The sequence below is a fragment of the Carassius auratus genome, unplaced genomic scaffold (genome assembly GCF_003368295.1).
Source record: "Carassius auratus strain Wakin unplaced genomic scaffold, ASM336829v1 scaf_tig00215316, whole genome shotgun sequence".
NCBI classification, from domain to species: domain Eukaryota; kingdom Metazoa; phylum Chordata; class Actinopteri; order Cypriniformes; family Cyprinidae; genus Carassius; species Carassius auratus.
In genome coordinates this window covers 691,822-826,744 of record NW_020528035.1, presented here as the reverse complement: position 1 = coordinate 826,744, position 134,923 = coordinate 691,822, and the positions used below count along the sequence as shown (strand labels likewise).

Here is a 134,923-nt window from a genome sequence, read left to right as displayed (position 1 = left end):
ACATATTCATTACGTTCATAAATGGACCATGATTAACAAACAGGTGTTCAACCACGTTAAGTTTTATGCAGTTGAATATAAAAAGTTCACTCACAAAAGTTACTGCCACTTGTCACAGTCCGGTCCTGGGCTAACCCCCCGTAGAGAATTACAAAAGAAGTGCAGTAAACAGCAATATGGTTTGCACTACAAACCAATAGGTTCAGAATTAAAATATGGCAAGACATTTTGTACAGAAAAGAAAAAAAAGTTACAATTGGGCACAGCCACTCTTACAGGAAAAATAAAGTGGATAAACTAGGTTTTCATAGGACACGGCCTTTGAATTGAGACATTCAATCAGCTTCCAAATGCATGCAAAGAATGTAGCCTACAAATTGGGACACAGCTGGTTGCATTAGTGTTATGAAGCTAAATGTAACACTGCACCTTACATTTTAGTACTACGATCAGTTGGTGAAAAGAAAATTTCCATATGGTATATTTAAGTTGCACTTTAAAAACGGTTCTGAACACTTAATTCATAGGGTCACATTTTTAGCGTAACACTATGACATGGATCCAACAACTCACTAGTTGACAGTTAACCATTAGTCTAGTCCCAACCACCTCAGCTTTAAATCATTACCCCACTCCCACCAGATTAAGGAAAACCACTTCCTCAGTCGTCTTAAAAAGGTAAAAATCTTTATTTGGTAAACAAGTGCACAGATAAAACAATGTCTTGAATAAAAACCCATTCAAGTCCCTGCATCACTTTTTTCCCCTTCTCCCTGGGGCTTTCGTTGCAGCACCCTTGTCTCCTGATTCACCCTCTTCTGCCTTTGCGGTTTTCTTTCCGGTTTTCTTAGCTGCTGGTTCCTCAACTCCTTTTGATGCTTTAGAGGCTTTTTTAGCTTTGCTCAGTTTGGGCTCAGTTCCACCCTCCCCTGCAGCATTCTTTGCGTTCGGCTTCTTAGCAGGGGCCACCTTTGAGGCAGTGCCATCTCTCTCCGGCGTCTTAAGCTTAGCATCCTAAGAGAACGGGAGGAATGATAGAAAGGGGGTGGGTGCATGTTCAGACTTCACAGCGGAGATTGTCTACTCATGTAGAAGGTGAATAAGAGAACTCACGTCTGCAGCCTCCTTTTTCTTTGTGGACTTTTCTTTGCTTGCTCCTTGGATAGAGAAATGGAGAACACCCAACATGGTAAAAATGCCAAAAGGCATTGTTATACTCAATTAAAGAGAATCCACCATTTAAAAAAATAAATAAAAAAAAAATAAAAAATGGTGAACAAGGGCTTTTAATTCTAAGGCCCATTTACACCAATAATGAATTTTATGAAGCATTGTGTGTGTAATTATATTTATAATATTAATATTGCAGTCATATATATATATATATATATATACACACACACACACACAATAACTGCAGTGCAGTTTTTAAAAAAAGTTGTGAAGTTTGGTTGACTGCAAACACTCATTAACCAGAGAAAATGAAAAGTTGCATGTGACCCAAAAAAGTTTTCCCCACTGTTCCACTGAACTGGAGTTGCAAATAGGGAAAGCAGCACTTCAGTCTTTCTACTGAATTTTATATTTAACTCAATGCACCACTTACAAATTCCTCTGTAATTAGCGCATTAACAAAATCCAAGGGAGTCATGTTAAGTAAATCCTATAATTAAGAAAACGGTGTATAAACTTTACCTTCACCCTTGGTTTTAGTTGCCTTCGCTTTCTTAGGTTTAGGTGCCTTCTGTATATTGGGATCAGTATTTTCCTTTGACTGCGCCTTAGTTTTGGTCTTGGCAGCAATCTGAAATCAGAGATACAGTGATGGTCATATCAGGAACTGCATTCAATCAGAAACCCTAGCAGTGATCAAACGATGTCAGAAACTGGAAGGTACCCGGAAGAGTCCTTGGGCACCGGTTGTTGTTGACCCAGAGTTTGCAGGCCTCACAAACACACCGGTCTCGATGCCTTTGTTCAGGCTTCGACGCACCATAAACTTCAGCCTCGTCTCGTCCACAGTTGTGTATTTCTCTTTTATGTAGCCCCGGATGGCTTGAGACGAAACACCCTTTCTGGAATCCAGCGCTTTCAGAGCTTCTTTCACCATCTCCATCGTGGATGGGTGTGGAGAAACTTTCCGTCCAGCAGCCTTATTGCTTGAGCTTTCAGAAGCATCTTAAACACGATTTAAATGAGTCATAAAAGGAAAACAGAAATCATAACCTACTAAAACAAATCCTAATAGGAACATAGAAGAATTAATTTAGGACTTGGCAAACCTCATGAAACTGCTTACAAACCTGTTTTTGTTTCACTGGCTTCATTCTCAGAATCCTTTGGGACTGTAGCAGTTGGCTCTGCAGAAGCTTTTTTAGGAGGCATTTCAAAAACAAATGTGAGGTCAATAAGCTTCAAACAAATTTAAGCCACTGCAGCATAAATCTAACTGGCTTGTGTGTCTGTTTTATTAACATAAGGTACCCTCTGTTGTTGTCTGTCACCTGTTCTTCATTAAGTCGTTCGTCCCCAATTAGTTAGCCACATTAACATGATTGGTTGAGTTGTCAGAGAAACAATTATCTCAAAGCTTAAGTGAATATGTCTGTTGTTTCCTTCCCAAGTGTTCCGTTTGTGTACCTTGTCAAAAATGTTCTAGAAGAGTTTTAACAAGACAGATCCTTTGATTCTAATAGCTAATATTTTTGGTTCTGTTAACATTACATTGCAAAAGTTGGTAAATGAGCTAGAAAAGAACAATATAGCAATTATTAATCTTAATTAATGGTCCTTTTAATATTTGGTACGGTTTTCTTTTAATCAAAAGTTGGATCTCAACACTAGTTTATACACAATAAAGAGGCTAAAAAAACAGGCTAACTCATTAACAAATAGCTTTAAAACTAGCTCATTGTTTGTCGAGATCAGCAGTGCCTTAAAAAATGTTAACAAATTAGACCTTATGGTAAATTATTACTCAAGGAATTTTAACATATTGCATAATGTATATTAATCTTCCTGGATTATTTGATTATGATGCAAAACAATTTATGATACATTTGCAAAATAAAGAAATTCTGAGAAAAGTAAGCTGTTTTTCAATATGTCAATCATTATTATTATTATTTTTTTCTCACAAAGTTAAAAGATACGCTATGTAACTTTTGGTCTTCTAGTGTTTAAAAAAATAAAACTGCGGGTCTTGCGGAAGAACATTATTTTGGTTGTGCTTCGGCTTTGTCTGAGCAATAAATAACAAATACATCTTTTATGTTTTTACAATCTGTAATTCTCCTGGGGGCTGTTTCATGAAACAAGTTTACCAAATAAGACTTTGTCTGACTTCTTTTCATTTGATTTGGTTCAAAATAAGTCAGACTAAATGAAATAAGCCTGGCTTATTTAGTAAACTTGTTTTATGAAACAGGCCCCTGAAGTTTGAAGTTTTGATGATCCATGGCCAATTTTCCTCATTCGTTGTGACAACAAACTTTCATCTTCATGCTACTCACAACTGGAGCTACTTTAATCCATGTGATATGCAAGAACAAATGATGTATGTTTGCAATTTCCCACAAATTCCATCTACACAGCTCTGAAATATAAAACATAATCAGTTATCAAAGTATATTTGGAAGACAGGTTTTTGCCATCTGTCGTAACATTTTGTTTATGTACATAATAATAGGCTAATGATAAAAAATTACATAGTCCAATGTTACTTTGTATTTCTTTTTTTTTTTTTTTTTTTTGAAAATGTTTTCCCTTCCAGTAATGTTATGATTCATAATGCAGCTGGCTGGTTTGGTTCAAGACTCTTTTATTGAAAAATTGTAAGAAATCCCTATGGAGAAAATTAATTCGGAAAAGAAAATCTGGAAACAAGGCTGTTGGAAAAGTCACTGCTTTCCCCTCGGTTCTCTCTCTTTCTTTTTCTGTAGCACCTCATCCTTTCTATTCTTCGTTTACAATTATTCTTGTCAGAAACTTGTTTACCATAAATTCTTAAACTCCCCGACACTGACCGCAAATTGACCACTGCTGACCAAGAACCTAAACTCCTCTTTGAGAAGCTAACCCTAACCGATATAACCGCCGTGCAGCCAGAACATCTTATTAAAGTTGATTTACTACCTTGTTTCGGTCCTTTAAATTACTTCAGAAAAGACAAATTGACTTTGCCGAGGGTCATGTGAAGAATGAAAGGTAGAAAGAAACATAAAATCGTTTCATTTGGAATTAATCTGGGAAATAAAACATAATTTATCATATGCAATTACAAACAGTGGATTGGATTTATTGATAGATGTGTAATCAGGGAAACGCTGATTTATATTATAATGAGCTGAAGTATACTGCCTTTGTCTCATGAGTTAATTTGATCGTGATGTGATCGGTCTGTCGGCCTATTATTCATTAGGCAGTAACACATGCTAACTCATAACTGATGACATGTAGATCTGTGTCTTGTACATGTGTGAGTTTCCATACGTTTGCGTGCACACACACCCACACACACACACACACACACACGTTCCAGGACGGATCATTTGGTTTGGATTTTTCCCAACATCTGGTTACAATGTGACTGTTTGTCTTTCAGTAAGTGGCGTTTGTGTTGGGTTCGTACGAGTGTGTGTGCAGTGAGTGTGATTTGAGTTCAGACTGGACTTGTGTTTATACATGTGTTGTGTAGATCACAGGGACTGTGAGATTGCATGCGTGTGTTGCTGTTTTTTTTAAACCCATTTATACGAGAGCCATGTCACACCCCCATGAGATGAGATTACTGTTATCCATAGCAAGGCTTTAACCACACTCCATTTCACTCTGTCTCTCAATCCACACATGCTTTCCAAGAGAACGGCTGAAATTCAAATATATACAAAACTCACTTAAGGCTGGAATACACTACACAAATTCTGCCAAGATCTTTGCCCCGATTTAAATTCTGCACAAGTCAACACTAATTGCTGAAAGTCAGAGCAAGTGCATGTTTGAGTTTTTACAGATTTGATAGAAAATTTGATAGGCGTATATATGATTCCATCCAGTAGGTGTACATCAAACATGTTTGACAATTTTGAGCCGATTTTAGGAAACAAATTGTTTTCATTTGTCATGCATCTGCTAACAAGATGTCACATGTTTCTGCCTGAGTTTGTTGTGTTCGGAATGACTTCAAAGTGTGGTATTGTGCGATCATCGGTCAATTAGGGGGTGTTAACAGAAGTTACAGCATTTTTAAATAAAATGGGAAACTTTTGAAAACGTATTTTAAAGTGCAAGGTTTTGAAAATAATACCGTTGTCATCATTGTGTAAACTACAATGCTGCAAATTTGTAGTTTACAGTAAAATCTTGCACATATCTAGTTCAATTTATTAAAGGCACATAATGTTTCTTTACAAAGTGACATCGCCAACTACTTGTCTGGCATGTACAGTGCTGCAATTTATTTATTTATTTATTGTCATTTTCACATATCTGTGTGACAAAAACCTTTAAAAAATGCAAAGGAAACACTTTTCAATTTGTAGTACAATCTCTGTTGTTTGTTGTTTTTCTCATAGTGCATGTTTAGGACCTAAAAGAAAACCTTCAACATTTTTATAATAATAATAAAATAAAAAAAACACCATCACCACCAACAACAACATTGTTTCAATAATGAATTGTTTAAATGAAAGTGGAAATTCCCAATTGGAGGTTTTAGCTATTTAAATTTCTGGGGACAAATTTGTCTTCAAAGCTCTAGACATTTTCTGTTTTTCTTTAAACACATTTCTGTAGGGAGTGTGTTGTATGGGGGAAGACATTTCTTCCAGCTTAGACACTTGGCTAGGTGTTGTCTGGACGAGTGTACAGTAGAAATGGCCGGCGCTGATCAGCGACCCCTGGGGAAGTCACAATCCCACTATTTTCACAAAGATGTGTTTTGTGCAAAGTGAATTATGGATATTTTGACCTTTGCAGGCTTATTGGGGCCCCCAAGACACCATTTGTGTGTGTGTAATTGTGTCCTTTCCTTTACACCGCTCTCTTTTTCCACAGTAATAGAAACCAGGTTTATCTTAACTCACAAAACCAGCTCACTGCCCAGAAACTAAAGTAACTTTTTTTTTTGAGCGTGGCTTATAAACCCCATGGAATAAATCCTACAAAGTATGTCTACGCTGCTTCTGTCTAAATGATGCTTTTTTAATATAAAAAATGGTAATGTCTCAATGCACAAAGGGCTATTTATAATTTTTTTGTTGTACCTGCAGTTGTAAAGTGCTTATTTTCTGTGATTAACATGCTTCTTCTGGGCGTTGTGTTTATTCAGCTGCTAGTCTTTGTATTGGCCAGTACAATGATTTGTGCACTTTATTATAAGATGCTTTGGAAAGACCACATCTGCTAAAGATATAAATTTAAATCTAACTTTACAATAAGGTAGAGTTTGGCGTCTCATTACAAGGTCCACCATTCAACCCTGTTACCAAAGTTATAGTAAGAATAATTATCAAACAATTTTTTTTTTCCAGTTAATTTCAGCAAAATATTCAACCCCATTAATGATTATGAATTATGATCATGAGTTGTTTTAGAAACATTTTTCATTATAATTTAGAGTTTTAAACTGTTCTCAGATATAAATACGCCAGATAAAAAGGCGTCAAAAGGGCAAACATAACATCAAAAATGTCAAATAAGACATAGCCACATATTTAATTTGACCTCCAGATGTTTTTTTTATGAAGATTAAGCACCTTTACTTTTTTTGAAAGATAAAAAAACACTGACTTAAGATCGTATTATAAACATTAAGTGTGAAAAGTCTAAAATTTATCTGAGAAAATTATAAATTAATGAAAGAAACACATTTAACATCAAAATTTCATTGTTTTTTTTTTATTATTACTGTGGTGGTCCAGGCTAGTTTAAGCAAGCAAGCAAACAAACATAGTGAAACCATTTGACTACATCTTAAAACCAAAGTATTTACCAAAAGTATGCTTTTCAGTGATTCCATAGAAGAACCATTTTTCATTCAGCAAATAACTATTTAGTGAACAGTTTTTAAAAGATTCATGTGAAGAATATTTCAACAATCTAAATAATAAAAAAAAACACTATAAATGATATTTAATTGTTTTGATATGAATTTTTAAATTCAATAGGCCATATGTTACCCAATAAAAAAAAAAAAAAAACGGAATTACAGTTTTTAGAAACTTGGCAGTTTCAGATGGGCAGAATCAGTTAAGTTTTACAGCAAATCTAGCTTGTGTCACTTATGTCACCTCTCTGTTTTCCTACCTCTCTGCTGTCCTACAGTATCAATTAAAAGCAAATATCCAATAAAAATAACTAGAAAACGTTATGGGGCCAACATAATCCCACACTGGGGAGCAGCATCCACAACATGTCCTGCTGACCAGCTGTAGTGACCTTTAAAGCACAGAGGTCCAGGGACTAAAAGATTTGGTTGACATATTCACACGTTGGGGCAGAAAGAGCAGCAAATGCTTAAGCTGCCATTGCTTTTGAACACCTGCATTCCTAATGCCTCTGTATCAGTTGTTCTGTATGTGTGTGAGAATCCCAGAGGACACTGGCCCACAGTGGGGACGGCAGCTCACCCCAGTAATTGCATTCTTCCCCTGTTGAGATGGAGCTGGAGGAAGAATGAGGAAGAATTTTGCTTTTTCTCCACTGCACCATTATCTTGCTGCCACTTCCTTTGAGGGCCTTTCCCTCTTTCATCTCCAAATGTTAATATGTCACAGGATTCAGTCTATCGCCCCTGACACACACACATTCCCTTAACAATCTCATTCACTCTCATATCTTTATTGGGGCACATAGTTGACCTTTCTGTCTCTCACTAGGGGGTTCAAATCCTTACTGGGCCTGAAACTTTGTTTTCTTTGACTGTTTGTCCTCTCTAAATTTCACATTAAGTAAATAGTTCACCCAAAAATGAAAATTCTATCATCATTTACTCAGCAACCTGTCATTACAGAGCCATGAGACTCTGGTTAATCTTTAAAACACAAATTAAGATGTTTTAATGAAAACTGAGAGTTTTCTTTACCTTCTATTGAAAGTTTGGTTAACCAAAATTTAGATGCTCTAAAAAGCTCATTAAAATCATTATTAAACAAACCTATATGAATTAAGTGGTTTAATCTAAGTCTTTTGGAGAGATATGATCACTTTATATGATGAACAGGTTTGATTCATATGGATTTATTTTATGATGCCTCTATGACCTTTTTAGCTCTTCTAAATGTTGGTTAACTAAGAAAAACCTTTCTGGTTTTATTAAACATTAACATAATTTGTGTTTCAAAGATTAACAATGATAGTGAGTAAAAGTAAATAACCCTATACGTTTGTTTTTATTAAAATGACGCAATTGTGCATTCTTGTTGCAAATGGCTGCATGACAAATTGGTAAAAATAAGTAAAATACAGCTAAACTGAACACTTATCTTCATGCCACTTTGGCTAATTTATTGATAAAATGTTTCTTTTTTTTTATCAATAAATGCATACATATAAACCTCAGTGTGGTGGAAGAATGTGGAGATCTGATCCACAGAGATCCACAGAGAGCATGTGTATGGCCATATGTCACACATACAGATTTTGTTTAGTTTGTGTGTGTGTTTGTTTGTGTTTAAGAGAGAGAATGTGAGAGTGTGTTAATGGTTTCACTTCAATCACTTCTTTCTCATGAATAATAAGCCAAGATAAATATTGTGCAGTTATTTATGTATGAGGCTTTGCTTCACTCCCAGAGATTTTATAAGCCCTTCCCTTACATAGGCAGTGTGTGTGTGTGTGTGTGTGTGTGTGTCTGTGTGTGTGTGTGTGTGTGTGTGTGTGTGTGTGTGTGTGTGCGTGTGCGTGTGCGTGCGTGTTTACTTGAGCATTCTGACGATCTTCATTTTGCATTCAACTCACATTTGGAATCATTTCCTTTACGGATACTTACATTCACATATTCTGGCAACATCATCATCATGTTAGCATTAGTGCCAGGATGACTTTCTCAGCTGTCTACTATGCTTTTACTTTGGATTTGCCCCCCACACCCCCCACACCCCCACCCCTCCACTGCTGGAGAGTCCATCTACAGTAAAACCAGACTGTGATGGTTTTATATGGGTTCTAGCTATGGTTATTAACTAGTCCAAGTTAGTATAGATCTACATAGTTTCTTCTTTATTTATTCATCCTGATTTCTTTCCAAACCAAAATTTTCTTTTTTTTTCTCCCAGCAAGGCTTTTGAAAGAGGTCTCTGCAGAAGATTTCATCTATTTGATCAAAAACAGTAATATTGTGAAATATGATTGCAATTTAAAATAATGGTTTTCTGTTACAGTATATTGTAAAATGTTTTTTATTCCTGTGATGCAAAGCTGCATTTACAGGATTACTACAGTCTTCAGTGTTACACACTCCTTCAGAAATCATTCTGTTTTGCTGCTCAAGAAACATTTCTTGTATTATAAATAACAAATTCTTGTATTGTAAACAGTTGTGCTGCCTCATATTTATGTGGAATCATTTTTGCAGGATTATATAATGAGCAGAAAGTTGAAAAGAGCAGCATTTATCTGAAATAGAAACCTTTTGAAACATAAATGTCTTTACTGTCAATTCAGTGCACCCTCACTGAATAAAAGTACTGATTTATTTAAAAAAGTCTAACCTCTATGAATAGCATTGTGAATGGTCAATGTCTCACCTCAAATTTACTCTGTAAAAACATGACTTGTATTAGACGTATTATTCTTGTAGGTTTCCCTCTGCTCGCTTTCTTCCTCATTTCCTCTGACTCTGTCGTTTCCTCCTCCCTCTCCAGCCTCATGTGTTCCCTTTGGAACGCTCCAGTAGATGATTACAGTAATTGACTGCAATGACTTCATCTTTGTTTATCTAATTGAAGCCCCTCATACCAATAAACCCAAATCCCTGTTGGGATTTGTGTGTGCGTGTGTGTGGGCGAATACTGTGCTTATTTAGTGTAGAGGATTCATTTTTCACATACACAGTTCTCATGCTTCACTGAAGTATAAACTTATCTCAGACATCTCTTATTTGATTTCTTAGGAGAATGAAAAATACGGTAAGTGAGACAATTGTTGTCATACAGTAAGAAAATGTCAGTGGTGCTTTCCCGTGGAAAACCTGCAGCAAAATACAATACATTAAAAAAGTATAAACTGATATAAAGTGGGACGGAATGAATTTTTCTTTACAATTCTATTTAAAACTATCCCAAAACAAAGCTCAACTTATATACTTATAAATGGACTTATATAAGAAATATATATCTAAATTAATAGGAATATCTGAGGTGGGGAGTAACTGATGCCATGTAATTAAATAATCAGATTCCAAAAATTAGGTACATTAGATGCTCATAATCAGATTACATTTACTTTTAATGGATTACATGACAATGTTCTCACCAGGGTGGTAAATGATTATAGTTCTCTGATATCGGTTAATATCGGTTATATTTTCTTTCTCTTTGGATTCTTTTTTAAATTGTTTGATGAAAAGTAATCCAAAAGTAATCTAAATGTAGTCAGAATACATTACCTAAAATCAATAACCTAGTTTACATGATTAACTACAGTTTTCATCATGTAATCTGTAACCAGTAACAGAATATAGTTTTTAAGTAATCTACCCAGGTCTGCTAAAATATGATAGATGGCAACAATTGCTAAAGGAAGATTGGTTATTAAACAGAAATGAATGCTAAATGCAGCGGAGTTCATTTGGTCTTGGAAGAATTTGATGAGAAATGTTCAATTTGAAACCTTGGAACATCTAGATAAATCTGAGCACAGCTTGAGACGTTCTTGAGCTCTATTCTGAAATTCTAGAAGAGATGCATGTCAGATTACTTGGGTCTTTGGGAAAAGTAAACAGAAGTCTCTGTTTGCTCTGTTCAATTCCTTTTTTTCTTTGTGTCTTTCCCCTGCCTGTTCTGTGCCTCCTAATTCATTTTTGCTCTCTTCCTCTTTTTCCAACATTACCACAGCACTGATTCAACAGCAGTTTCAAATGGCGAGGGTTATGAAACAAAACAACTTGTGTTTCTCTAATAGCAGATAAATGAATGAAGCCATTTAATGCTCCTCAATCTCACCTCATTCATTTCACAGCCAACCTCACACATACCGCAGAGAAATGACCTTCAAACCAACGCCGTTGAGCTCCAGTCAAAATAGCTTCTGAGTTTAATGCAGACATCTTTTTCTATTAGTCTAAGGAGGTATTTTTTCTTTGCTGGTGAAAAGATTTTCTCAGCCATTCACTGGCAGAGTGAAACCCTATAGTCCAATTAGAAATCTTTCACTCTCGCTATCAGTCCATTACTTGTATATTTCTGTTCAAACGCTCATATACTTATCCTAATATACCATAACTAACATGTACTTAATACTGGCTTTCAGAAATATTGGACCACAGTGCGAGCTACATGGTAAAAGTAGCTTGCTGCATTCAAGCCACCTCATTTTTATGTGTGAAATATTAAAATCTAATTCTAATATGCGTTTATTAAAAGAGGTACATTACTGCCAGCTAAAAGCGGGTGGGTGGGCTGGAGCTGTAGATAATAAATAATAAACAAATATTAAATAATTACAGTGCAATTTTGATAATTTACATGTAGTTTGCCAGTCTGAGTTCAGTCTGGAGAATGTGAGTAGGTGAACCTCTCGCAAAAACCCTGTTAATGCTCTTATGAATCAACAAATATATTCTATAAAATATCATTACAAAATTTATGTCATTGGGAACATTCAAATTAGGACAGACTTTTTCCACATGAAAGCAGTTTTCTTTCCAGACATCATCTTCTTGCTCTTTCACTCAAGTACTGTAGGTGTTTCCTGTTATAGCTATTTATTTTATAGTGAGGTATGTTTGGAGCCTGCAACCAAAAACAGCTTTTTATAAGAGTAGTCACAGATTTGAAACACCTGTGGTTTGGTTAATGATGTTTCTGTCAACCTGAGGCTCACTGGAAAAAAAAGTGCCTGTGGTGACATTTCTGCAAAATGATAAAATGTGATTTATTTATTTATTTTTACATTTTGTGACCCTTTTAAAGCTTATTGTTCAGTGAGTGGTGCTAAAAGGTTAATCACATTTGAAAATAAATGACCACCTATGCTAAACCTAACCGATAGTGTTAACAAATGCAAATATGAGATAAAAATGCATTTGCTGAAGCAACCGTTACGTTTTAGCTTTTTACATGTGTTTTACATTTGGCAGAGGATAAAGCTAAGAAAGCTAAAAGTAGCCTTGCACAGCCTCATACACTCTCTTTGTGAAAATTCACAAAAGCATTTTAGTAATAGTGATCAGAGCCATTAATAAACACTAGCGAGTCTGTTATGTTAGAATACCATTAAACTAATTATATAAAGTATACTTTGGCATAAAACATTTTTAAAAGAATACTTATGACAGAAATAATATATTTAAAAACTAAAACTAAAATATACTTTAATGTTGTTTCTACTGAAACTTGTACCGTGTCTTTACTGAATGTACTGAATAACACACTAGTTAAAATTATATTCAAATGCTGTTCATGTGCTTTAGTATATGTTAGTCAGGATATTAAAATAATTGCTTTTCTTTAAAGCATAACAATAGATTAATAAAAAATAAATAATACATAATTTAAAATGTTCTTTTATGTAAAACGTTTGATTCAACATTATAACAAAGTGAACTTTAAAAACTGAATTTGTGTTAAATAGTCATCTATAAGTTTTTTTTTTTAATATAAAATTTGAGCTACAAGTGTGGATGATTTATATTAATCAGAATTACATTAAAAGGATTATCAATGTGAATAACCATTTATATTAATAAGTTATTCTATGATCAAAGTAACATATTTAAATGTTTGTTCTCAAATATGATGAGCTGCCATTAATAGAAAACATGGGATCATCTTGTGCTGACGTGATGAACTGAGTCCTCTTTGTTTTAATATTATACTGTCATCACATGAGGAAATATAGATTTGGTTAAAAGTTGATAAACAACAGTGGCCTGTGTGATATGTATAGTACCTATTGTTCCCATCTGCGGTAGAGCATATGCAAAACTATATAAAACAGTGTGCAGAGACAGATTCTCTGCAGAATCTCTTGGCTTCATTATCTCTGATAATAAAGTTTTCCTTCTGGCATCAAAACCCTAAGACTTCGAGAGCGATCTTTAACAGAAGCATCAGAAGCCACCAGACAAGTACACATCTGATACAATTCAGCACAATTTATTTTGTTTCACAAGGGTCAATCTGATAGTACTACAAACAAATCGGATGCATTTGTGCCATAATTGTCCAAGAGTAATGAAATACTGTAGTGTTTGACAGCACCACACTCAACTTGATAAAGCACCATCACAGCCAGCTTTAATAAGATTTCAACTTGACAAAGTCTCCACTCCACCATTGCTGATACATGGAGATAAACAAGTACACTACTTTGCATTTAACACTGAATGTAGTAAATGAGGAACCTACAACTGTAAAGAACCCAGAATGCACCCCTGCAACACACTTAAGTGGGTTAATAGCACAGAGAGCCATTTCAGCAAGAGAAAAAGTGAAAAAAAAGAGATAAAATGTGAAGCTTCTGTGAGAATGACACATCACAGGTAGTCTGGGTTCCATTACCCTCCTGCTGCTACCTGCAGCTAATGTTTACCACTCTTCAGCACTTTGTGGCCTAGTCATCTGTGAAGATACCGTAGTATCTTACTTCTATCTACACGTCTAGCTTTCTCACTTTCTTTAAAATAAAATAAAAAAATCATCTTCCTTTTATGTATGCAACACACGCATCGCTATGGTCCAATCAAAGAGCCACCGGCTAAAAATAGAGATGTTTAGAAATGTCTCTGAGTGGCATGAAAAAGCACACTTTTCACTTTTAAGTGGCAATCTGGTTTTGAGGACAGGTTCAGTCAAACTGTCCTTCCAGACAGTCTTTTTGAAAGCTTGAGCTGAAGATACAATCACACAGATGCTGTGAAGTGATTTCATTGATTATTGGTGCCTAGCAGCAGTTCAGAAATCTGAAGAGTGTCACATGTCACTGAGTTCATGGCTCCGAGTCATAAGGTTGAAAATATTCATTTAAAATGTTAGTGCTGAGAAATATGCTACGGTTTTCAAAGAGGATGTTAGATGATTGATAACTCAAAAGATATAGACTTGATGATATCCTGTTTTATCCATGGACTCATTATTTAACCATTTTTTGTCTGGGTCAATTGGTTTCTGACACTCAACACTATGAAAAACCCCTATAAAGGTTCATGTAAAAACTAGAACATTTAAAATATGTGAAAAATCTGATAATTTCCACCTATTTCTGTTTTGTTTTCTTTATTGTTGGGTGTTAGTTTGACCACCATAATTCCAAAATATGCTGATTCACATAACTATAAATAAGAATAAATGTTTGAACTCTGCCTTTTTATGTCTGATTCTCATAAACCCTTGTGAGGGTAAAATGGGTTTCTGACACTTCAGTGTCACAAAAACTTTGTTACGGAGACCCAAGCTAACAACCAAAAATATGTTTTGACAGAATTTTTTGACCTTGAAATTGAATAGTTGACAAAGTCACGAACTTTCCTTGGATGATTCAGAAGATGAGTCTTCAATTGCAGTTTTCATGTATTTTGTATTTTTGTGTTTGTCAAGCTACTATAAAGGTTTTATGTTTTTGTACCTGGCTCTTTGCTGTTTTCAAAGTGTTGATTTCTGGTAAATTGCATAGAAACCAATGGAGGTCAATTTGACCCCGATGTACTATAATAACCCATGTAACCAACATTTGTTCCGCCTTTCCAAAAAACATCCATGTGTGTCAAACTGAGCCCGACACAACATGAGGATTAAGAAATAACAGGAGGTTTTCAAAGCAATGCCATAAAAGAACCATTTGGATTCCTCAAAGAACATTTCACAGAGCAAAGAACTATATTTTATTCATGTAAAGAAATTGTCAATAATTTGAAGAATGTTTCCACATTAGGGTAAGAGAGGGGTCAAGCCCAGATCCCTCAGTATCAGTATAATAGTGATGTTTGACTATGCAAACACCAGCAGTTGATTTCTTAATGCAAAAGATAGGAATCACAGTGTGCAAGGCACGACACAACAAGTTTTCAGCATAAATATTTTTCTGTTCTCTGTGAAAGTGAAATGCTGCACGAAGCACAGAAAAGCATCCCATCAGAATAATACATGATGCTGCATTGTCATTTTAGATAAAATTGACCTTCATAAAACGGTGCAACAAAATTGGAAGCACAGGATGTCATTATAAAGTGTAGCATTAAGATTTGTTTTCATAAACGAATGGAATTACTTGAATAGCAGAACTCAAAATTACTTACAAACTCAGGAATTACTGGAAAAGGCAAATTTATCAGAAGGTGGTGTTCATATAATGCTGGACATAAAGTGCATCTTCTGGTCACTTTTCTGTGTCTATCCAATGTGAACGGCCCCTGACTCTGCTTTATGTAATTGGTTGGGACATGGTCAAGCAATGTTATCTTACCTTTGACCATGAGATTCTGAAGAACTGGTGAACTTTTCCTTTAAGTTTGAAATTTGATACCTCCGCATTTTTCTGCGATGTGGGTGATAGCCTTCAAGGCTCTCTGCGTTTTGGAAAAAAAAAAGAAAACCCAAGTCTCTGGGGCACAGGCTGTGTGCAGAGCTTTTTCCAGCCTCATGTCTGATGTCAGATAAGCAAATCATGGCTCATTAAACACACACTCTTTGCAAACCCTACAAACACAACAGAAGAATATTGCTCTGATCACTTCAAGCTGAAGGTATTAATCCTTTGGATTAGAAATTAGCTTTTGGTGTCAATCACAAAATTGTGAGCTTAAACTTAAAGTGACAGTTAACAAAAATATTAAAATAGTTGCATCATTTACTCACCCTAAACTTTCTTTCAGTAAATTTAAAATGGCTGCTAAGACACTAGCACTCTCTATTCTTTCCTATACTATCTACTGGTTTACTTTTTATTTATTCAAAATTGTTATCATTAAATTATAAAAAAGAAAGGAAGGAAGAATGTTCTGAGCATATAATGTATTACTGTCTACTTTTTATTTTAAATATAAAGATCAGCCACAGTTCTTATAAAAATATAATGTCATGTGTAGGACTTAAATAATTTAATATTTTAATTAGAAAGCAAAATTGAGTACAGTTTTTTCAAGTGACTATTTTAGACTGGTTTTACACATCCTTTTTTTTTTGCACTCTGTTGGTGTGATGCACACATTAAACACAGACTCACTTCCTGTTAGAAAAAACCTTTTTGGAAAACGGAAATACCTGCATTTCCAACATTTCCTGATAAGAATATAACTAAAATGTAAGCACCTCACATGTCAAAAAATTATATAAAGTTGTATATCTATAAACTGTTCCCATGCTTTGGGCAACTAATGACCTGGCATGATGTGTCAAGGCACAGTTTTTGGAAACAAATATGAATCTGGCCATAAATCAAAATAAGATTTAATGGCTTCAGCAGACAGCTGAATATTTTCAGCAAAAAAGAAAAAAAAAAAAAGAAAGAAAGAAAAACATGACTTTGGTCTGTTTCCTGCATAAAGCTATCCTATGCCTTAGAATACTTGGAATGCAGTGCATGTGTCATTATAGTACATTTATTTTAATTGCCACAGATATATAGAGATGGAATTTTGGTTTAGCATGTAAAGGATACCGTGGATACTATTGCAATTTATCTTTTGCACCAAAATACTTGCTGTGCATTAGCATGGAAATATTAAAGGATGGATGGATAGACAAGCTGAACCATAGAGAAAAACACTCAGCATGGAGAAAATAGCTGTAATCTAGAGCTCTCACAGACATCTGTCTTTGCTCAGACACTGCATGAAAACAAAAAGAGACATTGATATTCAACAAAATGGGGCCTGTTTGCTTTCTTGATGCATATTCTAGGCATTATTATGACCAATTCATAGGTGCATGTTGTTCACAACAATAATGGCACAAATATCTAATATTTTTAACCCCCTATAAGCACTCATTCTTCCATTCTTCCATGTAACACCCACTTTTATTATCTTATCAATAGAGCACTACAGTGACAATGTGTTTTTGTAGGCCAACCTGTAAGTTTTCATAACCTGGTTCCCTTGACAATAACCAAGTAGGATTTTTCCACTGACTCTTGGATTATTGCAGAAAATAATATATGTGAACAAGACATGTGAATACAATGTTTGTTAACTTTAAAGGGGGGGTGAAATGCTCATTTTCACTCAATCTCCTGTTAATCTTGAGTACCTATAGAGTAATACTGCATCCTTCATATCTCCAAAAAGTCTTTAGTTTTATTATATTTATAAGAGAAAAATAGTCTGTGCTGATTTTTTTCGGAAAAACACGAGCCGCTGGAGGCGTGACGTGTGGGCGGAGCTAAAGAATCACGAGCGCCAGTAGGCTTTTGCGTTGAGAGCGTTTGGAAGTTGTGACATTACCGTGAGGAAAAAAAAAAACATCATCCAAAACAAACCATGGCTAACAGTCAGATTCAGCCGTTTATTTATGATCCAGAATCAGATCCCGAGGCTGAAACTGTACGAGAGCATGTAAATGTTATGTAACCCCTCTCTCCCGGATCCTTTCTGACGCTCCTCGCACTCGCTCAGAGCGGGGCTCGAACCCGGGTCTCTGGCATGGGAGGCAGACGAACTAACAAGGAGGCAGAGATATTTGAAGCAGTTTTACTCACCACCTGCGGTTCCAACACACGATCGTGACCCTTTTTCGTTGGGATTGCATTATCCTTAAGAAATAAACGATACGCAAATCCGCGTCAAACTGGGCCTTGTTTGTAAAACAAGCATCTTCGAAATGCAGGGAACAAACAAAAACACTTGCACAACTCCGTCTATGCTCTTTAAAAATAAACTCCGTCCATGGTCCCTTAATGTTTTTTTTGTTTTTTTTGGTAATCTGTGCAGGGTTGTCTTGCCCTCGCAACCAAAAACACACTTCTTTTGTGACATTTCGCTCTCGCTCTGATCAGTGAACGTCTGTGCTCTCAGTGCTCTGCTATACGGGAGCGCGCGCTCTTCCAGGAGAAGTGCGCTTAGCACCCATATAAGGAAATTCCACTCCATCTAATGTCACACAGAGCCATACTCGAAAAAAACTTTCCGAAACTTGTGACAAACGTACAACTTAATTTTTTAAACTTTGTCCATGTTTAGCATGGGAATCCAACCCTTTAACAGTATAAAAAACTCATTGCATGAAATAGCATTTCACCCTCCCTTTAAAGCCTAAATACATTTCATTCAAACTTCATCGTCGACACCACCAGAAATAAGCTTCTGACAACTCTTTCAATCTTTTTTTTTTAAACACATTTTCCCTAAAATTTTGAATTATAATAGTTTATACAAGCCCCCCAATATAATTAAAAGTGGCCAAACTGTCCCCCCATATATTTTTAATTCTTGAAATTCTTGCAAAACTTTAAAAGTTCTATTTTGATCCTGGTCAGCCTCTGTAGTTGGGTTTACCATTCACAGAAACAGAGCGCAAAGTATTAGTTTAATGTTGACACTAAGAGTGAGTTAAGAAATTGCAAATCATTTAGTATTAGTCAACTGTTTATGTTAGAAATATAGCCATTTTGAGAGAGAAATAGTTGAAAGTGGCGTTTGTGAATTACCCTGTGAGTTTAGTTACTTCAAAACAGAGACTTTACCTCCTCGTTGTTGGGTAATATATAGTAAGCGATCCAGTATGCTACTGTATTTTATTAATAAAGGTTGCAGGTCAGTGTGTAAGTTTCTGTGCTCTGATTTTGGCATCAAGTTAATATAGCTTTTTATATATTTGCCCTTCAAATGTTTAGGATCAGTTAGAATTTTTATGTTTTTAACTGGAGTCTCTAATACTCATCAAGGCTGTATTTATTTAATAAAAAATACAGAAAAAAACTGCAATATTGTGAAATACTGTAAAATTCAGCGCTGAATTTTTATCAGCCATTACTCCAGTCTTCTGTGTCACATGATTCTTCAGAAATCATTATATGCTGATTAATTATCAGTGTTTAAACTGTTGTGCTGCTTCATATTTTTTTTATTTTTTTGGAACCTGTGATACATTTTGCTTTGATCCTTTGATGAATAAAAAGTTGAAAAAAGAAGAGCATTTATTCGAAATAGAAATCTTTTCTAACAATATAATACAATATAAGTATTTACTACCATGCCAATATAGTATATCATTGGCATGGTATTTATTTTCTTTAAAATACAAATTTAAGCCAAATTTGGAAAGATCAACTAATCAGTTAGTCTAGAAGAAGATCTGATCGGTACTGACCTTGCAGTGCATGCTGGGATGTGGCTGAACCTTTATATCCACTGTGCCTTGTCCAATTACACATTCAAAAATGTACTTTTTTTCTGCTTTCCTGCAGTTCTGTGCTATTGCCTTGAAATGTGTAGTGATTCAGTACTGCTAACATCATCATCATTTCTTTAAAAGAAATTGCTTGCATTTTGCCTCATTTGCAAGTGGCTTTGGATAGAAGTGTTTGCTAAATGAATAAATGTAAATGTGAACCAACAGTGCATAAACACAGAGGGCTGCAGCCGTCTGAAATATCCTTAGAACAAAAGGCCTGTGATTGGTGTGCATCTAGTGAGTCACCAGGTCACCCAGAAATTGCACTCCAAAATCAATTAAATTAACACACTTGATTAAAACAGCATGCTGACAACCTGATAGCGGGTTATTAAAGAAGAATGCTGCACAGACTTTTATTGAAACGTAAATCCTGGTGGCATTATCACCAAAGAAAGGTGCTATTATTCATTGAATACAATGGGTTGAGCATTGTCTCCAGTACAGATCTATAAAATGTTGCATTGAAGTGTTTGTACACGTAGTAGGAAAAGGTCACACATGCACACGGCCCTAAAGCTTGCAAGACCTGCAGGAGTCGTCCTCCATCTCAGCAGCATCTCACAGCCAACTGACCCATCGTAAAATAAAAATGTTGGGCTTCTCCACAGGGAACCCATGTCCAATTTTACTGTGTGTGTGTGATTTCTTTTCTGCCACCTCCGTGCTCTCTGTCGGAGGGTGAAAGGGGAAACAGGGAACTTCAAACCAAATATGAGAAAACACATTCCTCAGAGGCAGTTTGAAGAGTTTGTGAAAAGGTCGAGGACAAAGTTCAGGAAACGGACACACTCAAGGGGGAAGGACTGAAGACTGAGAAAGAAAGAAGAGGAAGAGTGTTTGTGGTGTCTTGGGTTGTTTGTCTCTTTAATGAATGTGTGTGTCTTTAGTTGAATCTTCGCTCACCGTGTCTTGCCCCACCGCTGTGAGCCTGTGGTGATATCATGTTTGTTTTTTCCCTTCATGGTCACATCCTCAGAAAGAAAGAACAAACTAAAGAAAAAAAAGAATGAATGAATGAAAAACTGTTATGACATGGGGCAGAAACATAGGACAGTACGCCAATGCCAACCCTTTTTGCCAATGCATTGCAAGAACGCAGCACACATCCTTGCACAACTGCGGCGATAACAAACCTCAGAATCTCAGTTATACAAACAACAGTTGTGATTGGTCCGCATTATAAGCCCATGATGGTAAAAAAAAAAAAAAAGAAAAGAAAAGAAAGTCTGTGATAGCATCGCATCCGTTGGGTAATGAACATAATTGAGCCTGATTGCTTGAAGCTCCTAATGAAAGTGGTGAGGGCGGTTACACAAACAATAAACCAAAAGTGAATCTAGTGATCCAAAAAAAAAAAAACCTCAATAATGTATTTGTTTATCCTGTCCTACCATAACAGATTTAAAGAGAACTCCTACAAATATTTATTAACCACAGCTGCAACAAACGTGGCTGTCTATTCGTCAACACTGTTGTTGCTTCTCCAATGATGTATTCACTTAGGTAAACAAATGTGATCCTTTGCACACGCTTTGCTTCTGTAGTCCATACAACTCGCATTCTGCTGTATACTTGGCATTGTGAATAAGTGTTCGTAACTGAATTGTGAATCTGCACTTTAAAAAATGCAGATAGTATAACCAATACAAAACCAATACAAGTCCCATTTTAACTTTAATTATTACAAATTTTGTGATTGTGTCTATTGATTTTGTTTTTGTTTATCAGCAGGAAGTACATTCGTTAAAATAATATATATTTTTTTCTGTAACAAGTACTTTTTAAAAGTATGCTTAAGTGTACTTTCACAAATGTGTAAAACATTGCAGAGACACCAACACAGAACTATAACGGCATGTCCAAATTTATGTCCATAGTCTGGTTTACATTTTTTGTATTCACATAATTATTTCCTACTTTCTCCAGCACTGTGAACAAAAAAGTCAAAAAATAAAATAAAATAAAATTAATAAAGATGTCCCCAAATTAATAATTACAGACACATCTCCATCAAAACACAAGTCTGAAACCCAGTAAGGAGCTCTTCAAGAGAGACTTTCATTTCGCTCATCTATTCCATTCCCTCTTCTTATTACACTTCTCCTCATCCCCTCGGCCTCTTGTTGTTTTTACAGCAAATTACATCCGATAATTGAGCCTGTGTTCCCTGCGTAGAGTAAGATTGAAATAAAATTGAGAGGAGATGTTTAAGATGTACCCAAATCGAGAGCTGTGGCTATTGGTGTGGAACAGAGGTCGTTGAACACACACACACAAACTCACAGCCCAGTGTGTGTGTGATGGCTTGTGTAGACTGTTTCTAACTATAGATTATCTGTCAAACTGAGCTGGTATGTGTGTTTACTTATAAACCCTGAACACGCGCTGCTGGGCGTCATGTTACTTGCTTACAAAAATGTGTAAACTTCCTCGGCTTTCCTCAAATTGTAAACAAAATCGCAAATGACGCTCTGTGAAGTTAAATGAGAACATTTCCTGCACTGAGATTGAAAGGAAACAATAACCCGCCTCATGCACCTCTGGCAGTGACATCTAGGTAGGAGGCCAAAAATGTCATGTTTTGTCATGATGGGGCAGCAATCGTGCGTACACAATCAATTTTATGAAAATAAACAATGAAACTTTTGCACAGCATGTGGTTGTGTGCTCATGTGGGACACAGCCTTGAATGTGGTTTGCATCAAGTCCTGCTCCCATTGATCCTCTCTCTCCTTCTCTCTCTCTCTCTCTCTCTTTCTCCTGGACTCCTCTATTACTGATACCATGAAATAGATCTTACAGATAGGTACTGAAAAAAAAGTTTTGATCATTTTGTCCATAGCTTTAGGATGACCTAAAGGAAACCATTTCAGTTTTAGTATAGTTCTAGTACAACAACTTAAACATATTTTATTTCAGTTAGTTTCCAAGGCAACATTTCTAATTTTCATTTTCAAGGTGTATTACACTACGCAGTTTTCACATTTCCCACTAAAAATGGAAAACGATGTATGTGTTTTGGAAATTCATTTACATGACAACAGCATTTTGGATGCTTGAAAATGAAAATGTTTGAAAATTGGCTTCAAAGTAGGCACATGTTTCAAAATTATGCTGTTAATGTCTGTAAACTACAAAAGCGAAGTGAATTTGGGAAAATTGTGACATTATACACATGCATATTACATGAACGCATGAAGCCCCAATTGAGCATCTCTGGAGAGACCTGAAAATGGCTGTCCACCAACGTTTACCATCCAACCTGACAGAACTGGAGAGGATCTACAAGGAGAAATGGCAGAGGATCTCCAAATCCAGGTGTGAAAAACTTGTTGCATATTTCCCAAAAAGACTCATCGATGTATTAGATCAAAAGGGTCCTTCTACTAAATACTGAGCAATGGGTCTGAACACTTAGGACCATGTGATATTTCAGTTTTTGTTTTTTAATAAATGTACAAAAATGTCAACAATTCTGTGTTTTTCTGTCAATATGGGGTGCTGTGTGTACATTAATGAAGGAAAACATTATTTAAGCAAATGGCTGCAATATAACAAAGAGTGAAAAATTTAAGGGGGTCTGAATACTTTCCGTACACACAGTAAATACAGGAAAGTGACAGTAGCGCGATGTGGCCAAGTATGATAACCCATATTTGAAATTAGTGCTCTGCATTTATCCCATCCTAAGTGCACACACAGTGAACGTGATCTCACCAAGTACAACATGTTCCTGGATCAACATCCTCGTTGATCCTGGAACAACATTCCAGTCAACCAATCAGATGTGAGGTACAAGTTTTCAAAAAATGTCAGTTTTAGGCATACAATCAGGGTTGGATGCTTCTACACCCTTGTTATTCATCTATCATTTTCCTCTATTTTAGGAATAAATTAGGGGTAGGGGTAGGGTTTGGGTTAGGTCTGTATTTTTGGACAACTAAAGATGTTGATCCAGAAACAACTCTTACTTGGCAAAATCTTGGCGACCATGCACACACACATCATGAACACACACCCGGAGCAGAAAGAAACCGTTATGTTCAAGCCATTTCATGGGATCTCTAGAGACAAAAATCTCTTTCTCCCACCAGAAATCTAAATGCCATTAGATTATCCACTTTCCTATTACAAAAATACAAGTAAGCCTCATTAATTTCCGACACACTTATTTAAACCGTTTAATTTTTACATAAACTCAAGAAAGGAACACAGATGCATTCCTCACTGATCATACAGCCAGATTACAGCTCCAGCCGCACTGACTCCAGCCCACTGTTTATGGCAGAGACTTTGCAAGATAACAGCCCATCTCATTCTCATTAAGCAGAGATTTTAATGGGCATTGCTCACAGCGGGTGGTCCGCTGGCCCTGGACTTCAGTGATGGATGAAGGAAGATCACGATAAAGAGAGAACAAAGAGATCGTGGATGCGATTTTGAGAATTCTAAACATAAAAATGTAGAAATGGAAGATTTATTTTTTTGTTTGTTTGTTTATTGTTCTATCTCACAACCTGAACACCATTTAAATGGGGCTTGATGAGTGCAGTTTGTTTTCTTGTGTTGATGTATGCATGTTCTTGTGTTGCGTTCAAGCATGTCAGAACATCATTTTTCTGTAGTTTCTGAATGATCAATTACATGGAATTTGCAGATTAGTAAAAAAAACTGTAAACACTCTTTATTGCAAGATGAATCAGTCAATAAATTTGATCTGTTTTTTTTTTTCTAGATGAGAAAGTCTGAGTTGGACTGGGGGTGGTCCTGAATTACCCATATGAAAGAACAAAAGATCTAATATTGAAAATAAATAAATAATTCAACAAACTGAAGGGAAACCTTTTTAATGAACTGGGGGTAAAGTACTGCCATGACACAACATGATAGTTTTTTGTTTTTCCAATCTTCCCAATCATTGATCTGAAACCAATCCAATTTTCTGACAAATACTTTTTAGCACATCTAAAACACGAAACAGGACAGTTGTAATATTATAAACAAAATGTCTCATTATAAAAGTTTCAAACAGTCTATAATTTATGAATATGAATACAGATGTCTGAGTCCACCAATACTTTGAGAACAAAGGAAGTTAGCCAAGCCAGTGATAAATGATAACTAAAATGGAATACAGTTGCATCTCTCTCCTGTAATTCAGTCACTTTTTTGTTTATTACAGAAACACAGGAGTGACCCACCTACGATTGGCTACACTGAAGAAGAATTTTTATTTATTTAAATGTGCATGTCTGTGTGAAAAAAAAATTGCGCTTAATTGTATTGAATAAGCACTTGTAATGTATTTGAAATATTAAAAGCATACTTAAAAAAATAATCTGAACTTGCAGTTAAAATAATATTAATGAAATAAAACACCACTTCAGTGTACTTAAAGAGAATTCTAGACATACTAGTTTTAAAAGTGTCCTACTTAAGTGGGTGAAAAAAGCACTCTAGTGTTCAACCAATTGTATTGGATATAATGTAAACTTTAATACATTTTCATTTAATTGCAATTAACATTAATTTACAAATGTCTAAAAACTAGTGCTGTAGTAAATTGTTTTAAAGTATTTTATGTCTGTAATAAATATTATTTTTTTAATAAATGCAAAAATCAATTTCTTTTTAATAGTTTTATAACTATTTAAGCTATTTTGCTTTAATGGGGCCTTTAACAGATTTGGCTTCTACAAAAATGTTGAGGGATTTCAGTTACAGAATAGAAAGAGAGAGAATGCCTGCGTTGCAGTATCAGTGAAGCGTAACAGACACAGTGAAAAAAAAAAGAAGAGTGAGAGGATTATTTGGGATTTTGCTGAGGAGAGAAGTGCTGGAGATTTCAGTAATGAGAAATTTGAGTATTTGTGTGTGTAAAATATGTAGGTATATGTCTGCCTGTATGGATTATCTTGTGTGTGTGTGTGTGTCTTACAATGTAGACTGCAGGTCTGCTCACATCTGCAGCCAATCAACCTCTACCGTACACCAAACCAGGAAATCACAAACAATAGGGGACTGGGCTACTGCCAAACACTAAGTGTGTGTGCCTTTCTTGTATAATTCAATGCAGTTATTCATGTGTAATAACATGCACAATGTGTAAATTTTACAAGTCTGTTCTTCTGGGTGGACTGTTTAAAGTAATTATGTCTCTTAATTTGGGGAGTAATGGTTGAGATTTGTTTCTAATAATTGCACAAACATCAACACTTAAAGACAAAAGAAAGACAAAAGACAAAAAAAAACAAAAAAAAACATGTGTAGCTAGGTTATGTGGAACACTTGTGATATGTCAGAAAATTAAACAATGACAGTATTTATTGTTTTTCAGTGTATTGTCTGATACTGATCTTAACAGAGAGCACTAAAGTGGTTTACTGTAACCTGAATGATCATCAAAACAAACAGAATTGGGATGTTCACGGACCACAAGGTAAAAAAGTGTTACGTAATACAATGCAAAATAAAAAATAATAATGTGCAAAAAATATTATTATATTTTGTAATTATTTAAATGGCGATGAAGTTAATGTTTGAATGACAGAATTTAATTTTTTTGGTGAATTATATGATTAGAAATAATAATATGATTCTGGTGGCAACTGGGAGCCAGTGGAGTGGGACCAGTAATAATAATTACAATAATTTGAGGAAAATGTTTGTCAGCAAAAAATTCTACCTTATTACATTTGCATAAATTCAGAATAACAGGAGTTGAAATAAAATATAAAATCAGGATTTACAACAAAACATCCTTTCACCTTACGGTTTAGAATTTCATAAAAAGTCTATTTGTCTTACAAGCTTACTTTTGTGGTTACTGAAAGATTGTTTATAAACACTGTTGAAACATTCCTCATACACTATTTAGAATTATATCCATTTCATAGACAGGCGTTTTTAGACCTCCAAATCTTTGTGGTGACTTTGTTTGGGTGGCGGGGCTGGATGGTGATTTTTCAAGCCCTTAATTAGTAGGGGTCAGACCCCCCGAACTTTACGGAAAACTTTGCGTCAGTTGTTAAACATCTTTGAGCTGTCACTGGTCTGTGAAGATTGCATAATATGTGGGTGTGCTCTGAGGTTCCACCTTTGAAGTGGAAAGCTTTTTTTCTCTCTGTTTGTGAGGTCAGACACAAGAAAAAATTAGAACAACTTAGTGACGAATTGCAGAGCTGTTGCAAACACATCCACATCCCTATGATGGCTTCTTAAACTTGCTCACATTAATAGTGTTTTACGAGCCACTGTGTGTCACATTCTGCTGTGGTGACTGCATTGTTACTGAATTATAATGACACTTCTATTGTCTTCCAGTTCTAGTTCTTTATGGACTTTCTCTGTTCCCCTGTTTTATTGACTTCCAGCTTTACCCTGGCAAGTCACCATGCTCACAGCCTGTTCGAAACAAATTGCACACAAAAATGGCAAGAACTTTCTCTAAACTGAAAGCCAGCTTGGTTGGCTGGCTTCATCTAATTAACAGCAAATTCCATTGAAAAGTGAACATCCACAATCCTTACAAGCTAAGCTAAATCAAGCTCTCTTGGTCTCACTTCATTGACTGCTTGTAGCCACCCAAATTCAAGGCTTTAACTTACGACCTCAACCTCAACAAACACCTATATGTGTATGTTTCCTCCTGCCATATAGTAAATCAACAAGTGCAGTTGAATGATTGCTGCTAAGTGTTTGGGAAAGTTACTTTTAAAAGTAATGCTTTACAGTTTTGAAACTTAAAGCCCCTTTTTACATTGCCATTCTGAAATAAAAATGGGTAATGTGTCCCGGCAATTGTTCCCGGTTTGCTAGATAAAAAAAAACTAATGGTTAGAGAGTATGATTCCTAACCCTAAGGTTGTGGGTTCGAGTATTGGGCTGACTTAGGTTCCCTTGAGCAAGGCACAAAATCCCCAACCACTCCCCATGTGCTGCAGCATAGATGGCTGCCCACTGCTCCGTGTGTGTGTTCACTGCTGTGTGTTACGCACGTTTATTTAAATGCAATGTGTGGACTTTTTACACAGATCTCACAGTAATTCATACATATTTGTATGTGGCTTATTCGTTTGAATGACCACACCTAACCCCACCCCTAAACCTAACCATCACAGAAATCTTGCTAAATTATGATTTATTGAGCATATACATTTTACGTGCATGTCTGTTCTCTGGGATTGAACCCATGATAGCATGATTACATATCAAGGTATAACGCAAGAATCTACAAACTGAGCTTGAAACATGAAACGCAAATCAGAGTGCAAATAAAAGAGTACAAAACATTAATATGAAAATGACCATTTGCTGATAGTGGCGCAATTGTAGCATACACTCTAATGGGTCGTATTTCAGGGATTTGGACAAACCACTTATATAAATGTATTGGTTGGAGGCCAGGTTGGTGAGGTCATATAGTGCAGACCTATAGGGCCCTTGGCGCGAGTCCATGGGGGCGCATTGAGAGGTGTGTTTGGAACAGTCAAGCAGGTCCGGTCTGGTTGCTTTTGCTTATGTCACCTGGACATTAGGCAATATATACACACTAATTTAAATAATGTATACAGTTGTAATAATAGGTAATGTTCCATTTGAATTAAGATTACAGTTTTAACATATAATAAACATGTGCAGGAATTTACAGGTTTAAATATAAATACTAGGTTTACATATGACTCAGTAAAGCCCTGACATTCGGTTCTATTTATTTAATGAATCAAAATGCAATCTTATTATTCAACGCGCTAGTATTATGTTTGAGATATCAACCACTGTATAAACTGTAGGTAACAACTGGTAAAATGTACACCTAGGTCATAAAAACCGTAATGATACCTACAGTTAAATATTTTCTTCTCAGCCATGTCATCAATTGCTCTTGAGCGAAATCTCCACCCATCCGTTGTCTGATTGGCATCTCGCAAGGATTCCTGGGTAGTTAAAGTATGCGGAGCCTGCATCTATGCTTCAAGGGTACAAAGGGGGCACTGCTGAGCACACTTCAGAGTGTTAAAATGATGAATGGGGCGGCCTACAGACTCGTAATCTCGACAAGCACACGCAATTTAAGTACACCAGACCCAAAGGCCACATTAAGTGTGCCATTTGATTACCCAGAATATGTTCGCGTGTTCAAAGGTCCTCCACAGGTGGAGTGATTGGAAGTGAGCGACACCTGCGCCACTCACCGGTCTCTAGTCCCACGGAGGAGATCTGGAAGGATACAAAAGAGGAGCTACAACAGTGAAGGACGAGAGAGGACCAGGCCTGGATTTTATTTCGTGTTTTAATTTATGCCATTTTATTAATCGAAATTCCGTAAATTTGTGTGAAAAGGACTAAAAGGTATCAGAGTTTTACTGCCTGTAGTGTTCATTTCTCTTTTGGAAACTGTACGTATTTCACTCGTATCTCGCAAAAAAGTGCCCCCAGGTACATTTTTGCTAGTAGACCAGGTAGTTCTCATCTCTGGATGTGAATACAGCAACAGATTCTTAATGCTCCACTTTAACTTCTTGTCATGACAATATCTGTCCTTTCTCCTCCAGGTCAGCGTGTACTATCCCTTCTAATCCCTGGCTCTCCGATGTTCTTCTTAAAAATTGGACCAAACTCAGGGCAGCAGACAGAAAGTGGTGCAAATCAAACGATCAGTCGGACCTAGGTATGTATCAGTCTTTGCTTTCATCTTTCTCTGAAGTCCATACTGCCAAATGTTCATATTTCAACAACAAAATCAACAGCGCTTCAGTCCCTTTAATCTCTTCAAACATTCAATTCTTTCCTCTCTCCCCCTCCACCAACTCCTACTACCTATTTACCAGCTGATGATATTTTTCTACATTCTTTGCAGACAAAACAAAAACCATCAGCAGTCAGTTCCCTGCACCACACACACAATAACTCAAATGAACTACATCCACTGCTTAAACTCTCCTATCCTGTTTCTGTCCCCTCACTGAGGCAGAAGTATCAAAACCTCTCCTCTCCAGCCATCCTACAACCTGTCCTCTAGACCCAACCCCCTCACACCTTCTCCAAGCTATTTCTCTTGCACTTTTACCAGCACTCAAAACATATCATCAACACATCTCAACACAACACTCTAAACATTCTACTGATTTCTCTCAACACGGGAACAGAAGAGTTGTCAGTAAACAGAAAGGAAAACAAAGTAACTGGTGTTACATATTTGAGTACCTCAGATATTTTATAGTAACGTGTTACTTTACATAACTCAGATTACTGGTAATGTGTTACCTTTAGCACTGGACACAGTTTCCAGAACCTTCACACTGTCTGTTCCTCTGCGGTGGAGCAACCTGACAAGATCCAACTGATCTGCTTAGACCATCAAAACATTCAAGAAACAGCTAAATATATACTGTACCACCTTCATAAGCACTTATCTAACTTGCAGTCATAAGCAAAGACCCTTCCTGTAACAATTTTGTTCACTCTTTTTATTTTTTTCTCCACTTATGTCCTAGTTTGTGTACCAATTGAGTTTATACATGAAACATGGCATTGTGTACGGTAATTATTGTTGCTTCTTATAATAACTCTGTTGTGATACTCCTTATTTATAAGTAATTTTGGATAAAAGCATCTGCTAAATGATTAAATGTAGTGTCATGAAAGTGTGCTGTTCCTTGGCCAAAATAAACTAAAATATGGAAAAAACATTACACACATACCTCAGGGGACTTGCCGACCTCCCATTCTGTGTGTGAGGTTTAATTGACAGTTGTTAAAGAATGTATTGTTTCTGCTTAGTTGTTGTTGACCTAGAAAACATCCCATTACAGGAAGAGAGTGGGAAATGGTGGTATATAGGGAAAGTAGCAGAATGTTCTGGGAGAATGGAGAGAAGTGATCTTTGTGCTTATAGTATAATTTACTTTTCCAGCTGCCCCGGGAGCCTGTCATGTCTCCATGATTTACATTTTAAGTCACAAACTGTAGCTAAAAACATACATTACTACGCAAGATCCAAGCCTACCTCACACACATATTTGCGAAACCACTATTGGTACGTGAAATATGAAGTGCAGTAAAACTGAACAGAGAGCACCCCTGTAGGCATTGTCATCTTTGGCTTCAGAATATATCAACCAAAAAATTAAGATCTTTTTTAAATAACCATATACAGTCTCCACAGGGATTTTTTTTGTTCCACATCTTGCCGCAAACCCCCATCTAAAATAAGCGTATTATGGTGGCTTGTTTAACATGGTTGCAAAAAAATATTTTTGGACTGGATTTTTTTGACTGGGACATGAGAGGTTAGACTACCATGTTCCAAAACCTAGCTTTACCATCTTAAGCTGGAATATTTGTTCCAGCATAATGCACATCTGAAACAGTGAAATTGTGTAAAACATGCATAATTGCTTTTTAATGGGAATGGTTACGGCTAATGCCAGGTAAGATTTAGTATTAACATAGAACATCCAGTACATTTGCATTTACATGTATGCATTTATCATATGCTTTTATACAAAACTATTTAAAAAAAAGAGTAATTTAGAAAAGAAGAAGAAAAAGAGCATTGGTTTAAAGTTGTGGTGTAGTTAAATGGTATTTGAAGAGGCATGTGTTCAGCTGTTATTTGAAAGCTGTGATGGTTTGAGCAGTTTGGGTGGAGATTGGAAGCTCATTTCATTGGAGAGGAGCAGAGAGTGTGTAGGTTTTGAAGAGTGACTTTGTGCCTTGAAATAAAGGAACAACAAGGAGGTGCTCGTTCAGTGACTGTACCTTGCAGGAGGCAGCATACACTTGTAAATTCTGTTAATTTAGGGAAGTGTTCTTCCAGTGGCAGCCCTCAAATAAAATTTGGTCTTCGTGTAAAGTCGGCGGAGGAAAAACAACAGCTTGTCACTGGGGCAGTACCCACAAAGGGACATATTACCTTCATTACGCCTAAAGGTTGCATATTAGAACCTTAAAGTAGTATTACCCTTAAGGTGATAATGCACCAACCCCAGGTTCCTTGCTGGAATTACTGTTGTATACCCCAATTTAACAGTAAAGTTGTAGTCAATTGACAGGTTTGCAGGGAATACAAGGAGCGCCATGTCTGAAAGTTTGGCTAGTAGTGGTTTGCAGTTTTTATTTTCTTTGGAAACTTTAGAACTTTGGAGACCTTATTCTCAGTGAGGAGAGAGAAACAAGAGAATAGCTGAATGCGTGTGGGTGGATGTTGGCTGTGTGTAAGTGATGTAGAGAACTGGTTGCTGATGGTTGCCACCTTATCAGTGGAATGGGTGACATAACCATCAGCTGTCAGAAGACGTGGGATGGGGTGGAGGAAGAGAATGTTGTGAATAGTGTTCAGGTGTCTGGGTTTTATTTTGGTAGAAAGAGAGTTTGGTTTAATGGTTGTGAAGAGCATCTGTGATCCAAGGGCAGAGGGGTGCTGACCTGGAGTTAAGAGGACTCATATTGCAGGATGAGAGAAGATAGTATTAGCAGCTTGATTAACATCAAGAAAAGTGGTTGGTGGAGGGAAGAGATGCAGACGCAACTGAGGAGAAGTGTACAGGGCAGAGAGAGAGAAAGAGAGAGAGAGAGAGAGCAGAGGTTAAAGCAAAAGCAGACCAGAGGAGGAGTCATTAGGGAAAGTGATTGGAGATAGATGTGGTCAGAGAAAGATGCTTGTCAGTGCTAGAGTTATGTGCGAGGATGAGTTTATTTTCTTGTAAAATCAAATGAGGCCAGAAGAGCAGGATAGGCAGCCGGGGTTATTTTTTTTTTTAAGATGAAGGTTGAAGTCACCAAGGACTACTGCGCCAGCGGAGTACCAACTACTGAAAAAGAGGACTGCAGCATGTTAATTTCTTCAAGAAAGTTACCCAGTTAAACTGGAGGAAGATAGATGAGTCTTTTGGTTATTCCTTGCCATATATAGTCACTTTGATGATTGTCTGTGTTTGTCAGCCTTCTCGTTTGGATTTTTTCCCCCCCTATAAGCTTGTTGCAGTGCATTATGGGATTATTTTATCCATGAAGGATGCAATCTTAAAACCTGGCCAAAAGAACGTATCTTAGAAGGCAGCATTATTATGCTACCTACCTTTTGGATTAGTGTTTGAGTTATAAACACTTTTACAAAACTGGCTATGCTTTGTCTAAAATGTAGCCTACTTATATCTTGCAAAAGGAATGCAAGGAGAAATCTGTAGAGGAATTTATAAACCATAAAATATCATGGCAGTTTTCTTATAGCAACAACAACAATAACTATATATATATATATATATATATATATATATATATATATATATATATATATATATACATATATATATATATATATATATATATATATATATATATATATTTTTTTTTTTTTTTTCAGTATGAAACGTAACCTGGGCTGTGTTTCGAATGCAGGTGGATTGTAGAAACCATTGGCATCAGTGATTTCTACGGTTAATTTAGGATTACAATATTTTCGGGGAATGTTGCTCTTAACATATTTTTGACAGTTTTTATGAAATGTACCCTATAACACTCTAACATAAAAAATAAAAAAGCAGAAAAAAAAGCATTACTGTGATTATTAATAGGATGCCCCTGTAGAACATTATAAGGAATGTCTTTTGGTGTTTTCTGAACCAAGTCTTTTTTTTTTTTTTTTTTTTTTTGCTCATTAAGATTTGGAACAGAATACTACAGAATACTAACTCCTCACAGACCACTTATTAAAAACAGATGGCTGACTTTGAGAAGTTCCCGCAATAGAACATAAATATTTTAAATATGATGCACAAAAATGTTGCTAAGTAATGATAAACATGAACTCTGTGGAAGGAAAGAGTCCATTTGTCTTTCAGCGTCTTCTGAAGGGTTGTCTTTGTAATCATCTTTGCTCAAGTATTTGGACCCTTCGGCACATTGCACCATTTGTGCTGCTATTTTTTGTACTTTTAATCTGGAAGATGATAAAATGGACATAAGGAGGGACATTAGAAGTTTTATAGAGACAAGATGTTAGCTCTTTTGAACCAAGCAACAAGAAACCAGTCATGTACTACTAAGACTCTAGTGTGTTTTGCATCACTCATATTTTCTTCAAAAAATGTTATCTAGATAAAGTAATCTAATCTAGAAAATTTGGTTTTACATATTAGAGTTTGAATTCCAAGTGCCTCTGTAACTTCTTGCTTCTATCTTATATGTCCTTGCGGTTCTGTAGTTTGTTTATCCTTCAGGACACACACTCAAATATGGCTGCCATCGTTTCTATTGGATTTGACTTCAGACCCCAATCCTTAGAGACAGAAAGAGAGAGAGAGAGCGAGCGAGAGCGAGAGAGAGAGAGAGAGAGAGAGAGAGAGAGAGAGGGAGGAACAATTTATCTTTAGCTCTGAACCCAAGAGAGACTTTGTGTGTGTGTGTGTGTGTGTCTGTGAGAGAGAGGGAGAGAGAGAAAGAGAAGGGAATGTAAGAAGTAGCTCATAGTTGCCACCTAGTGTAGATATGAAGGTAGTGTCATTGCTTTGTTCCTAGCTATGTTTTACTGAAGTACTGAAGTTGTCTGAGATGTTAAAATAGAGACAAGCAGGACAACTGTTGACAAAGTAAGAATTTATAGCCAGGAGCATGTTTAGTGTTTTGGGGACCCTCAGCAAGTGGTTGATTCCCATAGTTCCTATAGAGGAAATCACATTCCTCCTGTTCTCCCTCAGTAAACCCAATTATGTAGGTTGCATGGTGCCTGAAATGCTACTGTTTATAGATTTAAAAAATGTATGTGGATTGCATCCCTTGCCAGAAAGTAATGCACTTGTAATCTATCTCAAGTCTTAAAAGTATGTATATATATCTTATATATAAAAGATAATAAAATATTATTAAATGAAAAGCCATTTACAGTAAGTGCACTTAGAGACACTTTCATGATTGTTTCTTAACACACTTATGTACACTTTTAAATTGTGCACTTTGTAATAATATCAAATTAAAATGTTTCACTTACAGTAACAATTTTTTACTAAAATTGTGACTAAAGCACATTGAAACATAGACTACTTTAGCACATGATTCAAATGTTAACTGTTGTGTGCTATCTGATATACCATATAAATATAATACATATTAAATATACTGGATTCAAACTAATTACAGTATATAACCACAGTTAGAAACATATAATTAAAATTATATTTAAATACATGAAATATAAGATTCAATAGAAAATATTATGATTTATATTTTAATTTATGTTTTAGTTTACCAAACCATATTAAGACAACAGAAGTAATTATGAAATCATGTCCAGTAAGTGGGTCAAATAAGCATGTCTAGCTAATTATATTTAATATAAGTTTAAACTCAAATGAATTGTCTTTTACTTGTAAATGACATGCAATTAAATGTCTGAAAACATTGCATACAGTTCAAACTCAAGTATATTCTTTAAAAATGTCTATTATTTCAATTATACATTTGTTTTTGTAATAGTAAGCTAAAGTGCACTTATTTTCCTCTCTATATAGGTCTATGTATAGGTATTTTCTCAGAAGAAATAGTCCAGATGCAAAAGACATTTATTCCCTGTTTAACCTCACTGTTGTCTAAGAGAAACAACCAAGATATTAAACATCTCATTTGTGATTGTTCTGTTCTACAGGATGTTTGAGTATTTTAATTTAGATTTGGACAAACAAGGGCCCTCAGGTGATGGAGTCAAAGAGAGGAAGTGTGTGTGTTAGCAGACTGATGAATAACTGTGTTTGTATGTACCGCCACATTCACCTCTCCCCTAGTGTCTTTCTATTGTGTTCGTTTCTGCTGAGTGCTACAACTGCAAAAATATCTGTGACACTTCTCTCTGTGGGAAATGCAGCAAGGCCATGACCATTTATCAGCATGTCCCTCTATACTGGGTGCGTTTACTGTATGTGTGTAAGTGGCTATGAATGTCATCATCTGGGTCACCCTATACTTAGTGCACTTGATTAGTGTGAGAGAGCATAGGACAACAAGGAGAAAGAGAGAAAGCAAGGTATACAAACATATAAACAGCTTGCTCACACCTGGAATGTTGCAGGCAGGTGCATCACACGAAGTCAATATAAATGAGTCCCACACCGCCGTAGTTTGCACAACATCTTATATACATTTCATCAGCGATGTTTCAGCCATGCAATGTTGCCTGAAGAAGAACTTATTGAAATCTAGTCTAAACTATTGAAGTCATAAACAGAGATTAATATTAACAGGTGTATTATTAATGGTAAAAACATCATATACTGATATATGCTGTATATTCATATACCTATAGTATTGTTTTCATGGTAAGCTGCTTATGGATAACCTTAATGATTATTACAGGACAAATCCCCTCCAAAAATTACAGGTATGTTATTACTATACTTATAATAAATTGATAGGCCACCCCAATCATCACCTGCACCTGATTCCTATCACTCCTGATCCCAGTCTGTACTGATCCGGTCTACCGTTCATGATCTTGAACTGGTGTCCGACCTCTCTCTCTCTAACCTGTCTTTCCTATGTCCTCAGACATCCCCACGACGATCTCCTTACATACCCAAGCTGACTCTCCGTGTGTTTATCCCCGAATCTCTGGAAGTTGTCCTCTCTACAACTCAACCACACCTTGTAAATCTATCACTTGTAAATAAACCGTTCACTTGCACTATACCCTCTGCCTCCATCGTGGTTCGTGACACCTGTTTACTGTCATAGGACTTTTGTACGTTTCTTCCAAAACAGTACTTTGCCCATCCTGCTGTTTAACCCAGTAAAAACATAAACAAACTGATAAACTTAATGTGACAAATATCCATTAATCATAAATAAAATCATACATAAATTAAACAAACAGGTTAGATTTCTGTAATAGTACTTGTAAAATAAATGTTTTAAATTGAAAATTACCAGGGCCCGTATACATAAAGAATCTTAATGCAAAAAGTAGCTCCTAGTGACAAAATTCTAAGAAAATTCTTAGAAATGTGGGCGTTTACTCTTAAAATTAAAGAAAAAATCCTAGTAATTCAAAAAAAAAAGTAATTCAGAAAGCATCTTAACCCTTAAAAGAGGTCTTAAGGTCAAACTTGTTAGGAGCACAGACGAGGACTTTTAAGAGGCTTAAGAGTTTCTTTAGCAGAGGAGAAAATGGCAGAACGATGAGAGGCAGAAGAAATGTGTTGCAGACAATGGATGACAATGAGTTAATAAGACGGTATAGATTATATAATAATTTAATATAATATAATTTAATATATAAATTAAGGTAATCACTACATTACAATATTTGGCAACTGGGAAATGCAACAATGCAACAGTGTTTAATGTTAGCCCAGTTAGTGGATGAACACAAGGAACACAATGTAAGTGAACCCATGATACTGCCATGGTATATGCCTTAAAGTCTTGATATCACCACAGTACCATGTCCAGAAACCTTGGCGTAATTGATAAATCAATACTTTAGTGCTATAATACATGTAAAAAGAATAAGTAAAAATAAAAACAGTATTACCATGTCTATTTATGTATTTGTCTGTGTTTTTTTTAATTTTTTTATCAGTAACAAAGTGTAAACCACAGAATGCAAATTCTGTACCATTATACCAAGTCCAAGAGCATAAGCTCTAACATAAGAGTCATTGCAGTGGAATGGTGTGGTCAGTGTCTGACCGGTGCTTTCCTTTAGTCAAAACTCCTTTGAGTAATGACAAACACTGTCATCCTTTCAGGAGCTATAGCGGCAGGCAGGGTGTGTGCCAGTGAAAGAGTGTGTGTGTGTGTGTGTGTGTGGAAATTACATCAGCAACCACAAACCTGACCCTGTCAGACAATTAAGGTCACCCTGAGTGCCAGCCTCCAAAATGGCAGGAAGAGGCAGCCTTTCGTTCCTATTCTGTCCGTTCTCTTGTGTTTTATTCCTCTGAGTGAAGGCCTTCCTGGCCTCTGCATGCTGGAACAAGCGGTAAGGAAGTCTAAGCTACTGCATGAGCACTGTGTTGGTCTGCACTCTGCGGTGAACCACACACACACACACACACACACACACAACATAATGCTACTGATGACATATAGCTTCCTGGTTTGTACTTCTTGTACATTTACATACAGTAGCTTCAGAAAGCTTTGGACATTTTTGCAATGACTGTTAACAGCAGTAACTGGGCCCACGGTGACTTTTAGCGAATTGAAACAAACAAACAAACAAAAAACAAACAAATAAAACTTTGGATCAACTTAAAAAAGAAATAAAACTTAATGGCCGGGATAGTCATGCTTATTATTTATTTTTTTATTTTTTTATTTTTCAATTTTTGGTTCAAATCTTAATTTAACATTTAATTTTAATCAAACTTTTAATATTAGTATGCACTTATTAAAGTAAAATGTCTAGTCAAAAGTTTATTATAAATACCACATCATATGCAATTAATATATTTTCTTATATATATTTTTTAATATCTATTTACAACTTAATTTTACCATAAATTAAAGATACAAAATTTCGGAGTAGAATTTTCACTTTACTTCAACTAAAAAATATTGTTGAACTTACTTTACATTCTAGAAATAAAGTCAACTTTGAAATGCTGTAATGTCTATTGTGATGTCTTTTTGAAATGTGCATAATACAACCCATAATAGTTTCTCCATTCAGTAAAGCTATAGCCAGTATGTGCACTTTACATCAAAACTCTTGTGTCAAGTAACAATGATTATTATTATTTTTTTAATGGAGTTATTACAAATGGAATAAAAAAATTATTTTTTTATTATAATAATATAAACATTTGCTTAAAAAAAAAAAAACATCTAAACAGACTTTTTTCACTGTGGATAAAGTCAGTTCCCCTCTTATTCACTCAGGTGTTCTACCAGAAAGTGTCAAAAATACTTTTTCTCTCTTTAAAATAAATGCTAGACATTACAATGTTTTTTTTATGCATTTGAATGGCATTCCTTTTTTCTTTTCATTTTTTCTCCTTTTCTTTTATTTTATTTGCCCAAAGACGTATTAGTGCCACTGTATCTAAAGCTGATTTATTTTCATGTATTTTGGTGGGTTCAAAGTGTTTCCATGTTATCAGGAGACAATGTAATCTTACTAATTAATGAACAATAGTCAGAAAATGCATTTAACTGTGCACATTCAGTTTTATATCAGGTCAGGGAGGTTATCTGAGCAATGCTGGGAAAAGGTCAAAGGGCAAATCACACAACCAGGTTGAGAATAACAGGCTGAGAGTTCATCGAGTTCCCTGCATCTCTATCTTTATCTGCCTATACAGTACATAAAAGAATTGTAATTTGCATTAGATGTATGTTAATGAGTAAATTACATATTCAAAACCCTGAATCTGTCTGACTGAATCTGTGATGATTTCTGTCTCTGATGATCTTGCAGGTCATTCTGAAAGAACAAATTTTGTCATGTGAAGTAAATATATATATATATATATATATATATATATATATATATATATATATATATATATATATATATATATATATATATATAATACATTTATTTATATACAGCGTATAAGTACATTTATACATATATCTCCTTCTCCGTTTTGTAGAGAGCAGTGAACATTGCATAGGGACCCTGTGAATCAGAACACATTGTAGATTTTTTGTTTTGTTTTTTAATTTTTTCATTTGACTTTGTCAACTACTTATTATAGGCTGCAGATTTTCCTGATTTTTGCTGATGAGTACCTGCAGATGCCTGGCAAATTAGCTAGTTGTTAAAAAGATAAATAAAAATAAATAAATAAAAATAGCCAGAAAGCACAGCTTTTTGCAGACAAATAGGAAGCATCACATTTAGCAGATTTTTTGTTTGTGTTTATTTCATTCCCCTTACTTTAATTATTATGTGTGTAAGAAGGAGAGAGAGAGAAAAAAAACAATAAAAACTATTACAGATACGTGATTTTACATTTATTTCCAGTGTAAGAAATAATTAGGTGTGAGAAATCTTTCCTGCATAATTATTTTTTGTTGTTGGGCTTTCCGAATAAATGTGTAATAAGTAATAAAAACTCACATTATGATATTGGAAGAGAGTACAGATGATTGGACGCACGCCAACAATATTTATAAAGGCTGATTTAGTGCGATAAAGATTATACGGGTCTGATTTAGAGCGATTCATTCAGACTGAGATGTTAATTTTCAGTGTTTGCACTGTGGGCATATATTATATTCATTTATTTTTTTAGGTTTTTACTTTTTTGTTGCATAAATTTACAATGCATGAGTATTTTTATCTCCCATTTACTGTCACATTGTGATAAATGCACAAAGATGAAGATGAGTGTTTCAAAAATCTTTAATCCAAACACAGGGTGGATAGTGAACAACACAGAAGTGACACTGATGAGACTGGTCAATTAAAACTGAACACACAGGAACTTAAATACACAGGCTAATGAGGAGACGCAGCTGAACGAAACAGCAAATCAAATCAGCAACCATAAGTACCAAATACAGTCAGGGGGAAGGTGCAAATGTAAACAAAGATCAAACTGAACTGAAACTGTGGCTAATGACAGCTCTGAATTTATTTTGAAATCAAAATAAAATCAAAATTAAGGGACACGTACCATGCCACTATAAAGCATAAGAACGTTATAGAGATTTTGAGAGAATTTTCATTTTTGGGATAACAGTTACTGATTACAGTTTGCATAGTGTGATATTTACAAAAAAGCACTATGGTGGAACCATGTTGCAGTTATTGTATCAGTGAATAATACCTTGGCAATGTGATACACTGATCAGCCACAACATTACAACCACCCGCATACTATTGTGTAGTTCCCACTTGTGTGGCCAAAACATATCTGATGCACTGAAAAATAGACACAACAGGACCTCTGAACATATGGTATCTGATCCTTTAAGTCAGGGGTTCTCAACTCCTGCACTCGAGGAGTTTAGCTCCGATACACTTGAACAAGTTCAAGCCAATCAAGGTCTTCAGGTTACTGGAAAGTTACCGGAAGGTGAGTTCGATCAAGGTTGGAGCTAAACTATGTAGGAACGTGGGCCTCAAGGGCCAGAGTTGAGAACCCCTGCTTTAGACAAGGAAGGTTTTTTTTTACAGGTATTTGGCAATCATACACAATGGTAATTCAAAGTGCTTTACATAAAACAAAAAAATAAACTAATCATAAAACATAATCACAAAAATAAAATCAAATAATACATTTTAAATTGATTTAAAATGAATTAAAACAGTGAAGAAGAATTAAAAAAACATATATGAAGATACATTAAAGGCAGTGTAATTATTCGGACGTACTGTAGCTCAGAGCTCATTCAGTAAATGCACAGCTAAACTGATGAGTTTTGAGTCTGAATCTAAGATTCTCCTTTTAACAAGATGTAATACAAGTCTTATTTGTCCCCAGAATGTGTCTGGTAAGTTTCAGCTCTAAATACCCCACAGATCATGTATTATTTCATTTTGAATATGCCTATTTTGAGTGGAAACAGAAACTGGCTGTTTTCACGCATGTGTTTAAATGCAAATGATGCTGATGCTCCCAACCCCCTTTTCCAGAATAGGGCTGTGCCTTTCCAGCTGGTATCTCAGATACTCTGCTGAAAAAACACATTTGATTTTGATTATCATGTCTATCATGTTAAAATGTTAAACCATATTAGTTTAAAGTTCTGCTATACAGTTTTCTGAGTGCACATATTCGAAGCACATCACATACAGAAAGAATCTGAGTACTAAACTTCTCCTTCATGTCTCATCTCGCTTAATTGTCAAATACAAGTTTATATTAAAAACACACCAGTTACAAAAACTGTCTGTAATGTCTGTGAAGGTAAACAGCTGAGAAAAAAAATGGCATGTTTATATTAGATCTGTGTTGCAGCAGCGTGACATACAGTAAATAAATCAATAAACCCACTGCTCTTTTGTCTCCTCTGAGGCTGGGACTCTAAATAGTGTTCTGTGCTCAGTGCAGCCAAAGACAGAATAGTCAGCGTGCTTTGCTCAAACATTCACTATGGCATTAGAACTGGTACACTGCTGTCGCTTGCGAAAACACAATGGCGTCACTATGGGGGTGGAAACCTGCAGAAAGGCCAGTAATGTTATAATAAGATCTCCTTTCTACATCAAGCTTGTTTTTCTTTTTCTTTCACAAGCTTGCACAAAAAGGCTTACCAAAACAAATTTAAATGATAATCTTTATCACATTTCCTGGGTTGGTAGATGAACCGGGGACCCGATTGTAGCACTTAAACACAGAAAAATTCATTTTCATGATATGTCACCTTTAAACATGGCCTCTGTTTTAGCATATTTGATGTCTTCTGGAAACTGGTTCCATTGCGGGTGACATAAAATAAAAAGCACTCCTCTTGTTTTGAGTGTACCCTTGGCATTTCTAACTTACTTGATTCTAATGATCTGAGTGGTCTGGTTTATATTCAGTGAGCATATCTGCAATGTATTGAGGTCCTAGTCCATTGAGTGATATATAAACTAGTATTAATACCAGCGAGGACTGGTGTGATATGCTCAGATTTTCTGGTTCTAGTCAGAATCCTGGCAGCAGTGTTCTGGATGAGCTGCAGCTGTCTAATGGTCTTTTTGGGAAGGCCAGTGGGGAGTCCGTTACAATAGTCCACTCTGCTGGAGATAAAAGCATGAACGGGTTTCTCCAAGTTTGGACTGAACAAAACAGAGAGATCTGGGAAGTTGGAAATGCCTTAAACTGCTGAAAGAGGCCACTGTCAACAGTGAACACCTTTGTCATGAAGAGATGTTCATGGTCTTGAGTAATCTTTAGGTAGATGGTACATGTCAAAGCCTTATTTCCATAGTTCATCCTGCTGCCATCCTTTCCCCAGGGAAAATATCATGCGCATATGTCATCCAACTGATCTAAAAAATAAAATGGTTCCAGAGACCCGGAAACCTTCTTCCATTGCTTCATGGTCCAGTTCTGACACTCACATGGCGGCGGTTGACAGAGTTCATCATGGGCACTCTGACTGGTCTGTGGCGATGCAGCCCGATATTGTGATGCACTGTGTGTTCTCACAGGTTTCTATTATAGCCAACATCAAGTTTTTCAGCAATCTGAGCTATAGTAGCTCTCCTGTGTGATCGGACCAGACAGCCTAGCCTTTGCTCCCCATGTGCATCAATGAGCCTTGGATGCCCTTGATATAGAATCACCAGTTGTTCTTCCTTGCATCACTTTTAGTAGGTATTACCCACTGCAAAAGTCATTCAGATCTTTTCACTTTCTCATGTTTTTTTATTTGTAATTTTTTTTGACTGTTTACTTGCTGCCTAATATACAGTATCACACCCCTTGATAGATGCCATTGTAAATATAAAAATGTATGTTATTCATCTGTTAGTGGTGCCAGTGGATGATCAGTGTATATATGGTACAGAAATCCATATCCATTTAACGTGATATTTACATAGCACACAGTATATATATATATATATATATATATATATATGAAAAAAAAAATTGTACATTAAGTACCATTTCCAACATGCCAGTGTTTAAATTGTCCACTAGGTGTCAACCACTCACCACATAAAAGCATTTACTGTTTTTGAGCATGAAAGTGTGAAATTCTTGTGTAAGGGATTTGCAACAGGATAAAAAAGGTTTCTATCATTTAAACGTGTAAATCACTGTGTGTCTGAGTCATATGTTGAAGAGGCCCATGAAGGTGGCATGAGCTGTCAGGATAAGCTCTGCAGATTTGCGGGGAACAGAGAGCTGAAGAGTGGATCCAGACTCCAGGAAGTAAATTCCTGTGAGGAACACACACTTTATAATCAGCCAGATATTAAGATTATATTACAAATATTTAGCAAATATTGCAAAATGATGTAGATTTTTTTTATGATCAAAAAAATTCTACAGCATATGATATGGTCAACACAGAGATATGATCTTATCAGGAGACTAAACTTAAATTCATCATCTGTGTGGAATGTTGTTGATTTCCACAGAAAATACTTTAATTGTGAAGCTTAATACACGAAACCGCAGTTTAACAGGGTAAAAACGACTCACATTTTTTTGTATTACAATTTTTTCTCAAATATTTAAATATAGGAATAAGATAATGTCCAATTAAATATGTACTAATTTGCATACATTTCCAGAACAGAAATCTGAACATTGGATAAAGCCAGACCCAAAATAATTGTTTAATTTTGTTAACATATTAAAGGTTTGTACATTGAGGAGTTTTTCTATATATAACTCAATGTTTCCAGTTATACAATGTTATATTAAGCAGATGAATGATGAACAGAGCACTCTGTAAAAACCTTCAAAATATATATAGGACTAAAACTGTGAAGCTTTATGTATGTAAGTGCAGGAAAACAAATTGATTTTGAAGGATATGTAGTATAATTGAAATCTACAGATGGAAATAGAACTGTAAATTAATAAATAAAAAACACTAACATGTGTATTTGGGATGTTTTGAAAAAGACAGAATCTTATAATTGAAAAAATAGTGTTTTTGCCTTGTGTCTTTTTTTATTTTCTGTAATATCTGACCTTTGGCTAGAAAATTGTGTCAATATGTGGCCCAGTTGTATCCCTGTCACTAATGATTATTTTGGTAATCGAGTAATTAATCTGATGATTAATCAAGTAATCAGAAATATATCTGTGGTAATAAAAATAGGGTAACACTTTATAATAACTGCATGCTATTAATCATTAGTTAAGCATTAGGAAACAGTTTATTCATTATTTATAAATCATTAATAGACATTTATAAGCAGTTTATAAATACAGATATAAATGCTTTATACCTGATTTAAAAGCATATCTATAATGTATTTAATAATTGTTTTTTCATACTTTATTAATGATCAATTTATCATTTCTAAATTAAGTATAGCATTATTTACACACCAGTTATTAAGGAGTTGTCAGTGGTTCATAAGATCACTTAGAAATGGTAAGTAAATGATTAATAAACTATTTAAATGTGCATTCATACATCTTTTTATTCAGACATATAGTAATAGTTACTTAGTGTTAATAAATGGTTTATTAACATGTATTTCTACTGTAATTCAGGGTTAATTCAGGTAGTTATAAAACATATGTAGTTGTTAGTTAACTATTTTTGTGAGCTCATCTAAAGTGAGGACTATTTATGCCTTGTAAAGCTTTTACAAATGAGATTTAAAGGCTGTTAATATTTCTATGTTCTGTATCACTGTGTTGTGTTTGTTTCTGTTTTTTTGTTTAGAAGATAACTAAGCCTTTAAATATCCTTTATAAATGCTTTACAAGGCATAACTAGTCCGCACTTTAGATGAGCTCACATAAATAGTTAACTGACCACTACTAAATGCTTTATAACTACCTGAATTTACTACATTTCTTGTGATCTTATGAATCACTGGCAACTCCTAAATAACTGGTTTGTAAATAATGCTATACTTCATTGAGAAATGATAAATTGATCATGAATAAAGTATGAAATTACACATTATAGATATGTTTTTAAATCAAGAATAAAGCATTTATATCTGTATTTATAAACTGATTATTACTGTCTATTAATGCTTTATAAATTATGAATTATCTGTTTACTAATGCTTGATTAATGATTAATAGTGTGCAGTTCTTATAAAGTGTTACCCAAATAAAATATAAAAATCAAGTTATCATAGGGTTTTACTGAACAAAAAAGTTTGAATACATAATGTAATAAAACAATATAATCATAACTTATGTACATCATGTATTAATAATCTTTAACATTTGGCCACTTCTTTGTGATAGAAATGCTTCAGCCAATCATTTCTTGAAAAAGAACATGTGGACATCAAAACATGCAAACTCAGAGCGAGGGTTTAAAGTTGTATTTTGAATACACAAGTATTCACAAGTAACAGTTATTAGCTATAACTATATTTAGAAAGACACCCTGCTAAATAAAAAAAACAACAACAAAAAAACAAACAAACACTAAAACCAGCCTAAGCTGGTTGGCTGATTTAGCTAATCATCCACCCTGGTCATAGCTGGTCAGCTGGCTGGTTTTAAAGGGGTTTTGACCATTTGTTTAGCTGGTCAGGCTGGGAAAACCAGCTGGAACAACCAGCTACTGTAAAACCAGCTTGGCAAGGCTGGGAGACCAGCTAAAACCAGCTATAATACATCCAGTTTAAGCAAGCTTAAGATCAGTTAAACTTAAACCCGCTAGGTTCAGTTAAGCAAAGAGAATGTTTTTCATGGATTCTCATCATGGATTCTTTTGTCAATTCCGGTATTTTGCCAATTAATCGAAACTGCACAAAATGAGGTTGAGGATTTTTATTATAGCTGAGTACTGGAATTGAATCAAGGAATCGGGATGGCCCTATTAGTAATATTTTTTAAAATGTGTTTTTCATCTCTCGTTCATCATTACATTAGATCGCATTATATATAACAAAATCAAGCCTTTTTATTGAGACTGAAATGAAATATATGCCTTGGACTGTTTATTGGATTACTCTTGTCTCGCCCTGGATTGTACCTGTTTGCTGGTGTTTGACCTTGCCTGTTTTGACCACTCTTGTGAATAAAAGCTGCATTTGGATCCTCAACTTTGTTGTCATGCCTCCCACGTTACAGCTCTAAATTATGTTTCATCTTCAATGAAACATCATTTCACAGTTGGTGGGGTAATAATGAACAAACGTTGAATCTAATCTAATCCAATCATTTTCCTTATTTAAATAATGGGTAAATCTTTCTGGCAGTATGGGGACCATAGTTTTTAACATTATTGTCTTGATAACTCACCAGCAGTGTAGCAAGTGTTGAGTGGCTGGCTGACGTTACTGGGCATGCTTTTTAAACACTTCATCAGTTTAGTCTCTGCCCCCTTGTGCCTCTTCGTGATCACATGACCCATTACCCAGGTGGTGTCTTTATACAGCACCTGTGGCGAGTAACAGAACAAACCTAATGCTCAGTGTGATTTATTGTACCGAGTAGGGGACCATTACATGTTAATACTTGGAAAAAGTAGTTGAAATAAATGAACATTAAAGAGAGTTCACCCAAAACATTCATACTTAGGCCATCCAAGATGTAGCTGACTTTTTTTTTTTCTTTCTTTTTTTTTCAGTAAAACATTTTTATCTTAAATTATGATCCTTGGTGATTCATAAAATGCAAGTCCACATGTTATAAATAATAGGAAGTTTCTTGCACAGACTGATTGTTTCACTTCATAAGAACTCAATATATCATTCAGGAACAATGAGTATAATTTTCTTTTTTCTTTTGCAATTTTGACTATTATTTTATGACTCTCAAAGGGATGGGTGCCATGGACTACAGTTTATGAAGGACTACAGTTTAAGCTAAAAACCTCTGTACGCTTCTACTGAAGAAAGAAAATGTCACCTACACCTTGGATGGCCAGAGGGTCAGTAAATGAAATGCAAATCGTAAAACCTGACTTGAAATAACCTAACAAATAAATTGAGGCTAAGCGGTTCAATAAACGACAAGTAAAGTTCGTGCAATCTCACTAATTTGATCCAGGTTCAATGGATCAGGATAATTTTATGACAGGAGTGGCTGTAAATCAAATGAAAGCTAGCTAATCCCGCTCCCATCATGCTCTGTAGCTCAAACTGATCTTGAAAATGATTGGTCTACTACTTTATTGATATATTATTGCAACTGTGTTGTTGTCTCTGTTGTTCAATTGAGTTCAGCGTGGCTTATAAATTTACAAAGCATTTGTTTTTTATTTTATTTATTTTTTCTCTTTCATGTGATATTTTGTGTAACAAATTACAATAAGGTTTTATTTGTTAACATTAGTTAATGCATAAGCTTGCATGAACTAACAATAAGCACTTTTTACAGACTTTATTTATTAATGCTTATTCATAAAAATAAATGTGTTCATGTTAGTTCAATTATGTTCCTTAATAACACAATTTTTATACAAAAAAATTAGCAAATGTTGACATTAACATTTAAGTAGGATTAATAAATAGCCTATAAGTATTGTCCATTACCTGTTCATGTCAACTGACATGGTTAACTAATATTAACAAATGAAACCTTACTGTAAAGTGTTAAATTTTTTTTTTTTTTTTTACTTTTGATAGTTTTTTTTACTTTGGTGCTGCTGTTTAATGAGTGGGTGATAATTTTTTTATAAAAGCTACTGTACATATGTAATAGTTGATAAAATATGCAAAATATAATGAAGCTCTATGGCTTTAAATTTTACAGGCCAGCATATGGCACTAATGACACAAAGAGATACACTTCTTGAGATAAACTCAAAGGGGTCACATGATGTTGCTAAAAAGAAAATTATTTCATGTTTTTGGTTTTATGCAATGTTTATGTTGTTTAAGGTAAAATAAAAACACACCTTATTTTCCACATAATGTACATTATTGTTGCTCCTCTATGCCCCGCCTTTCTGAAATGCATAGATTTTTACAAAGCTCATTGTTCTGAAAAGCAAGGTGTGCTCTGATTGGCAGGCTATCCAGTGCTTTGTAACTGACCAAATACCTCAAACTTGTGACAGACAAAACCAATAAAACCCATTACAAACGAGGCATTTGTTGCATCCAGTGGGGACATACTTACTGATTATAATGACTTATGTCTTTTAGGGCTGACTCGATATTAGATTTTTCATATCACGGTATATCACGGTCATATCATATCACAGAAACCTTGGGGTGGGGAACATATCAGTCAAATTATTTTTTACTTTGTTTATTGAGTTTTTCTTTTTCACCCAACAAGCATAATATTGATACTGATAAACGCAGGGCACAAGACTATGGCTTTCTCCGTCTTCTTTTAAGCTCTTATGAAATAACAAGAGAGAAAATACTGTCAAGTTCAACAGTATGATGAATAAATATTAATGGTAACACTTTACAATAAGATGCCATTTGTTAACATTAATGTATTAACGAACACGAATTGAGTTATTCAATGTTCATAGTACATTAATGTTTACAAACACAACTTGTGATTTTAACAATGCATTAGTAAATGCTGAAATTAACATGAACTAAGATTAATAAATGCTGTGGAAATATTGTTCATTATTATTTATGTTATTTATATATGTTAACTAATGTAAATAACTAATGTTAACTAATGGACCTTATTGAAGAATGACAACAGATGAGGCATTAAGTGCATGGCACTGTGACCAACTTAACATTTTACAGAGTTTAATGTAGCAATGTGGTCGCTCAGTTTTTCAAGATCCGTCTTAATCGTGTAACTGTTCATAGATTTGAACAAAGAAAGAAATAAAGTGTTACTACGCACAGGCCGTATTGATTGCAAATACAAAAATGAGACGAGTAAAGAAAACGCGGTACTTATTAAAATAATCATCCTTTACTTAAGTATATGAACACAGAAAACCGCTGTTAATAGGTTATATAATATTTCCCAGTCTATGACTAGTAAAATAATAACAACTTACTCTGATGAACACAGCTCTCCTCAGAGTAGCTGCAAGTGCTGCGTCTTCTTCTTGTGTGACAGGTGTCAGAGTTAAGGCACGATACTGCCACCTGGGCACTCAACCAGGTACTGTTACCAAGTATTTACATGTGGTGTCATCATAAGAGAACTGTTCATTTTAAATATTGCGGTTATCACTAATACCGGTATATCCTCATACACTAAATTAACACGATATTGATAATTGTGTATTTGAATATCACGGTTATCATCAATACCGGTATATCGCAACAGCCCTAATGTCTTTATTACTTGTGTCTTTTTATGAGTTGAGTTGTGTATCGTGCTGCGTAAACATAAAACCATGTCTCAAAACTTGTATTTGAATCATCAGTTGCAAATCCTTTAAATATAAAATGTGCATATTTAAAGGCTGTGAGTCATTGTAGGTTTAGAAAACAGTTCTCTATTAAATGCATTGCACACCCACGAATATTTGGTTTGTTCTGAAACAGTGTTTTAAATACAACTTAACCAATGATTCACAACGAAACACACAGCATCTCCACGACATGGTGGCAGCAACAGTACTACAGCAGAGTTAAAGATTAAAAGTTTCGCCTTCTTTCTTTGTATGAACATTTGAGTTCTGTTATGCAAATCTTCCCACACAGTGACGTAGACATGTGGGGGCGTGTTTAAACGAGGCGTTTTAGAAGGGCGTGGACAAGTCTTAACTTTTATAAGGAATAGCATCTTGGTTACATATGTACCTTTGGTTACCTGAATAGGGAATGAGATTCTGGGATGACATCATTGTTTTGGGAACACCTCCGATGAGACGAATGTCTGAACCCTTTATAGCATCACGCCAATTTAATGGCCAATAGCGCTTAGCACCATCCCGAGCATACATACGTATGCTCATATGCGCATGCTATTTCATCAGATTTTACACTATGATGAAGGAAGCGCTATTGAAGGTACGGAATGGCCAACATCGCAGCATCTCGTTCCCTATTCAGGGACCCAAGGTTACATATGTAACCAAGATGTTCCCTTTCATAGGTTCACTTCAATGCTGCGATGACATCATCGCTTTGGGAACGATATACCATAACACCTCACGTACCTAAGATAATTGGGAGACCAAGGAAGGAAAGAGTCTGCTCAAGCGGAAGAGACCCGGGAGCCAAAAGAGCCATCCTCACATCCATTCACAAGTAGAACTTGATGAAAGTGCTAAGGACAGGACTAACCTTCCACAGCACAAACATCTCCCATCAAAGGCTCTTTAAAGAGAGAGAAGAAGCCATTATTCTCGTAAAATGAGCACATACCTTTAGAGGCAAAGTCACACCATGCGCCTCATAGGCTAAAGATATAGTCACTCTCTGACCCCGCATAGCATGGGAAAAAGCCTCCAACCACATGCTGAAAGCAAAACAGTGGAGAAGCAGCCTTAGGATATACTAGGCCTAGGAAGCAGTAAGACTCAAACAACCTTAGGGGAAAATCAATACAAGAGGAGCTGACAGAGCCTGCAGATCCTCGTTCCTCTAATAGAGAACAGAAGATTTCAAGTTATATGACAGACTTAAATGGCTCAAATGGATGACCTGCCAGGATTCTGGAGATTGTCACCTAATGTGACAACCACTCAATTGGCGTTCAAGGCCAGTTCAATGGAAGAATACAGTACTGGCAAGCTTTTTTCAAAAAGCAAACCTGAGGAACTTCCTGTGTCTCTTGAAGATCTGGATGCAGATCAAAAACCAATTTCCAGTTCAGATTGAGACAGGATGAACTTCTTGACATTGCTTACTCCAAGCACAACCCTAGGTGATGCAAATCCAATCAACCTAAAGGAGCTGGTGCAAAATAGTGCAGTTATGCAAATAGTGTTGGTAGCCTGAAGTGCCAAAAACCATGTTGCACCACAAATGTGTGATGCAAAACTCCACAGATCCAGCTCATAACACAAGAGTCCACTACTTGTTCCAGCTCAAGTAGCAGTGGAGCTGAAATAATAATTATTAGCTTGACAGACTAGTGTTTGGTAGCATGAAGCGCCGAAAACCAAAATGCATGGCAAATGTCAGCTGTGGAGTCCATGCTTAAAAACAGTTACATGAACAACAGTTGGAAGCATAAGCGCCAAATCAATGTATGTGCAGTGCAGGAGTAGAGACAAGAAAAACCCTGCTCACTCTGCAGCCCGAGTCATTATGGCATTAGGTTTTTTTTTTGTAAAAACTCTAGATGTGAGCTCGCCCACTGATTTGCTCCAGCTCAAAGCATCAGCGGAGCTGAAAGAAAAATTAACAGCCAGGTAGACTAATGCTTGGTGGCATGAATCGCTAAGACCATAATGCATGACAAACATCTGATACAGGACTCTTAGAGTCTGTGCCTAGAAGCAGTACACAAAATAGTGAGCTGGTGTTTTCCCCTCATCATTTAGACAGGCACGTATAACTCCAATACTGAAGAAACCCAACCTCAACCCATCTCTTTTAGAGAACTACAGACCAGTTTCCCTTCTTCCTTTCATTGCAAAAACACTTGAACGAGCTGTGTTCAAACAAGTCTCTACATTTCTCACACACAACAATCTCCTTGACAGCAACCAATCTGGATTCAGAAGTGGACATTCAACTGAGACGGCCTTGCTCTCAGTTGTTGAAGCTCTAAGACTGGCAAGAGCAGAATCCAAATCTTCAGTATTTATCCTGCTTGATCTGTCAGATCCTCCTATCAACCCTACTGGCAAATGGCATCTCAGGAACCACACTTCAATGGTTTGAGTCTTACCTATCAGATAGGTCCTTCAAAGTATCTTGGAGAGGTGAGGTGTCCAAGTCTCAACATCTAACTACTGGGGTGCCTCAGGGCTCAGTTCTTGGACCACTTCTCTTCTCTGTCTATATGGCATCATTAGGTTCTTTCATTCAGAGACATGGCTTTTCATACCACTGCTATGGTGATGACACTCAACTCTCCCTCTCATTCCATCCTGATGACCCGACGGTACCTATTCGCATCTCAGCTTGTCTAACAGACATTTCTTCCTGGATGATGGACCATCACCTTCAACTCAACCTTGCCAAGACAGAACTGCTTGTGATTCCAGCAAACCCATCGTTCCATCACAATTTCACCATCAAGTTAGGCACATTAATCACAACTCCTTCAAAAAAAGCTAGAACTCTCTCAGACCACATTGCTAAAACTGTCCGATCCTGCAGATTTGCTTTATTCAACATCAAGAAGATCAAGCCCTTTCTTTCTTAACATGCTGCATAACTCCTTGTTCAAGCTCTTGTTCTGTCCAGGCTGAACTATTGCAATGCCCTCTTGGCAGGTCTTCCAACCAATTCTCTCAAACCTTTACAATTAATTCAGAACGCGGCAGCATGATTCATTTTTAATGAGCCAAAAAGAATACACGTCACACCTCTGTTTATCAATTTGCACTGGCTTCCAATAGCCTGTTTGCCTACAAAACTACCACTGGCTCTGCACCCATTTACCTAAATTTGTTACTTCAGACTTATGTGCCCTCTAAAAGCTTGCGTTCTGCAAGTGAACGTCGCTTGATTGTGCCATCCCAAAGAAGCACAAAGCCACTTTTACGGACTTTTAAATTAAATGTTCCCTCCTGGTGGAATGACCTCCCCAACTCAATCCGAGCAGCTGAATCCTTAGCCATCTCCAAGAATCGGCTTTAAACACATCTCTTCCATCTTTATTTGACCCTCTAACTTTAACACTCACTATGCTAATTCTATTCTTAAAAAAAATCTAACTACCTTTCTAATCTTTTTGTATTCTATTTTTTTCATTTATTATGCAATTGTATGTGTGTGTGTGTGTGTGTGTAAAGACCTTTAACTAGCTTGCTCTATTTTTTTTTATTTATTATATTATTTAAAATCTCATGCTACGTGTACTGTGTTAACCTAACTGAGACTTGTTATAGCACTTATATATCATTGCTCTTTTTGTTGTTTTTGATTGCTTCCACTGTCTTCATCTGTAAGTCGCTTTGGATAAAAGCATCTGCTAAATGAATAAATGTAAATGTAAATGTAAAAATAGTGTAAGCAGCAATTCAACGCACATGCCTGCATTAGTGCAGCACAGAAGTAGACAGAGAGAGAGATATATAGGAAAAGCCATCTGCTCAACTCTACAACCTAAGCCATTATTGCATTAATCTTAAAACAGCTTGCCACTTAATGTTTCAGCTCAATTCAGCAGCAGAGCTAAAATAAATATTATATTACTCCGGCAGACCAACACTCGGTAGCATGAAGTGCCAAGACCATGGTGCACAACAAAACACCTGCTGCAGGACTCCTCAGAGTCTGCGTCTAAAAACAGTACACGGACAAGATTTGGAAGCGCAAGCGCCAAATCAAATGAACGTGTTTGCATCAGGGCTCAGTGCAGCCAATAACAGAGAAAGAGGAAAACCATCCAGCTCACTGTTATAGCTTGTTATAAGAGTACTCAAACACATGAGCTCTTCCACTTGTTTAAGCTCGATACAGCAGCGGAGCTGAAGGAAGTAGTCAGGCAACTAATTATTGGTAGCACAAAGCGCCAAAATCATAGTGCACAACAACATCTGTGCAGGACTCACAAACAAGAGTTGGAAGCATAAGCATCAAATCAAATGAACGAGTCTGCACCAGTACAGCACGGCAGGTAGGGCTGGGTAAAAAAATTGATTTTTCGATTAATCGTTTTTTTAAATGTGGTCGATTCAAAATCGATTCTCAAAGGCCATGAATCTATTTTTTTCCATATTTATTTCCGTAGACATTGAACGTAAGATTAGCGTTAATCTTATTACAAATCTTCTCCACTAGATGTCACCCTCTTATGTGCCTTGTGCGATGTTACCAACGAACCTGTCATTCATTCATTCAGTTTAAAGCAGTGGTTCCGTCACGAATTCAAATGTGGCTCACCATATGCTGAACACATTTTCTGCAATGTGCGTCAGGTCATGCTCCCGTTCACGTCTTACAGACTGCATCTTAAAGCCTCTTATACTTTCTGTGTCCTCAAGTCCGTTATGGACCGCTATGAAGGCTTGATGTAAACATCGCCTACCGAGTCTGAGCAGACGACCGCGCGGACAGGTGAGTAGTTGAAACGGAGGCTTGCTTTTAACGATTACGTTTTAGTAGCACCAGTAACTAAAGCAAAGTCTGAGGTTTGGAAAAGTTTTGACCTTGTTTATAATGAGAATAATGAGTGAATAATGACGCACCATCAGTGAGCGCAGGAGCGCGCTGAAGCCATCTACAGTGGATTCAATCATTTTCCTCCACAAAAACACTTAGGCCTTACCTAATCTTGGTGAGTAAATGTTTTTTTCAAATAATAGGCTAACGAAATATTATTTGAGTCTTAAATGCATAATGTAGACAGAGTAGGCTATATAAGCTAATGTTGGCATTATTATTTTATTATGCCAGCTGCTATGGCGAAGCAAATCCGGCAGAGCCTTTATCTTAATTCATTTCGTTATTGCCAAATACCCATCTTAATTTATAATTTATCTTAATTAAATTTTTTTAAGAAAGACTTGTTTTTATTGGTGCGTTGGCCTATTTATATGCTAAATGAGCCTATACCTAGGGCTATTTATAGAGTGCTGAGATGTTACGATGTTACAGAGGACTTATTTTATTTCTTTGTTCAAACTTCCAAGTGGCCTTTTACGTTAGTCATGTATAAATTATGTTAAACCATGTACAAATGACTCATTCCTGACAAAAGGCAAAAGAGCTGTGTGCTGCATACATTTGAATAATGTCGGGTTGTAAATGGGTTCGGGCTTTTAAAAAGCTGTCAATCAAAATGTACGTGTCGGGCTCGGGACATGTCGGGCTTAACTTTTAAGGCCCGATTACAGCTCTAATAGAAAATCGAATCGAAAATCGAAATCGAATCGAGAATCGAAATCGAATCGATTTGAGAGCTTGTGAATCGAAATCGAATCGATCTGGAACATCTGAATCGATACCCAGCCCTAACGGCAGGTAACATTAGGGAGAGAGGGGAATTTTAACCGCCTACTCACTGTTATAGCTTGCTATAAAAAATACTCTGAAACATGTGAGTTCTTCCAGTTCTTTTTTCAGCTCAATTGCAGCAGTGGAGCTGAAAGAAATAGTAAGTAGTCAGGCAAACTAATGTTTGGTAGCTTGAAGCACCAAAATCATATAGCACAACAAACTCCTCAGAGTCTGCATCTAAAAACAGTAAACGAACAAGAGTTGGAAGCATAAGCGCAAAATCTAATGAACGTGTCTGCATTAGTACAGAAAAGCAGGAAACAGTGAGAGAGAAGGGAAAAACGCTTGCTCACTGATATAGCTTGCTACGTATAAGAAATACTCTGAAACACATGAGCTCTTCCACTTTTTTGTTTCAGCTCAAAGCAGCAGCGGAGCTGAAAGAAATATTAATTAGTTGGACAAACAAATTCTTGGTAGCGCTAAGCGCCACAAACCATAGTGCACTTAACGTCCAAAAATCAGTGCCTCTCATGTTGTTTAATAAACTTGAGAAAATACTTGTGTTGAGCAATGGGGATTTTATATCAGTAAACTCGTCCCTTAACCCATAGATTATATCTAATGCTTGTGTGCCTGCGAGCTAAAGAGCCTGAGGCTGCTGTAGAGTATGCATCATCCAATCCACAGCCGAAAGAATCAATTACTAGCTTCTGGAACAGGAATCAGATTTGACTAACCACTTGACTCACGAGGTGCTCTTCTGCTGAGCACACACTGTCCAGGGAAGAGAGCAAGAGAAAAGGGTTCCGAGAAAATTCCGTTCTCTCACTGTCTGAACACTCGGGCTCATCGCTGTCACCCCAAGCGTCTTTTAAAATCTGATGAAATAGCATGCATATATGAGCATACGTACGTATGCTCAGGGCAGTGCTAAGCGCTATTAGCCAATAAATTGGCATGATTCAGACATTCATCACACCGGCAGTGTTCCCAAAGCGATGATGTCATCGCAGCATTGAAGTGAACCTATGAAATGGAACTCTGGGTTTGAGACTTTGTAACTTTAGGGATCTTTTCTATGCACAAACAGCTTGTAACACTCCAAAGATAAGGGAAAATTGAAATTGCATCATATGACCTCTTTAAGGCTTTTGTACATCTACAAAACACAAGAAAAGATTTTCATGTTTTAATGAAAACAGTGATTTCTGGTTCTCCTTTTTGAAAGGCTATTCACCCCAAAATGTGATGCTTTAAAAAGTTCATAAAACATAATTGTGAATCAAATGAATTTACTAGTTAAATACAGTGTTTTGAAGAGACACAGTCACTTTATATGATAAACAGATCTATATTATATTATATTATATTATATTATATTACTACATATACATAGAACATATCAAAAGAAATTAAAATCACTTAGTAAATGGAAGCTTAAAACATCCTTGCTTGACATGCCAATGAGGTTTGTGCTTGTACATCAAGCAAGTATGGGTGAGCTTACATGGTTACAAGGTGAGTAACTGATGAATTTTCTTTTTTTGGGTGATCTTACCCTTTAAAGTCTGTATTTTGATTATGCAGTACTGTCAGTACCAATCAAGACCAACCTGACTATAAATGAAGTAGGTACCCTCAGTCTCCACTGTTACAGTATCAGCTGATACCTGAAGCCCCTCCCCTCTGCTCTGCCCTACGGCCCAAGACAGAACAGTGGTGTCATGATCATCTGAGAAAAACACAGAGTACAAAAATGAGAGACAAACGACATCTGTCTTTCTGTCTGTGTGTCTATATACAGTTGCAATCAAATGTATTCAAACCTGTTGACTTCCCAGACACTCTGCTGCCGTGAGCAAAATTGTATCTACTGCATAAAAAAATTCACCCATCACTTCTCATCCATATGTCATTCTAAAACCATATGACTTTCTTCTGTGGAATAAATAGATACATCTCAATAAATTAGAATATCGTGGAAATGTTGATTTATTTCAGTAATTCAGCTCAAATTGTGAAACTCGTGTACTAAATAAATTCAATGCACACAAACTGAAGTAGTTTAAGACTTTGGTTCTTTAAAGGGGGGGGGGGGGGTGAAATGCTCGTTTTCACTCAATATCCTGTTAATCTTGAGTACTTATAGAGTAGTACTGCATCCTTCATAACTCCAAAAAGTCTTTAGTTTTATTATATTCATAAGAGAAAGATAGTCTGTACCGATTTTTCCCGGAAAAACACGAGCGCCTGGAGGCGTGACGTGTGGGCGGAGCTAAAGAATCACGAGCGCCAGTAGGCTTTTGCGTTGAGAGCATGTGGAAGCTGTGACACCGTGAGGACAAAACCAACCAAAACAAACCATGGCTAACAGTCAGATTCAGTGTATATTTATTTTTTTAAGTTCCACTTTGTCGTCTTTTTTTTTTTTTAAGCTGTACATGGGGAAAGTGCAGTTTGATGACAACATCGCATGTTGTTTACTTGATGTGCTTACGTGCCGATAGCTAAGTTAACAACACAGAGATATTTGAAGCAGTTTTACTCACCGCATGCGGCTCCAACACACGATTGTGACCCTTTTTCGTTGGGACTGCATTATCCTTAAGAAAAAACGATGTGCAAATCCGGCGTCAAACTGGACCTTGTTTGTAAAACAAGCATCTTCGAAATGCAGGGGAACAAACACAAACACTTGCAAAACTCCGTTGATGCTCTGTAAAAATAAACTCCATCCACTGGTCCCTTAATGCTGTTTCTCTTTTGGTAATCTGTGCAGGGTTGTCTTGCCCTGGCAACCAAAAACACACTCCTTTTGTGACATTTCGCGACGCTCTCGCTCTGATCAGTGAAGTCTGTTGTGCTCTCAGTGCTGTGCTATACGGGAGCGTGCGCTCTTCCGGCAGACGTGCCCTCAGGACCCATATAAGGAAATTCCGCTCCATCTAACGTTACACAGAGCCATACTCGAAAAAAAAAAAAAAAACTTTCCAAAACTTGTGACAAACCGGAAGGAGTATTTTTGGAACAGAAAAACTCCTTCAAACGTACAACTTAATTTTTGAAACTTTGTCCATGTTTAGCATGGGAATCCAACTCTTTAACAGTGTAAAAAACTCAGTATGCATGAAATAGCATTTCACCCCCCCTTTAAATTGTGATGATTTTGGCTCACACTAAACAAAAAATAATTCACTATCTTAACAAATTAGAATATGGTGACATGCAAATCATTTAATCAACTCAAAACATCTGCAAAGGTTTCCTGAGCCTTCAAAATGGTCTCTCAGTTTGGTTCACTAGGCTACACAATCAAGACTGCTGATCTGATAGTTGTCCAGAAGACAATCATTGACACCCTTCACAATGAGGGTAAGCCACAAACATGCATTGCCAAAGAAGCTGGCTGTTCACAGAGTGCTGTATCCAAGCATGTTAACAGAAGGTTGAGTGGAAGAAAAAGGTGTGGAAGAAAAAGATCCACAACCAACCGAGAGAACCGCAGCTTCATGAGAATTGTCAAGCAAAATCGATTCAAGAATTTGAGTGAACTTCACAAGGAATGGACTGAGGCTGGGGTTAAGGCATCAAGAGCCACTACACACAGATGTGTCAAGGAATTTGCTGAACCACAGACAAAGTCAGTGTCAGGGCAAACAAACACTGGATCCAGTTGCGGATGAACAAAACCTTTATTTGAATGTTCAAGAGAGCAAAGAGGCCAGATGGTAGGAACAAGTCTCTCGATCAGCAGTCACTCCTTGGCAGCACAGGGACTGTAGTGGGCATAACCTCGAAGACAGGAACCGAAACAGAAAACAGTAAAGGCAACATGCCAATTCGAGACCGTAAATCCAAGCACTAGCACTACAGCAGGAAACGCCAACAAACTGGACTAGACGGCACTGCAAGGAGGGAGATTGAACAGAGAACAGTAACAAACGATCTGACACTAGACAAGACAAACACAGGAATATAAGTAGGCCCACAGAAACAAGACGCACCTGTCGCTGATCTGATTGCTTGTCAGCAGCAGCTGACGCTGATGGCCAATCAGAGCAGTGACACAGAATGAGCAAACGGATCTGCAAACCGTGACATTACCCCACCCCTAGAAACGTCTCAGAGGGTCCTACTTGTCGATTGTAGTCATCGATAAGGGAGTGATCCAATATGTCCCGGGCAAGAACCCGACTCCTCTCCTACGGACCGTAACCTTCCCAGTCCACCAAGTACTGGAATCCGCCTCCCCTCCGCCTTGAGTCCAGAATACGACTAATCGAATAAGCTGGTTCCCCATCTACGATTCACGGCAGTGGGGGAACCGGGGTAGGCGGATTAATAGCAGAACGAATGAGGGGCTTAATTTTGGAAACATGGAACATGGGGTGAATTCTCCGGTACGCCAGAGGAAGTTTAAGGTGGACCGTCACCGGACTAAGGATCTTGGTGATGGTAAATGGGCCAATAAATTTGGGAGCTAATTTTCTACAAACAGAGCGGAGAGGAATATCAGTAGATGAAAGCCACACTTTTTGACCAATGACGTAGACGGGAGGCTTCGACCGGTGGCGATCGGCCTGGGCCTTGGTGCGTAACCCCACCTGGAGAAGAGTCACCCTGGCTGTTTTCCAGATGTCTCTGCACCTCTGGACGAATTCGTGAGCAGACTTCGGATTCCAAAATGGGAAAATAGGTGGTTGGTACCCTAAACTTCACTCAAATGGAGATAGGCCCGTGGACGACACTGGTAATGAGTTATGCGCGTACTCAACCCAAGAGATCTGCTGGCTCCAAGAGGATGGATTCTGTGACACCAAACATAGCAACCCTCGTTTCAACTCTTGGTTGGCCCTCTCCTTCTGACTGTTACTCTGGGGAAGGAAACCAGAGGAAAGACTTACACTCGCCCCCAACAATCGACAAAACTATCTCCAAAATTTGGATATAACCACTGGGGACCCCTGTCAGAGACCACGTCTGTCGGGAGGCCATGAGCCCGTTGTCAATGACAGCAACCGCTGTTTCTCTGGCAGAAGATAATTTGGGCAGAGGGATGAAATGAGTAGCCTTCGAGAACCTGTCCACCATGGTTAAAACTACCATGTTACCCTGGGAGGCAGGGAGGTCTGTGACGAAATCTAGCGCAATGTGTGATCAGGGTCTCGAAGGAATTGGCAACGGCTGAAGGAGCCCGGCTGGGTTGGGTGGAACTCTTACAACTAGCGCAGACAGAGCAAGCCAATACAAATTGGCGAGTGTCACGAGCCATAGATTGCCACCAGAACCGTTGCTTGAGAAATGGTACTCTTACTCCTGGATGACAAGCCACCTTGGAACAATGACCCTACCGAATAACGTTGGACCATAACCTCTCTGGCACGAATAATCTACCCAGTGGACATCCGGGCGGAGGCACTACCCCATGTAAGGCCGTGCGGACCTTCGATTCAGTCTCCCAAGTTAGCATTGAAACCACACACCCCTGTGCAACCTCTGTGGAACGATGTTCAGATTTGTCAAAAATACAGGATAACGTGTCTGGTTTGATGTTTTTAGAACCAGGATGGTAAGAAATGGAAAAATCAAATTGACCGGAAAAAAAAGTGCCCACCGAGCCTGCCTAGAGTTAAGTCATTTGGCGGATCTGATATATTCAAGATTCTTGTGGTTAAAAGGTACCCCCGAACCCTCCAACCAATGACGCCACTCCTCCAAGGCTAACTTGACTGCCAACAACTCTCTATTACCAATGTCTTAATTGCGTTTGGGGGATGACAAATGAAAAATAGGCGCTGAGGAGGAGCGCTGAGAGAGAACCGCACCTACCCCCACCTCTGACGCATTGACCTCCACCACAAACTGACGAGACGAATCAGGGGTGACAAGAATGGGGGCTGAAACAAAGCAGTCCTTAAGTTTAGTGAATGCAGCCTTAGCTGCATTAGACCAACTGAAGGTCATCATGGTGGAGATCAAGGCAGTCAGAGGTGCGGCTAGTTGGCTGTAATTGCGAATAAAACGCTGGTAAAAATTGGCAAAGCCCAGAAACCTCTGCAGGACCCTGCGGGAATCTGGAATTGGCCAATTTACCACTGCCTGAATCTTGTCGGGATCCATGCACATCCCCTCGGATGACACGATAAATCCTAGAAAGGGGACAGACTGTGCATGAAAAACGCATTTCTCCGCCTTGAAGCCCATTCTCTAACAGCCTCTGAAGCACTCGCCTGACATGCTGAACATGTTCCTGGAGAGACAAAGAAAATATCAATATGTCATCCAGGTAAACATATAGAAATTGATCGGCCATGTCTCTCAGCAAGTTGTTAATTAGTGCCTGGATGACCGCAGGGGAGTTGGACAGGCTGAAACGCATTACCAAGTATTCAAAGTGCCCCCTGGGGGTATTAAAAGAGGTCTTCCACTCATCTCCCTCCCTGATGCAGACCAAATGATAGGCATTCCGAAGGTCCAACTTTGTGAATAAGGAGGCTCCCTGCAGTCTCTCGAAATCAATGGCAAGGGATAGGTGTTCTTTACCGTGGTGTTGTTCAGCCCTCGATAGTCAATACAAGGAAGCAGGGTACCATCTTTCTTACCCACAAAGAAGAATCCCACCCCTACAGGAGAAGAGGAAGGGTGGATGAGTTTGGCTGCTAGAGAATCAGAAATATATTTCTCCATGGCCTCCCTCTCCGGAGCGGAAAGTGAGTATAGCCCGTCCATAGGCGGAGGCGTACCTGGCAATAACTCTATGGCACAGTCATAGGGACGATGTGGAGGAAGAGATGCAGCCCGGGACTTAGTGAACACTTCCCTCAGGTCAAAGTACTCCTCGGGCAAGTTAGTCATATCCGTCTGCTTATCCTGCAACACAGAACGAGACACAGTAGAACAAGCAGACACCAAACAAGACGCATGACAATTCTCACTCCAAGACATGATAGTGTTCTGCCGCCAGTTTATGTGAGGAGTATGTAGTGTGAGCCAGGGGTGCCCCAAAACCACTGGAGCACCAGCAGAGTCAATGAGGAGGAAACAAATCTCCTCCATGTGGCTGCCAGACATGATGGGACTCATTGGTCCAGTACAGTGTGTGATAGAGGACAGTAGCTGACCACCCTGAGCGCTGACAGTGATGGGAGGCTTGATGGAAATGAGGGGTATCCCGAGTCGGCGGGACAGGCCTTGATCCATGAAACTTCCCTCCACCCCAGAGTCCACCAAAGCCTTACACTGATGATGAGAGGTGGCCCACTGTAGTCTCACCGGGAGGAGCGTTGATTCCCAGGAAGATTTGCATAAGGAAATGCCACCCATCAGTAACCTCGCTGCTACTGACGGGCCCTGACTTTTAACGGTGCATTTAGTTCCGAAATGACCTGCTGCTCCACAATACAAACACAGACCCTGTGCTCTTCTGCGAGCTCTGCCCACCTGCATGGGTTCGGGATCGAGTGTTTTGTACTGACCGTATCGCAAGGTGGAAAGGGAGGAGGAGCCTCCATGTTTGGAACCCGGTCTCTGAGTCGCAGACCATCTCGACGTTGCAACCTTGCGTCCACTCGAATGGCCAAGTCAATCAATCCATCCAATGCAGTCAGTAAGTCTCATCTTGGATTCGGTCCTCCAACCCATGCAGAAACATGTCCCACTGTGCCTTGTCGTTCCAGCTGCACTCCGCTGCCAGCGTCTGGAACTCAATGTAGTAGTCTGCCACCGACCTGTTGTGTTGTCGTTGTGTTGTGCAGACACAGCCCGATCGAACACCTTCCTGAGTTCACTACTGAAAGCTTGGAATGACTCTAGACACAGATGTCGCTGCTCCCATTCTGCTGTTCCCCACAGCTCTACTTGATAGCAGCGTGATGACGAGTGCAACCTTGGATTCCTCCGTGGGAAATGATGAGGGCTGCAGAGCAAAGAACAGTGAACATTGAGTCAGAAATGCACAACAGAGTTTGGGCTCACCCGAATAGGCAGCAGGCGGTGACAGTCGGGGTTCCATGTTGCTGGTAGGTCGTCTGGTGGGTAAAACGGCAGATGGTTTAGGCACAGTGGGCATGTGGACAGGATCGACTCTCAGCTGTTGTATCTGGGTGGTGAGATCTGAGACCTGCGCTACCAAGGCCTAAACTGCTCGACCAGTAGCTGTGATCTGTTCATCCTGACAATCAAATCGAATGTCATTCTTACTTGAGGATCCTCGTACCCCCGTTACATTCGCTGGATCCATGATGGTCAGATCGTTATGTCAGGGCAAACAAACACTGGATCGAGTTGCGAATGAACAAAGCCTTTATTTGAATGTTCAAGAGAGCAAAGAGGCCAGATGGTAGGAACAAGTCTCTCTGTGGGCAGTCACTCCTTGGCAGCGCAGGGACTGCAGTGGCTATCGAAGTAAGGAACTGAAACAGGAAACAGCAAAGGCGACAATCCAAGCACTAGCACTACAGCAGGAAACTCCAACAAACTGGACTAGACGGCACTGCAAGGAGCGAGAATGAACAGAGAACAGTAACAAACTAACTGACACTAGACAAGACAAATACAGGAATATAAGTAGGCCCATAAGTAGGCTCAGTCGCTGATCTGATTGCTCGTCAGCAGCAGCTGACACTGATGGACAATCAGAACAGCGACACAGAATGAGCAAACGGATCTGCGAACTGTGACAGTCAGAGGCGTCATACCTGGGCTAAGGAGAAAAAGAACTTGACTGTTGCCCAGTGGTCCAAAGTCCTTTTTTCAGATGAGAGCAAGTTTTGTATTTTATTTGGAAACCAAGGTCCTAAAGTCTGGAGGAAAGGTGGAGAAGCTCATAGCCCAAGTTGCTTGAAGTCCAGTGTTAAGTTTAAAAAGTCTGTGATGATTTGGGTTGCAATGTCATCTGCTTGTGTTGGTCCATTGTGTTTTTTGAAAACCAAAGTCACTGCACCCATTTACCAAAATTTTTTGGAGCCCTTAATACTTCCCTCTGCTGAGCAGCTTTTTGAAGATGCTAATTTCATTTTCCAGCAGGATTTGGCATCTGGCCACACTGCCAAAAGCACCAAAAGTTGGTTAAATGACCATGGTGTTGGTGTGCTTGACCTGCCAGCAAACTCCCCAGACCTGCACCCAATAGAGAATCTATGGGGTATTGTCAAGAGGAAAATGAGAAACACGAGACCAAAAAAATGCAATGAGCTGAAGGCCACTTTCAAAGAAACCTGGGCTTCCATACCTCAGCAGTGCCACAAAGTGATCACCTCCATGCCATGCCGAATTGAGGCAGTAATTAAAGCAAAAGGAGCCCCTACCAAGTATTGAGTACATGAACAAGTCTTATTGGTCTTATGAAGTATTCTAATTTGTTGAGAATTTGTTTAAATGTTAGCCAAAATCATCACAATTAAAAAGAATCAAAGACTTTCATTGAATTTATTTAATACAATTTGAGTTGAATTACTGAATTAAATGAACTTTTCCACAACATTCTTATTTATTGAGATGCACCTGTAAAAGAAGATGTTTTGATAAGTATTTCAGTATTTTCTGTGCATAGGGTAGATAACAATGGGCACTAAAACTGGTCACTTCTTTTGTGCTCCACAGAAGAAAGAAAGTCACACACGTTTGGAAAGGTTTGAGGGTGCGTTTCATTTCTGGTCAGACTATTCCCTTTATCGTTGGACATTGTGGCTGTTACACTCACTATATGTCTGCGAGGACACAGGAACAAGATGGAGAAATGTGTGCTGCTCTGCTAAAAGAAAGGACAATTTACATTAGATATATTTAAACAAATGTGTGTTTTTGTGTAAGACATACAATGAAAAGCGTTTCTCACTTTCTCGTCTCTTTCTCTGTTTCCTTTGTTTTGACACATCTCTCTTGTCTCGGCCCTCTGCATGTGTCCGTCTCTCAGGGAATCTGTGATAACAGCTTACCTTATAACAAGATGTAGCCTATGGGAAATTAGACATCATCACACACTAAAGCTCACCGATTTGCTTTATGATTTTACATTGGACATCAGCTGGCAACCCAAAATAGCTATTATTTTTGTACTGAAGTGAAAAAAAATTGTCAAAAATATCACACTGTACTGTACAATCAAAAGTGTGTAGACATCCCATTATAATAAATAGTTCATTAATGGGTTTGGCAATGCCAGGAATTCCTGTGAAATAAACTGTCATCCGGAAAAGGAACCCTGCTGGACTCTTCCGAAGCTATTGCAACAGAGCAAAAAATACAATTCTTGGTCATTGTCCTCAGAGACATTACTGGAAAAACCCAACCCATTTGACGGAGGCTGTGCACATACCTTTGTCCAACTACCATGAACTGCACAGGCACTACAATATGCCAAATTACCTACTTGACATCTTACAGTCTTAATTGTTTGGTTATTTGGCTGCATACTTTTGGCAGACACAAACATTCTCCTAATGAAGCTGTATTTAATCTTGTTTGGGTCATTTTTGCATTGCACAGCTTTCTTCATTTTTATCCCATCCCTGTTAAAACTGATATATTTGATATCCCACCTGGCATACATTATTATGGTCAGTCAAAAATTTTTTCTTGCATTTACCATTATTTACTTGACCTGAAAGTCATGATTTTGATGATTAGAGGTTTGATCCAATGCTGAGTCTTTCGCATGTTGTCGCAGAAAACACTTAAAGAATAAGCTAAATTCACTTGAATTAACAGTGTTTGATGAATGACTACTAGGGAAGATATTGAGAAATTCCAAAACAAATTCCTAAACTTTTGAATAAAATGCTATTCCATGAACACTAAAGATGAGTGGTAAACATACTCCTTTCTGACTAACTATTTGGTTTATGCATTGTGAGCCGAAGGCAGTCACTAGTTCTCCACAAATGAGGAAGTGAAATCAGTTGCACAATTAATGCCATAGTAACATGGCACCACTCTTAATATTATTACTATTTTTTTCTCTTTTTTTTTTTTTTTACCATGGTATAACTATTCATATGCATCGTGGTGGTACTTCAGTGTGCTTTAAACATACCATGGTGTACATAACAATGGTGATACCACTGTACTTTGATAATATATATTTAAATATATAGTGCAGAAAACAGGGCTTTAGTATAATTTCTTGGTGAAGCAACAGACGAATAATGTCAAGCAGTAAAAACTGAACTAAAGCACTCACCTACCCCGTAGCACACGGCGGAATCGCAGCATATCCCACCTTCCTTCACCGCTGTATCCAGAGGTCTTAAAAGCCGCGTTATTTCAGCCATTTCAGACCTGAGCATCCAAATGTACGTCCACTGTATATACATCACAGACACACAGGTGCAGGCGACAGTAAATACAAGAAGCCTCTTCAGCGCTTCCACCTTCACCTTCCGAACAGAAGCAGGAATGTTGTGATTGTTCATGATAGCCTAAACGTTGGTATGTTGATATGATATGTTGATATGCTGATACGTGAATATTTCCGTTCTCAATTTTGATCCGTTAACTTTCGGTTTCACAACTTTCATCAGAAAGAGGAGGGAGTGGAAAAAAAAATCGGTCAACACACGGTCGTACCAATCCCTAATGGAATGCTGTATTAAGTTCAAACCAATCAAAAATCCCAAACGAGAATCCAGTGAATATACAGGGATTCTGAAGAAATAATGAAATTAAATTAGCTTTAATATAGGGAGTTTGTAAACCCTTAATTAATCCAAATGTTGAAAAAAATGTACGTATTTATTACAAAAATTTAAATAACCCAACGTACCCCTAAACCTTAACTAATCCATGTAGTAACCCATTAGTATTTAGGTAAGCATACTGAAAGTACTCATAATGCACTTACTGTAAAATAAAAAGTGAAACCAAATGTTTCTATTGATATACCTGTAATATATACTTCAAACAGGTAAACACAACTGTACTGCAGGATTTATGCACCATTACCATGGTAAGGGTTAGTAATGCTGTAAGTACAAACAAAATTGCAAAATGGTAGCCTAGAAGTACAAAACAACAACAACAACAACAACAACAAAAGGGCCCAATTTTTTATATATTAATTTACTGTTTCTTTTTAACCTGTTTGATCAAGCATATTTAAATTCAATACACAAAATAATGAATGCTAGTACTGTAAACATGTATTTCCATTAATCTACACTTAATTAGCAAATGACTATAAGCAGAACTGAATTTAGGTTTGGTCCTGGGAGTCTTTTCTTTTTTAAGATTGATAAGCCAAGCATCACACACTTGAAATGTTATACCAGTTGTCTAACATTAACGCTAAACACTAGACTAAAAATTAAAACATTTGCAACCGTGAAAAGCAATTACATATAAAACTGCATTAAGACTTAACAGAACAGTAGATATTAAGAGAAAAATCATCATAGGCCAACATGGCTCAAACTGCGGAAACTAGTAAAAAAGTGACATCATATCATCATTGCTCCCAAGGATCCTATCAGATGTCCCAGAATTGACTGTGGCACACACATTATCAGCCATCAAAAGCGATCTATGGGCTGTTCCCGAAACAAACGACATCATGGGGTTCCCTCCTGGAGCAAGGTCATGAAACTGCTCATATTCTGAGAACTGTAGAAAAAAAAAAAAAGTCACAAAATACAGTGTATAATTTCAGATTAAACCAAAATATGTCTTCCTTTTCTTCAATTAAATGCTACCAGAAGAGTCGGTGAGGGAACAGCTTCATAAGGCATTGTCATGGTCACATCAGGATTGTCCATTAGCATAGCACTGAAGCTAACACCAGCTGCAGGTCCGATAAGCTGCTCGTCTCCACCCTCAGGTAGTGAGCCGCTGCTGTCCTCTGGCCTGGGCACAGCTGTGGCACCCCACCATTTTTCCCCCTTCAGCCTGCGATATTGCAAAACAGAATCATTTGATACATATTTTTTCATTCATAACATGCCTTTCCTCCCACAATCCTTCTCTCTCTCACTCATTTATATGTCGCTGTTTCATCCTGAGTTCTCCTATATGTTGCAGAACACTTGGAGTGTGTTTCTGTCGTCTGTGGTATCTTCTCATTCTGCACATCAGCTGTGAAGGATGCGGCAGATTCTCATGAGTCAGGCTCGTGCTCACTCTTTTATGTCTGTTCACCTGAAAGAATGAGTTGACAATGACTGATGTAACAGTACCATAACAAAGTGATGGAAATACAATTCTAGAGTAATATAAGAAACTAGTTAGTAACATAATATAAATGAACGTGTTTGATTTATAAGTTAATTAGAGATTCAATGTTGCGATGTTGAGAAAACACTCTTTTAAATGTGAAATTATTTCTGTAAATCCAGTGGTCAAATTGTGTGGTCACCTGACTTATGGCAGGCCTGTGTGTGCAATTCTAGACTGAATGTATGTCACATGTAATTAAGTAAATTAATCACAAATTAAAAAATTAAAAACATTTAGTTAATCACCATCCCAAAAGGTGAACTGGAGTACAGGGCTGAAGCAAGAAAGGGTTCATATGTGAACAAGTCCTCACTGCAAAAAACAAAACAAAACAAAAAACACACATACAACAGTCAGCTTCACAGTGTCCTAAAGTATTTTCAAAGCCATTTGCATAAGGACATGGTTATTAAATTAATAATTTTACCATGATATTGGCACAGCTGTCTTCCAGGAAGTCTCGTCATATTGAGGCTGCACAGGTAACACGCTCTCCTCATTGGAACGAGTCACTTCCTTTGATCGCCTGTAGATGGCACAACAACATTAATAAACCCATAAATGACAGTAGTAACGTTAGAACATAGCGAAACATACGAAAATAGAAAACATGCTTTAACTTTGAACTTACTGACAGAAACTCTTACTTTGCGAAAGGCGGAAACAGGTCAAAATCATCCGTTTCAGTTTGTGATGACAGATAGTTTGTGGTCCACATTTCTTTTAGCCATAAAACGTTTGCTAAGCTAGTAACTTATAACATTATTTAACGTTACTTGTTTGCAATATTTCAGACTAAAATAGGTTAGCTAACATATTAACAAGATACGGAGTATATTTAGACATAGAATGGTTTGAAAATGTTAACCTACTTATAAATGTACAGTAACAGAAAAAGCGCTTAACAGTTTGTTAGATTATTTAGAAGTTTTCGCGCCACTGGCATGACAGCGCGTGAAAGTGTAGAAACAGCACTCGATGGTCTGATTATATATATATATATATATATATATATATATATATATATATATATATATATATATAATATTAAATGTGTCTGTAAATATATATATATATATATATATATATATATATATATATATATATATATATATATATATATATATGTAAAAATATGTAAAATTCGGTGTTTGTTGCTGTTGTTATTTTGCTATTATTATTATTATTATTATTATTATTAAATACACTGAAATTCTGTAAAAATTCAAAATAAATTTTTCGTTCGTGAAGCCTTTTCACCCAAATTACGAAAAACAATGAAATTATCTTTTTAACTAATCTGTTTTACTATATTAATTAATTCATAATGAGCAATATATTTATTTATTTAGAAAGAAAGAAAGAAAAAAAGCTGTAGCGGATGAACAGGACTTTTAACTGCTCTGTAAAGTCTGCTCACGTCATGCTCTGATCTTTGGGAAGAGTGACGGCAGGGCTCAAAACTTTCACATAACGTAACCGGCGACTTTTTAAATCGCCCGTCTTCATTCGGTAAGATCTGTCAGTGTTCCGAGGAGTGTACAATACCTTTGTTATCATTCACAAGAGTGTTAGTTTTGTTTGACGAGAACGCATCTGCTGATTTTAAAGCTTTTTCTGTTTGAAATGCGGTGATTTGGGATGGCCACAAGTTAAATGGACGCATGCGGATCACGTTTAAGTATGTGAGTGTTTGACAAACAACTTTTCAGCTTAGTGAAGAAAAGGAAGAATGAACTTTCTGCTCGTTTTGTACGCGTCTGTTGTATTTGGGTTTTGTGCGTGCGAATTCCAGTGAACGGAAAAACGTCCACCCAACTTTTCCTGCTGTTGGTCGTCGTGTGATCCAGCAGGTGGGGAAACACGAGCCGCTGTTTCATCAGGGAAAAGAACACAGGAAGCGGATTTAAAATGAACCGGTTTTCTTCTGAATTTAATTTTGCGAATTGGTGACTGAAAACCAACTAACGTTATCCAGAACGCGAAAGTGGAAGAAATCCCTATGCTTCAAGCCCACGTAACTTAAACATTCAGTCTCTATGTATAAGAACATCACGTTAGTTATCAAAACATCTTAAAGGAATGCCAATTAAATTATTATTCTAAAGTCGAACAAGTCGTAATGGGATCACTTCTAAGAATTAAATAGGATCCTACTAATACACTGATTTTTTTGTTATTTTTATTTTTTTTGTTATTCAAAATGTAAGTGTAACCAGTTTTTTTTTTATCCAGTAAGATTACATATAAATGAGCTCTTAAATCGCTTATGTCCGACAATCAGCATACATTTAAGATATTTTGACAGTTGATTTGAATTCATTCTGTTGTTACCTAAAAGAAACCTGTAGAAACTTATTGTTACTGTTCATGGCCATTTTAAGTAGTTGGGAACACAGCCCCGTTTTAAGCCAGTTTCACTTTGTCAAAAATGTGTAAAGGAATGTGAATATGTCTCATTTTAGAATAAGATGAAATTCCTAAAGGATTTCTCTTCCTACTCAAGCTTTTGATTAATTTTAATATCCTACTTGGACGTTTAATCATTTTAGGGGTCATAATACTTGAATTGTGAGCTGTTTTAGTTAAATCTAGTTTGTGTTTGACATTATATTGGAGCAATATAAGATAAATGTCTCTGAAGTATTAAGTCAGATGATATGTGGCTTCCTGAATGCAGAAATAAACCTGCTTCAATTATCTGGAGAACATGAGTTAGTTTGATTCATGCTTTTGCCTCCCAGCACTGTTTGATTGATTTGACAGCAGACAGAAAATGGTGTTCCCTTTGTGTTTTGGACATGTTATCATAGTAATGTCATTGTTTTTGGACTTTCACCATATTATGCTATGCTTTTTGGTACATGCTATTCCTTGAAGTTCCATGTAAATAATTATAGTATTCAGAAACCTGGTATACCATGATATCTCTGTAGCATGTTACGTACTGTACCAACACAGTACTTTCTGCAAGGAAGGGTTGTTTTCATGACTGTGGCTATGACATCGCTGAGGTTACAAGAGGGAAATAATATTTCCTTATCTCAGTTCCGGTTCAGGTGTATTGATACACTTTATTTAACCTTGAATATATTAGTTTTATGTATTTCTCTCTCTTTTTTATTATCTGTGTGTAACATCTTATGTCTGGCTTGTTAGATGATCTATTTGAACTCTCAACCTTGTCTCTGGCACTTTATCTGAAAACTGCGTTTGCATGCCTATATTCTGCGCTACAACTGCTTGTGTTTAGGGACTTTATTACAGGACACGACACACACACACACACACTTAATGACAGACCAACATTCCTCAGGCTCCGAAAGGTATGCTGTCTCTGTCTTTCTCATTTTAGCTGTCAATCTCTCTCTGCTTTATTCTTTGTCTCACAAGGCTCATGTTCAAACAGAATCTGGCCAAAAGTTAATTATGAGTTGTTCAGTCTGGAACGTGGCATAGTTTCGTCCTTATGCACATAGTTCAGAGGAAAGAAGCAAACTTAGAGGCGCATGTCTTTTAAAATGTAAAGATGAAGATGATAAAGATTTTTTTTTTCCAGATTTTACGATTTGTGTTTGCTGTGCTTGTTGGGCTAAATGTTGTGATTATTTAAATATGATTCATATAATAATAATAATAATAATAAATATTGTTTTATTATTACTAATAAATTCAATTAAGGACTGTGTTAATGCAACGCATTTGACCGAAATTATATTATATTCCGGTTTTAAATGTGCATCTGATTACAGAAATTGAAATCTACAGGCTAATACACACTACATATACGTAGTCAAGCAATGCTAATCAACAAAGTATATAAAGAAATAATAAAAAAAAATAATAATAAAAATTTGCATGGTTTGATGTGATATGAGCTAACCGATCATTAGATTTATTGGTAGCATGGTTTATTGTAGGCCTAATGCTTATTTTCCTCAGTTGGTCAGAACAAAAGTGGCAGATTTGTTAATTATTGTTCAGATGACAATATCTATGAAAATTCTTGAGTTATAAATTCCAAGACATAGGCTAGAATCTGTGATTATGAAGTATAGTATCCGCACCTGTGCTGACTACCACACATACTCCTCAAAACATTAGATTCATCTGCGCTGGAGCGGTGCACAACCCACACATGAAGATCATTCCGCAAATAACTGCAACTGCAGGTTTCAAACAGAGAGGCAAAACTTATGGACTGCAGCTTTAATTGTGCAGCCATACTTAGGGAAATTGTTCACCCTAACAAATACATAATTTACCCACTCTAATATCATTATGTCAGTTTGACAAAGGGAGATATGACTTTAGTGCTAAATACCTGAAGTTTGAGGGGCAGACAAAATCAGTAGCCTATTCTCTGAAAATCTTTCTCTTTGCTGTGTCTGTTAAACCTCATTCAAACTTCCATATTCAAATTAGCTGTGTCACAAAAGGTCAGGTGACATGAAAACAAGAGCGGTTCAGGATAATTGAGGGATCACATGGTGCAGTGTGTCTTCATGAAGTGCATTTGAATACATCTGAAAATGTAAGTAAATTTGAGATCTGCAAAAGGCAAAGACTTTAAGCAAATTCTGTTTCTTGCACAAGGACTTCAGGAACAGCTGTATAGTCTCCATTCACTTTCTTTCTTGCAGCATGTGTTTTGAGTGAGAAAAGGGTGACTAGATGTTTCATGATTGGATGAACGTCCCCTTTAAATGGATAAAAACAAAGTTCAGAATTGACTGAGGAAGATTTGGTCTTAGATCAGCATTTATTTTTTGTCAGTATCGAGCTCTGAGCGGCTGTTTGTGTGAGCAGCTGTGCATTGTGCTGTGCTCTAGATTCCACTCCTTATTGCTAAAATGTGACCAACATTAAAGTTCCAAACATTACAGTGTTAGAGGGGAAAGAGAAAGTGTGCAAAAGGGCATGAAAGAGTGTGTAGGCCTGGAAGCAGGAATCCCTTTATTTTGACCAGAGGGTAAAGTAACGAGTCCCTTTTCAGGTATTGATCTTTATTGATTTTACAACAAAACAATCATTTTTGAAAGCAACGATCTTCATTTACCAGTCAGGGCCATTTGTGACCCTGGACCACAAAACTACTCATTAGGGTAAATTTTGTGAAATTGAGATTTATACATCTGAAAGCTATGAAGCTATAGATAAATAAGCTTACCATTGATGTATGGCTTGTTAAGATAGGGGAAAAAAAGATGGCTGAGATACAACTATTGGAAAATCTGGAATGTGAAAAAAATAAAATAAATTCTAAATATTGAGAAAATCGCCTTTAATATTTTTATATATTCACCGTAGGATGTTTACAAAATATATTCATGGAACATGTTCTTCACTTTAATATTCTTATGATTTTTGGCATGAAAGTAAAATTTATAAATTTGACCCATATAATGTATTGTTGGATATTGCTACAGATATACCCGTTCTACTAACTGTTTTTTTTTTTTGGTCAAGGGTCACATTATTGCTGCTTTCATTACAAAATACTTTACTGACAATATTAGAGCAGGTCACTTATCATTGCAGGCATGTTGAATTCAGATGACCAAACAAATAAGGCTTGCTTTGTCTCATGAAAATTATGTAATTTACAGCAAGTTATTTTATTAAAAATGAAGTAAAAATGTCAGGTTCATACAACTCTCCTTGTATCTTAATTGGGAAAAAGCCTCATTGAAATGAAAGTTTTAAATAGTTTGTCATAATCTGTTATGTCTTAAATTTAACAAAACTGCTTGGTAGTATTTTAAAAACCTTAGTCCCCAGAATTAAAATAATGTGATGCAATAACAAAGTCAACGGGCCTTTTTGATGAAAATGACAAAAACATTAATTAAGAATTAATTCAACATGAATTAAGTTAGGTTATTATAACCTAATTAGAATTAATCAGCAAAAATGCTTTACCAGCATTTTAGCACATTATTTCTGAATGTAGCCTAATAATAAAGTGTGACATGAGCCTATATGTGACTTTTTTTTTTCTTCTCTCTCAAAACGCAATTTTTTTTAAATGCAGCAAACATTTTTAAATATCTTTTAAAAAATACTTTAATGTCTTTTAAAGTGTAAACAGATTTTTTAATTATTTAGTAGCCTATAATTTTGCCAAAACCTAGAAAAGATGATTCTGTATTGGCTGTGACTAAGCGCAGTGAGCTAAGAGCTCTTACTGTTGTTTATTATTATTATTATTATTATTAATAATAAAGGCAAAGAAAGAGTTTCAAAAATAATGTTATAAACCAGTATGTTTTTCTAGGCAAACTGGTTTCAGAATGATAATAATACAGAGGAACGCAGGAAAAATATTGATTTTGCTCAGAGTGAACCGATTTTTGTTGTTGTTATTTTTTTAGTTTTCAAGCCCTGCAATTGATATGTCATGAGTCCAAATACATATTTGTATAGAGAGAGGGATACCAATATTGATAATACTAGGTTCTACACTGGATACTTAATATTTTTATACATACATAAGCAGACTAATAAACATATGGCACAATCTGCTGTATGTAATCTCATTTCAGTGTATGAGTCAAGAGTGTGAAACTTTAGATGTACTATTGGCTGACAGAGACGCCCAGTCACCTGCTGCGGTTGCATAAGCCAGTAATATGTGTGTAATGTAGACTATGAATGTAATGCAGGCTGTGTCACAGTGGCAGAATGTGTGTTTGTGTTGTCTGTGCTAAAGGGTGTAGCTCTGTTCCTGTAACCTGATTGTAATGCAAATCTTTGAGTGCTGGATATGTGTTCAGAACAATATCCAGAAATCTCAGTCTCTACACGATTCACATACTAATTTTACTTGAGTGTTTTCCTCCACTCTTTGTTTTTGTAAACATATTGTCACCTAGAGTACAGTATCAACAAATTTGTATTCCAACTTGTACATAAAGCTGGAGATACACACACAAAAACCCTCGGGGTGCATTGCTGACTAGCCCATACTGTCCCTTCATACCAAGATGCTGATGCCTGAAATACACTGGAATGTGTTTACAATGGCTAACATGCATATGCAGTTATACTAACCCAACAGAGAACAAGTGTGGGTAAAAATGTTCTATGGTGCACATTACAGTATATTAACCGTATTAAAATTTGTTATTAATGTAATTTGGTCTGATTTTTAAAATTTCGTCCGAGGGTTAATTTTTTTTTTTTTTTTTTTTGGCAGGGTTGCCTTGGCAAAATGAGCATTTTAGGGGCTAAATATCATGTTATTGGCATTGGGGTTGCTTCAAACCGCAGACATGAAAAACAACCGCTGACTTGGCAACAGTGCTTCAGGTTGGGCGGGAGTTACTACACAGAGCCGTAGTCTACACAAAATCGCTTTCAAAATTGACAAAGAATCACCTGTGATTTTAATTCGATTTTGTGTATGAATGAATTACAGCTCTGTGTAGTAAATGCCAACCAGTGTTGCCAAGTCTGTGGTTGTTTTTAATGTCTGTGGGTAGAAGCGACAATACCAATAACGTGATATTTAGCCCCTAAAATGTGAATTTTACCAAGGAAACCCTGCCAAAAAACATATATTTTAATCCCGGGAAGCAATTTTTATCGGCGAACCTCCTGTAAATGCGATTGAGCTAGTTTTGGACTTGTTTTGAGAGAGAACTGGCCAGGATTTGTTGTGAAAACCTGGCAACCCTGATCTGAACGCATGTGCTGGAGATATACTACTAATTACAGGAGCGTCTTTACCAGTGTTGAGTACTCGAGACTCGGACTCGGTATTGACTCGGACTCGAACATATTAGGAATCGGACTTATGCCCGAGTCCACTCGAGTCCCAATCAAAATATTTCATGATTATTACTGTATGTTAATGTTTATTTACATTGATGTATGAATGACACATCCAATGACTGGTGATTTTCTTTTGACGTGAGACGTTAGGCCAGCAACACACTGGATGCGTGGCGCATGCGTCTCAGCTGCGTGGCGTGTCTGTTTTTAATTCGGCTCCCATGTTAACAGGTTAGATCTTGCAGACTGCCTGCGTGAGACGCGCGGAAAACCCGTGCATGCTTGAAATAGAACCGACGCCTATTTTTCACGCGACACGTGTGCTGGAAGCGTTTCCAGGCAAAATATACTAGGAAAATATGTTTATATGTTATTTTGTACACAAATACGTATTAATTCATGACATTTTGATATTTGAAAGTCTATAGGTTGACATAAATTTAGATATAAATGTAATTTAAAAAATAAATTAATAATGATCGATTTTCAAATATTGCACCTGTCAAACATACTCTATTTTGCCGTCAATACTGTTGACAGTGTCCTATCAGTAGGTGTTTTTTTGAAAAAAAAAAAAGTTTATATTGTTGTCATGAAGACAAGAGCCTGGTTTTTTGGCGGCCTCCCTCTATGTCACCTACAACCGCAGCAGCGCGCCAAGCGCCGCGTGCAGGCACGCTTCTGGTGTGTAAAGACACAAAAAACGCGAAGCAGCCACCATGTTTCTGGCACGCAGCAGAGACCCCACGCATCCAGTGTGTCAACGGCCTTAAGTTACCCTCCTGCCATCCGCCTGTAGTGATCCCGCTTTCCAGAAAGCCACATTGCTACATTATTTCTCTCAACTGTGTTATTTTTACAAAGTAGGACAAAATGGTCACAGAAAAAAAAACAAATATTGTTTAATTAAATTATATAATGAATACAGACACAGACTGACCGTCGTAACACTAAACATCTCCCCCTCAAAAAAAATATGTCTGACAGAATGCATTGAACTTATATGGCATTTGATCCAGCTTTCTTCCCCTGGCACATACACACTTTTGGATGAAATTTTCCTGGACAGTCAGTCGGCTCTTGTGTGTATGCCCTCCGTAACTAAAAAAAACTTCGACTAGTGTGTATTTTACCCTGCATTAAAACGCACCATCCAGGGAAATTAGCATTAGATTATCCGTTGCTGTTAAAGAAAGTGATAAAATGGTAACTGTTGTCAGTCCCCGCTTCCTCTGCACCAGTAGAGAGAGTTTTTAGTTGGGGTGGATTGATCATGAGACCACATCGTGCTCGGTTGGGTAGCAGGATGGTCTCCTCACTTATTTTTTTGAAAAGTAATTATGCCCATCTGTAATCTTCACAACATCTAAAGTGCACATAATACAAGACATTGTAAGGATATTAGCAGTCATTAGTTGAGCTTCAAGGTTAAAAGTTATGTAAAAGCTGTTACAGTTGAACATTTACAGGTATAGTGGTACAGTAATGTTACTTGTACTAGAAGTGTTATGTAGAATTACAATATAGAGTCGTACAGTAATATTATGTGTACTAGAAAGGTTATATGGATGTGTATAGTGGTACAACGATGTTATGTGAAAATGAGCACTTAATAATGACAAGTAACACTTCATAATACTAATAAAATTACCTTTACACCACATACTATGTGGCCCTTTTAACCTTTATTGTTTCCACCAAACATTTGACATACTCTTGAAGATTTCTTTAGGTCTTGTCTCAGACCCAATCTCTCTGGTCTCAGTCTTGACTCGGACTCGACCCTTTCTGAACTCGGTCTTGACTCGGACTCGACCCTTTCTGAACTCGGTCTTGACTCGGACTCGACCCTTTCTGAACTCGGTCTTGACTCGGACTCGAATGAGCTGGTCTCGACTACAACACTGATGCGCATGAAAACGCATTAGATTTTTTTTTGCACAACCCTACCATTCAGACCCATTGTCACCGCTTTATAAAATGAAGAATCATGCACTTTGTATTTTGCATCAAGTTCAAATACTTATGGTGTGTCAAAGTCATCAACTATCTGCTGATTTCAAACTATTAGCATAAAAACTGTTTGGCTGGGAGCTTCATGAAATATGTTTCCATAGCTGAGCAGCTGCATTCAAGCCTTGTATCAGCAAGTACAATGGCAAGCATTGGATGGAGTGGAGGAAAGCACCCCAACCACTGGACGCTGGAGCAGTAGTAACCTGTTCTGTGGAGAGATGAGTTGAAGAGGGTGGAGGAGGTATAGAGGTATGGGATATTCTTCATAGGTCAGGCTAGGGCTCATACATCCAGTGGAGAAAAATCGAATTGCTTCAGCTAAACAAGATGTTGTGGACAATGCTATGCTTTTAAATTTGTGGGGACAGTGTGGGAAACGCTGTTTTCTGTTCCAGCATGAATGTGACCAGGGCACAAAGTAAGGCCCATAAGAGGTTAACTGATTTATCCATTTTGCCTAATTATTGGCACAGATAATTGACTGCCGGGACTATCTGCAAAAAAATCCATCCTAAGAGCTCTTTGGCTTGCGATCGTTGGAGCAGCTGAGAAGAGTCCACTGTCATTATACAGTGTGAGAGTGGCCTCTAGAGATGGAAAACGCTGACACCAACCCTTGAATCGCCATTGGCTAGTAATTTTTTTTGTTTACTCTCCAGACTGTTAAATATATATGTGTGTGTGTGTGTTTGTAAAATGTAAATGTTTTTTTTTAAATATCTGAGATATTTAACTCTCTCTCTGCGTGTGTTTGTGAGACTGTGACGAGTGGGGCGGGGCCGAGAGATGTGGGAACGAGCGAGGCCGGTAGAGTGATGGGGAAATGAACGACACCTGCGCCCCACCGCCGGTCTCGAGTCCCACAGAGGAGATGGAAGGATATAAAACTGGAGTGACGACGGTGAAGGATGAGAGAGGACCAGGCCTGGGTCTTATTTTATGTTTTGGTTTTTATTTATGCGCACCAGTCGTCCGTGAGGGGCTGGTGCGCTGTTTTGTGTTTATTTGGAATTATTAAAGTTTCATTCTGATTGTGCGCCGGTTCCCGCTTTCTTCTTGCCGATGATTAGGAAGTTGAATTTATTACAGTGGTGCCGAAACCCGGGAGAAGGAGGGATGTGCTGCTGAAGATCCCTCGCCGCTGTGGTGAATCCGCGGTGCCATCGAGCTGGCAAGGAGTGTGCCGCCATGGACGCTCGAGGCGGTGGGCTGGAGCGAGTTGCCGGGGACGGGCGAGCTCGCTGCCGGCCGCCCGTGATGTGGGCGGTTGCCGTCCGTGAGGGAGCGGAGGAGTCGGCGCCGTTTCGCAAGGGGGCCGGAGCCTGCTGCCATCCGCCAGAACGGGGAGGAGCAGGGAATGGGGGACTCCTGCCGGCTTTCACAAAACCGGAGGAGCCGTCACCGTCCACCGGGCGGTGGAGGAGTGTCGTGCCGTCCGCCGAGGGCCGTCCAGTGCCACCGCCAGGCACCGTGGAGGAGATCACCCAGCTGGTGGGGGGGCCGAGCATCAGTGCGTCTGGGAACCGGAATTTTTTTTTTCTCTCTCCCCTCTCTCGTCTCTGTCGCTCCTCCTTCCATCTCCTTTTCTCTTGCCTCGTCTGTCCTACCCCCCGGTTCCCGCAGGTCCCCGTGAGCGCTCCCCCCCGGAGGGAACGGGGTGGGGAGTAGCGCAGTCTCGGGAGTACCCCCCGGCCTGCGAGGGGCGATGGGGGTATGTGACGAGTGGGGCGAGGCCGAGAGATGTGGGAACGAGCGAGGCCGGTAGAGTGATTGGGAAATGAACGACACCTGCGACCCACTACCGGTCTCGAGTCCCACAGAGGGGATGGAAGGATATAAAACTGAAGCGACGACTGTGAAGGACGAGAGAGGACAAGGCCTTGGTCTTATTTTATGTTTTGGTTTTTATTTATGCGCACCAGTCGTCCGTGAGGGGCTGGTGCGCTGTTTTGTTTATTTGGAATTATTAAAGTTTCATTTTGATTGTGCGCCGGCTCCCGCCTCCTCCTTGCCGATGATTAGGAAGTTGAATTCATTACAGAGACAAAGCGACGTTGAGTCGTGTGCCTTCACACTAGAGTTTATGGTGCGTCAAATACTGGTGCTTTGCACATCAATTCAGATGTACTGAAAAACAGCACAGATCGCTTGACGGGGAGCGAAAATATATGTGCTAAATAGGGCTGTGCTATTAATCGAAATAAAATCGCGATTTAAGTGTGCGCGATTTCTAAATTGCTTTATATCACGATTTTCCGCAGGCCCGACCTCCTGCAGTATGTTATCTGAACCAATCAGGATGCAGCGGACCTAAGTGGAGCGCGAGAACAGAGCAGACTGTGCATATGCCTAACTCCAGGTTCACACACTCTGTCTGTGATGTGTAGCCTTTTTTTTCGAGCCCATGCTAACGGATCTGAACGTTAACACTGCATGCGGTAAAAGATGAGAACAGAAAAGTTTATAAATAGAAAGGTGCGAAAAGATTTAATATCTTGTGCATGAGCACAGAGAGAGTTGTGAGTGCACAGGACACCGGTTGAGTGAGAGGAGACACATTGTAAAGCAGCGTGTATCTGAGCCTTATACAGTCCATGATCTGAGCACGTGCGTCTGGTTTTGTTAACAGTGCAAAGGAAATCTGCGTGTGAGCGGATAGATTCGCGCTCGTGCATTATTTCAATGTGCTTTCGCGTTACAATAATGCGCACTCTTTGCTAGATGCACTGCTGTGCTTTTGCTCTCACCTTTGTTATTGGTAATGTCCTCTATCGGCCGACCTCTAAAAGACATGGTTGAATGAGTTTGGTGTCTGTTCTGATGAAGTAACAGACTTATTTACATCTTCAGTGGCCTTGGGGTGAGAACATTTTAATTATATTTATATATATTTTTTCAGTTCTTGTATGCAGTTTTGTTTGTTAGAGCATTGCATATCAAATTCTATTTAAATATCGGATATAGCAGAGTCTCATCATAAAATTCACCCCAAAATAATTGGCTTAAAAGACATTTCATTGTTCAGAAAATGCTGTATTATCCTTCTGGCTATACTGACACCATTCAGTTGAGAACAATAAACTTCAACTGACTTGAGCTGAATAGTGACATTATTGTACTCTTTATAGTTGTTTCATAACTGATGGACTTTGCAACATCTGCTATTTTCCTGTTTATTACTGTGAAGCTGCTTTGAAATAATTGATATTATATAAAGTGCTATATAAATAAATGCATGCATATATCTCTCTCTCACACACACACACACACACACACACACAGTGAGTTCAGTTGTATTAATTAGTCTGTCTGTAGGCAGTATAAAATTTCCTAATTTCACTGGTTAGCAGTGTGTTGACTGGGCTGATATGATGGTTCAATAACAGTAGCATATGTGAATGCTCTATGTGGTGGAATTGGAAGAATAAGCATTGTTTTCTTCAGTTGTTGGCTTGTTTCATACGTTTTGTTGTAGCTGTTGTAATGCCACACAGCAGTAATTATCATCTTTTATAGTAGCAGTGGGTGTTCCATGTTTTTGTTGTAGTTTAAGTGATTATATTGTCCTGAGGTAGTTCCCATCGTGTGCATCTTAGAGATTTCTGTTGGGCTGACAAGTGTACATGGCTCATTGGCTGCTGGCCAGACTCTCATCCACACGCAGAAGACACCTTGTTGTAAACTGGTCTGGAATGAGTAAAGACATATGGCATGCAGGGAAATCGGGAAATAATGTGAGAATGCAGAGGGTTTCCATTCTGTGATGATGATAAAAATAGACAGTTTAAAGACTTTAATATTTTAAATAATCGCACTTTTAATTCCACTCACATATTGGCATATTCGATCAAAAAATTATGAAGAGATGACTATGTATTAAACTGAACAACTAAATTTTTTTTTTAATTACTATTATAGTATTTGTCAATGTGTTTAAAGCTTTTATTTGAATATTTTAAGTTCTCGTTTTAATTGTAATTTTTTTTAATCATCATTATTAAATGCTTGAATTTTTCCAGTTTTATTGATTTTAGTTCTTTAGGCCCCGTACACACGGAGACGGAGCTTACCCTCGTCTCAAGAAATATCCGCGTCCACACGAAACCGCATAATGATGTAGTATACATGCCAGACCAGTATGTGGCGCTGTAATTCTGCCACAGAGATACACTAAAAACAGAGAAGAAGACTTGGACTATGCTCATAAACCTTGCGCGTGGTACACAAACAAACATGGAACAATACATTTATTAATCAGTGTTAATGTTAGTTAATAAAAAGACAATCGTTCAGTGTTTGTTCATGGTTTTTGTTGCTGTTACGTGACGTAGAGGTGTCTAGGTGACTAGGGGGGAGACGTCATCGTTTCAGGAAATATACGGATTAGCCGTCCAGACGAAAACGCAAAGACGGCGTTTTCGAATTTATCCACTCTGGGACCCGATTTAAAAAAATAGCCGTTTCACCTTATGAAAACGGCGGATCCGTGTGGACGAAACGCCTATCCGTTAAAAAATTTGTGCGTATTCACAGAAACGCGTCTCCGTGTGGACAGGGACTTAATTCACTCAAAAATTTAAATTCTGTAATTGAATTACTCACCCTCAGGTCGTTCCAAACCCAGACCTGAGAACATTGTAGTTGTACTGCTGTGTACAGAGGGTCAGAGAGCTCTCAGATTTAAACAAAAATATCTTAAATTGAGTTCTGAAGATGAACGAAGGTCTTTCGGGTTTGGAATGACATGAGGGTGAGTAATTAATGACAGCATTTTCATTTTGGGGGTGGGTAAACTAACCCTTTAACGAACATTTTATTTGAGTTATTTCTATTTCAGTTACTAAAATGGCTTTTAATAATTTTAGTGTTAGTTGACAGTAACAAAACTCTTATAATGAGAAACATTTTATACTGTATAAAAGTAAAGCTGTATAAATGTGTCATGCCTTTGTGTGACTATTCAGCGGCGGAAAAAGACTTGACAAGAATTCATACGCTGCCAAGCTTTCACTACTAGTGACTATCCTTTTTTTCCAGGCCAAAAACAAAACAAAAACATTTCAAACTTTAAGATTGACTTATGTATTTAGTCTGAACACTTGGCTACGTTTGAATGGCCTTTGGTGGAAATAAATGCATTTTGTAGCCAGATAGTTACATCATCTAACAGCATGAGCTAATCATGCCAACCAGCAATGCTTTAACCCTTTAATCCATAGTGTAGGAAGGTTTGTGTAGGCCTAAACAACATTTGTTCATTCATTTTCTTTTTTTTTTTAAAGTAGAAAAATTAGAAAATGGCTCCTTTTAGTTTTTTTTCCTTAAATGTTTGTTTTTCGTTCAGCGGTAGAAAAGTGACGTGCCAGAAGGATGCTCAATGAGGTCAAGATGCACTAAAGCAGTGCATTCTGTTACACAAATAAAAATATACATTTTACCATACGGCTATAGGCCTAATTGACAGAGTATTAAATAATTTCACATTGATGGATGAAATCAATCTAGGGCTGGGTGATATGTCAAAAATATATTATCGATAATCGCCTTAAAAACAAAAAAAAAAAAAGTAAAAAATGACATGACATACAGCCAAGTATGGTGACCCATACTCAGAATTCGTGATCTGCATTTAACCCATCCAAAGTGCACACACACACCATGAACACACACCCGGAGCAGTGGGCAGAAATATATGCTGCGGCGCCCAGGGAGCAGTTGGGGGTTCGGTGCCTTGCTTCAAGGGCACCATAATCGAGGTATTGAGGGTGGAGAGAGCGCTATACATTCACTTAGGCCACGACTTCCCCATAACACAATATCTGATAATATCGTCTACCTAAGCCCCACCCCCAACACCTCCTGCCGCCACCGAGACAACATTGCCGACATACACCTTAAACCACACACCTTGTTCAGTTTGCTCTTAATTCTTGCAACAAAGTGTGGTTTTACTTTTCTTAGTTTGTGCTTAAATTAACAGAAAATATTAGCTTTGCTGTTATTTTGGTGTTCCAATTTACTTTATTCTTATCAAATGTGTGTTTGAAATGAATTTTGTTTAGGAATAATATTAGAACCCAATTTTAAGTTCATCTTGGTGAAGTTGGACATTCAGGCTGTGATTGTAAGAATTATAAATGCATGTTGATGTCATATAATATTGTCTTCTTGAATAAAATATGCCTATTTTCCTGATGTTTCTCTTTCGTTTTGGCATTATCGCCAGTGTAGACACATTTCATGATGGTAAGTTTAATTATATTCCCTGATTAGAACAATTGCAGCATTGTTTTCAAACTTGTAGTTAGGGCTGTCGCGATAGTCGATAAATCAATTAATCGCACGATAAAAATGAGCTCGATAATATTTTTTCTATTTTTATTTCAATAATGGAGCATGTCATGATGTGATGTGGGGTTAGTCTGGAGCGCAGTCTCTAGTCTGCTATTACTCAGCATGAGACGTTCATGAATACGGTTTAAATTTTGGACATTGTTTCACTTGTCTTTCAGGTGCTGAGTAGGTTAACCAGTAGTCATCATGGCGTCTTCCTCTGTGAAGGTGGCGGTGCGTGTGCGGCCTTTCAACAGCCGAGAGATAAACCGAGGAGCTAAGTGTGTGATTCAGATGCAGGACAAGAGCACATGTGAGTGCGACACACACACACACACACACACACACACAGTGATGTTTTCTTTAATTTTATATCTTCTTTTTTCTGTCTACGCTGTGTGTAGATACACTGCCTTATCTTTGTTTTCAGAAAGAACATTCCTTTTATGTGAACAGATGAATTCCAGACATTTCTCTGTAGTCTGTGGAGATGGTTGAAGTTTGGAGTCAAAGTTATACAGAGTTTTGGTAACTCTAAAGTAAACATGCATCAGCCTCTTTGAAATGATCTTTTTGCTCCATAAGTAGAACTGCGCACACTTTGTTACGACAAGTCTGCCAAATTATCATATTTCCACAGGATTTGTACAGTCATTATTCACAGAATTTCCTATTACCTGCCCTTTCCACAGAGCTTGGCACATGTGCTCCTGCGTTAAAATATTTAGGAACACATTAAGACAAAATTAAGGGTGGAGTGGAAATGTATCAAATAATGTATTTTTTTTTAATTATTATTAAAGGGATACCAGCAGACATTTACAAGCAAAATGATTTGTATGTTTGATGATATGTAAATTAATGCTTCAAACTGTGTATAATAATTATGTAAATATTTATAGTCCTACTTTAAACTGTGTATATGTACACATGTGCACACACAGTTTAAAGTAGGCCTATACATTTTAAAAGTAAAATCTCTAGACTAAATAATACATATTCAGTAATAATGATTTCCTAGTCTTTCCTTCCTGTGATGGCCTAGGCAGAGGCTACCAAGGTTTATGGTAAATTAAAATGCTAGATACAGTCAATAATAAAACAAAAATGTAATTAAATGCTTTATGCATAATGAATCAAATGAATTAATTACATCCAAAATAAAATATTTTATGTACATAATGTGTGTAAACTGTGTATGTTTTGTATGTATATATAAATACACACACATGCATGCATATATTTGCAAAAAATATAATGTTTATATATATATTAATATAATTATATACATGTAAATATTTTCTAAATATATACTGTGTGTGTATTTATATATACACATAATAAATATACACTGTACACACATATTATGTACACAAAAACATTTATTTTGGATGTGATCAATCACGATTAATCATTGACGAGCACCAATTATAAACAAACCTGAAATACAGTGGGACTAATTTTGAAAAATATATCCTGCTCATTGAAAAATTTGAGGGAGATAAATGATGGACTCTGACAACCATTTACAACCTTAGAATGCAAACATCATAAAGTAAACATTATCATAAGTAAATCAAAAGCAGTCTATCAGCATAAATGCATGATACTTTTGATTGCAGTCTGATCTGAATGCACAGCCTGTAGAACATAAAATAGTGCTGTTTCTAATTTTAGCACTCCCATTTATTCAATGAGTATAGTATTTGTAGCACTTTTCAACACCTTTTACGTTATTTAAATCTATGCCACGCTCCATTGCATGCTAGTCGAGCATGATTTAATTTGTACAATCAACTCCTAATATCTAAAGATCCTGGAGAAATGGAGTTCTCATGATATGTCCCTTTTAAAACTCGTTCCACATTTTTAGTAGTTACTCCTCATTAAACTTTTCCATGGTAGTATCCAAAAATACTTGTCCCCACCCACACGTTGAAAGGGGGAATTTCTGAGAGTTTGGAACCACAGTTCTAAACCACTGTAAAATCCTGTTGTTTGCAGTACTGGCTGCCAGACCTCACATTCTCGTCTTCCTCTATGAAGCATTTCCACCCCACTCTCTCTTCAACTGCAAACTGCAGCGCCGCCACTGTTTTTGCCTCGCCCTTCTCTCTCTCTCTCACACACACACACACTCTCTCTCTCTCTCTCTCTCTCTCTCTCTCTCTCTCGCATGCTCTATATCTAAAGAATCTGCCGGGCTGGCAGTCTGTTTGCTTTGACCCCCCTCCAACACAAACACTGAGCTGTTTGAGCTCAAGGTAGCAGTGCTCATTGTTACCCAGCAGTGCTTTATTCTGCTGGGGCCTTCTCCACTCTTTGGCTTCGTTTTAAAGACCCTACTCACTGGAGTTTTACTTTTAAACCAAATATATCTAAAATCAATTACACCAAACTGAATTAACAGTTTTGCTCCCTTTATAAACTTTAACATAAAGGTCTATATCCTTTCTTACTAAAAAAAAAGCTTAATCACAGCCAATCAGAACATGCAGTGCTTTCAAAATAATGGTGTGAGAAAATGATTATTCATCAATGAATTATGATTTTGATTCTCATGAATTGGAATGGGTTGTAATTTTTTTCTTTTTGTTTTGTTTTTTTATAACCACAACTGTGTCACTATTGCATGTATATGTGTGATAGAAACAGCCATGCTCTTCTCACTGCCATCTATCTATATATCTATCTATCTATGGGCTGTGATTTAGCATGTTCATTTGGTGCAAATAATTATGTTAAACATGTTAAAATGATTAACCCATTTAACGCATGCACCCTGTCCCGACCTGTACTTCATCTTACTGTACATTGCATGCAGTTGCTGTTGAACATGATGCGGAAACAACTGTCTGACTGCATGATGCATCTTGAGACTTTTAAAATGTGGTTATATGCTCCTGAAATTTAAGATTCAGTGCTCATGTATGGGGTTTTGTCTTATATTATATCTTAATAGTTTAGCAGTATCGCATGAGCAAGACTGTCCCCCCCCCCCCCCAAATGTTTGAACAAGTGCAAATTGCTATTTTATACACCAGGTCAATAAACAATAAGTTAATATTGTATTACATCGTAGAAACAATATCAGTATTATCCGTTTTTGCTTAATTTTGAAAACCATTATATAGAATTTTATTTTAAATTTTTGGGAGCAAATAGAAATGCCGAAACATACTTTAAGGATTTCTTTCTTATAAAATCCTAATTTGCCCTTCCACAAATTAAGGTCTTCAAAAGGTCTTAAAATGGAACAGAGGTGCGTTCACACTTGGTTAATTTGCCTTGTCTGAACCAAGGTTGGATTGACCCACCCCGCCCCAACTAGACTGCATTCATAATTATTGTATTTGGCTCAGTACCATGGTTCATTCGAGTCATCAAGCCAGTAACTGTTTAGCCCATTGCTTAGTAACGACAGCACAGGAAAATGTAAAATGCTCTTTTATATTTATGTATTTGAACTGTTTTTTTTTTCTAAAGCTTCAGTACATGACAGCACTTACATCTGTCTTATGAATGTTCTGTAGTCTAACAAACACAAAAGGCAGCAGGAATGAGATTTACAGCTCTCTGCAGTGCGTCAGGAAAGGGAGTGAAACACACACACATTTTTATTAAATACATCATTAACTGCAATCTTTGGAACAGAAATTAAGATATTTTTTATTAAAACTTAGAGCTCTCACACCCTGTATATGTATATACAATCAGGGATTCAACCGTAATTTTACAACACTACGAGAATATTTTTGTGCACAAAGAAAACTAAAATAGTGATTCAACAATTCTTCTCTTTCTCATGATACTCTCAACAATGGTGACATGCCGCTGCAGACAGGATGAAGAGGAGAAGAATTGTTTAATAAAATTGTAGATTTTTGTCACAAAAAGGATTCTCGTAGCTTCGTAAAATTATAGTTGAACCCTTGATGTTACATGGACGATTTTACCGATGTCCTTGCTATATTCCTGAACCTGGGAACATTTCAGATATATTTTCTATTCAAGGTCTGAGAGCTCTCGGATTTCATCAAAAATATCTTAATTTGTGTTCCGAAGATGAACTGAGGTCTAACAGGTTTGAATTGACATGAGGGTGAGTAATTAATGGCAGAATTTTCATTTTGGGGTGAACTATCCCTTAAAACGGACTCTGGTTACGGTTTGCGGGTGTGCATCCGAGTTTGCATTATCCAAAGCAAACTTTGATGTCAGTTGAACCAAGGTGTGCACCAAAAGTGCTAGTGAGAAAGCACCCTTAAATCCATAAAAACCTTTTTGAATTTTTTTTTTGAGTCTGTTGTCTGATATTTGCTTGTTTAAGTCATACTCAAATGCTCAATTCATTTAGATCAATTTCTCATAAAACATGAGTTCTTCTCAAGTTATATTGCTTCTCAAGTAAATGTATCATGATTTAAGAATCTTTATATATTTGCACTGGAAAAAAAAAACAGAAGTACTGACGAAGAACATCACTGTGTTTTCATTGTGGGCAGGGTTTGGCAGGCATATTGTGTCAAAGGTTGTTCTGAAACTACTGAAAGAAATGTGAATGGAGGCGAAGTGTTGTGGCCCTGCAGTATTTGCCGAGCTGGGATGTTTCCAAGCTCATTGTGATGGCTAGACAGGACTGTGTTGACATTACTTGGGAAATACTATGTCCTAAGAACAATTTCCATTGCTCATTGAAAATTTTACTCACTTTTAAGAAGCAGTGACCGCTTACTAGTAATATATAATACATGTATTTCTGTTCTTGGATGCTGATTGGTCATTGCAACATTCCAGACATGATAAATTTCAATATGAGACACCTGCATCCCTGTGCAGCATGCATATTAAGGATGTGCAAAAAAAACTTATAAATGGACTTGGTCTGTGGGTTGAACCATTAGTTAAATAGTCTGTTCAGGAGACCTGTATAATTAGTTTGTATAATTCGATGCACATTTCTTTTGAAAGTATGGATGCTAAAAACAGCCTGTACATTTATTTTGTTATGCACTTTTCGCAATTTAAATTGTTTCAATGCAACTTTAGTGGAAGTCATACTGTTTAGTCTATAATGATTTACCATTTGACAATATGGTTAATATTTGGACAATATTTATAGTTCTTTCTAGCATATAAACACCTGAAAATCCAAAGTTATTATAGGATTTATATAATAAGGCATTCAAGACTGTGCTTTATTGTGAATATACTGTAGTCATGGCTATAGGGGTTGCAGGAACTTTACTGTTGTCCCTTTTCATGCGCTCGTGTCTCTTTAGTTATTTTACATCTACCTAATATTTCAGAGAGTGAAGTATATTTTAGTATAGTATACCCCCCCGCCCCATTTTCTTATTAAAATGATTGTGATGTTATTATAAGGGATACATTTAATCTATTTACTTGTTGAATTAAAATGACTGTGACCAATAGTGTGTGTGAAGTTAAGTTGCTGGATTTTGTCTGTTTTACAGGTATTATTAATCCTAAACAACCCAGGGAAGCACCCAAGAACTTCACTTTTGACTATTCATACTGGTCGCACAGCTCAGTAAGTTTCTTTCACTGAATACATCACATCCTCCCCAAAAAAATAGCTTTGTCTCAATTTCCAGTATAAATAGTTGGGGAGAGAGTGTGAGAGGACGAAGCTGCTGCAACATTTTTAAATGTATGAACCTGTCAATAATTACAAATATTTGTATACCGCTTTTAAATCAGCTTTACAGAAAGGTATACTACAACAGATATTCATGTACCATGAGGTATTTAAAGTCCTTAATTTATCAAAAACTTTATTGAAAGTAATGCCACAATGCATTTGTCTTGTGCTACCAGTGAGTATGACGAAGCTGACTCTGGCACAAAAAAACAGTAACTTTTAGATGTTTTGTATGCAACTGCAAAGAGTATGCAACAGAATATAATCAAGGTGTAAATTTGTTGCCATTTACCAATAATAACACCAATCTTATTCAGATATTCCTCTGAATACAGAAAACACCCTCAGACTATTTTTCACTGTTTATTTGCAGGAGGAAGACCCATCCTTTGCATCTCAGAGGAAGGTGTATCAGGACATCGGCGAAGAGATGCTGCTTCATGCTTTCGAGGGCTATAATGTGTGTATTTTTGCTTATGGGCAGACTGGAGCAGGGAAGTCATACACAATGATGGGAAAACAGGATCCTGGTCAGCAAGGCATCATACCACAAGTACGTTTGTGCAGACAACATGAACGAAAGCTTCCAGTAACATGTATTTTTTTTCTGTTCTCCATTGAGATACTATTAATTGTGCTAAAATACTGTAGGTTTCAGACACCAAGGTTTTGCCGCACTGTAAATTAAATATTGATTGGAGTCAAAATTCAGTTGATAATTGAGACAAAAGATTTGTATTTAATGGAAGCATGAATCCTTGGTTTAACAAAAAACATAGTCAGGTCCATTTATGAAGGAGTAATGCGTAATTCTTCAAAGGTACTAAAATAATTTTAAATATTTAAAACAAATTCTGTACTTGTGTTGAAATTGAACTCCCTTAGTGATCACTCATACATCTCTCTCATTGTGCATCATTTAATGTTTTTCCCCATAGATGTGTGAGGATTTGTTCAGACAGACGGCAGACAACACTGACCCTGACCTGTCCTTCTCTGTAGAGGTATGTTTGTGTGCATCTGAGTCATTGTGTGTGTCCATTTACATACAGTGTTAAAATAACTGTCAGAATTGTTTTGGGATTTCATTAATGCATGGCCTCATAAAGCATGTGAGTTCACATTAAACGGCAAATAAACAATTTCTGGATATAATTTTTTGTTTGTTTCTTTAGGTTTCATATATGGAGATTTACTGTGAGCGAGTTCGGGACTTGTTGAACCCAAAAAGCAGAGGGGCCTTGAGGGTCAGAGAGCACCCTATAATGGGCCCTTATGTAGAAGACCTCTCCAAAATGGCGGTTACCAACTACAGTGATATTGCAGATCTCATGGACACTGGCAACAAAGCCAGGTATTATTATACACACAAACAGGACTATGGTTCAAGTTAAAATACTGTTTGTCTGTTAAACAAATGAGCAATTAATCAGATTATATACATGCATATATGTTTTGAACAGTGGAAGAAACAAATGAATCAAAACAAATATTTAAATAAGTGCTACTCATTGTGTACAGAACAGTTTAAAAATATACATGTAATAAAAGTCCAGATAAAAATATAAAACGCAGCACAGATAATGAAGAAAAGGAAAAAAATAAAACACTAGCTAAGGCAAAAACTTTGAAATAACCAAGTGGATCTGTTAATTTTGACCTATAATCATGTTGACAGGTTATTGACTAACTAACTAGCTTAGTGAGATTCTCTTTAAACACTTGCTCCAGTAAGACGGCAATTGACTTTATTTGCACTTGGATGCATTTTAAAGTCCATAGATGGATGATTTTTAACTTCTGTTCTTGTTAAAGTATGCATGACAGTGTTTAGTTGTGTAATGTGCATTCTTTATGAAGTATTTGACAACATTTATTTGTTTTTTGTGTGTTCTCTATAACTTTAAGGACGGTTGCTGCTACTAATATGAACGAGACCAGCAGTCGCTCGCATGCTGTCTTCACCATCCTCTTCACACAGCGTCGACATGATAACATGACCAGCCTGGACACTGAGAAGGTGTGTGGCGGACATTCGAAAACAATATATATATATATATAATATTTTTTTTTTTTTTTTTTTTTTTGCGTTTTTTTTACTGAGTCTGTTTTCTTGTCTTTGGTTCAGGTGAGCAAGATCAGCCTGGTTGATCTGGCAGGAAGTGAGAGAGCAGACTCATCTGGAGCCAAAGGCATGAGGTTGAAGGTCTGTCAGATGTCATTAGTTCTGAATGAAAGTAATAGTTTACACAAAAACAAAATACTGTCATCATTTAAACGCCCTCATAATTGTTGTGAAACCATTGTTCTGAAGGATGTTCATGCTGCTGTTTTTCAAACAGGAAATGCACACTTAAAGGGATAATTCACCCAAAAATGAAAATGTGATGTTTATCTGCTTACCCCACATTAGTGATGTATGGGTCGTCTCATACCCCGCGGGTAATCCTAGGGTGGGGCGGGTCATTGAAAACAAAATAAAAAAATCCATGTATGTTGCGTGCAATTCCATATAGCCTTTATTAAATATTTTGAATATATATTTTCATATTTTATTACGTTTTTTGATAAGGTTACAATACGAAGGTCTACGTAGCAACGTAACTTGCGCGATGTCCCCGAGGCGGGGGTCTATAAGAGAGATAGATTAGAATGGTTTGACCTAAAAATCTTTGTTTGTTTTCTGCTGAAGAAACAAAATCACCTACATCTTGGATGCCCTGGGGGTAAGCAGATAAACATTAAATTTTAATTTTTGGGTGAATTTCCCCTTTAATAAAAAGTTAAAAATTGATTCATCTGAAAGAAGAAAGTCACATTTAGACTTGTGTCGGTATTCGGTAATGCGATATATTGCGGTGATTAATATGCACGATATTGTTATCGTGGGGACTTCTAAATACCGTGAATAAGTATACATTACAAATGATTCAGAATTTGGAATGCATTTTAAGAATAGTATTCCCATCAGCTGCTTAAAATGCACAACATCGCTGTATGCTGCTTGAAAGAGCAATGATGTGAACAAGCACCTATGACAAGCACATGGAGGAACACGTGAGACGTGCTGAATGAAAACACATTCACTCTCTGACAGCAGATGGCGCTAAAAGGCAGCCCTTACCCTTTAAACACACTAAAAATGGCAGCTGTTACTTTCTAAACCATATTTAAATAATCTTAAAGGGACACCAAGTAGGAATTACTCCCATCTAGTGGTGAAATTGTATTTTGCATTCAAACTAATTTTGCTCTCCAGCGCCTCGCTTTTTCAAATGCGCGTTGCATCTACGGTAGGCGGTATGTACCAAAAAACTTTGACAGGATGTCTTCTAATAGCACTTCGTCGAGTTTTCCTTGAGGTGAACAGGTGTGTTATTTCAAACAAACTGCAACATGACCATAAACAAACGAATGTTACAGTATGAATTACTGACTGTGGAAAACATGAAATATTGTAATTAGTAGTTATGTCTTCTTTATTCGTTATATTTTCTGAATAATGTGCATTGTTAGATATAAAAAAATATTGTAATATAGATTGTAACACTGACTTACCTGTCGAGAAGAAAACTGGCCACTTCAGCGTCTCTTTTGAAATCTTTATCCAGCATTAGCTCTTTCCACCTAGAAAAAGCTTCCCCGACATTAACTCTTGTTTTCTGTAATCTACGGTCACGTTTCCTTTTACGTTCTATTTTTGACTGTTTTGGCGACGATGTTTTCTTCTCCTGTGGCGCGGCATATGTATGGTCCATAATAAGAATGCAATCCAGACTTTTAAACTTGCCGGTGCAGTTTCAAGCGCCTCTCACTGCTCTGCACCTGCGTTTCTGGCTCTGACCGAAAACGCGTTGTGGAAACGCGTTGGCGTAGTACTTTTTGTCCCTCTCTGCTATTATAGTTTTGCAAGATGGCGGAACTACATGGAAGCCTCCGTCGACCTACCTGTCCCATGTATATAAAGATAATAAATTCTTCATTTACGAGGATTAGTTTAAACATTGGCATAGGTATTTGTACACCATTGAGGGCATATTTATGAATAAAAATATTGATTTTAGATAATAAAATACCTAAAAAGTTACTTATTGTCACTTTAAATAACCATTCAGATTTGTGTTTTCCCTATGGTGTTTATTACAGAGCCAACTACTGAAATATTTAGACTTAATAGGCTATTTATCTTCAAACTTTTTTTTTTAATCTGGACTACAAATGCCCTAGATATTGTTTTAAAGTGTTTTTATCTTTTATTGTTCATTCACACTTTACATTTATGGCTTCATTAGTTAACAAACTGCCAATGAAAAAAATATTCTGAACATTCATTAATCTTAGGTATTCCAATATTTAACAACACAATGTTAAAATTGAAAGTTGCAGCTGTGTTATTTAATGAGCTAACATGAACTAAGACTTTTTTTTGACTATTTTTTTTACAAAGATTAATAACTTCTATAGTAAATGTAGCTATTGCTCATTGTTTAGCTGTGCATTTATTGAATGAGCACTATGCGATGTCCGAAATGATTACACTATATTTTATGTAAAATCATTTTCTATTTTTAAACTCTTAGATTCATTTTAAGTAAATTTTTAAATGATTTCATTTTCAAGTTCTTAAATTGCTTGTTTTATTTGTGTGATTAGTTTTCTTCATTACTTTTTTTACTTTCATTTTGAATTACCATTGTGTACGAAATGTGCTATATAAATAAACTTGCCTTGCCTTGAATGTTAATGCATTAACTAAGGTTAACTAATGAGGTCTTATTGTAACGTGATACCTATTGGTTTTTATAGTTCTTTTACACTTTAATGTCTATAACATTTAACTTTTTTATATATTTTTCTGTATTACTTCATTGTATTAAATGTTTAGTTATTTTTTTATAAGAAAAAAAGTTAGGTCACACTTTATTTTAGGGTCCAATTCTCACTATTTACTAACCATTAACTATGACTTTTGCCTCAATTAACTCCTTATTTGCTGCTTATTAATAGTTTATAAGGTAGTGGTTAAGTTAAGGGTATTGGGTAGGATAAGGGATGTCATGCGTTATATGTACTTTATAAGCACTAATAAACAGCCAATTTGTTAATAATAGACATGCTAATAAGCAACTAGTTATTGGTGTGAATTGGACCCTATACTAAAGTGTTACCAAAAGTTATTTAACTTGCTATACAGTATTATGACCACTTTTTTTAAAACTAAATTTCAATACCGTGATAATACCATATACCGTGATAAAAGCATTATCAATTAACCGCAACAGGAAAATTTGATACCGGCATATCCCTTGTCACATATACCTAGGATGCCTTGAGGGTGAGTAATTTATGGGCTAATTTTCATTTTTTATTTTAATTTTTTAGGAGGGAGCCAATATTAATAAGTCTCTGACAACACTGGGTAAAGTCATCTCCGCACTGGCAGACATGGTGAGAACTTTTATTTAGTTTTCTGTAGTTTTTCGGACTCTCCTTTGTTTCTTACAGCTGCTTCAGTTCATTTCTTCACCTCATTTCTCAACTGTGTCTTTTGTCTCTTCATTGTCCTGTAGTGTTTTGTCTCAAATGTCGAGTTCTTTGTGAAGAGTAACAATTTGTTTCCCCTCCACAGCATGGCTCAAAGAAGAGACGCTCTGATTTCATTCCCTACAGGGATTCTGTCCTCACATGGCTATTGAGAGAAAATCTAGGTATGTCTTGCTGTCGAAAGGCCTATTCACAGACTTGAAACCATACATTCCAACACATCTGCTCACCACAGGGAGGAAAATTAGTCTGACAAGAGAGCATTTTTCATTTAGAGAGACTTTTTTCACTGAAATAAATTCATCGACCAATAAGATGCTTTTTGTGTCACGTGTTGTTCGATTCTGTCAACGCGTCAGGAATGTCCCTTTAGAGGATCTGTTTTGTCTAGTATCTAAAACCAGTTCGGTCTGATACCCAAAACCAGTCAACAAGAAGTTTCTTTGATCCACAACTAGTCATTTAAGTAACTCTTCTATCATCCCAAGAGGGAGAAATTGTGTTTCGACAGTACATCTTGAGATGGAGACACTCTTGCTTTCTAACAAACACAACCAAGCCACATAAGATTGAACGGTAACAGAAAAAAAATCTAAAATGAAATGAGTACATTTTGTGATGCATATTTTTCATGTGGGGTTTAAGTAACATACAAGGGTGCAGATATCAGCTGTGTGTATTCTGAAAGTTTTAGATAAAAAAAAAAAAAAACATAATAAAAATATTTAAAAAATCAGTGTCAAGGAAATTCACATTTAAAAAAAAAAAAAATGTAATCTTAAATTAATATTATCTTCATTTACACTCACCCTCATGTCATTTTAAACCCATAAGTCTTTTTTTATCTTTGAAATAAATTAAGATAAATTCAGTGTAACCTGAAAGATTTTTGTCCTTCCATTTGAAAGTCCAAGCAACCTAAGTGTCACGTGACACTGAAGACTGGTGTAATGACACTGAAAATTCAGCCTTGATCACAGGAATAAATTCATTTTAATAATAATTTTTTAAAAGTTGTTACGTGTTATCATAAATAATAAAAATCTTCATAAATGCAGCCTTTGTGAGTATAAGATACTTACTTCATTTACCGTATTTTCCGGACTATAAGTCACACTTTTTTTCATAGTTTGGCTTTATCATAGTTTATCAAAATTTATTTGACATGAGCCAAGAGAAATGAACCAAGAGAAATGAACCAATAGAAAACCGTACCGAGAGGGCGGCTGTAGACGGTAATGCTTTCTCTTTGTTCTTGGGTCTAAATAAATGCGACTTATAGTCCAATGCGACTTGTTTTTTCCTCATCATGACGTATTTTTGGACTGATGCGACTTATACTCAGGTGCGACTTATAGTCTGAAATATACGGTAACTTAAAAGATGCAAACAAATCTTTAATCAGCTGTTGTTACTGCTCCACAAAGATTTTAAATAAGTGTTTGTGTTTAAAGGTGGAAACTCTCGCACGGCCATGATCGCTGCTCTGAGCCCAGCAGATATTAATTATGAAGAAACACTCAGTACTCTCAGGTAAAAACACACACGAGCGAACCATTGTTCTTTTCTACAATTCTTTGTCCTATATGCACTGTATAACCGGCATGTGTCCTGCTGTAGGTATGCAGACAGAGCTAAGCAGATAAAGTGTAATGCTGTCATTAATGAGGATCCAAACGCACGTCTCGTCAGGGAGCTGAAAGAGGAGGTCAACAGACTCAAAGAGCTCCTCCTGTCTCAGGGACTCAGCAACCTCATCACTGCCTCAGGTAAATATACAGATACACATGCAAACCCTGCTAACATTAACAGTTAGGTCTCATTAACCCAAAAAAATAAAATAAAATAAAGGTCTTAAACCCATTTTTAGAGCCTTTGAGATTTTCTAATAGACATTCATTTTCAGTAATCCGCTCCGCTCACATACTCTGCTCGGCGCGGGGAAGGGTTGAGCCCATTCGGAACTATAGGAGCCCTGAGTTGGGCTTCGGCAGATGTTTAAAAGAAAATCGATGTAAACCACACATTTCAGTTAATCGATAAAATCAATTTATCACCCAGCCCTAATAGCTAGGCTATTTTAGTTCCCCTCACTCCACAACAAATTATTTCAATTAACAGTATTTAGAAAATAATAAGAATTAAAAACAGGCCTTTCAGAAGCAATAGCAATATAAACGAAAAGCCAAAACAAATTAATTTATGCTAAAATGAAACCGAAACCAGCGTGTCTCTCAGTTGACACAAATTAAAATTTTTCTGTATTCATTATGTATTTGAATGCCAAATTATTATTTATGTACTTCACTTTCCAGTATCCAATATGTTTTGCATACGATTATGGGGGTAATAATACAGTGATTTAAACTATGCAGTGTTTTTTTCCAAATGTTTGACTGACTGAATTTTATTATGATAATGAATAGGCTGCGGTAGCAAAGTTTAACTGTGTGCATGCATGCAGCGCTGCACAATCACTTGAGTTTTTCCTTCTAACAGTGAAAGCAATTACTCATTTTAGTCATAAAGATAATCAGAATTGTAAACTGTTTGCCTTTATTTTTCTACATTCACAAAAAAAACTAATCTTTGTGTGTAAAATAAGCCTAAAGAAAAATAGGATGCCGCTTTCTACCATCGGTTTCCTTTCATACAGCACAAAAAGAATCAAAACTGCGTTTTTTTTTTTTTTTATTCATTTTCGTTCATTTATTATTTAAGTAAAAATTTATTTCTTGTTTAGGCGTATTTATTAGTTTTCTATACATTTAAATAAATTCTAAATTAAAATAATTTAGTTGGTTAACTGTTAATAATTGGTTAACGAGCGTCGGTTGTTGGTTAGGAGAAATAACCGAAATTAACATCCCTAATTGTCATTGTTAAAAAAACTGTTGTACTGCGTCATATTTTTATGTAAACAATTATCTTTTTTTTTTTTTTTTTTCAGAAGACTTTTTTAAAAGAACAGCATTTATAAAAAATTAGTGCTGCTATCAAATTAGTTATCGGGATTAATCGCATCCAAAATAAGTTTTTTTGTTTACATAATGAGTGTGTACGGTATATATTTATTATATGTATATATAAGAAAAATGTTTTTTATATAATAATATATTATATTTTATATATTAAATTTATATGCGATATAACATAAAATATAATATAAATATGTATATACATGTAAATATATATATATATATACATATATATATATTTTAAATATATACTGTATGTGTCTATTTATATGTACATAATAAATAAACCGTACACACTTTATGTAAACAAAAACTTTTATTTTGGATGCGATTAATCACAGTTAATCGTTTGACAGCACTATTCAAAATTGAATCCCGTATTTTTCGGACTATAAGTCGCACCTGAGTAGAAGTCGCATCAGTCCGAGAATACGTCATGATGAGGAAAAAAACATATATAAGTCACACTGGACTATAAGTCGCATTTATTTAGAACCAAGAGAAAACATTACCGTCTCCACCCTCTCGCGGCTGAAGATGGTAATGTTTTCTCTTAGTTAATTTCTCCTGGTTCATGTCAAATTAATTTTGATAAATAAGTTGCACCTGACTATAAGTCGCAGGACCAGCCAAACTATGAAAAAAAGTGTGACTTATAGTCTGGAAAATACAGTACTTTTGTAAAATCATGAATGTTTTACTGTCACTTTGAATAAGTATAATGCTTTCTTGCTGGGTGTAACAACATACAAACTTCATAATCATGTAAAATCTAAAATCTTACTCATCCAAAACTTTTGAATTTGAACTGGTGGCACACCAATTACAATAACAACCACTTAAACAATAACTGGGACACTCATTTTCTCTCAGGGTCTGAAACAGGACGCCCAGTTTTGGGAGTAGCATCAGGTGAGCTCCATCAGCCCTCTCTCTCATATGTACAATCTACCTCTGATGCACCAATGGAGGGTGTGACGCCTACTACTCCCACTACACACATCAGCAAAGAGGAGGCCACAGAGAGACTCAAGGTACACATTCTCAGTAGATACTCTCTTCTCAACAACAGCCAAATGTCAGTATAGCAATGTTGGAGAAGCTACTTTCATGATATAGTTTTTAATATAAAAGTAGGTAAAGATGTTGGATTTTTAGAAGTTTTGCTAACTTCAGCTCCTACTACCCTCTAAATGATACTTTTACAAGGCATGTCAACTAACCCAATGTCAGAGTAAACAAATGCAGAGAGTGCTTCTGACTGATCACGGGTTCTTTTGTATGTTTGGTATGTAAAATAAAGGCAGTGAAAATATTTCTTTCTAACAATGTCTTTGTGTTTCTAACAGGAAACGGAGAAGATAATTGCAGAGTTGAATGAAACATGGGAGGAGAAGCTTAGGAAAACAGAGTCAATACGACAAGACAGGTGAGAACAGGCACAACCCAGTTGTTCTCAGTGTTTAAAAGTTCAAACAATTGTAACACAAACATTTGTGATAGATTGAATTTGAATGTCATTTCTGGAATAACCTTACACTGTGAATGTTACACACCAAATCCAACATCAAACTAGCTTTGATGAAAACCGACTTTAACATTGGATTCAAAGACTACAGCCAGCTGTTAATGTTTGCACGTGTTTGAGGATATAACTCTCCATACAAGGGATGTTCATTTTCAGTTCAACTGTTACTTATCCAAACTTTTAACCATTAACTGATATGATTATAATAATAATAAGTTAGTATTTAAATAAAAATGGCATGAATGAGTGTCTGTTAACCATTTAAAAATTTTTTTTACTGGTTTTTAAACGTGCAAACGGCAGCATACAGAACAACAGAACCTGGATTTACACATTGTCAAATTATCACACATCACACATGTGTATATATGTATATGTATGTATATATGTGTGTATGTGTATGTGTGTATATATATATATATATTAGGGCTGTCAAAAATAGCGCGTTAACGACGTTAATTAGTTGTTTGTCGTTAATTACGTCAAATTTTTTAACGCATTTCACGCATGCGCAGTGTCACAAATTATTCAGGTCAGGAAAGTCTCGTCGATCTCTGAATTCTCAAGATAGTAAAAAACAGCGGCGAGCGCCGCGACGAAAACACCGAAGAAGCTTAAGGTTTTACCCCAGTTACTCTCAAATGCATTCATGCCAAGCTCGATAAACAGAGACGACTTTGGTAGTTGATACGCTGGAGCGCGTCCTGTGTTTCATACTGCGCATGCGCAGAACGCCTACATGCAATGCAGCAAAAATTAAAGCTGTTTGGAAAAGCATATGCATTTTTACTTGGTTTTACTGGCACTTCAAGCCTTCAGAACGTGAAAATATCGATCCTAAAGTATTGTGGCAGAGCAAATGAACACCTCCCAAAAACAAGAGTGCCCAGAGTGCAGAGGGCGCATGTTTGTGTTTCTGAGTTCATTCTTTCGAGTTTCTCTATGCATAATTTCATAGATATGTGGCTATATTTAACCACTGGTTCACCTAAAACTCTTACACTATCTGAAGTGCTCAGGTAAATTTGATTAAGTAAATGTTAAACTTTTGAAATGGAGAAAAAAAGAACCACATATTGATGAATCAATACATGAAAATTATGTATCTGTGTCCTGTAATTTATCTTTTGGTATGCATTTCAGAAAAAAAAAAAAATGGTTAGGATTCAGGTGTAATTGCAAATAGTGATTAATCCTGATTAATCCACTGAAAATTCTGATTAATTTGATTAAAAATTTTAATCAATTGACAGCCCTAATATATATATATATATATATATATATATATATATATATATATATATATATATATATTAGGGCTATGTATATATATATGTATATATATGTATATATATATGTATATGTATATGTGATATTTGATATTGAGTTCAGGATCTGCTGAGCAGCACAAACTTAAAAAAAAAAAGGTCCCACTTTATATTGTACTTGCATAAAAAAATGTACTTACATAAAATAAGTACAATGTACTTATTGTGTTCATATTGTATTGTAAAACACTTTTGCTGCTATTGAGGTGGGATAGGGGTAAGGTTAGGGAGAGGGTTGGAGGTCTGGGTAAGTTTAAGGGTGGGTTAAGGTGTAAAGTATGGGTCAACAGTGTAATTATGAATGTAAGAAATTAAATACAGATGTAGTTACATGTAGTTTTTTTTTTTTTTTTTTTTTTAAATATAAGTACAATGTAAAAACATGTATGCACATAATAAGTACATTGTACTAAATTATTAATTAAGATGTAAGAACTTTAAGAACTTTTGGTTAACGGTTTAATGTTTAAATGAGCATACTTACTCCGTACCAGCAGTCTGTATTGGTCTTTCAAAGCAAAAAGCTGATGATATAAAAACCATAGATAAAGCAGTGCTTGCTTACCATTTTAACACCAGTCTTGCTTTTATTTATTTTTATTTACTTTTATTTTTTATTCACTTCCGTTCTTCTCATGCACTGGTTTAACTAAACTGAACAGCCAATCGGTGTGATGTATCTCATTGATGGGCTTTGCCACCGAATTAAATTAAATTAGCTGAAAAGCTGCCAATAGGGGTCTGACTAGTGACAGTGGTGCAGAACAAACTACAAAAACTATGCTGACAGATGCTAATGAGAGGTCAGCATTGGTTGACAGCCAGCTACCTGCTTGGTGTGTTATGGTTGGTCACCGACCAATATGGATTCTTTGATTGCCAGTGCCAGTATCTTGCCCGAGAGCAGGGCAGCTAGTGGGAAATACAGGGTTTGAAATTAACACGCTGACTCTCCAAATGCAGGTGGAAATTGATCTTGCCAGGTAACTAGCCAATTAGGGTGGGTTATGATTCAAAGATGATGTACTGTCAGTGTCATGGCATTGCTATCAGAGCCTTTCCCTAAAAGGTGCCTTAAACATTAGTAAAACAAAACATTGACTTTGAATGAAAGTATGTTGTCTTGTGCATATACATGTGCATATATGTGTGTGTGTGTTTTAGAAAGCAGCAAAGCTTTTTAAATATCTTAACATCCACATTTTAAATATATTAGGATAATCAATTCGTATTTAATGATATAATTAGTCATTGGAATTAAAACTTGGTAACCATGAATGAATGCACATAAGTAGTTTTAAAGTTGCAGTCCGTAAGTTTTGCCTCTTTGTTGCTATCTCTTTTTGAAAATCTGCAATTGTAGCTGTTTGTGGATTTGAGCCAGTTGTGATCTCGGGAAATCCATCAAAGCCGCCAAACGATAATATAAAAACAAAGTTGAAGAACAATTCAACACCAACAACGCAAGAGGCATGTGAATAAACCAGCTACTGTGAACATTGCCGCATCTCTACCTGATGAGCTTAATAACTTTTATGCACGTTTCGAAGCTGACAACATCGCCCACAGAGAGAGCTCTCCCACTGCTACTGCAGAAGAGGTGAGTGCACTCTCAGTCTCTGTCGCGGATGTAACCCCATCCTTCCAATGGGTGAATATCCGCAAGGCTGTGAGTCCTGATGGTATCCCAAGCTGTGTGCTCCGAGAATGTGCATTACAACTAGCTGGGGTTTTCACTGACATTTTAAACCTCTCCCTCTCTCAGTCTGTGGTTCCCTCGTGCTTAAAAAAAATCCACCCTTCCGCCCATACCAAAGAAAAATAAAATCACGTTTAAATGACTGGAGGACAGGTGCTCTGACACCCATCTTCAGCAAGTGTTTTGAGAGACTACATCTGCACTGTGCTGCCTGCCTCACTGGATCCACCACAATTTGCATATGGTAGCAACTGTTCTACAGATGATGCTATTGCTTTCCCCCTTCACACTGCTCACTCCTACCTTGAAAATAAAAAAACCTATGTGAGAATGCTGTTTGTGGATTACAGCTCAAGGGACTAAACAAGTGCAGCTGGATCCTGGACTTCCTAACAGGCAGAAGTCAGGTGGTCATAATGGGCAACAACACTTCATCCCTGCTGACCCTCAACACTGGTGCTCCTCAGGGCTGTGTCCTCAGCCCACTCCTGTACTCCCTGTACACACATAAATGTGCACCCACACACAGCTCATCATCAAATTCGCTGATGACACAATGGTGGTGGGCTTGATCCTCGACAACAATGAGATGGCCTAAAGAGAGGAGTAAACTAAATGGTGTCAGGAGAACAACCTCACACTCAACATTGACAAGACCAAGGAGCTGATGGTGGATTTCAGGAGACAGAGCAGAGAACACACACACATTGCCATTGACAAGACACTTGTGGAGCTGGTAAAAAAGTTCATCGGCATTCACATCAGTGAGGATCTTACATGGTCTGCACACACTGATGCAGTGCTGAAGATCATCAATGCCTCTTCTTCCCTGAGACGGCTGGGGAAGTTTGAATGAGCCCCAACATCCTCAGAACATTCTACACCTGAACTGTGGAGAGCATCCTGACTGGCTGCATCACTGCCTGTTTTGCAAACAACTGCTGACAACCGAGGGGTCAGTGTTACTCTCTACACTGCACACAGCCTGAGGGATTCCTACTCTTTCACGCATTGAGGAGACATGGATATACATGCACATACCGCAGTAACAGTATAATGGAAAATTTTAGTGGTTTTGAAACAGTGATATTTTCAAATCGCGGTATACCTTGAACCGGTAATCAGCCCATGCCTAGTCACCCTACTGCACCCTACAGCATACTCCCACAACACAGTATGCCACACACTGCACTTAAACTCCAACACAGTTAAATACTGGACTATACATACATACTGCACTAAATACAATAATGTATCTGCTACCAATGTATACCATCCAATGCACATCTATGACATTTTGCGTATCCAGTTTATGTATAATCAGTTGCACCTTTGCATATATTATGTGAATCTATGTCTAGTTTATATAATGCAGAATGTGTACATACTGTGTATAATCATGTATTATTAACAGCATGTACTGTACATACGGTGTATAATGTGTATTGCTAACTGTATGTATGTCTACCATGTGCGTTACATGTCAGTCAGCTTGTAATTGTCTGGAATGATCTGCAATATGGGCCAGACTTTATGCTGATAGTCAAAGGTCTGGCACTGTGAGTAATACAGGTGTGAAACCCACACCATCTGTCTCTGTGTGTGACAATAGGGAGGCACTGCTGGCTGAGATGGGTGTGTCTGTAAAAGAAGATGGAGGAACAGTGGGTGTCTTCTCTCCCAAAGGAGTGAGTCAAGTCTTATTTGAAGTCATATTTATTTGTGTAGTACTGCTCACAATAAATGTTGTCAAAGCAGCTTTACAGGAAGTAAAGGTGCGGTCACATTAACTGTTGTTCAGCATATCTTCACAGGGAAAATGTAGTCATTTCAATTGGAATTAACACAGTCAGGAATTTTGTGTGAGGATGAAAGATTTCCACCGGGAGATTTTACATTAGATTTAAGTTAGTCACACAAATTTGACTCACTGACCAACAGGAAGCTGCTTAATTTGAAACTATCTTTTGCGTCAGATGTGCTTCATATTGCTGCACTGTTTACAATAAATAAGACATTTTTTACTCGTAAAAATGTTTTGCTTAAATGTTGTTAATGTGACCGCACCTTATGATTTCTACACATAAGAATCTTTCTTGCAAAATGTTTATCCATTCCACTGTGCTACTTTTCCATAGTTTTTCTATGGAAACATGCTAGACAGATGTGTTTGACCATTGCTCTCATGTCTTTTGCAACGTCTTGCACATTGTCCAAGTTAAAGTTCTCATTTTAAAAAATGTTTCAAGACTTAGGCCCCCCCACCCCCCCAATTCTACTGCATGCATCTCGCAATTTTTTAAACAAAAATGCATTCTGTCTGAATATACTATCTTAGCACTTTATATGACTTAAGTCGAAAATGCTCCAAAACCACATGTTTAAGCCACATGTTTTTTCTTCAGACGCCCCACCTGGTGAATCTGAACGAGGATCCTCTGATGTCAGAGTGTCTGATATATTATATTAAAGATGGAGTCACCAGGTGAGCAATGAGTTGCTAAAGGAGTGGTCAGTTTCTCTGTAGATACGCACTCTGTGTCTCATGGCTCTGTGTGTGTGTGCGCGCATGTGTCACAGGGTTGGTCAGGAAGATGTGGATATCCGTCTTAGCGGTCAGTTTATAAAGGAGCTGCATTGCGTCTTTTGCAGTGAAGTCAATGAGAATAATGAAGGTGAGAGCGATCACGACATTCGTTAAATTCACTGATTCACACAAAAGTGACGGTAAAGGCAATGTTACAACATTTTTATTTTTAAAATAAACACTGTTCTTTTGAAAATTATCAAAGAATCTCAAAAACAATTTATCAAGGTTTCCTCTAAAATATTAAGCAGCACAACTGTTTTTAATATTGATAATGTTTCTTAAGCAGCACATCAGCATATTAGAATGATTTCTGAAGGATCATGTGACACTGAAGCCTGGTCAAAATTCATCACAGGAATACATTTTAAAATGTTTTCAAAATAAAAAAAAAGTTATTTTAAACTATAATGCTATTTCACAATATTTGTGTTTTTACTTCATTTTCGATCAAATAAATGCAGCTTTGGTAAGCATGAGACTTCTTTCAGAATTTTTTTTTGTTTAATCTTACTGGTCACAAACATTTGAATGATAGTGTAGGGCTATATGTATATAAAATCTTACATAAATTTCCACGCTAGAAATTTGTCATATGTAGACCTGTAGTTTAAAAAGTTGATTAAGTTTAAAAAGCTGTGTATTGCTACATCAAAAAAAGTTTAATGTTTTCAGTGCATATAATCACTTACTTTTACAAGAACCAAATCTCTCTGTCTCTCTTTCTCTCTCTCTCTCTCTCTGTGTGTGTGTGTGTGTGTGTGTGTGTGTGTGTGTGTGTGTGTGTGTGCACGCAGTGGTGGTGACTTTGGAGCCATTAGTTGGGGCAGAAACGTACGTCAATGGAAAACGAATTACTGATGGCGTTGTGCTAAAACAAGGTGACTTTTTTTCAATTCAGGTCTATGTGTGTTTTTATTTCTGTGGTTCAGAATAGAAAACTAGTGTGTTGTTTACTGCAGTACAGACTTTGCAGTACATATTGCCTAGTATTATTTAAAATAACTGCTGTTATACATGTGAAAAAAGTGCAAAAATGTAATTTTAAATGCAGTCATCTGAAAGTAATATTTTAAGGATATTCTATTTTATTTGTATTCTACACAGAAAATGTTCACTCACATTTCTGTGTGCTGCAGAAAAAGTAGTCTTGGTAGCATGTCATTCTGAACATATCCTTATTATCTAATCTTCTTATTGCCTGTAAACACTTTGATTCTCCTTTGTCTTGTGATTGTGTAGGTAACCGTATAGTGATGGGGAAGAACCATGTGTTCAGATTTAACCACCCAGAGCAGGCCCGCTTAGAGAGAGAGCGCAATGCCACACAGGAGCAGCAGGGGGAGCCAGTGGACTGGAGCTACGCACAGAAAGAATTGCTGGAGAAACAAGGCATTGACATAAAGCAGGAGATGGAGAAGAGGTGAATATCCATTTTAAATTAATCTTCCTCTGTGTATGGGTCTGTGTTCAGATCTGAATCTTGAAAATGTTTAAAATGTATCTTAAATGCTGGTTTTTGGAATGAGGTTGCTGGTCCAAGATCTACCAGCCATTGCCAAATGGCCCATTATGGTCTACAGGTCAGCCTAAGCAAAACCAGCTAGTAGTCTGTCTGATCAGCCTTCCAGATCTGCTTGGACCTTCAAGAAACCATTTATTCCTCCAGCAGGCTTTGTCTTGCTAATGTTCTTTTTTTCTCTTTAAACATTCTCTCTTAGACTGCAGGATCTGGAGAATCAGTACCGCAAAGAGAAGGAGGAGGCGGACCAGATACTGGAACAGCAGAGACTGGTAAGAAAAAACGTTGTTTAAAAACAGTGAGGCTCCTCATACTTCTGTCCAAGTCACAATTTGATTCCAAAACAATTCCATCTAACTTTTAATTAAAATGATTACTCTGCCAAGCAAATACAAAACACTGTTATTGCCCATGTTGTCGTAACTGAGTAACACCTGATACCCTGTTTATGCTCTGTTGTGAAATGCAGATTTTAGAAAACGCTTTAAAAAAAAAAAAAAAAAAAAAAATATATATATATATATATATATATATATATATATATATATATATATATATAGAGAGAGAGAGAGAGAGAGAGAGAGAGATATATATATATATAGAGATAGATAGATAGATAGATAGATATATATATAGATAGATAGATATATATATATATATATATATATATAGATAGATAGATAGATAGATATAGATATATATATATATATATATATATATATATATAGAGATATTTTTTTTTTTTTCTTTAATTTTATGTTTTTTTTGTTTGGTAGCCGTAGCTGCCAGACATTAATTTTTTTTTTTTAGACGGGACTTTATTTTATTTTATTTTAATTTAAAATATTTTTTATGTACTTTTTTTTTTTTTAATGGTTATGAGCATTTATGACAGTGTTTTATATATAATTTAGTGAAAGAAACCGGGTTCTTACTTCATTGAAATGAATACTACAGTGAGCCTTATTCCAAACGTAGGCTTTTTATCCATAAGGAAACATGAATGACTGGAAAAGACATGCAAATTAATAAGTCAGAAAGGATGTAATACCTGAGGAAAGGAGATCTGAAAGTTTGTGAAATGTAGTTCACATTCTTAAAGTCGAAAACTTGCTAGATAGAATGGTTGAGAATTGTTCATACAACATTGTACATTATACATTTTCTTTGTTTTAATGTAAGTGTTTCATAATAGTGCAAAGTACTTAAATTACAGGATCTAGCTTGGCATAAAGCTAACATCAAACTCTGTTGTTAATTGAGTCTCCTGTGTGCTCTGTGTTAGGAGTATTTGTTATGTGGTTTGCAGATTGCTGTCTATGTAAAGCAGAGCACTCCAAACCAGTCCGTTAAGAGCTCCCATGATAGTTAGGAGGTTGTTGCCATAGAAGCTACAGTACAGCAAAGGCAGCTCACTAGGCTCAAGAACCAAGCTAATGTGTCTTTCTGTGTCTCTGTGTAGTATGCAGACTCAGACAGTGGTGATGACTCAGATAAACGGTCCTGTGAGGAGAGCTGGAGACTCATCTCTTCTCTCAGGGAGAAATTGCCAGCCAACAAGGTCAGTCACACACACATACATCACTGCAACACTAATAGATTGATACTGACCTCCTTTGACTCGCACTTATTTACATGTTTTCGTTTTGCTAATGTGCCTGCACTTTTAGCCCAAGGTAGATATTAGTGGTTAACCAATAAGTCGTTGTTTTTTTGATGGCCAATGCTAGTCTCTTAAGAGCATTGTGCTCGACATAAAGTCAATATATAGATATCACACTAGTTAATTTAAAGATCGTGAAAACTAGGGGTGCTCTGATTTATTGGCTGATAATCGCTTTGGGATGTTTGATCGGCGGTCTCTATAAAGGCCTATCTCATAAACCGATCTCAAGCTGATGACATGCCTGCCGTGAGAGACACTTGCTTGAGCACCTTTATATATAAATCTAGAAGTAAACATAAAAGCAAAAAGCACTGGAAGAGTTTGTTGCTTATATTTATTGCATTTATGAATAATTAATTAATTATGCAGATTACTGTACTGTGTAAAAAAAAAAAAAAAAGAATTGTAATGCTGAAAAAACATTTTCAGTAACACTGTTTGCAATTGAAATCAGAATAATGGATAAATGTTGTGTTTGCAAAAAATCTAATGCGATTTTCATGAACATCTCGTCAGTAAAGACGCTCCTGTGATTAGTAGCATATCTCTAGCACGTGCGATCAGATCAAGGTTGCCATGTTTTCACAACAAAGCCTGCCCAGTTGCTTCTCAAAACTAGCCCAATCGCATTTCCAGGAGGTTTCCCTGGATAAAAATTGCACCCCGGGGATAAAATACTCATTTTTTGGCAGGGTTGCCTAGGTAAAATTCGCATTTTAGGGGCTAAATTAGAGGTGCTCCGATCACGATCGGCCGATCGTTATGCGCATCTCTTCAGTAAAGCCGGTTCTCTAATCAGCGGATAATTCCGTCAGGTGCGTGATTTCACATAGAGCACCTGTTACTACACAGAGCCGTTGTTAACTGAGAAGATGCGCAAATCCACTTCATTTTCATCGTTTTTTGGCGCATCTTCTCAGTTAACAACGGCTCTGTGTAGTAACAGCTGCTCTACGTATGTGAAATCACGCACCTGATGGAATTAACCGCTGATTAGATAACCGGCTTTACTGACGAGATGCACATAACGATCGGCCGATCGTGATCGGAGCACCCCTAGACTAAATATCACACTATAGGGATTGGGGTCACTTTAACCCAGGGACATGAAAAACAACCACGGACTTATAAAACACGTTTAATAGTTGCTGAAATTTAATTTATTTTACATAATATTTACTAAATTATATAATTTGAAAATGTTTAAATATGAAAAACAATTTGAGCTTGATGATAAAATAATCTTAAATAGTATTTATCACAAAAAACCTTTGGAAAATAAAGACAAGGTAGCTTTAATTTTACATGCAGCACAGAGTGAATATGACATTTAATATGAAATTAATGTCATTAACACAACATAGTAGCCCTGTTTGAAATCAAGAATTTTAAGTTTATCGCTTACGCATGTCTAGCGACTCTCCTTTTAGTTTGCATTCAATTTACCCAGACTGAGTTCAGTTGTTTTTATGCAGTGTACACATGCAAACTTAAGAAGATATCTGAGCTGAATTCAACAATGTTTGCAAGCTTATTGAAATTAAACTTTTATTAGATACACAAAGACTTGTTTAAACGAAACGCATATTTACTGAATGCTACCAGTAGATGATAAAGTATTCTTGTGTTTTCCTTTCTGTTACTAATACCTGAAACGAAAATGCTATAATAGTTTTTTGTGTAACCTTTAATAACTTTTCTATTATTATTAACTTTAAGATTTGTTAGTCAAATATTGGCCAGTATATCAGCCTTGGGAATATATTGGTCGACCACTAGACATGCTCTCTAGATTGATGTCTTTGATGGTTTCATTGCATCTAACAGTTATTAAAAAAGAAATAATAATAATAATAATAATCGTACTCCTAGAGTATTACGTTTTTGAAATGCAGTCTTAATTTTAAAGAGTCATCTAGAGCTGCCTGCAATTCTGTTCTGTTCTTTTTCACTTCATGTAGCGGTTTCTGGCCTTTCCATTTCTGACAGGATGTAACTCTTCTGTTCTCGCTTATTGTTTGCAGATGCAGTCTATCGTGAAAAAGTGTGGTTTGCCCAGCAGTGGGAAGAGGAAGGAGCCGCTGCGTGTGTATCAGATCCCCCAGCGCCGCCGCATACCTGCCACCCAGGAGTCCAAACACAGACTCAGCTTGGAAGAGCTTCGCACACAGGCTGTTAAAGAGATCTGCTATGAGGTGGCTCATTGTGTTCAAGAGTAACTTTAAAGCTAAAATGCAAATACAGGCACTGATTTAATTCATGTCAGAGTAGATTTAGCCTCAAAAGAGCCGCACTGTCTGGCTGATGCATTTTATACAGAAAAATGGCAAAAGATTTCTCAAAATGGTAAAAATCAAGTTTGATTGGCTAGTCACTGATTATGCAATATATTAATGTCTGGCTTGTATGAGGAGTATTTTACTTTAACAGGAGTATATGTTTATATTTCTCCTCTTAAGGTGGCGCTTGGAGACTTCAGACACACACGGCAAGAGATTGAGGCCTTGGCTATTGTCAGAATGAAGGAGCTTTGTCGCACATATGGCCAAAAAGACCCTCAGGAGAAAGAAAGCTGGAAAAGTGTGGCGAAGGACGTATGTGAGACTGTGGGCATTGGAGAAGAGGAGGGAGACAGGGAGGAAAGAACAACGGCAGCTGGAGGAGGAGGGAATGAGGGAGGAAAGAACGATATGGGAGAGCTCAAAGCTCATATTGACAAGCTGACTGATATACTGCAGGAAGTCAAGTTGCAGAATAATATGAAGGATGAGGAGATCCGATCACTAAGGGATCGCATGGTGAAGATGGAGAAGATATTCCCAGTCGAAGTTCAGGTAACACTCATATATCTTGAGACCGCCACAAATGCACAATTTTCCCCAGTCCATTTACTAGCAGTGTGATGCATGTTGCAATATTCTAAAATATAAATGTTTATACTATATTATGTAAAATATATAATGTTTATTAATAAAGTTAAAAAGTAAGATCATATGTATAATTTTTTTAAAAAAATAAAATAAACAGATTTATTGACTATATTAACATAGTATAAACTATATTAACATATAAAACAACTCAAACTAATAACGAGGACAAAAATACACAAAAGAATACTTAAACATTTAACTTTAAAATTAAAACCAAGGATATTAAAATAAAAAAATAAATCAAAAGATTAACAAAAACTGGTTGCACTTTATTTTACAGTACGTGTACTTCCATGTACTTATAGTGCACTTACAGTGTATTTATCTAAGAAAGTTCTGTTATTACAAGGTAACTACATGGGTTAGGGTTAAGTTTAGGGGTAGGTTCAGGGTTAGTACCTAGTTATTACATAGTTATTGTAATTACTATAATAAGTACATAGTATGTACATGGGAAACAGGACTGTAAAATAAAGTGCTACCCAAAAACTATATCTCAATAATACATAAAACGTAGTGTATGTGTGGTTAATTAAAGGGGGGGTGAAATGCTCGTTTTCACTCAATATCCTGTTAATCTTGAGTACCTATAGAGTAGTACTGCATCCTTCATAACTCCAAAAAGTCGTTATTTTTATTATATTTATAAGAGAAAGATAGACTGTACCGATTTTTACCGGAAAAACACGAGCGCCTAGAGGCGCGACGTGTGGCCGGAGCTAAAGAATCACGAGCGCCAGTAGGCTTTTGAGTTGAGAGCGTTTGGAAGCTGTGACACAGATCCAGAGGCTGGAATTTAACAAGAGCAGCATCAGCAAAGGCGTCTCTATGTGGTATGTACTGAAACAGTATATATTTGCTTAGTGGTTTTGGAAAATGACTAAGTTCCACTTTATGTCGTCTTTTTTTTTTTTTTTATGCTGTACATGTGGAAAGTGAAGTTTGATGACAACATCGCATGTTGTTTACTTGATGTGCTTACGCGCTGATAGCTAAGTTAACAACACAGAGATACTTGAAGCAGTTTTACTCACCGCCTGCGGTTCCAACACACGATTGTGACCCTTTTTCGTTGGGACTGCATTATCCTTAAAAAATAAACGATGTGCAAATCCGGCGTCAAACTGGGCCTTGTTTGTAAAACAAGCATCTTCGAAATGCAGGGAACAAAAAAAAACTCTTGCACAACTCCGTTGATGCTCTGTAAAAATAAACTCCATCCACTGGTCCCTTAATGCTGTTTCTCTTTTGGTCATCTGTGCAGGGTTGTCTTGCCCTGGCAACCAAAAACACACTTCTTTTGTGACTTTTCAGGCTGTGCTCAGCCTCTCAGTGCTCTGCTATACGGGAGCGCGCGCTCTTCCGGCAGAAGTGCCTTAGGACCCATATAAGGAAATTCCGCTCCATCTAACGTCACACAGAGCCATACTCGAAAAAAACTTTCCGAAACTTGTGACAAACCGGAAGAGGTTTTTTTGGAACAAAAATACTCCTTCAAACGTACAACTTAATTTTTGAAACTTTGTCCATGTTTAGCATGGGAATCCAACTCTTTAACAGTGTAAAAAACTCAGTATGCATGAAATAGCATTTCACCCCCCCTTTAATATTACTTGTACTTTTTAGTTTAATTATATTGTGACAACGTCACCTTAAAATAAAGTGTAACCATGCTATACTTTCTGCACCCTTTAAGCTATTGTAAAGATTTTAATGGTGTTTTTATTTCAGGGAGATGGTGATAACATTGGGTTGGATGGAGCCAAAGGCGACAACCTGTCAGCACAAGTCAACAGACGTGATGAGGATTCTGGGTACCGGCGGGGGCGCCATCGCTGGCAGTACCCGGACAAATACCATGACCCTAAACGTCGCAAAGGAGCCAGCAATCAGCCAAACAATGCCCTCTACCCAGAGTCTCCCTCAGGGCACTCTCAGAACAACCAATTCAGTATGGCATCGCCTCAATTATCAAATCCATCTTTCATTTCTCAAGTCCCTCGCAACCCCAATGGTCCTTTCTTGCCAGGCACTGGGCGCTTCTTGCCGCCTCAAGAGAGGAAGCTACAGTTCCCCTTTAAGAATAATCCCCAACATAGAGGCTTCATCTGGGGCCCGTCATCAGGGGGTGAAGGTGGAAAGGACACATCCGCTCAGTCCAGCGCTGATATGGTTCATACTTTCCAATCATCTCCCTCTCCAAACAAGGGCCAGTGGCCAAACAATCATCACCAACAACGGCACAATCATGGTAACAGAGGCTACGGCAACTGGGGAAACAGGCAACGATCCAGAAACAGGGGGCGGAATCCATTCGATGGATATTTAACCAATGAACAGGCCGGAAATATTGAGCGTAAAGACGGTGGATCGGTCCAAGGGCAGCACAAGCAGGGTAGAGCACGTTACACCTGGTACAATCCCAATTTTACGTCAGACCAGTCTGTTGGAGAAGGATTTCAACATAATTGCAACCAAAGCAGACAAGGTGTCTACAAACACCCCAACTCTCACTACCATCAACGGCAAAAACAGGACAACCCTCCAGAGATGATCCAACATGGGTCTGAAGGCTACCCCAATCCACCATCCATCCCAGATTGCAATAGCACCCCCATGGAGACCTGATTTCTTCTGTGGAGAGCATGGTCATGTAAATGGGAGCCATAACGCTCTTATTTTATTGTGCACAGTTCTTGGACAGGACTCTTAGAAACTTTGGACCCTCAGATATATATATATATATGTTGTTTTGGTTTGTTGTGGAAGGGTTTTGAGTGCTGGGAGCTTTCAGCAACTGAGAACTGTTTTTAAGAGAAACTCCTTAGTGCAATAACACCAATCTGTTTAAAATAAGACGGAACATTTTATGCACCTGGATTTTGATGTACATGTTGCAGTTTCATACCTGCACCTACAGTGCTTTATGGGTGATGTTTTTTTTTATGTACACACATCTATGTCATTCAGATGTGTATATCTATCTATAAGTAGGTTATGAATTGAAAGGGTATGTATTTGCAAGAGAATTAAGCTCCTTTTAATGCACAGAGCACTGCAACATTGACTTTATGACCTGAGAAGTGTATGACCTATGAAACTATTTAGCAATTTTTGTTGGATTTCACATGATTTTATATTGTGCCTGCTGAAAAGCCAAAGAATTACGATATAGTAGCCCTCAGGCTTATAACTTCTTTAGATGCATTTTTATAGTTGACTCTTTTTCTTTCTTTTTTTTTATCTTGCCACTAATCTTCTTTTTTCCTTTATTCTGAGAGGCATGTTTCATGAATTTAAATATTTAGGTTTAACAAAAAGAAATGGGATAATAATACTAAAAACATTTACAAAGGGACAAAGAGATATAATATATCACAAATATATAGTTCACTCAAAAATTAAAATTACCCAGTGATTTACTCGAGCCATCCTATGTGTGTATGACTTTGTTTTTTCAGACAGATACATTCTGAGTTATACGTGACCCTGGACCACAGGGTAACATATTTAAAAATAGTCCTGACTCTTCCAAGCCAAAGGTCTGAATTCCTTCAGCACTCCGTAGGAACCGACCAGGTTGTTCAGAGGGTGAACAAACAGTGAAAATATAGCGGGAGGGTGCAGAATAAAAAAAAAAAAAAAAAAACAGTCCCACGCAGACCTCTATTGCAATCTTTAGAATGGCAGTGAATTTTGGTCAAGTTTTTGAAACAAAATAAAGTGCATAAATCCATCATAAAGGTGATGGGGTGGGGGGTAATAAAGGCCTTCTGAAGTGAATTGATGCATTTGTGTCAGAAAAATATCCATATTTAAAACTGTATGAACTGTAATCTCTAGCTTTTGGCGTTCCAGCGGATGACGAAACGTAAGCTCCAGTGAGAACATGCTAGTCTTGTGAGAACCAAATTTTGTTTACAGCAAAGGAAAACCAGTCTCATCTTGGCTTATATCGAAGTCCTCAAACGTTTTCATTACAGTACATCCATCATCTGCGCATATGACAGTTAGTGGAAACTCTCGATTAAAGTTTATAAAGTTATAAATAATGATATTTGCGTCAGGAGGTCTTTATTGTAAAGTATTTTTTATATGAATACACACAGTTTTTTGGTCTTCAAAATCTTAAACCCCATTCACTGCCATTATAAAGCTTGGAAAATCCGGGACATTTTTGAATATAACTCTGTCTATTCATCTAAAAAAAAAAAAAAAAAAAAAAACTAAAATGGCTTAAGGATGAGTAAATAATGGGGTCATTTTCATTTTTGGGTGAACAATCTTCTAAGTGCGAACAGTCTGGGTGCCAATCTACAAACAATCGTTTCTCTGCATTGCGGTAGCAAATGCCGAGAAAACTCCTCAATAAAGACACAATGATACGGTCTCTTCTATGTCAAGGTGCAGTCACACTGACAATGTCTTTCAATAGAAAAGCGACATATATGAAAGAGGCTGTTGGCAATGCAAACAATGTAAGTGAAGTTCAAATCCCGCTCCATATAGCTGTATACTAAAAATTGAATGAACTGATTTGCTGTCGCTTCATTCATCATTTCGCTTAATTTGTGGTTTGATTATTTTTAGCCAGAATAAGCAGCAAAGTGGAGCTGCAAAAGTCTGGCTCTGTGACACTACTCAGTCCTCTTCTGCTATAGACCCTAGTCATTAGTTAATGTTTTGCAGGAATGAAAATGAGGCTGTGAGGGAAGTGCAGGATTGTACTGTTTAACAGCATTCCCTTAGTTTAGTTGTGACGAGACGTCTTTCCAAAAGACTTTTAATACTGTTTTATTTTTGAGTTTTGAAAGTGTCCTGATCTAGGACTTTTATACGATGCATGTGAAGACAGTAAGTCTGTCCCTAACAGCTTTTATGTTGTCCACTTAACATTTATTATGGGGTCTGTCCTGACTAAGGTCTGCTATTAGACGGTTTTTTGATTGCAGAATAAATTCTTGCTGGATTCTTGTGTTGCACCTGGTTAGAATGTGATGTTATTCCCATTTTGACCACTTGTAAGTTCTCAACTGATCTACAATTGGAAAAATAAATAAAAAAAAGTACCTTAACTGCCCCAGTTGTTATTTAGTTATGTATTGGGTATAATAAAAAAAAAAACATACATTGGTGCGTGGGTGGTGGTGTGGTGGGAGGGGTTGGAATCTTACGGTTTGCATTTGACCCATCTAAACTTACTCAAATAAATGTCCAATTCTCCATCTTTTTTGGAATTAGGCAGTGTTGTTTTAGTGTAGTTTTTATTCATCTTTTAAAAGTTTATGTATGTATTTGAAGTGTTTAGTAATTCTGTGCTTTATCTTTTTCATGTTTATTTTATTTGTTATTTTTTTATTAATATATTACCATTTATATATGAGCATCAGTAGGAAGGTAAAAGTAAAAATCTAAGTTAAATCCTAAGTTATTTATTGGTATCTTTACTGTCAGTCAGCGTAATTTCAACAATTGAAAAAAAATAAATAATAATAATACATTTAAAATATAGCCAAATATCATGTGAAGAACTACACTACTTTTGAACCTTTTACTCGTGATTCTTTTTTCTGAATTTTAATTTTACGTCTTGCAATTCTGTTTTTTTTATGCTGCAGAGTAAAAAATGTAATCACAAACTCTTATCTCACAATTCACTTTACTTTTATGTTTTATTTTACTTTATACAGGTGCATGTTTTATTTTACTTTATACAGGTGCATCTATAAAAAAAATGTTTTATTTATTTATTTATTTATTTATTTTATTTTATTTGTAGAAAAAATAGACAAAAGGGACAATACATATTAATGAAAATTTTTCACAAATGTAAATATGCCAGATTATAGCCAAAGGCTAATTTCCATCTGCAGACCCCAAAACAGGTAGATGTTACACATAAATACACATAACTACATACAGACACACTATGCACAGGCTATATACAGAGAAGCAAGTACAATAACAGTGATCACAACATACATGTCCATAATACACTATATCCATGCTACACTAACCCATATCACACTGATAGTTCTATCCCCTTTATTTTTACAAAACACTAACTCTATTTTACATCTAGTATATATATTAATGATTACTAAACATGCTCACATATTTGTGTGTTCCTCAACCATACTTTTAACGATTCCTAAAAATAGGCAAACTTGTGCTTTCCCTCACTGACTAAGGGATACTTACTATTCCAAAAGCTCACCCCCTGATATGATAGAGCGTTCTGTGAAAAGGATGTCCGCCTAAATGCCAAGACACATCTCTCATGACTCTCATATTGGCTCTAGTCACTCGAGACCCAACAGCACTGATAGACTTTTGTTTAATATTTCAAAAAGTCAAACTTTCACATATTCTAAAGTTTTTTTTGTTTTAATTTTGATTCAAGCTTACATCTCAAAATATTTGAATATTTCCTAAGATCAATCAATTTAAGTATGTTCATTTATGCACTCAATACTTGGTCTGGGCTCCTTTAGCACAAATGACAGCATCAGTGAGGACTGGCATGAAGCAATCAGCCCGAGGCACTGCTGAGGCACGATTGAGCCTTCAACTCGTCTGTATTGTTGGATCGTCTGTTTCTCATCTTTCTCTTGAAAATATCCCGTAGATTCCATATGGGGTTCAGATCAGATATGTTGGCTGGCCAACCAAGCACCGTAATATCATGGTCAGCAAACCACTTGGAAGTGGTATGGCACTGTGGGCAGTTGCTAAGTCCTTTTGGAAAAGGAAATCAGCATCTCCATAAAGCTTGTCAGCAGATGGAAGCATAAAAGTGCTCCAAAATCTCTCAATGGCTGCATTGACTTTTTGGACTTGATAAAATACAATGGACCAACACCAGCAGATGTCACGGCACCCCAAATCATCACTGACTTCGAAAAACTTCACACTGGACTTCAAGTAGCTTGGATTCTGTGCCTCTCCAGTCTTCCTCCAGACTCCAGATCTTGTTTTCCAAATTAAATGCAAAATGTACTTTTATCTAAAAAGAAGACTTTGTACTACTGAGCCACAGTCCAAGTCTTTTTCTCATTAGGTAAGTTTATATATGTAGTAGATGCTTCTGACATTTCTGTTTCAGAAGTGGCTTGGTAGCTCTTTTCCTGAAGACGTTTGAGCGTGGTTACTCTTGGCTTCAGCTTCAGTCTACTCGTGAAGATCTCCCAAGTGTTTGAATCGGCTTTGTTTGACAGTATTCTCAAGCTTGCTCTGTTGCTTGTGCACCATTTCCTACCCAATTTCTTCCTTCCAGTCAGCTTCCATTTAATATGCTTTGATACAGTAGTCTGAACAGCCACCCTTTTCAGTAATGACCTTTTGTGAATTACCCTCTTTGTGGAGGGTGTACATTATTGTCTTCTGGACCATTGCCAAGTCAGCGGTCTTCCCCATTATTGCGGTTTCAAAGAACAAGACTGTGACGAGTGGGGCGAAGCCGATAGCTTTGGGAACGGAGCGAGGCCGGTGGAGTGATTGGGAAATGAGTGACACCTGCTCCACTCACCGGTCTCGAGTCCCACAGAGGTGATTGGAAGGATACAGAAGAGGAGCAATGACAGTGAAGGACGAGAGAGGACCAGGCCTGGATTTTATTTTGTGTTTTGTTTGTTTGCGACAGTCATCCGCAAGGGGCTGTCATGCTGTTTTGTGTTTATTTTATTATTAAAAGTTTCATTTGAATGTCCGCCGGTTCCCGCCTCCTTCTTCCCGCGATTATGAAGTTTGTACTCACAAACACAAAGACATACCAAGAATTTTATGAAACTCAAATGTAAATATTCAAATATTTTGAGATACTGGATTTTCGACTTTCATGAGCTGTGAGCTCTAATCATCAAATATTTTTGTATTTTTTATTGTTTTACTTTACATGTAATTAATCAAAAATATATGAAAATATCACTTTTGAAATGTTAAAATTATATATATATATATATATATATATATATATATATATATATATATATATATATATATATATATATATATATATATATATATATATATATATACAGTACAGACCAAAAGTTTGGACATACCTTTTCATTCAAAGAGTTTTTTTTACTATGAAAATTGTAGATTCACACTGAAGGCATCAAAACTATGAATTAACACATGTGGAATTATATATGGAATTATATACATAACAAAAAAGTGTGAAACAACTGAAAATATGTCATATTCTAGGTTCTTCAAAGTAGCCACCTTTTGCTTTGATTACTGCTTTGCACACTCTTGGCATTCTCTTGATGAACTTCAAGAGGTAGTCACCTGAAATGGTCTTCCAACACTTTGCTGTGCATCTGACTGTTCTGACTGGAAGACAGCAACACATCCAGCACCATCACACTGAACACTGGGGCCCCCCAAGGATGTGTGTTGAGCTCCCTCCTCTTCACTCTGCTGACCCATGACTGCACACCTTCACACAACTCCAACCTTTTTATTAAATTTGCAGATGACACGACTGTGGTGGGTCTCATTAGCAACAAAGATGAGACAAACTACAGAAGCAAGGTGAGCCGCCTGGCCGGCTCTCCCTGAACATGGAGAAGACAAAGGAGATTGTTGTTGACTTCAGGAGAGGGCACACTCAGCACGTTCTTCTGACCATCAACGGTGCGACTGTGGAGAGAGTGAGCAGCACCAAGTTCCTGGGTGTGCAAATCACAGAGGACCTCTCCTGGACTGAAAACACAGCAGCACTGGCCAAGAAATCAAATCAGCGTCTCTACTTCCTCCGCAAACTGAGGAGAGCCAGAGCCCCACCCCCCTTCATGTACATCTTGTACAGAAGCACCATCGAGAGCATCCTGTCGAGCTGCATCACTGTGTGATATGGCGCCTGCAACGCGTCCTGCCGAAAGACTCTGCAACGCATAGTGAGAGCAGCTGAGAAGATCATTGGTGTCTCTCTCTCCCCTCTCCCTCCAGGACATTTATGGAACCCGTCTCACCCGCAAAGCCCTCTGCATCGAAGGAGACTGCGGAGTCTCCAGGCCAGGACCAGCAGACTGAAGGACAGCTTCATCCACCAGGCTGTCAGGAAGCTGAACTAACGGGCACCACTGAACTATGACACCCCCCCCCCCCCCCACCCCACACACACACACACACACAGTAAATACGATGACATGCACCAGTCACTTTGTGCAGCATTGGTCTGCTCACTACCTAATTCTCCATGGAACTGACATCATTCCTCAACCTCATCAGTCAGTTAAATAAAATAACTGCTCTTGAGCCCTTTGTCACTTTAATCAGATTTAATAAGCTTTTGCCTTGCGCTGCTTTATTTAACTATAGCGCAAGGCAAAAGGCAGATCGAGTGCAAATCAATGATTTTAACTTTGCTTTAACTTTTTTTGCCTTGCGCTGCTTTATTTAACATATAATTTTATTATATGTCTTTTTTTCAACATTCCCTTATTGTATAGTTGTATCTACATTTTATATTTTGATCTAGATTTTTAGGCTTTAATCTTAATGTTATCTGTGTGCCCCGGGGGTCTGAGAGTAACGCAATTTTGATTCTCTGTATGTATGTACTGTACATGTGGAAGAATTGACAATAAAGCAGACTTGACTTGACTTGACTTGACAACAGTCTTGAAGGAGTTCCCCGAGAGATGCTTAGCACTTGTTGGCCCTTTTACCTTCTGTCTGCGGTCCAGCTCATCTCGATTGGGTTCAGGTCCGGTGACTGTGGAGGCCAGGACATCTGGCGCAGCACCCCATTACTTTCCTTCTTGGTCAAATAGCCCTTGATGCCTTCAGTGTGACTCCACAATTTTCATTGTCATGAAAATAAAGAAAACTCTTTGAATGAGGTGGTGTGTCCAAACTTTTGGTCTGTACTATATATATATATATATATATATATATATATATATATGATATGATATTCTAATTTTTTTAGATGCACCTGAGGGTAAAAAAGTCAGGATTGTGGAATAATTCAATAAAAAAAAATCAAGTATTTATTTGTTCATTAAATCCTGTGCAGAAACAAGCTTCCATTGTCATTTTATAATCTTTGTTTAAATGCATGAAGGCTAGTGTGCTCACATGGAAGCATTCTGCTGACTGTATTTATGCACTATAAAAGGCAAAAAATCCAGCATAATAATCTGTAGTTGATATATTGGGGTATTTTTGGTGTCTAAAGCTGTGTGTGTAGTGTACTGTATCATGCACATTCAGCACGTTATGTCACTGTTGCAGATGATCATAACAGACTCTCAGTGGGATATGAGGCACATATTTAACACAACTCAGAGCACACATTTATCTGCCCACGTTCTGCTGCATGGCTATTTTCAACCCTTTGCGAAAGAACTGGGTCAGCTGTGGCTGATGTTACACTCACATTCAAGCAAAAAACACAGATACATTTCAGCTCAGAATTTCATATTCTCATTACACAAACAAGATGTTTATCATTGTTTTATGAGGGGTTTTAGAAATATATTTTATTTAGAACCTGAGGAATCTATTAGATGTAAGACATTTAGATATTCAACAAGACAAAATTAATTTAAAATGTGCATACTGTATAGATATTTCTTAAAGATTTAGACTGCGCACAAATGTAAATTTTGTCATTATTTCTCAATCTAAACTTTCTTTTGAAAAATAAGTGTTCTTAATTGTAATTAATGTGCTCTTGTAGTGTCCTCTAAAGGAATACTACACTTTTTAAAAAATAGGCTCATTTTCCAACTCCCCTAGAGTGAAAAAGGGAATCAAAGAACTTTGCTGCCGTACCATGGATGCAGCAGGCGCAGTGATGTTGCCAGCATATAGTACCCACCCAGCATCTCTGCTATTGCTACACTATTTTCAGGCACTGCGTAATATCACTGCGCCTGCTGCACCCATGGTATGGCAGCAAAGTTCTTTGATTATTTTACTGAAATGAGAGTACAGTTCCTAGCCATATCAGCCTAGAAAATTGCAACTTTTCATTTTCTGTCAGTCTTAGTAAACAAACAGTCAAGTTTTAAATTGAAAAATATATGGAAACTCTATGGTCATTTTTGAGCGAGATGCTAACGGTCTAATCAGATTCAATGATCTATGCTAAGCTAAGCTAAAAGTGCTACTGCCAGACCCAGAGATCTGCTGAATGGATTCGAAAATGGTGAAACTCAACAGTTTAAATCTAGGGGAGTTGGAAAATGATCCTATTTTCAAAAAAGTGGAGTGTTCCTTTAAATCTTAAAAGTATTTTATTATTATTATTATTATTCTGTACTTGCAGATAATATAATATAAACAAAATAAAAGACAACTTAATTGTACTTAAAGAGACATTTTTATGACTGTTTCTTAAATACCTAAGTGCACTATATAATAACAGCAATTTAAAAGTTTTACTGTAAAGTACATTTTAAACTATTATGTTTTAATCTGTAATTGCAATAAAAAAAAACTTATTTTGATGCGTTGGCTAACACACTAAAGCACATGTAAAATACTTTATTTTAACTGTAGTATCATTTGATATACATTACATGCATTTAAAGTGAATATATTTAAAATATACTGAATTGCAACTTCATTATTACAAATGTGCAATTACAAAAACATTGAAATTCATGACATACAAGCTTCTATAGAAACGACATTAAGTTTATTTTAGTTTACCATAAATTCTTGTCAGTACAAGCTGCTTTGGCAATCTATATTGTACAGTATAAAGTGCCATAGAAATAAAGGTTGTTCTGTTCCATGTGCTTCATCATGACTTTGATGCTATGGGACTGCTCCTGTATGAACCGGTGTGTGGAAAATATGGCAATTCTATTGGCTGCCACAAGGGTGACGCAACTGCATTATCAAGACCTTAAACAGACACTGAAATGCATGTCCCCTGCTTCTTTGTCTTCAGCAAGCCATTTGTTTTAGTCACTTTGAGGAAGCTCTGCTAAAGCCTGGCTCTTTTCAAAAGCAATGAGAGTCAGCCATTTGTACCCTGTGGTTCAGGTCTGAAGTCTGCCAAGGTGGCGCGCCAACTCAGGTCATAGGGGTCCCAGATGGAGTTGTCTAATGAGATGGGCTCTGCCCTTTTTCTTGTTCCATGCTATACTCTGTTAACCTAGTTCTGAATTCAGAAGCCGAATTTGGGACACTTGCTAGCTATTTCTCCCTCACTTCAGCATCATCAATTAAAAATGTGTACGAGGCTGTTACAGAACTGGACTCTGTCAAGGGTCTTTATCCTGAGTCAGTCAAGGAGCTCCACTGGGCCACAGAATTAGCCCTCTGTGCCATTAAGCAGATGGCCCATTCCAGTTTGATACTGTAGCTGTGTTGGTTGCAATGAAGAGGCATATGTGGCTCAAATTGTCTGGCATCAGAGAGAAAGAGAAAGCTAACTTCTGGATGCCTCGCTTTTACTGCCTGGACTGTGCATCAACACAGTCAAAAGTGTTCTCAATGTGTTTTGTTTAGTTGGTCACGAAAATATAAGAGCTGTTTAGACCATTTCATTGGAGCCAGGAGCCATAGGCTTTCACAAACTAGCCCAGGCCAGGCCCTAGATCCTCTCTACAAAGAAGCAGGGCATTGAGGCTGTATTACATCTAGTCTTGTCTTCTCCTCTGAGCCCACTGGGGACTCTTTCAATAACCCTGCCACCTCTGGAGTTTCGGGAGGATTGTTACGTCAGTAGATGTAAACGGGATTTCATAGGGGTGAACGTGTATTTGGGTTGTGCTTTGCTCTCCTTGCTCTGTTCTCTTTCCTTATTACCACAGGTTCTCAAACCAGCTGTACTCAATCTATGGCTGACTGACGTGATTGGAGGGTGAAGGGGAGGAGCCAGGATATAAACCGGAGTGGATCTGTTGAGAGCAGAGAGAGAGACTTTGGTGGCCAGGATTGATTCCTCCTCCTCCTGTCAGCTCAGATCACATTGTTGATTTGTATGCTTATACAGTTGTTGATTTGTTCTGGAGTAAGTGAGCTCAGGACGTGTTGTAAGTGTTCTTAAGTTGAATAGAGAACTGAATCTGTATTGTTTAATTCCTTTCTTATTTCATGTCAAGTCTGTTATCTCTTACTTATCCTGATTTGGGGAATGTAGGGGGAGGGTGCCATTTTTGTTTGTATTCTTCCTTTTCTCCTGTTTATGGTGAGCTAGGGAGAGAGGGAAGATTGATGTTCTTTATTTTTCTGGGATTATCTTGTTCTAGGTAATTTAAGGTTTTTGGGCTAGTTAGTTTAAGTTTTGTTTGTTATTTTGGCCGAGCTCTCCCCCGAAGTTATTATTTATTAAACTTTTTGGTTGTTATCTTGTTTGTGATTTTGTTGTTCTTTATATTTTTCAAACTATAAAGATATTATTTGGATTTGTTGTTGTGTGATCTCTGGGACAGGAGGTTGGGTTATCCTGGAACTCTCTCCAAGGGTTAATATTATTTAATTTTAAGTAGTAGTTTCTTTTTTTTTTACTTTGTTGCTAACTCCCCAACCCTAGATGGGTAGTTATGTAACAAATGGGGGCTCGTCCGGGATAAATTGTGTTAATGGTCTTAATAACTTGGAGATGTGTCTCTTGTTATAGAATCCGGTATGAGGTACAGTTCAACTCCTTGTTTTGGTGAGTGCTCATTTCTCTAAGTCTTTGCTTGGAAGTCTTTGAATTTTGTGGGAGGGACAGAAGCATTAAGATATGGATTTTGATTTGGTAAAATTCTCTCTTAACCCTACCACAGAGGTTTATAATCGTTGTAGGAAGAAAGATTTAATTCTTATAGCTGATTTTTTTCACGTTGCTGTACCGAAAGAGTCCACTAAACAGGCTATTAAAGAAAATCTTTTTGGCCAGTTGGTTTCTGCTGGTATTTTGCCTGATGAATCCGAGACACCTGAAGAGGAGTCCGAAGTTACGGAGCCTTCTGAGGTTTTGCTCAAACCAGATGTTTCTGGCGTTGAAACACATGATGGAAGTAAATTGGCTGTTAAATTGAAAGAGTTAGAGCTATTGATCAAGAAACAAGAGTGTGAGGCAGGGTTAATTACACTGCGTGTTGTGCAAGCAGAAACCGATCGTGTAGTTACATTACGTCAATTAGAGTTACAGAGAGATCAAACGGCAAGTAAATCAATTCCAGTTCCTCGTGCTGAACCTCTTTCAGATGCGACCACATCGGTAAGTCAGTCGAGTTCGGTTGAGCACCCTGACTTTGACGTGAGTAGATACGTAAAGCTTGTTCCTCCTTTTAGGGAGGCGGAAGTCGACTCGTATTTCATTGCCTTTGAACGTATAGCAGTGAAATTAAGATGGCCTAAGGATATGTGGGCATTATTGTTGCAGTGCAACTTGTCAGGGAAAGCCCAAGAAGTATGTGCGGCATTGCCTGTAGATCAGTCACTTGATTATGAGATCGTTAAAGTGGCAGTGTTAAAGGCATATGAATTAGTCCCGGAGGCATATCGTCAAAAATTTAGGTCTCATTCAAAGTCTTTCAAGCAAACCTGTGTAGAATTTGCACGAGAGAAGCGAGTACTTTTTGAAAAGTGGTGTTTAGCGAGTCGAGTTGTAGATGTTGAGCAACTCCAGGAGTTATTGCTATTAGAGGAGTTCAAGAATTGTATGCCGGAGGCTGTTGTAATATATTTAAATGAACAAAAGGTCAGTTCTCTTTTTGATGCCGCGGTATTAGCGGATGAATTTGTTTTGACACACCGAACACGCCCTGAGAGAACTAATCATCCCATAGGTAGTATTGTGAGGGAAGAATCTCGTGTTTTTCCTCCGATGCCCAGGCCAGGGAAAAGTGTGAAGCCAGCCCGTCAGTTTACTTCGGGGCGGACAGTTGAGAATAGGGTTTGTTTTTTTTGTTTAGATCCCGGCCATTTAATTTCTGATTGTAAGGCCTGGAAGCAGAAAATGTCTGGTAAAGCTAAACATGTGGCTATTGCCCAATCTGCCTATGATTCGGAGTCCACCTATGGACCGTTTATTCTGCCTGGTACTGTATCATTTAGTAATGATTCAGAAATGAAACCAGTTTTGATTCTGCGAGATACAGGGTCGGCTCAGTCCTTTGTGTGCGAGGATGTTTTGCCCTTTTCAGATGAGTCATATACCGGTAGAAATGTACTTGTGCGAGGTATCGAGATGGGATGTGTGAATGTTCCACTTCATAGTGTTTATTTAAAGTCTGATCTGGTTACAGGAGCTGTTGAGCTGGGTGTGCGCCCCAAAATTCCTGTGGATGGGGTTAGTATAATCTTGGGGAATGACCTTGCTGGAGCTAACGTTTTCCCTTGCCCCGTGGTGGCTAATCGACCTGTCACCAGCATCCAGCCTGACCTGTCTGTTCAGTTTCCTTCAGTGTTTCCTGCTTGTGTGGTAACAAGGTCGCAATTGAAGAAGTTTAACGATGTAATGGACCTTTCAGACACTTTTCTTGGTACTGATGTGGAACCTAGAAAAGATCCTGTAGTTGTGGCATCTGAAATAAAGTCTAGTTCAGAAACTTTGACATCGGAGGGGGTTTCTTTACCTGTGGGTCGAGATCAGTTATCCCTAGCCCAGAAGTCTGATCCTACGTTGCAAAATTGTTGTGAGATGGCCGTTAATGTTAATGAGATCTGTGACTTAGATACATCATATTTTTGGGATGATGGGGTTCTCATGCGGAAATGGAAGCCTCCACATTCTGATGCGGTGGAATGGCGGGTGAGATATCAGATTGTTTTACCATCAGGGTATCGGTTACAAGTTTTGAAATTGGCTCATGACCATCCTCTTTCTGGACATTTGGGGGTCACAAAAACGTTTCAGCGTGTTTCAAAGTATTATTTCTGGCCGGGATTAAAATCTACGGTATCTGATTTCTGCCGTTCGTGTGACGTATGTCAACGTGCAGGGAAACCGAATCAAAAGATTCCTTTAGCTCCTTTGTGTCCGATTCCTGTGCTCTCTGAACCTTTTGAAAGGTTGGTAATTGACTGTGTGGGTCCACTGCCCAAATCGAAAACCGGGTATCAGTATATTCTAACAGTTATGTGCTGCGCAACGCGATATGCTGAAGCTATTCCGCTGCGCTCCATTAAAGCTCCTCTAGTCGTAAAAGAGTTGGTGAAGTTCTGTACTACTTTTGGTTTGCCTAGAACAATTCAGTCTGACCAGGGATCAAACTTCACCTCGAAAGTATTTGCACAGATGCTCGCTGAGTTGGGAGTAACCCATAAAATGTCTAGTGCTTACCACCCAGAGTCGCAGGGAGCTCTTGAAAGGTTCCATCAGACATTGAAGTCTATGCTCCGTGCCTTCTGTGTGGAGACAGGAAAAGATTGGGTAGACGGTTTGCCGTTGTTGATGTTCGCTATACGAGAGTCGGTTCAGGAGTCTTTGGGTTTTAGTCCCGTTGAACTTGTGTTTGGGCACACTGTTCGCGGGCCATTAAAGCTCTTGAGTGAGCAGTTGCTAAGAAAATCTAGTTCACCTGTGTCAGTGCTTGAGTATGTAAGTTCTTTTCGTGAACGTTTACATCAGGCATGTACTTTCGCTAAAACTCATCTGGCTGGTGTGCAGTCTAAAATGAAGAAGCGCTTTGATCAGAAAAGTTTATCGCGTCACTTCTGTGTTGGAGAGTCCGTTCTCGTTCTACTTCCTATCCCTGAGACTATGTTTCAAGCCAAATTCTTTGGTCCTTATGTGATAGAGAAAAAATTGAGTGAGACGGATTATGTTGTGAGTACACCAGATCGAAGACGTAAGAGTCGGGTCTGTCATATCAACATGCTTAAGGCCTATCATGTGCGAGATGTGACACAGTCTCCCTCATCAATGCTTGCGGCCCCTATCCTTGTAAACTCTGAGCAGGATCCTGAGGATGGTGTGGCAGGTGATTTTCAAGGGTTTGGGGTACGTCTGGAAAACTCAGTTGTTTTGAGTAGTATAGATTCTCGTCTTGAACATTTATTACCCAACCAAAGAGATGACGTGGTGTGTGTAATACGAAAATATCCCTCTCTTTTTTTCTGATGTTCCTGGGAGAACTACAGTGTTGTGCCATGATATAGACGTGGGTGCTGCTTTGCCCATTAAACAACACCCATATCGACTAAATCCATTGAAACGAGTAGCGATGAAAAATGAGATTGACTATTTGTTGACAAATGGGTTGGCTGTCCATAGTCAAAGTCCATGGAGTTCTCCATGTTTGTTGGTCCAGAAACCAGACACCACTTTCCGTTTTTGTACGGATTATCGTAAGGTTAACAGTGTTACGAAGGCAGATTCTTTTCCTTTACCCCGAATTGAAGACTGTGTTGATCGAATCGGTTCTGCTAGGTATGTTACCAAATTAGATCTGCTCAAGGGGTATTGGCAAGTCCCTTTGACTGCTCGGGCTAGTGAAATATCTACGTTTGTCACTCCTGACAACTTTCTGCAATATACTGTGATGGCGTTCGGTATGCGGAATGCCCCAGCGACTTTCCAGCGGCTGATGCAGAAAGTTTTGTCAGGAGTGCCACATTGCGAAGCATATCTAGATGACCTAGTAATTTATTCAAACAGCTGGGAGGAACATGTGAACCAATTGGACCTAGTGTTCAATCGTCTCGCCAAAGCTTCTTTAACTTTGAATCTGTCAAAGTGCGAATTTGCAAAGGCAGTGATTACATACCTGGGTAAAATGGTAGGTCAGGGGCACGTGAAGCCTGTGGTGGCCAAAGTGAGTGCAATTCGTGATTTTCCTACTCCTGTAAATAAAAGAGAACTTAGGAGGTTTTTGGGAATGGCCGGATACTACCGTGGATTTTGTTACAATTTCGCAACGGTGGTGTCCTCTCTGACCGATCTTCTTAGCACTTCAAGGAGGTTTGAATGGAGTGAAAGGTGTGAATATGCTTTCAATGCAGTAAAGGATTTATTGTGTAATGCCCCAGTTCTTTCCGCTCCTGATTTTGCACGACCTTTTCAGCTGAATGTGGACGCAAGTGCTGTTGGAGCTGGTGGAGTGTTGATACAAGAGGATGACTCCGGTATTGAACATCCTGTGTGTTACTTCTCGAAGAAATTTTCCAAGTGTCAGTACAATTACAGCACTATTGAGAAGGAGGCGCTGGCCTTGGTCATGGCATTGCGACACTTCGAAGTGTATTTGGGAGGTCACTGCAGCCCGATTAAGGTGTACACTGATCATAATCCATTAGTGTTTTTGACACAAATGTCTAACAGTAACCAGCGGTTGATGCGGTGGTCACTTGTTTTGCAGGAGTACAACCTTGAAATTAAACATCGGAAGGGTTCGGACAATGTAGTGGCTGATGCGCTGTCCCGAGTGCAGGGAGCTGATGATTGACTTGGGGATGTGAAATTGTTTTTGCATTCTTGTCAGATGCAAAAATTTATTGATGGGGGTGTTACGTCAGTAGATGTAAACGGGATTTCATAGGGGTGAACGTGTATTTGGGTTGTGCTTTGCTCTCCTTGCTCTGTTCTCTTTCCTTATTACCACAGGTTCTCAAACCAGCTGTACTCAATCTATGGCTGACTGACGTGATTGGAGGGTGAAGGGGAGGAGCCAGGATATAAACCGGAGTGGATCTGTTGAGAGCAGAGAGAGAGACTTTGGTGGCCAGGATTGATTCCTCCTCCTCCTGTCAGCTCAGATCACATTGTTGATTTGTATGCTTATACAGTTGTTGATTTGTTCTGGAGTAAGTGAGCTCAGGATGTGTTGTAAGTGTTCTTAAGTTGAATAGAGAACTGAATCTGTATTGTTTAATTCCTTTCTTATTTCATGTCAAGTCTGTTATCTCTTACTTATCCTGATTTGGGGAATGTAGGGGGAGGGTGCCATTTTTGTTTGTATTCTTCCTTTTCTCCTGTTTATGGTGAGCTAGGGAGAGAGGGAAGATTGATGTTCTTTATTTTTCTGGGATTATCTTGTTCTAGGTAATTTAAGGTTTTTGGGCTAGTTAGTTTAAGTTTTGTTTGTTATTTTGGCCGAGCTCTCCCCCGAAGTTATTATTTATTAAACTTTTTGGTTGTTATCTTGTTTGTGATTTTGTTGTTCTTTATATTTTTCAAACTATAAAGATATTATTTGGATTTGTTGTTGTGTGATCTCTGGGACAGGAGGTTGGGTTATCCTGGAACTCTCTCCAAGGGTTAATATTATTTAATTTTAAGTAGTAGTTTCTTTTTTTTTTACTTTGTTGCTAACTCCCCAACCCTAGATGGGTAGTTATGTAACAGGATGCAATCCATAATGGTGTTTTTTTCCCTCAATCTCCAATAAGCAGATCATAGAGAGTAGCATCCACCTGCTATTCAAAAAATATTGATTCATATAAAGGAGTACCTTGAAGAGGAAGGGCACTCTTTTCTCAATGAATCTTAGAAAACAAAGTTCGGGGGTTCCCTCCAAGTATGTTGTTTCAATGTCCTGAACAAATAACCCCAGTCACAAGTCAAGTCAAGTTTTTTACAGCCATTACTGTCTAGTCCACAAAAGGGATGGTGGTTGTATTTTGAACCATACTCTGCAGACTAATATATCTCAAAATTATCCCATATCATATTCAAACTGTCAGATTGGCTTGTCAAGACAGACTTAAAGGACACAATCTAACTCAAGAAATTTAGTGGTTTGTCGTTAACTTCACACATCTGAGTTTGAGGCCAAAAATCAAGGAGTGGTGTGGGACTCAACTTCCATGCAGGTACAATTTCCCCCTGCTCGAGTCAAGTCCATGTTCACCTTGAAAGACTTTAAGCTGGGTTGAGAATTCCTGTCCACCAATACCATGGGTTATTTGGTCTTATGGCAGCCATCTCCAACAGGACACTTTTGGTTCTTCTGCTACCATTTCAGTTGTGGGTCAAAAGCCACAAATAAGGATAATTATTACATGCAGAACCATTTGGTCCCCTTCTTTGTGGAAGTAACCCAGGTTTCACATCTTGGGTCCCACACTGGTTGCCATAAGATGGTAGCTACAGATACCCTCTGAGGTTTTGGGAGCAGTCCCTGATCGCTGCATCTCATTTGAAACATAAACTGGCTTGTTATGAAGGCTGTATTTCAGGCTACTTCTCCTGGACCTAATGTTGGCAACCACATGTTGATGTGGATGAACAACACAACAGTAGTCTAATATTAAAATCAGCAGGGAAGTCTGTGTTTGTGCCCCCTATTCAAGTTGGTGCAGCAGATACTGCTCTGGGCTCAAGTCAAATTGCTTTCCCTGAAATCATGGAGACTCCACCCCGAGGTTAGTTTGGCAGAGATGCGGCAGAGCATCTGTATCCTCTAGTTTTTCTTTGCACCTGCAGCTCTGCTGGGGTTGGATGTCACAGCACAGGTGTGGCCGAAGCTATGTCTGTATGAATTTTCCCCGATCGCTCTGCTCTTCTTGTCAGAGTTCACCAGGACAGAGTTTATTGCTAGGGGCTCCATTCTGGGTGGCAGCCAGTGTGGTTCTTGGACCTAATATCTCTCCCGGAATCATTGATTCCAGTTTTTCAAGTGAGGTTATTAAGACCAGTCTGAATGCTGGAGCTCTCTTCACTAGAAAGCTTTATGCCCTGAAGTGGTTTCTCCTTGAATTATGGTGTGCACAACACCACGCTCACCCAGTCCACACCACAATTGGTTCAGTGCTGGAATTTCTACAGGAGCACTCCACGATGCAAGATGGCTTAGGCCTATCTGCAGGCCACGTGTTCTTTCCTGGATTTTTCTATATTCATGGAAGGGTTAACTTACTGGGGCTGGTAAAAGCTGACCCCAGTGTTCTTCTAAATTATTTTTTTGTGTTCTAAGAAAAAAAAGAAGTATACAGGTTTGTAATGACATGAGAATAGGTAAATGATGACAGAATTTTCATTTTTATGTTAACTGTTCCTTTAATATAATGTGTTGCCTCATGATGTCCTGTTGTGCATGAGTTGAGCATATATGTATTTTATAAATAGATGAATATATTAAGAATATGTCAGATAGTTTGAACTGAATTGGTGCTGAATAAAAAAAAAAAATGCAGGGCTTTTAATCCATCATAAAACAATAATAAACAATCTGCATGGGCTATCTACACATGTGCAATAATGTAACTGAATACTGTTCAACTCAACACTACTGTCTAATGTGTAAGAGGTTTAAGTTTGCAGTTGTGTAACATTTGTTTCATAAGATGAAATCATCAGTGTGTTAAAGTCACAGCTGCTTCATACAGTCTGACTACACAACCAGCCCAAACACTGTGTGTGATAAATACTGGATACAGTATGTGCTTATTTATACAGTGTTACACAGACTTTGGATTATCTTTTTAGACAAACCTTCCAAAAAAACTTGATATATCTTGATAAACTGTTCAAACATTTTTTTTTTCTTCATTACAATTATCATAACTCACACCTTGGATCTAAAATTACCTGATTTTTTTTTTTTATGAAATTTCCCCCCATTTGATTATGGGATGAAATGTGTTTTTTTTTTTTTTGTTAGTTTTTTTGTAAGATTCACATAGGCAGAGAATATCCTGGATGTCAAATTACTTTTAAAATGTTGAACTTGTTTAAATCTGTGAATCTATAATGACAATGTGCTTTTATTATGTGAACTGTGAATTTGTCTTTTGGATGACATTCACAACACAGACGTGTGTATGTGCGTATTAATTTTTGCATGTAACATGCAAGTGTTGTTGTGATTGTCATGCTCTCCAGTAGTTGACATAAATGACACCTGTGACAATAGTTTCTCCACACATTTTAAAGGCAAGCAAGATACATTCAGTACAGGGCTTGTTTCTTGTTTGTTTGTTTCTAGTTGTTTTTTTTTTTTTCATTTTTCATTTTTTCTTGTTGCATGACAGTAAATTTAACATATTCAGGCAAAATTACCATATGAGGGAGTGCACTAAATGTATATATACATTAGTTCAGGTTAACTAAAGGTAGTTCAGTCTTGCTAATAATTATGTGGATTAAAAACAGTTCAGTCATTTCGATGCCTTTTCAACTTGCCAACTCAGGTTCAATACTTACATAAATCATTGATCATTATAAATACAAAGAGACATTAGAACCAACCAGTGCTTTAGAGAGAATACAGAATCGAAGTTGTGTTACCCCATTGAGAAGTGACCCAGGATCAACTTGACCTTTCGACCTTTACTTTTAAATATGCTAAGATCTCAATATCTAATATCTCAGATCTGTCAGTGCTCATTATTCTGTCCAATCCCAGCTCTGTTTAAAAGAGTAAAGTTTAGATGAATAAATAGCAGTCTTGGATTTTTGACAAGGCAAATGTATTCCAATAAAAAATTCAAAAAACATAAACTGTAATAATCAAATCTTGCTTGATTTGCTAGGTCTGGGTTTCTCCAATGCAACTCATATTACACATAACTTAGTTTAATATAAAGGGTTTAATTCTTAATATGCCTGTTTATTGTGCTGGACTAAAAATGTTAGTCTTTTTGTTTTTGCCTAGGTTCAGTAGTGTTAAAAGAATAGCTCACCATGTCAGTTACTGCAGAAAATAACTTGAGCTTATGTTTTAGTTTTTTTGTTTTGTTTTGTTTTTAGAAATAAAAACTATTTACAGTAACACACTTGCATTAATGGAAGTCTATGGGGCAAGGCACTTAACTGTTATAAATTCTAAAATACAATTTTGAAAGTGTAACCACTAGACTAGATACAAAGTTAATATAAGGATATCAGTAACTAAACTTCTCTGTGCAAAGTATATAGGTTTACATTTCAGCTTTAAACCATATGGTCCACTTGCCCCTTAGATGTTCATTGTAAATGCATTACTGTAAACAACATAACAACATACAGTGCTTTTACAAGCTGAAGGGTAAGTCCAAATGATTTTCTGTGGTAACTGGGTTATGGAACAGGTAGAGTTATGAACCACATTCTGAGGCACTGCGCACTGTGATGATATTCAACAATGGCTGATGGGAAATTGAGAGTAGTTACTTAATCTATCCAATCTGTGTCTTTAGATCTGAAATCATGGTAATGACACAA

The 134,923-nt window shown here is 37.3% G+C and overlaps 4 protein-coding genes across 8 annotated transcripts; 1 reads left to right on the top strand and 3 right to left on the bottom strand.

The window, feature by feature from the left end:
• Positions 1-665: 665 nt before the first annotated feature.
• On the bottom strand, positions 666-2,458 carry h1m (linker histone H1M). The gene is made up of 5 exons (XM_026260031.1): positions 2,304-2,458; positions 1,898-2,178; positions 1,696-1,804; positions 1,114-1,157; positions 666-1,014 (listed from the first exon to the last, which is right to left on the bottom strand). Exons 1-5 carry the CDS (start codon positions 2,383-2,385, stop codon positions 754-756), a joined length of 777 nt encoding a protein of 258 aa, XP_026115816.1. The 5' UTR covers positions 2,386-2,458; the 3' UTR covers positions 666-753.
• A 37,421-nt stretch (positions 2,459-39,879) lies between these two features.
• Positions 39,880-66,604, bottom strand: tnfsf13 (TNF superfamily member 13). 2 transcript variants are annotated; one of them, XM_026259991.1, is made up of 6 exons: positions 66,279-66,604; positions 64,931-65,048; positions 64,796-64,846; positions 56,709-56,827; positions 46,391-46,529; positions 39,880-43,374 (listed from the first exon to the last, which is right to left on the bottom strand). In XM_026259991.1, exons 1-6 carry the CDS (start codon positions 66,504-66,506, stop codon positions 43,265-43,267), a joined length of 765 nt encoding a protein of 254 aa, XP_026115776.1. In that variant the 5' UTR covers positions 66,507-66,604; the 3' UTR covers positions 39,880-43,264. The 2 variants fall into 2 exon arrangements, with proteins under 2 accessions (XP_026115776.1, XP_026115777.1); XM_026259992.1 differs by having other exon boundaries at positions 64,796-64,843.
• A 541-nt stretch (positions 66,605-67,145) lies between these two features.
• On the bottom strand, positions 67,146-69,248 carry LOC113094299 (uncharacterized). The gene is made up of 6 exons (XM_026260020.1): positions 68,949-69,248; positions 68,729-68,827; positions 68,547-68,613; positions 68,060-68,223; positions 67,782-67,974; positions 67,146-67,692 (listed from the first exon to the last, which is right to left on the bottom strand). The coding sequence occupies exons 1-6, from the start codon at positions 69,017-69,019 to the stop codon at positions 67,513-67,515; spliced, it is 774 nt and encodes a 257-aa protein (XP_026115805.1). The 5' UTR covers positions 69,020-69,248; the 3' UTR covers positions 67,146-67,512.
• Positions 69,249-69,712: 464 nt separating this feature from the next.
• Positions 69,713-116,952, top strand: kif1ca (kinesin family member 1C, a). 4 transcript variants are annotated; one of them, XM_026260001.1, is made up of 25 exons: positions 69,764-69,813; positions 69,929-69,982; positions 84,606-84,739; positions 89,904-89,980; positions 90,465-90,644; positions 91,030-91,095; positions 91,267-91,445; positions 92,000-92,111; positions 92,220-92,297; positions 95,474-95,539; positions 95,721-95,799; positions 97,090-97,168; positions 97,256-97,404; positions 99,487-99,647; positions 99,963-100,042; positions 104,781-104,856; positions 105,574-105,653; positions 105,749-105,843; positions 106,553-106,636; positions 106,998-107,178; positions 107,477-107,549; positions 108,740-108,838; positions 110,968-111,138; positions 111,403-111,777; positions 113,605-116,952. In XM_026260001.1, the coding sequence occupies exons 3-25, from the start codon at positions 84,634-84,636 to the stop codon at positions 114,499-114,501; spliced, it is 3,543 nt and encodes a 1,180-aa protein (XP_026115786.1). In that variant the 5' UTR covers positions 69,764-69,813; positions 69,929-69,982; positions 84,606-84,633; the 3' UTR covers positions 114,502-116,952. The 4 variants fall into 4 exon arrangements, with proteins under 4 accessions (XP_026115785.1, XP_026115786.1, XP_026115787.1 ...); XM_026260000.1 differs by lacking the exon at positions 69,929-69,982 and having other exon boundaries at positions 69,713-69,813; XM_026260002.1 differs by lacking the exon at positions 69,764-69,813 and having other exon boundaries at positions 69,929-69,986.
• Positions 116,953-134,923: the final 17,971 nt, after the last annotated feature.

Coding starts and splice junctions, on each gene's coding strand:
- h1m (XM_026260031.1), bottom strand. CDS start 2,385: ATGCCTCCTAAAAAAGCTTCTGCAGAGCCAACTGCTACAGTCCCAAAG. Junction 2,179..2,303: donor AGCCAGTGAAACAAAAACAG/GTTTGTAAGCAG, acceptor ATCGTGTTTAAG/ATGCTTCTGAAAGCTCAAGC. Junction 1,158..1,695: donor AACTAAAACCAAGGGTGAAG/GTAAAGTTTATA, acceptor TCTCTATCCAAG/GAGCAAGCAAAGAAAAGTCC.
- tnfsf13 (XM_026259991.1), bottom strand. CDS start 66,506: ATGAACAATCACAACATTCCTGCTTCTGTTCGGAAGGTGAAGGTGGAA. Junction 56,828..64,795: donor TGTGTCCTCGCAGACATATA/GTGAGTGTAACA, acceptor TGTTTTTCTCAG/ATGATCATGACACCACTGTT. Junction 43,375..46,390: donor CAACACTTGCTACACTGCTG/GTGAGTTATCAA, acceptor TGTTCCTCACAG/GAATTTACTTCCTGGAGTCT.
- LOC113094299 (XM_026260020.1), bottom strand. CDS start 69,019: ATGTGGACCACAAACTATCTGTCATCACAAACTGAAACGGATGATTTT. Junction 68,614..68,728: donor ACAGCTGTGCCAATATCATG/GTAAAATTATTA, acceptor TGTTTTTTGCAG/TGAGGACTTGTTCACATATG. Junction 68,224..68,546: donor CCAGTTCACCTTTTGGGATG/GTGATTAACTAA, acceptor TCATTCTTTCAG/GTGAACAGACATAAAAGAGT.
- kif1ca (XM_026260000.1), top strand. CDS start 84,634: ATGGCGTCTTCCTCTGTGAAGGTGGCGGTGCGTGTGCGGCCTTTCAAC. Junction 84,740..89,903: donor GATGCAGGACAAGAGCACAT/GTGAGTGCGACA, acceptor TCTGTTTTACAG/GTATTATTAATCCTAAACAA. Junction 89,981..90,464: donor CATACTGGTCGCACAGCTCA/GTAAGTTTCTTT, acceptor GTTTATTTGCAG/GAGGAAGACCCATCCTTTGC.